We start from the raw sequence: 136,779 nt of genomic DNA, 5'->3' as shown, positions 1-136,779 counted from the left end.
AATGCATAATAATGTATAGCATGGCACTAATTATTTTATTTTCTTACTCGTTTGTGCTGGAGAGGAAACAAAATGTTCTCATAAGTTTCACCAGCAGGTATTCGTACCTGTTCCGATTTTTTCGATTATCAGCGTATGTTCCTCATACGTTTGGAGTAAGTTTGATGAAACTTGTTTGACTGTGTGGACATATCAGCAACAAAACTCACCACAACGGCGCAGCTACTACTGTGTTAGTATGGGTGTTAGCTTTGGCTCTGGCGCTTGGCTGTCTGTCGTTGTGCGCTGGTAAATATATTCATATATGTACATATATTTTATAAGTGTGTGTGTGCATTATTGTTGTTTGTTTAGTTAAGGTGGAGCTAGGCTAAATGACAAGTTGGCGCGTATATTATTGGGTGGCCAACTGTTTACATTGCAGCCAGAAAGTCTGTATAGTCTGTCTGTCCCTGAGCATATGTGCTAGTATGCGAACTGCCTGTCTGTGTATGTGAGTGAGTGTGTGTTTGTGTGTGTTTGTGTGTGTGTGTGCGTCTGTGTGTATTGTTAATTAACATGCATAGCCAGAATGGGCGAGCGCTGCGCTTGTGACAAGTTGGCGTAGGTGTTGGCGCCAGCGTTTTCATTGGCTGGCTGGATGGGTGCTTCCAGAGGCAATTAATACCTCGGCGTATACATATTCATACACATGCATGTATGTGTGTGTGTGTGTGTGTTTTTGCGCTTGCTTGTTCGTATCGTATGCAAAGCTAGCGCTTGGACGAACTGGCTGTCAACTTTGTTATGTTTTATCAAGCTCTCTATATCAATGTGTATAGCATGTTTGTATGTTTGTGTGTTTGTGTGTTTGTTTGTTTGTTTCTTTGTATGTGCATTCGCAGCGGCAGCCACGCAAACGAGCGAAAAACCAACGACAAAAAGGAATTTCGGCAACAGGCAACGACAGTAACAACAACAACAACAGCTAGCGGCAGGCAGCTGTGGGAGCTAAACCGTTACTCGTTGGCGGCACTGATCCACTTTTCCACGCGCTTTGGCAACCATTTTTGGTAACAATAAATCGTGATACATCATCAAAAGTCAATTCAAATGTGTAGACAACGTTGTTTTTGTTTTTGTTTTTGCTCATGTTGTTGTAGTTGCTGCTGTTGCTGTTGTTGTTGTTGTTGCGTCGTCGTCAGTTGACATGGCGCATTGCAAGTACAAAAAATATTTTAATTTTAATTGATTGTCGAGCGAGATTTACGTGCGCAATCGTTTTTCTCACGCTCTCACACACACTCACTATATACATATGTATGTATGTTCGTATGTATGTAGGTACATACTACTTATACAAAAAACATCTCCACAACTGTGCACACACATACACATACACACACATATGTACATATAGCACTCACGTTGATACACACTTATGTACATAGATGGCAGGATTAGGCGCCGCATGCTTGCCAACAAAATGGAAAGTTGTTTGTAAATATTTCTAGCTTGGGCTACGCAAAATACTCATACAACCTACGCGCCTTTCTTCTTCTTCCTTTTCTCCTACTCCGTTTATTCCATTGCATGCCGAATAACAAATAACTGAGAAAAAAGGCATCAAAAAATCAATATAGTACGTGACTTAAGCGTATCAAATGCTTGCCCGCTGCATTTCTTCTTTTGTTTCGTGTTTTCCAATAACAAAAACAAAAGTGCTTCAGTGCAGGCCAAGCACAAGGTTCTCCAAAAACCATTTATATTCCCTAGTTAGTCCATAACTTGTTTGAAGATCTTCGAGCTTAGCGCTCAGAGGGGGAGCAACAAACATAAATGAAGGTACATTAAAGTGTTCTTTAAAATCAAGAACAAGCAGATTGTGGATAGCTGCACCACAAATTAGAATGCATATTGACATGTGCCTTAAAAAATAATTGTACTATTGCAGAAAATGAAAGACCTGACCTTGACAACAAACTACTATGTACATATGTACATATGTAAGTACATATGTTATGCGCGCCAGGGAATTTTGAGATTTATTTCTAACGTCAGTATCAGAGTTTCCAGAAACTCACCAAATCTTGAAAACAAATGCCCTATATGTGTAGTAAAACAAATGAATTTTAACGTTTTCCTCTTTCACCCCACTACCCCGCTTTTAGTGCTTTTCCCTAACTCCCGCAAATTTTGGCTTTTTTAATAGAATTTGACAATTATTTTCGGTTAGCATTTGTGCGCCCGTTCGTAAAATTTCATCATGATGGGCCAATTTTTAAGGAAGTTATAGCCATAAGTACAATTTATGCATAATCTCTTTTTTCTGGACAGACTCTATCCGATCCTGATGAAATTTTTACTGAGGACACCACACACATGAGCAGTATTCTAGCATACTAGCAGCTTAGTGGTATAGAAGTTATTGAGTTCTTAAGCGCATCGTTTAATAATACCAAGAACACCCTTAGCTTTATTTTAGATAGTAGAAATATGAAAATTAAAATATCTTCTTTTTTTCAATATTATATATTATTATTAACCGACCTTCAAATTAAGCCATAACATTTTAACATACATAAACGAGACCAACGAGACTTCTTTGGCTCAACTCTGTACTGCACACATGCTCACACAGATATACTCCCTAAATATTCAGAAAACAAGAGAGAACACTACGGTCGAGGAAGCCCGACAGTAAAATACCCTGTACTCTCCACAAAAAGGAAAAATTAACAAAATTAAATTATTACAAAAAATGAATGAATTAATTAATTAATTAAATTAAATTAAATTAAATTAGAATACATGCTTATGTTCAGTTTTAACAGCATACATTTACATCACGTACCTATGCGTGTTTATATGCGTGTATGTATGCAGCAAAAAGTTGAACCAAAGCAGCAACAACAACAACAGCTGCGGGCAGCGCTGCCGACAGAGCTGCAGGCAGCGCATAAGCAGCGATTTTACTTATGGCTATAACTTTCTTCAGAATTTACCTATCATGATGAAATTTGGCACACGGACACATTAGTACTAACTGGATGTACCTACCAAAATTATTTCAAAATTCCGAGAATTACGGAAGTTATAAGAAACAAGATAGAACGCTACAGTCGAGCAAGCCCGACAGTAAAATAGCCAGTACTCTCCACAAAAAGGAAAAATTAACAAAATTAAATTATTAAAAAAATTAACAAAATTAAATTATTAAAAAAAATGAATGAATTAATTAATTAAAATTAATTAATTAAATTAAATTAGAATACATGCTTATGTTCAGTTTTAACAGCATACATTTACATCACGTACCTATGCGTGTTTATATGCGTGTATGTATGCAGCAAAAAGTTGAACCAAAGCAGCAACAAAAACAACAGCTGCGGGCAGCGCTGCCGACAGAGGCAGCGCATGACCAGCGATTTTACTTATGGCTATAACTTTCTTCAGAATTGACCTATCATGATGAAATTTGGCACACGGACACATTAGTACTAACTGGATGTACCTACCAAAATTATTTCAAAATTCCGAGAATTACGGAAGTTATAAGAAAAAACACGAATTGCGTGGGAGTGGGGGGGGGGGGGGGGGGGGGGGGGGGAGGGTGTATCAGAAAAAATAAACAAACTCGATCTGCCTAGGGCTTATAGGAACCTTGATACCAATTTTGCAGTTGCAGTTGCATTTTTTAAGCAAATTTTTTATCTTTATTCCAGAATTTCTTGTGTATATTCATTTATAGGAAGTGTTTCGAAGTGTGACTTATCGAGAAATGAATTGTGATTCGATTGGAATGTTCATCCTATACCCCCAAATAGGTGGGGATTTCCCCAAAGCACTGTACAGCAATCTGCGATCACTTTAAAATTTTAAAAACATCGTGAATATATTAAAAGACAAACTAACCCTTTTAAAAACGATAGCAAATTTATCTTTTTTGGGGTAAGAACAGCATGACCAACACTATGTATAAATGTTTAAATAGAATCGGCCAACCTTTGCAAGTTTTTGTTCCATTTTGAGGTCGTATTTTTGGTCTATTTACAAATATTGTAATCTAATCAAGAAGTCACTTTTTCCAAATGTGTCACTGACATCATGATTTACTCACATATCATTTAATATATGTATATGGGTGGTATGAGCGTATAACTACGCCCACCTTTTAAAAATAGTTTATTGTTTGAACCCTACAGTTTAAAATATAGACCTGGAGGACGCGTATAATTATTTTTGCCGTTTACTCCCATGCAAGTCCGACCACTGTGCGACTAAGAACTAAAAACATATGTTATTAACAAAAGTTCAAATTTTTTCTCTATACCTTATGTTTGTTCCACAATACGATTCCACAAAATGATTGTGAGGGATCAAGGGCGTACGTAGTTTTTACCAAAGGGGAGGACCAAAAAATGCAAATTTTGATTAAATAATGCACGTTGCAGTTTAATAATAATTTATGCATATGAACAATGAAAAAACTTCAACAAATCAAACTCAGTTCCATTTTAAGGCGAAATAGTGCGCCATAATAATGAACATGTGGTCGACTTTATAGGGCAAATTTTTTTGTACTTCGTACTCCCTTGTGATGGATACATATAAATGTACCGATCATTTATAAATTAAAATACGGTTCTCATGATACTTGTAGGCAATATTGTGGGATACTTTTCTGCATCATCCAAGAATTACAAATATGGCAGCACTGCGAACCAAGCAGCTCATATTTACACGGCCGCCTAAAAGTATGCAGCGCAAAATCAGCGGCAATTGTACATGTTTTTGAAAATTGTATCGCAATTCATTAAATAATTTACTATTAATTACATACATTCCCAGCATATCAAGCTCTTAAGGGAATATATTAGAGATCAACAAACAAAACATAATAAGACTTGCTTCACATCCATATCCTCTTACATACGTACTCCTTAATAAAAAGTTACAAAAATACAACGCAGCTTGTATTCTTTCTCAAAGTAAATAAATAAATAATAACACAATGTTTCCATTTGAGAAATAGTGAAGAAAAATTAAATAATAATAATTCAGCCCATGACCAATTTCAAACATGAAAGGAATGCTAAAGTCGAGCAGGCTCAACTCTTAAATACCACCCCACAAAAAAGTAATTTAATTAATTAATTAATTTAATTTAATTAATTAACTAAATTAATTAACTAAATTAATTAAATTAATTAACTAAATTAAATATAAAATGCATGCATACATACATTTACATGTACATCAGAATCGTGCCTTATGCATGTTTGTGTACTTGTACATATGTATGTATGTGTGCATTGGGCCTGGTTATATGGCTATAACTTTCTTTCCGATCATTCTATCATAATGAAACTTGGTATACTGATATATAATCACTAACCTAATGTGACTACCAAATTGTAGTTCAAAATTCCAAGAATTACGGGAGTTATAGAAAATCGTTAATAGGGTGAGAGTGGGGGGGGGGGGGGGGGGTGGAGAAAAAATGAACAAACTCGTCCTTTCTCGGGCTCAGGAGAATCTGTATACCAAGTTTGGTTATTCTAGCTCTTATACTTTCGGAGATCCTTGCGTTCATACAGACAGACAGACAGACAGACGGACATGGCTATATCGACTCGGCTTGTCATGCTGATCAAGAATATATATACTTTGTGGGGTCTACCAAGCCTCCTTCTGTCCGTAAATATGGATGAAACTTGCAATGCCACACACACAGAGTGCTTACTTGATTATAATCTTGACTCGCTTCCTATACTATTCAAATCTCACGATCAATAAAGACGCCATGCCAAATGTTAACGCAAAGAGAATACCACAAAAGCTAATTAAAGAATGTAGATCTCTTCTTAATTCTATTATAAATTCAAAAAATTATTTTTATGTAAAGGTCAAAAGTATGCCCTTAATTACATTACAAGAATTACATATTTCAATAGCAACAAAAAATAATTTTTCAAACATTAACCAAACTTGGTACGCAAATTACTTGGTTTTTGATTGGGGCGAGGCTAAGGTATTGCAGGGCTATTTAAGTTTAGCAACTATTATCAACAGCCCAGCAGCTGGTCAACTAGCTCATATACCGTGGATACCGATAATCCCATTTGATTATTTATATGGCTTTTATTTCCGGTAAAAACATCTTTCGAATTAACTAAGTATCAACAAGTCGAATTAGTAGGGATCGACCTACGATAGGTATACTTGTATTTTACTCACCAAAGAAAACAACATCAAATATCGTTTACAGAGAAGCTCCGACTCAATAAAGAATATCAAATCAAATGTAAGCAAGTGGAGAAGCTAAAGTCGAGGGAAATTCAAAAATACATATTACCCTAGGTCCGAGATACAGGTAATTATACGAACGGAAAATCGGAAAATCCCCCATATGGGGGAAGTATGGCATCATACGGACAGCCTAGATCGACTCGTCTTGTCACAGTGATCAAGAATATACTTGTATATGTATACTTTGTGGGTACGCTGTGCAAGTTTGTTTTATTCTTTTGATTTTCCCTCCCACTTCCCCTCTATGGGCAATTTCCGATTTTCCGTTCGTATAATCACCTATGTATATCTCGGAGACTATAAGACCTAGGGACGTAGGATCTAGTCCCAGATGCCTTATGTAAATACACAGACCATAACTCCCATAATTCTTGGAATTTGTCATTGAAATTCGGAAAATCTCTCCACTTAGTGAATATGAGTCCGTATTCCAAGTGTCATTATGATAGGCCGATTTAGTAGGAAGTTATAGCCATATATATCACCTTGCCCAAGCACTGCCTGCAGCTGTTGTTGTTGTTCCTGCTTTGCACAAGCACACGAGACATACACAAACACTTATTTTACTTGTTTCTTTATGTATTGTGATTTGTATTTCAATAAAATATGCTTCAACAGCAAATTCTTCGAATTACTTATTATTATAATAAATATTTTATTATTATATATACTATGAATTTTTTATGGAACATATGTATAATAAATGTACTTGTGCTATATATTAGGACAGAGATTTTTACAGGGAGCTTTATTCTTGGGTCTTTTTGTAGCTGTGCTGTAATGAAACCAGTTGAGCTTCCAAAACCGATTTACTATGGACATACGAGTAGTTTTCACCAGCCGACAGGATTATTTTATAGTTTTCCTGCAGTAGGTACTTAAAACGGCTTCGCAACAAAATTAGAAGCACCGATTAAAAAATGCAACTTCAGGTATGGGAGGAAAAGCGTTCTAGGCAAAATCCCATGCACGGTTTTTCTATCTCGTAGGTACTCTAACTCTGTCCCTTGCGTCCCTCTTCGGACTTGCGGAAGTTAGCAGCGGCCGGCATCAATCGGGTATTTTGGCAGGCAGGCACGGGGATAATTATATCCGGAAATTTGACTTTCTGCTCGTATTTTTGGTGCGCTATTCATCACACATCGTACGTATTCGTTTTATGGGTGCTCTTGCTCTTTGTGTCAAGTAGATAAATAATAATAAAACCACTTTTAGCAAATAAATTAAATCGCTATTCTACATTTTAAGTAAGCAGTACAATATTCGTAGACTAAACTATATACATAGACTTTAAGAAATCTATACGGCTCCTAACACGCTTATTACCTTAAATGGTCCTATCACATGCAGAGCATTCCGCTGTCGACCATCCTAGCTTGTTAGCAGTGTGTGTTTGCAGTGCGTATTGGTCCCTTGCTTGCAGTTGTATGCGAGTGTGTGTGGAAATTTACTAATTATGTGTAATTAAGTCCTTTTGTGGAGTTTTCTGGCTTGGATTTTGGTGTACTACTCGTACTTGTGCTTTATAATGGTTCGCCAATTATATAATAATATCACTACGATATTGTGTAAAGAAGTTTGCATTTCATTTGTTTATTAAGAAATTATCATTTTTCTCCAAAAGTTACAAAAATACGTATTTTCATTAGCTTAAAAAATAAAAGCGAATTTCTTATTTAATCTTTAACAATTTAAGCCACTAATTAGGAAACCCCAATTACAATTACGTAAGCAAAAATAACCAAAAGTCAGTCGAACGTGTTTCCTTGCTTTGTTGAGACGCTTTTCCACCATTCAGTTGACTCTGAAATCTGCCAGCTTAACGCTGGCTAAGCTCAAAGATTTAGTTGATTTAAGAAAGATTTAAAAAAGCAACACTTCACAATATATACATATATACATACACCTTACCTCGATACCACGAATTATTATTCTTATTACAGATACAAATCATTATTTTGCAGTATAATCCAAATGAATAATTTATATGTAATTGCAAATTTTCTTCATTTTTAATTGATTACTAAATACGCCTATATATTTTGGGCTTGGTCTTCAACTTGTAATGCCCAGAACGCCCCTATTATAAACAAATGGGTATGTATGTACAAGTATGTCTGTCAGCTTATATGAAAACTATTTTCTCAGCTATACACATTCTGAGGCCTGAAATAGCTCAAGGAGCTAACAGGAATCCCAAAATGTGAGTTCGTTCCTGAGTATATGACTCGGTTCGAATCACGGCGCTACATTCATCGCATAAATCATTATTTAAAAAATTTAAATATTTAAAAATGTCAAACTGTCGTGCCAAATCTGCAGGACGACTCCGCTGCATAATAATAACAATAATAAAACAAAAATATATGCATTCATATTCCACTGCATTCTTTTCCCTTTGTCAAAACCACGCGAATCGGTCAACTTTGTCAAATAGATGCCATAGGAACGGACGGACCATACGTTGAAATACGTTCCTCTTTTTAGAACTATATGTATATATCTCAACTAAATCATTTTCAATATTATGTTACAACATATAATCTAATGTTGACTATTAATGTTTCATATTATTATTTATAATAATTTACGTAAGCATATAAGGTTTGGAAAATAATAATCATTTTCCGCCATTAAAGTCAACGATATTTATGTATTTCAAAAAAGTTGCCTTTTTTTGTTAAATGAATTGGCATTTCATAAACACTAAACATAAAACAGTTTTTAGAATTTTTCAATATCTTTATATCTATATTTTATATCTATATTTTTCTTGCACTCATAAACATTTTCATACAAAAAACATAATGATTATACTTTTTTAATACTCATAAATGCGAATACTTTTTTATACCATTTCTAGCAAGTCAGCTATTATTATTATTATACAAGTATAACATTATCGAAAATATTTACAATGAAAAATGTTAAGATTATTCTTTTGTCTGAATCATTTCGGATTAATTTGATAACGAATTAAATTGAATCCACTACTGTATTTGCAAAATGCAATTTTAAAAATAAAACTTCAACAATATCGATACAGCTCACATCTCGTTGTTTCCTCATTAATATGCAAAGGAGAAGAGTTCCGTGTTTTGATATAAAATTACTTTGCAAAACTTCCACTATTTGAGAAGCAAATAAAATGAATCGACAAATGAATTCCTTAAAACTGCACTTGTTTATAGAACTGAGGAATTATTTATTTATTTCAGGCATTCCCATAAAATTATTTATTGAATTTAGGCATTCCCATAAACAATTTCCATCTGTACTATACTCTATGAGTCCATATACTTAGATGCTTTTGAGTTCATTCCATTTCTTTACTAAGCACAGCGAAATAACCCAGCTCGAAGAAATTCCAGCTCGATGTCAAGGCTGCGCCGAGCTCTGTCGGCGACAAAACCCAGAGACAAATTTGCAGCCGTTTCAGTGTCCAAGGAAAACCAAAAGCGGAATACCAAAGCGAAAAAGGCCACCCGAAAATCTACACAGCAGCCGCTGTCGCTCAGGTATGATGACGTCAAGCCGTAGCCGACGCTATAGGCTGGTACACCCCAAGCGCGAAACGCGAGCGCCAGAGCGAGATGACAATAGGGTGGCAAAGCGGCGCGCGCAGAGCAACGAGCAGCAAGCAGCGAGCGAATCGGGCACGAGCAATGCAAATTGTCGACTTGAGCAATGGCCGGCAGGATGCGTGCGTCAGTTGCGTTTCGTCATTGCGTGCGTTCAGACATCTAGCACGATTAACGCGAAGTTACGAATCGAATCTGACTGAACCAACAGTCTCTATAGATATTTAGGGGACCATCGCGCGTGTTTTGTGTACATATATATATATATATACATGTATGTGTGTGTGTGTGTATTATAATTCCTGACAACTGGATCGCATAGTTATAAAAGATATTGTGACTGTCGTGACCTTTGAGGCAACGAACGATGAGCGCGCGCTCCGTGTCGCCGAAGGTGCTGCTCGATATAAGCTACAAGCAAACGCTGCCCAGCATCATGGAGCTGCAGCACAATGTAATTAAGCTGATCCAAGAGGAGCAGCAGGCTTATATGCAGGCGGCCAGTGGACATCACTACATGCAGCAGCCTTCACCTGTGCAGCAAACACAACAACAACAGCAGCAACAACAGCAACAGCAGCAGCACTATGCAGATTATGCGGCCTATGGCATCACAGAGCTGGAGGAGACAGACTACAACATACCGAGCAGCGAGATTTTGAGCACCAGTAGCAATCACAGTGCACACAGCTCGGGCACGCCGCCCACACAGCCGCATGGGCCGCCGATGGAGCTGAACAATAACAACAGCTGCCACACTTTTGCCCACCACCAGCAACCACAGCAAGATGAACTGACCGCCTCCCACGATTACATTCTCAACGAACATGGCAAGCGAGTGAGGAGTAGTAGCGACTACGCCAATAGCCTACTCCAGCCGGAGCACAAGAAATCGCTGGTGCAGCAACAACAGCCAAACGGAAACGGATACATGGACTACTTGCCCACCACATTGGACGAGGTGGCCCAAGGGAATCAGAACAGCGCTTGCGCATCGCCCCACTTCGAATTTTCTTCCGCTGCAGAGGATGAGGAGCTGCTCGAGCACAAAACCAATGTATTCAAGTATAGCAGCTACAACGGCCACACTGCCCCTCAGCCACAACAGCATCAGGCAGTTCCGCCTCTGCTGCACTTCCACGGCAGCAATTACCGCCAGCAGCCACCTGCCACGCCCTACGACGCCTACGAGCCGGCCAACTCGCTCAACGGCAGCGCCTACTCCAATTCCGATCGCGACGATGGCTACGCGGCTATGAGCGGTTATGCCAAGGATGAGGATCTGGAGCTAGGCATAGGCCCCAACTGTCTGGCGGAAGATGGCAGCCTGCTTCATGATGAGTCGGCAGGAAACAAGGCATTCCGAAAGCCCCGGCGGCGCATCAAACGGAAGCCCAGCAAGTGCGAGGAAACGGATGAGTTCAGCAACCAGCGGGTGATGGCCAATGTGCGGGAGCGCCAGCGCACACAGAGCCTCAACGATGCATTCAAGGCCCTCCAACAGATAATACCCACACTGCCCAGCGATAAGCTGAGCAAGATACAAACGCTCAAGCTAGCCACGAGGTGAGTTTTTGGCAATTAAGCGAACGTTTCGCGTTACTGGTTTTCCAGGACACGGGGCATTTCCGGCTTGGCAAAGTCGGGCTTAACCCAGTTTTGCGGTTTAACCGCGCAGCTACCTGAGTTCGAAAGCGGCGCCTGGGATTTTACGCAATTCACTCACCACTGAATGGTTCTCTCCCTTTGCAGATACATTGATTTTCTCTGCCGCATGCTCAGCTCCAGCGACATATCCCTGCTGAAGGCGCTCGATGCGAGTAGTGGCAATGGTCAAAATGGATCCAGCTATGCCAGCACGCTTTTGAGCGCCGCCGCGAATGGCGCCGAGGCTGATCTCAAGTGTCTGCGCAAGGCGAATGGTGCGCCAATCATACCGCCGGAGAAGCTGAGCTATTTGTTCGGAGTCTGGCGGATGGAGGGCGATGCACAGCATCAGAAGGCATAGCAAAGGCCGTGCTGTCCATGATGCGGATGCAAATGCAGATACGGATACTGATGCGGATACGGATAGTGATGATGCCAATGTGGTTGTTTGGGGCTTCCATAACGACGAGAATTCCATTGTGAGGGCGGCGAGCGGCCAGCACTTTTTAGCACTTTCCATTTAGCTTACTAAGTATAATAAATACTATTTAAAATTATTTAAAGCGCCAAAATGTTAACTCCTAGCTCAGTAAGTCAATTAATTTTACTTATATATTTTATTTAGATATATAGCCAGCCATAAATTAATTGTAAGTGTTGCCTCGAACCAAACGAAATACACAATTAAATACATGCCAAAAATCATGGACGCCATTTTCTTTATTTTTTCCTTCTTCTCTCATCTGCCTTCCCCCATCCCCAATATGCCAAATGCCTCTCCCATTGTTCAAGAACTGAGTAACCATAATAATGAAAACTGCCATAGCCCCCCATATCAGAATTTTTCTCCATTAAATTAGGCGCGAAAATGTCGCTGCCGTTTGTAGGGTGAGCCGACAAGTCGGTAGCGTACTCGTACTATATACATACATACATATGTACATTTTATATGTAGTAGGTATATGTATGATATGTAGGCACTTTATATGAAGCGACGACATACTTAGAGCGTAACGTCATGCGGAGACATACAAACATCGACTTGTGTTGCAGCAGTGGCAGCCAACGACGCATCGACGAACGGTTGTGGCAGGCCTTCATGTGGATATATGTATCTTTCAGATACATACTACATATATTCAGTGCAAGGCAAGTCATGGGAAGCAGCAGAATCAGCAACAGCAACAACTACGACACATCCACATCCGGTGATTTATGTGCATTTGCTTTTTGTTTCTACTGCTACTGTTTCAGCTCCGCCTCCAGTGCCACATAAAATGTTTACAAAGTACAAAGTATTTATGTCGCCAAAATGCCTATTTAAAATTTTCATAATTAGTTCAGTCGCCACAGACAGAGCCGGCCAAGCATTCGACAGAGACACTGCCTTCAAAGACTCGCATATCGCTCAGCAAATACAGAAACACAACTACTTACGAATATCGTTTCTGCATCTTTTTAGTTTTTAACTTAATTGCTTTTTAAATGCCTGCTGGCATGGGCTCTACAGCTAATGTATCTGTACATATGTAAGTATGTATGTACATACCATGACTATATATACAAAGTAATGTTAGATTTCTTGAGCATCCTATACTCGTATGGAGACATAAATATTAGAAAATGTTGACAGGTTGTTTGGCACTTTGCATGCGCGAGTCAAACTGAATTACATATTAGCTAAGGACCTAGGAGATATTGGTTGCAGATAATTGACTTATGACGAACTTTAATCTTGGTTTAATACACGATTTTTCTGAAAATTATTCAGATGATGCGGAAGTATAAATTCTTTCCTATCCCGCTGCTTCATTCTTCTCTCTCCCTCCCTCTCTCTCTCTCTCTCTCTCTCTCTCTCTCTTTCTCCCTTATATTCACTGGAGCACCAAATAGGCTCCAAGTATATCGTTATTTTTATTAGAAACCAACTAAAAGTTTTATCGTAAATAGGTCGATATTGTTAAACCTTTTCTTTCCAGGATTACATGTATTGCTGCGACTCCACAAATTCGAGGTTAGCTGCTGTTGTATAAAGACCCCATTTGCATCATTGTGCGACTCAAACTGAATTACATATTAGCTAAGGACCTAGGAGCTATTGGTTGCAGGCGTTCTATATGTGCGATAATTGACTTATGTCGAATTTTAATTTAATTCCTGACCACATATTAGCTTGATACACGATTTTCCTGATTGTGATTTAGATGATGTGGAAATGTACAACATGGTTTTACATTACAAACATAAATTATAATTCTTTCCTATCCCGCTGCTTCATTGTATCTATTTCGCTCTCTCTCTCTCTCTCTCTCTCTGTATTTCACTCTTATATATTCACTTTATAAGTAGGAGCTAGAAACATCAAAATATGTACATAGGTACCACGTTTATCGTTATTTTTATTAGAAACCAACTAATACATATGTATTTTGTATAAATCTAATAACATCCATCCATCACTTATATAAATAGTTTGATATTGTTTTCCCTTTTGTTTTCCTGGATTACGTGAATTGATGGAGTCACGAAACTCTAGAACCCATTTTTATGATTTCAGGAAACTTGCCAAAATAGGTTTACGCGCATACTAGGCGCCCTCGTTATTCGTATAAAAACAATTGCTTGCAATACTTCGAATATTTTGAGATAAGTCTTATTATTCTAGGCATTATTCCAAACTCCAAATGTGGAAATGATTTGATTAATTGTAATATGCGTTTATTTGTCAGAGTACAAAGTACAAAGGTCTTCCATTTTCATCTAAATGCCAGTAACTTCATCAAAAGTGTATAATTCATATATCTAGTATACGTGAATAAAAATCTCGATATACGGTGTTTGTGATCGATCTTCTACGTCTCGACCGATTTTTTGGAAATTTTGTGTGTATATTTGGAAGGTATGAGAATAGGTCATAGGAATAGTATATACTTAATATAGTATATTTCATACCGCTATGGTACCCTGCGACTTTAAAATTTTTCGAAAGTGTATGTGAACCGAAAAAATGCAGACTGAAATAGAGTGTTGTTGTACGATTGTCGAAATGAGTTCGCTAAATCGAAATGCATCTAATTTAATGGACACCGAAATTAATCGTGAACTGCAGTAAAGGGGCAGCGATTCTTACTCACAATATCCCAACACTAACCCATGAACGAAAAGTGGAAAGGTGGATTTTGCGCACCAGGTGGAATTGGCAAAACATTTTTCATTTCGCTAATTCTCGGCGAAATACGATCAAATAATGGCATCGTATGGCATTTATTGGATGTTGGCAGAACAGCTCATTCAGCATATAAGCTGCCATTGAAACAAGTGCTGAAACAATGTAAAATTATCATCTGGCACACAAACATTCTCTTGAGGCGTTGAACAGAACACTCAAGGATACAAAAGCAATATATTCCTATTTTTATACCCTGTACCCAAAGGGTACAAGGGTATATTAGTTTTATGCGAGTGCACATGGAACACACAGAAGGAGGCTTGGTAGACCCCACAAAGTATATATATTCCTGATCAGCATGACAAGCCGAGTCGATATAGCCATGTCCGTCTGTCTGTCTGTCTGTCCTCCTGTCCGTCTGTCTGTCTGTCTGTCAGTCTGTCTGTATGAACGCAAGGATCTCCGAAAGTATAAGAGCTAGAATAACTAAACTTGGTATACAGATTCTTCTGAGACCGAGAAAGGACGAGTTTGTTCATTTTTTCAGATCCACCCCCCCCCCCCCCCACTCCCCTCCTATTAACGGTTTTCTATAACTCCCGTAATTTTGAATAATAATAATAATTTTGAACTAAAATTTGGTAGTCGCATTAGGTTAGTGTTTATATATCCGTATACCAAGTTTCATTATGATAGAATGATCGGAAAGAAAGTTATAGCCATATAACCAGACCCAATGCACACATACATATGTACAAGTACACAAACACGCATAAGGCACGATTCTGATGTAAATGTAAATGTATGTATGAATGCATGGAATATTTTATATTTAATTTAGTTAATTAATTAAATTAATTTAGTTAATTAATTTAATTAAATTAATTAATTAATTTAATTACTTTTTTGTGGGGTGGTACAGGGTATTTAAGAGTTGAGCCTGCTCGACTTTAGCATTCCTTTCTTGTTTACATTACATTTTTAAAACATCATTTTCTTATCTGGCTAATCAGTAGAATTATGTCTAATGGAGTCGATCATGTGTTGTCAACGAAAATACCCGATAAAGATCGTGTCTTGCACGATGGAGCATTTAATAGCAAAGCGGCCAGATATTCTCTAAGAAACACCAAAAAAGCTTAGTGCGATTAATAATTATGCGCACTGATTGATGATTTGTGCACAAGAAACAATTTTATTTTGAAATGTATTGCGTGTAGTGAACCGAAACACATGGAGCCTCTAGTACGTATATATATGTACCTTTCCTTTTTTGAATGGGTATTTTATTTAGTAATCAATGAGAAAAGTATAAAAAAAAATTACATTTGACGTTAAATACAATACATAGAGCTGTATATTTAAGAGTATTGATTTGAAAAACAATGTAATGCCCAAACTTTGATCAATTCAGAAATAGCTATCACTTTTTATTTCCGGTACCCTTTTATTTATATCCCGTTTTCTCTGCTTTTGAATGCTTCTACAGAAAATCTAATTCTTATTAAACAAGAAATGCAGTGAAGCTGCTGATGGGTCGTGTTCCTATTGCTGTTTTAAACGCCCATTGTCCGTAAAGGGCCTGCCATTGCCAATGACCCACGCCATTGCAGCAACTACGAGTATATTTGATGGCTATGGCATAGCTCCGATCCTTTCCATAGTCAGCAGTCAGAAAGCGAGACCATTACATCGAACAGTGTAAGGCGGCGCCTACTTCAAGTCAATGGCAACGACTGAGACGACTGCAGAGGGACACAAAGAAAATAATATGCATATGCAATGCTCACATCCCTGGCATTCCTTGCGATGCATGTCCTGTGCTGCAACTGCGACACCCACATGCATTGTTTTCATTTCATTTGCAGACCCGAAAAGGGACGAGCGCTGTGCGCTGTGCGCCTGCGCCTAGTTAAAAATTCCATCGTTTTCCATATGTGCGGAAAACTCCAAGCCTAGCATGAGGTCCTGACCGGCGGCCTTTGCTCGCACGGCGAATAGCACATGCCATTCATTACCATGTGCACATTTTTAAACCAACAAGGACAATAGAAAAAATGCCGATAATAGTCATGTGAAATTGGCAACCAAAAAATTTTTGCGTTCCATGTCCTTGCCACAATGTCTGCCTAAGACTACTCATGCGTGTCTGTCCCGCAGACTATTTTTATTATTTATGCGTTTGTTATTTGAGACTTCCTCGAATGTTTTTTAGGGGCCAAACACATGAGCTCCTTTAAGCGGGGGCGTTGACAGTTCGATGTTGATGAGTTGGAGTACATAGTCGGTAGAAGTGCACTCAAAGTAACTTCGAGTTGGTTGCTTCTTAAAAATGGAACCACACCGGCCTCATTACAGTCTACAAATTCGAAGAAACATAAGATGATCATTGCATAAGGCGACACTAATGTATTTTCCTGTAGTGGAAAGGGTTTGGCATCCATGGAAATTGGTGAAAAGCAACCATTCTAGTAATAGCTTCATTGTAGATACATGCATGCCTTCAAACCAAACAAAAGAAAAACTAGAATATTTTAGATCAGTTTTGTATTTGCAGAATCGTTACTGGTATGTCCAACGATATTGATACCGTTTCGTAATGCTGATATGTATATTCAGTGAAGGATAAAAGAACATTCTGCACTGTCCTTCATCGTAATGAAGCAAATTTGTTGGTTTTATATACTTGTATATACCAATACATATATGTATGTATATTCAAACACATATCTTATGATATCTATAAAAGTGCCTTAATTGATCTGAATTATTATACTTGTACTCTGTACATAAAATGTAGGAGCTAGGTACACCAAATTTTATTCCACGATACCTCATATTTGCAATTTTTGCATCATACCTCTAGCTAGTGATTATATGTCCGTATGCCAAGTTTCATTATGATAGACACAATTCCTATATAAATATACACCCTTTACGTGAGCATAATAATATCAAATGAGGTAGAATCGACCAAAACACTTTAGGTCAATTGTTAGACCTTTAATTTTTTAAATAATTTTTAAAATTGTTGGCTAGTTTATGGAAATGGGTACAGAGTTAAGCGCACTCTAGCATTCCTTTCTTGTTTCTTTTTATTTCTATTTTCTATTAGACTAAAACATTCTTTTCTTCTTGTACTCTGTACATGAAATGTACAAGAGTATATTAGGTTTGCACGAGCTGAAAAATGTAACAGGCAGAAGAAGGCGTGGCAGACCCCACAAAGTGTATATATTCTTGATCAGCATGACAAGACGGGCCGATCTATCTCTGTCTGTCCGACTGTCTGTCCGTATGAACACCTGGATCTCAGAGACTATAAGTATTTCCCGGAATTTCGAACTCAAATTTTGCAAATACTCACAGTTAGTGATTATGTGTCCATATGCCAAGTTTCACTTTGATAGACCGATTTAACAAGAAGTTATAGCCATAAATATATTTGCTGCCCAAGCGCTGCCCGCAGCTGGTGCTGACGCTGGTGCTTTGGTTGACTGCAAACATGTTTACACAGACACGAATAGACACGCATAAATGTGCACTTATACACCATTTACATACGTGAGTTCAAATATCAATATCAGGTAAAATCGTTCAAAAAATTTTATTAATCTTAATTTTTATACCCTGTACCCGTAGGGTAAACAGGGTATATTAGGTTTGTGCAAAGTATGTAACATACAGAAGGAAGCATCTCCGACCCCATAAAGTATATATATTCTTGATCAGCATGACGAGACGAGTCGATCTAGACATGTCCGTCCGTCTGTCCGTCCGTCTGGATGAACGCGAGGATCTCAGAAACTATAAAAGCTAGAATAACCAAAGTTGGCATCCAGATTCTCCTAGGTCCGAGTAAGGACGAGTTTATTTTTTTTTTTTTAATTTTCTCCCCCTTCCCCCGCTACAGAATTTCGTCAATAGCGTCCACATTTCAAATGCTACCTAAACCAAACTTTGCACACATAATTTATATACAATTGTCTACTGTTGTTCAAAATTTGATTCAATTCGGTCAATTCTAAGAAAAGTTATTAGCAAAACAAATTCTCGCCAGTACAACCCCCACAAACTGCAGCAACAAGTTCGCTCTTCTTCTTCCTCTTTTTGTTGCTGCTATGGGCGCATATAACTCAGTGACGGAAGTTTACCTGGGTACAGGGTATTACACTGTCGGGCTTGCTCGACTGTAGCGTTCTCTCTTGTTTTAATTTCTATAATTATTCTAAGCATATGTACAGAGTATTTCAAAGTCGGGACACCCGACTTTAGCTTTTTTACTTGTTTTTTCTTGAATCTCATAGATTGTAGATGTAAAAAAAATATATGTTTCGATTGAATAAATAAATACATAATACAACGGTTGCGTTGACTATCTACAGCGATGGTTCTATTTATCTATAAAATTATTCTGTTAGATATAAACAATAATAATGAGCTCCACAATTATGACTGGCCAACTCATATGTTTGTTGCCAACGATTCTGCATCACCCGCATCCCTTGTACTGTGCCTTTATTTCCTTAAACATGCCCATGTAAAAGTCAACACGGTGTGTCCAAAATATACGAGGCGTTTCAGATTTCAAAGTAACATCCAACAGCAGCAGCAACAACAAAACGAGACCCGTACATAGAGCAGTGAACGGAAGCATTGGCAGACTGACTGCATGACCCATTCCCAGACTCAGACTCATTTATGCCTTGCTGATTGATTTTTAGTGGGAAGCGTCGGAATTGCTGGCCGATGCTGCCACCAGGAGCCTGAGGAGATGAACATCTGGTTCACGCAACGTTGCCAGCGACAAAATACAAAATATGCACGATAATTAAAATCGATGCCGATATTTGCCTAAATGCCACATACTCGTACTTACTTACCTACAGACAGGCAGTGGAAAAATAGGTACATAGTATGTATGTATGTATGTACATGCATACATACACTGCCGCTTATGTGAATAGGTTCAAAGAATGCTGCTTGAGTTTCGTCCAATATTTCAGCTTGTACTGCACATACATTTTTATACTCTGTACATGAAATGTACAAGAGTATATTAGGTTTGCGGGAGCTGAAAAATGTAACAGGCAGAAGGAGGCGTGGCAGACCCCACAAAGTATATATATTCTTGATCAGCATGACGAGACGAGTCGATCTAGCCCTGTCTGTCCGTCTGTCCGTCCGTATGAACACCTGGATCTCAGAGACTATAAGAGATAGAGACACCAAATTTTGCACAAAGATGCGTTATGTGTGTATTCTATACGAGTTTGTTTTATTTTTTTGATTTTCCCCCCCACTTCCCCCCTATGGGGGTTTTCCCGATTTTCCATTCGTATAATCGCCTATATCTCGGAGACTATAAGACCTAGGAACACCAAATTTTAGTCCCAGATGCCTTATGTGAATACGCAGAAAATGTATATTTTGGAATTCCCCTCCCTCCCCCCTCTACCCCGCAAATCGTAACTCCCGTAATTCTTGGAATTTCGAACTAAAATTTTGGAAATACCCCCAGTTGGTTATTATGTGTCCGTATGCCAAATTTCATTATGATAGACCGATTTAACAAGAAGTTATAGCCATAAATATATTTGCTGATGCAGCGCTGCTCAAGCGCTGCCCGCGGCTGTTGTTGATGTTGCTGTTTGGTTGACTGCGAAAATGCTTACACAGACACGAATAGATGCGCATAGGCATACATACACTCACACAGACGCAATTGCTATGTAAATGTGCAATTATACACCCTTTACGTGAGTTCGAATACCGAGAGAGGTAAAATCGATCAAATTTTTTTTTTATTTTCTTAATTTTTTTATTTTCTATAATTATTGTAAACATATGTACAGAGTATTTCAAAGCCGGGACACCCGACTTTAGCTTTTTTACTTGTTTATACATACATATATCTCCACTTATGTATGTGTGTAAATATGTATTGCATATTTTTGTGCCAATGTATGTAACAGGCAGAAGGAGGTTGGCAGACCCCAGAAAGTATATATATTCAGTATGAACGCAAGGATCTCAGAAAGTATAAGAGCCAGAATAAACAAATTTGGTACGAGTTTGAGTTTTTTCGATGCACCCCCAATAACCCCTGCTATTTCGAATTCAATTTGGTAATTACATCCAGTTAGTAGCTATGTGTTCGTATGCCAAGTTCCATCATGATACGTCAATTCTGAAGAAAGTAATAGCCATAAATAAAATCGCTGCCCATGCTCTGCCCGCAGCTGTTGTTGTTGTCGCTGCTTTGGGTAAACTTTGTGCTGCATACATACACGCATGTAAACACGCAGAGACATGATCCTGATGTACATCTATGCTTTTGAAATTCTACATGAACGTGTCTCCACTATCGTATATACTTGTATGTATTGAATATTTTGTATTTAATTTAATTAATATATTCTTTTTAATTAATTCAAAAAAACTTTTTTTTTTATTTTTTCCCTTTTTGTGGGAGGTACAGGGTATTTAAGAGTTCAGCTCGCTCGAATTTAGCATTCATTTCTTGTTTTATTTAATTTAATTAAATATGTTTTTAATTAATTACAAAAAATTAAACAAGAAAGGAATGCTAAAGTCGAGCAGGCTCAACTCTTAAATACCCTGTACCACCCCACAAAAAAGTAATTAAATTAATTAATTAATTTAATTTAATTTAATTAAATTAAATTAAATTAAATTAATTAATTAATTTAATTTAGTTAATTAACTAAATTGTTTTAATTAATTAACTAAATTAAATATAAAATATTCCATGCATGCATAGATACATTTACATTTACATCAGAATCGTGCCTTATGCGTGTTTGTGTACTTGTACATATGTATGTATGTATGTGTGCATTGGGCCTGGTTATATGGCTATAACTTTCTTTCCGATCATTCTATCATAATGAAACTTGGTATACGGATATATAATTACTAACCTAATGTGACTACCAAATTTAAGTTCAAAATTCCAAGAATTACGGGAGTTATAGAAAATCGTTAATAGGGTGAGAGTGGGGGGGGGGGGGGGGTGGAGAAAAAATGAACAAACTCGTCCTTTCTCGGGCTCAGGAGAATCTGTATACCAAGTTTGGTTATTCTAGCTCTTATACTTTCGGAGATCCTTGCGTTCATACAGACAGACAGACAGACAGACGGACATGGCTATATCGACTCGGCTTGTCATGCTTGATCAGCATGACAAGCCGAGTCGATATAGCCATGTCCGTCTGTCCGTCTGTCCGTCTGACCGTCTGTCCGTCTGTCTGTCCGTCTGTCTGTCTGTATGAACGCAAGGATCTCCGAAAGTATAAGAGCTAGAATAACCAAACCTGGTATACAGATTCTCCTGAGACCGAGGAAGGACAAGTTTGTTCATTTTTTCTGATCCAACCCCCCACTCCCCCCCTATTACCAATTTTCTATAACTCCCATAATTCTTGGAATTTTAAACTTAAATTTGGTAGTCACATTAGGTTAGTAATTATATATCCGTATACCAAGTTTCATTATGATAGAATGATCAAAAAGAAAGTTATAGCCATATAACAAGGCCCAATGCACACATACATACATATGTACAAGTACACAAACACGCATAAGGCACGATTCTGATGTAAATGTAAATGTATGTATGCATGCATGGAATATTTTATATTTAATTAGTTAATATTTAGTTAATTAATTAAATTAATTTAGTTAATTAATTAAATTAAATTAATTAATTAATTAAATTACTTTTTTGTGGGGTGGTACAGGGTATTTAAGAGTTGAGCCTGCTCGACTTTAGCATTCCTTTCTTGTTTTTGTTGCGGGAGTGAGTACAGACTATTTCACAGTCGGGCTTGCTGGACTGTAGCGTTCTCCCTTATTTCTATTTGAAATTAGAAGTGTTCACCGTTGTTTTTTAGTGAAATGGGTCGCGAAGAAAAATGGATGTCTTTGAAAATGGTCAAATAAAAGGTTACCTCAACTCAGGCATAAATCAGCGCGAAATTGCATTGAAAATTAGAAGAAGTCGAAATGATTGGTAATTTTGTGTGCAATAAAGAATTTTACAGGAAAAATATGAAAGGAGGATCTCCGCATGCGACAACACCACCTGACAGGAAACTAATTCTTAGGACCGCCTCTAATACCAACGTTCTGCGGCCAAAGTCAGGGAATAATGCGGTGTTAGCGCAAGTTTAGCAACTGTAAATCGCGATATTCGGAGTGCCAAGCATTTAAAGAGGTTAAAAATAAAAAGAAACCACCTCTCAATGACACACGTAAGGCCTACGATGTGCCAGAAATCAGATGATCTGGAACAAACAATGGCAAAAAGTAGTTTTCCGATGAAAAAAAGTTCAACGTGGATGGACCGGATGGCTGCAACTTCTACTATCATGACCCCCGAAAAGAAGAATGTGTTTTGACTTGAAATCAAAGTTGCGTAGGCGGCTTAATGGTGTGGGGAGCGCTTTCGAACTATGGGACATGTGAGCTTCAGTTTTTGTCAATAAAAATGAATGCAAATGTACAAAACTGTGATTCAAAAGGCATTCCCACATTTTAGAAATGTTTTTTGGCAAATTCCATGGTTATATCAACAAGAAAACGCTCCCATTCATACCGCAAGAGACATTAAACCGTGGATGAAGGACCAAAATGTTGAGATGCTCAATTGGCCATTTATTTTTTTAGTTTTTAAATTACTGAACTTATTCAAATGAGCCAAAATTACTAGACATTTTATGTGTTTTTTGAAAAAATTAAAAAACAGAATTGAAAAAATTATACTTTTTAAATACTTTCTTATACAGATACATATAACTATTTTAGCTTTTGAGAATCGTTAAACCTATTCAGTTGATCGGCAGTGTATGTATACATATAAGTAGTATATATTTATGTATGTATGTATATGCAGAGGTGTGTCAGACTAAATGCACACTGATAGTTGATTTAGTAGGTTGTTGTTGCTGTTTCTGTTGCCGGTATTGTTGTTGTTTTTGCCGCATCTGCCGCCTGCATTTGCGAGTGCAATCACCGATCAATCAACGATCAAAGTTCATAAAGCAGCAGGCTGACTAATGGCGGGCACGTCAACAGCATCTCTACAACAACACGAACAGAACAGCGATCTAGTGTACAGTGTGCACATGTGTTCGTGTGTGTATCTGAGAGTGTGTAAGCATACAAATTCATAAAAAATCATGTAATTGCGCCAAGGCGCGAAAAGGGGCAGGAACAGGGACAGGGGCAGGAGCAGGCATCAGCACCAAACTGGAAGCACATACATAAATATTTTGCTTTTATATTTTTTCAGCCGAAGATGCGCACAGGCAGTTCGCATAAAAAGCCAACTACACGCAAACACATACATACAAGTATGTACATACATATGGATGTATGTGTGTATATACATTAGTAAATACATGGCTATGAATGTAGTTGTCTATAAACAAAAAACTGTCCATAAAAAAGCACAGAGCTATAACAGAAAGGCGCAAGCAGGCGGCGGCGGCGACGTCTTCTTCTGCTGTGCCTCAGCGTTGGCGGTCGCGGCAACAACAAGAACAACAACAATGGAGTCGAACCAACACGTTAATGTTTGTTTATTTATTTACACAAAACATTTTAGTGACTTGCAGCGGCCCCATAGTCAGTCAGGAAGTAACTAAAAATCGTTTCTGTCCGAAATTGCAAATGAAAAACAAAATTGGTTTAAATGTAAAAAACTCGTTAATGCATGAATGAACAAAATGGCTACCGTGGGTACAACATTTCTGGGAATAGTTGATGTAAACGCTTGACACTGCGCCTCGCCAGCCCTTCCTCGACTTTCTCGACCCCCCGTTCTCATCCCATCACTATACAGAGAAACCGCAAGCAGGCAACATCTGGCGGCTGCCGCAAAGATTAATTTCTGACAGCGCGGGAGCGTCCCCAAGATGGACTAGTATATGAATATGTACTACCAACATACATACATACATACACACATATGTGCATTTGTGTGCGGGTGCGTGTGTGTGTTTATCGACAAAAACAATTTATATGCGTCGCTGATGGATGCTGATGCCACGCTTTTCACGGTCGCATCATTCATTTGCCATTCGTAGTAATAGAAGACACGAAATTTATATTTTTTGTTCTACTCGAACTCGCTTGAGGGATATAGGATTGTGTCTAGAATTTCACTTTTCACACACAGCGCAGTCAACATCTAGGCTGTAATGCCAGGCGTCAGTGGGTCTCTAATACTAATCATGTGCCAAGCGCGGAGACAGAGACGGAGACATAAAACATCGACAGTGATCACTTGGCTGCACTTGAGATTTTCGAGATTTGCTTGGTCGCTCTTTAGTACTTCATTATAAGCGCACTAACGATGTTGTTTTGATGATCTCGGGACCGAGTTAAAGCCTGCAGTGCCGATGAGGCCACCAGCCAGCCACTTGACAAAATACAACGCTATTCAAGTGTTTCACACAAAAGAGCGTGGCAGGGGCAGGGGCAGGGAGGCAGACAGAGAAGCAGCAACTGCGTAGGAGTTCCTCTTTATAAAATACATATACATACATGTACATATATAATATCTGCATATGTACAAGTATATAAATATGGCCATGCACATGCAGTTTCTTTATATAGAAGCAGCGGTCTGCAAAATATGAGCTGACATTTATGCCTGGCAATGTGTGAAAAAAGCCATTTAATGCTGCTTCTTTTTTCCTTACTTTTTTGGGCATTTTGGCTAGGGATTGGGAATGTCATAAAAATATGGGAGAAGACCAGGGCACAAGTGCTCGTACACACGCTCCCATCGTCAAAAAAATGTCTTCCACACAAGCATTGCTGTGCCGGATTATTATTGGCGGTGATCCTGCACTTAATTTAGATTTATTCCCAAATGTATATCAAATCAACCATTTCAACAAAGGGACAAATAATATACATTTCCGAAAATTGTAATACGCTGGTTAATGGAATCTGACAAATAAACACGGTGTACCCACTTCCACTAAAAACATAATAATTATATAGGTAATAATTATATATGTATATAGTAGTTAATGTACATCTTCAATAACACTGAAAAATTATAAAACTGAGCCAAAGCAGCTCCTCAAACAACAGCTGCGGGCAAAGCGTTGGCAGAGATTACATTTATGGCAATATCTTTCCTAAAAATTTATTTGTCGAATTTGGAAATACGACAAAACCAAAATTCATAACAGTACCTTTTGTATGCCAATTGTCCGGATAAAATGTAAGGATATTTACTATTTAATTCAATTTATAATAATCACATTTCGTTCCTATATGGACATCTTTATACAAATACATAAAAAAGTTTTAACATCATAAAAAAATAAAAGATAAAATTGGAAATAACAAAATCATTTACGTCTATTTAAAAATTTTATGAATAATATGAATAATTTGTAACGTCGGTGTTTTTATTTTGTCATGGAAATGATTGGTTCATTCATCTTACAAAGACGTCATAGATCGTTTAAGTCGTGCTAGCCCGACTCTTGAATACCTGTCTCTTTCCCCATACATTTACATATTTAACTAAAATACAAATTGATTTTGATTAAATTAGAAAAAACTTATAAATTTCTTTGGCGCATATATAAGTCACGTCAGTGAAGACTAATTCACACGGCGTAACTATAAAAGGATCGCAATTTTAAATATAATTTTTAATGGGTTCAGTCCTGTTGGAATTCAAAAATTCATGTAATCAGTTCATTCATTAAATGTTTTGTTTGGAACCTGATGTCAGATCTTACCTTTTTCACATACTTTAGTTTATTACTAGTCTTAGCTTATTATTTTTTAATTCTGAATGGTTTGAAGTGCAAAGTTTTTAATAACACTTTGTCATGAATACTTTAATAATTTACTTTATGCATGTATTATTTAATTTCGATTGTCTTGACGCCCAAAATGTTTCGTAAGCCCAATTAACCCCGTTTCACAATAGTATGCTTAGACTTGCTCTAGACTCTTGTCTAAAGCCAAAGCCGAGCAGTTTAGCATACTCATGCTAAACAACGGACTGTATTTGTGGACAGCACACACACACACACTACATTAACTCACGCGAGGCACATTCAAAAAGTGTCTGGCCTCAAAATGTAACTTAAACTCCGATTGAATGTTCATTCACTTAATTTTCCGACTTCTGCGTAATATAATAATTCGAAGCACAGACCGCCAGTTTGGATTTGATCACGGATTTTTTTTTACTTATCAATTTATTAATTTTTTACTAAATTCATGCGTTTTTATTTGTATAATTTATTGTGTTTAAAGAATTGGATGTTCCTAAAATTCAAGACCGCATTACCGACTATCCAAAATAGAAATATTTCATATCAACTTCCTAAGTCTTCGTGTTAGTAGTATTGAAGTGCTGAGTTCATATAATAATAATGCTGGACTCAATTGATTGTTTTATCGAATAAAGTACGAATATTATGGCCTTTCTCACAAAGAGTTGTCTGTTAACAGTATCGTTAAGATAATAAAATTAAAAGTGAATCGTCTTGTTGACAGAGTGGTTCAGATAGCTTCGAAAATGGATCTGCTAATAAATAAACTAATTTATAAAATGAGTTTGAATTTTAAATTTAACAAAAAATAATTATTTTGTGGATAAAATTTGTAAAGTATAACTCAAATAAATAAACATTATTTTGTAATTTAAAACAAAAACTCCTTTTATGATTACACTCTCTGATAAAATTGAATCTAAAAAGAAACTTCAGGCACCCGCCCCTCACATGTTTAACTTGACATGGCTTGATTTGGAATTGCCATTGGAAGTTTTTCCAGCTGCCGAGTTCATTGGGGCAGCACGGACAACGTAACGCGTCAGTGTTCAATTCTATGCGAATGGGTGTTTGTGTGTGTGCACGCGAATGTGTGCCTTTAAACCGCAAAGAAAGATGGACTGACTCACAAGCAAAAACACGTGTTTTGAATTAATACAGCACCCCCGCGCCGTCCCTGCTCTACATGATCATTAACGCGACGCGTCGGCACATTTCTAATGTAAAGATGTAAATACTTGCTGTTGCATTTGGATGAGAAAAATTCTTCCGCTGCGCTTTCAATGGCGACATTGTCTGCGCACATTTTTAGGTGCCTGCTTATAACACTAGAATTTGAGTTTGAATGTTGAAATGTTTACAGTTGCAAATAAGTAAATAGCGGACAAAAGCAAAGTACATGAAAGAAGAAAGAAAAATTGCATGCGGCCCGTTCACGTGCTTGCAAATTAATTGCAAATAACGCACACAAAACAATTGTTATGCAGCTTTCAATCAAACGAGGCAATCAAATGTAACACATGGGCAGGTGAGTGTGTATGTGTGTCTGTGCCGACTGCGCTTCGTGAGTCTTCAACCTGTTGCCGAGCACGATGACGATGTTGACGCTGCGGCCGACACCGACACCGACGCCAACGCTGACATCAACGTCCACGTCGACGTCGTACCGGCAACACAGACTTGGCTCCAAAGCCTTTAGCTGCTCTGGCTATGGGTCTTTGGCGCAGTATTCGTCGAGCCACGCTACTGGCCTAAAGTCACGCCAAGTAGTACATTCCGAGCTCAAAAACTTTGAATGTGGAAGTGCCGTGGCGAACGTAACTGTAATTGCGAGTTGGAGTGGAAATTACGAGTAAATGGGAAAAAGTTCTAGGTGTGTGTGTGTGTGTGAGTGCGTGTGTGAGGAGGGGTGCCCTAAGAAATGGAAACTTAGCCAGCTCTCGCCTAACATGGCTTAGAGCAGCGACAAGCTACCACAATAAAATTAAAAGTGCAAAAAATTAATTAAAAATAACTCCACACATCCGTGGAAAAAACAAAAGAAGTCAGTGAAAGTGATGCCGCGGCTATACAATTATTATTATTGTTGTTGTTGTTATTGTTGCCATTGTTGATGAGCTGATGAGCTGCCTCAGTGTTTTGTTAATGATGCTGCGACCGTGTATGATGTTGGATTTTCTGCTGCAACAACAACAGCAAACACAATCCCAAAAGACAAGCGACCCAGTGTTTATGAATAAATAAAATATTTTTACAAATTTTAAAACCACAGCAAGGCCAACAAAAAAAGAAGTTTATACGATGTAGTTTTCATGTTTAAGGCCAACAGCAACTTATCGACTTACCTTCACCTGTTACTTAAATTCAGAACTAGCTTGCATTTATGTATGTATATATTCTTAACTTATGCAAAAGAACAATTCAAAAGTTATTAACTTCCAAATCGTAAAAAGCAACAAAAAACAATGTTCACGCACGATGAGCTTTGTCGTGCCATTAAAAATGTTAAATAACAACTTAGTGTATTAGCGACAAATACAAGTACTATGTATATATCTTCTTACATGCGATGTTTATGGTACAACAATTTTGTTGTAACTTACAAGTTGTAAGCTCACAAGCTTGCGAGACATAACGTATGAGTTTCAAATGCAATTTTTCATAAACTATTTAGATAATTATTTACAACACAATTCCAATTGCACTTGCAGTTTAACGAGTTAAGTTAATTTTTGTTTTATAAAGTAAATATTCATCAAGTCAATTTATAAACTATTTAGATAATTATTAACAACACAATTCCAATTGCACTTGCAGTTTAACAAGTTAAGTTGATTTTTCATATTCAAGTCAATATTCCGCACAATTTCAGTAAGGAAAATTCATATTTCCAAATACGAATTCCATTTTTTTATTTGATTTTTTCTCTTCTTGGAATTGTTACACTTGGAATCTGAGTAACACATACGAGTAAATTAGATAAATAAGCGAAAAGAAATGGAATAAGAACGAAAAACTTGCTTGCTGTTGTTGGATGATAACTCCAATTCTATATTAAATACAGAACAGGAATTTATAGATTCTAGCATATTTGTAAATATTGAATTAAATTGAGAGCCTGTCCCCAACCAAACTTACTTCTGCATGTTACATACTTTGCACAAACCTAATATACCCTTTTTCCCTACAGGTACAGGGTATACAAATTTCAAAATCAGGCAAAGTAAATGATTCAGTTAATATGTATAACATTGCTAACTCCTCGCGTACATAATGTTTCAAAACAGCGTCATCTCATACAAATACAGTAAAATAATGCAATATAGTGGAAGATTTATAAAATATTAGGAAATACCCAAGCTATACTCATAAATACGTGAACGAATTGAAGTGCATCTGTGTGCCAGTTAAACCCTTAATACCAAGTGCACATTCCCAGCTATGTTGCGTTCATAAACATAATGACAGCCACAATCCCTTTCCAACTCACCTTGAGCTCAAAGCACCAAAAACACAAAAGCCGCCACATCAGTTAAAAGTCGTCAACCACCAGGCAACAATCAACATATAGCCCAACGTCCAATAAGCAGCAGCCACAAAAGCAATTTTTCTTTTTGTCACCTTATTACAATTGCTCGCTCACGCTTAATTATCTTTAATTTCGTTTTGAAAGTAACAACAACAGCCTCCAAGTGTCTAAGTCGGCCGACGCGCACTGTTAATGTTAACATAGCAGAAGCTGTAAGCGCATTGTTCACCAATAACAGAGGAGTTTGCCACTACAAAATGAGCGGCAGCGACGCTACCCGCGGTTCTACGGCCTTGAACTCCGCACAGGTATTGTATATAATACATACGAGTATATTTAACATTTTTGTTAAGCTTGATTTAGTCGAATTTAGCGTTATATAAAAATAAAAACCAAAATCGTCGCTGCCTGTACAACCAAAACATGAAACCAGTTTGGTTTTTATGTTCGATGGCTGACTAGCTGCGGGCTTCTGTTGTGCGTAGTATTTCAGCCTTTTGTGTTTTTATCTTTTATTTATACGATTTTTTTACTTACACACTAGCCCAGTCATATCGGGCGGATATAATATGCAGCTAGTTAGCCAGTAGGTGCATTTTTTAGCATCGGATCTTTTTGTCATCGTTGCTTGATTGCGTTTTTACGACAGGCCAGTGTCAAAAGTCAAGCGCATGGCGCAGGCCAATTATTTTTGCACGTAATTTATAACGCTCGAAGGTCGTGAGCTCGTTTGTATACAAATACATATGGTGCATACATATGTATGTATTTATGTACATATATACTATATATAAAATTCGGCGAAAGCTCTACAGAATTTTTGGATGCTCGACGATACATACATACTCGACCAAACTCGAATCCCATAATTTTGTTTTGAATGTGTCATCATTTAGCTTAAAAATATTACCAACTGGTGTTGTACTGGCATTCGATAATTCTTAATTATTGACGTGATAAGAAGCGGATACTGAAGAACAAATATGATCTTGGCGATTTGCTGGTCCGATTTTAAAAAACCGTGTACTCAACTTATTAGATATAATAAATAAGACATCAATACAAAAGATAAAATACAAAAATATATACATATTTCCATCGAGTTTGTGTCTATAGCTTTGTGTACCAATACTTGAAAAAAAGCAACAGAGCCTGCACAATAACCTTGATAGACTTGACATTAGAACAAATAACCAACAAATGTCTTAGATTAACAAATTGCCATGAATTGAGAATGCAAATGCATAACTGTTATTGTGTTTGATATTCGTTGATTTTTTAAAATGTTGTTATACTCTGTACATGAAATGTACAAGAGTATATTAGGTTTGCGCCAGCTGAAAAATGTAACAGGCAGAAGGAGGCGTGGCAGACCCCACAAAGTATATATATTCTTGATCAGCATGACAAGACGAGTCGATTTAGCCCTGCCTGTCCGTCTGTCCGTCCGTCCGTCCGTATGATCACCTAGATCTCAGAGACTATAAGAGATAGAGACACCAAAGATGCCTTATGTGTGTACGCTATACGAGTTTGTTTTATTTTTTTGATTTTCCCCCCCACTTCCCCCCTATGGGGGTTTTCCCGATTTTCCATTCGTATAATCGCCTATATCTCGGAGACTATAAGACCTAGGAACACCAAATTTTAGTCCCTTTAGTGCCTTGTGTGAATACGCAGAAAATGTATATTTTGGAATTTCCCTCCCTCCCCCCTCTACCCCACAAATCGTAACTCCCGTAATTCTTGGAATTTCGAACTAAAATTTTGGAAATACACCCAGTTAGTTATTATGTGTTCGTATGCTAAGTTTCACTATGATAGACCGATTTAACAAGAAGTTATAGCCATAAATATATTTGCTGCTGCAGCGCTGCTCAAGCGCTGCCCGCGGCTGTTGTTGATGTTGCTGTTTGGTTGACTGCGAAAATGCTTGCACAGACACGAATAGATGCGCATAGGCATACATACACTCACACAGACGCAATTGCTATGTAAATGTGCAATTATAAACCCTTTACGTGAGTTCGAATACCGAGAGAGGTAAAATCGATCAAATTGTTTTTTTATTTTCTTAATTTGTTTTATTTTCTACAATTATTGTAAACATATGTACAGAGTATTTCAAAGTCGGGACACCCGACTTTAGCTTTTTTACTTGTTTTTTTCTATAATTATTATTGTAAGCATATGTACAGAGTATTTCAAAGTCGGGACACCCGACTTTAGCTTTTTTACTTGTTTTATTTTTAGTAACGTATTCACAACAAAGTATTTTATGATTGCTAACCTAAGTTATAATTACCAAGCTGATATTGTTGCCTTTATGTATGTATGTAAGTAATGTACGTAAATACGAACTATAGGTTGCCCTGTATTGTCTGTATAACCAGGTAATTGTATTTATAGGAATTTTTGCAAGTACTTACATGTGGATTTTAATTACTTGTAATTCATTATTTTAATTATTATTATTGGAAAGATTATTTGATAGTTTAAAAACAGAATTTTCTAGCATGATTCAACACAGTTGCTCCTAGGTAGCAATTTCCAGTCAAGAACGCAGTTTCACTAAATTTATAAAATTTGTGCGTAAGCTGTCCGAGCATAGGTACACTGATAAAAAACAAGATAGAACGCTACAGTTGAGCAAGCCCGACAGTGTAATACCCTGTACCCAGGTAAACTTCCGTCACTGAGTTATATGCGCCCATAGCAGCAGCAAAAAGAGGAAGAAGAAGAGCGAACTTGTTGCAGTTTGTGGGGGTTGTACTGGCGAAAATTTGTTTGCTAATAACTTTTCTTAGAATTGACCAAACTGAATAAATTTTAAACAGCAGTAGATAATTATAAATAAATTATGTGTGCAAAGTTATGTTTAGGTAGCATTTGAAATGTGGACGCTATTGACAAAATTCTGTAGCGGGGGAAGGGGGGGAAATTTCAAAAAATGAAATAAACTCGTCCTCTCTCGGAGCTAGGAAAATCTGGATGCCAACTTTGGTTATTCTAGCTTTTATAGTTTCTGAGATCCTTGCGTTCATCCAGACGGACGGACAGACGGACAGACGGACGGACGGACATGTCTAGATCGATTTCTCTCGTCATGCTGATTCAGAATATATATAGATGCTTCTTTCTGCATGTTACATACTTTGCACAAACCTAATATACCCTTTTTACCCTACGGGTACAGGGTATAATATTAAATTTAAAGTATGACTATATTAAATCACAATGTGGAGACGCCAGTGGCTTATTTTTTATAATTATAAAATATTTTTTATTTTTTTGTTACGCTACTGTTTTTTGTTTTAACTCTTTTCAATATTGACATTATCATGATGCATATTTTATTTCTATATAAATTTTGTTTTCTATAGAACCACCATTTTTAGCAGAAAGTAATTTTAAAGTTCTTTTGTTATTATGAATTAATTTTTTTTATGCCTTTTAGTACAGATATAGTTTAGATAAATATTAATATTAAAAGTGAGAAGCAGCTGATTGATTAACACTTACTTAACACATACCTAACGACCATATGACCATATCTGTATGCCAATCGGTTACACTTTTTATTTATACCACACAACCGCTGAAAACCGACTTGAGAAATTTAATATATTTCTAGTATATTTAAATCGACTACAAAAAACTTCAAATTAAAGTTCAGAAAAATAGTATAATTTACTATGGAATATAGTAAATTTAACTATTTCTTTTTGAAGCGTGTGTATATTAATATTTAATATGGTTCAACATTAAATTGAATATAACACACTTTATTTAACGAAGTTTTACACTTTGTTTTGAATTTTATTCATATAGTATTAAAATCACTAATTGAATATGTTTTTAGTAAAATTTACGATGTTTTTATTTGATTTGAATATGAAATAGATGAACATTAAACTTAATATGAAAATATTCATCCGTACTATGCAACTTTTTTATCAGTGTAGGTATATACCTAAATATTCGATCCGGTACCCTTAGATCAAGCTTTGAAAGTTCAAAAAAGATAGGAATAGTATTTATAAGTATTGTATTTCTCTAAAGTAGATGCTCAAATAGTTTGCTTACAAACCTGACGAAACTCACAAACAAGATGCAAACAAACATTATTTCATTAAATCTTAAAAGAATTCTATACTAAAATATAATTTCTTCTACATTGATATTTATTATCTGTTCGTCGAGAACATTTAGTATATCGAATTGCCATTTTTGATTCAAACTAAAGAAAATTAAAAATAAACGAAATGGATGCATTCTATGAATTAGAATTAAAGATTTAATTTAGTTCTGTCACAGACTGGCTTGCATATTGACAATTATATTATTATGTATGTTATTATATTATCCACTAACGTCTGCCTCTGCTTCGCACGGGCATTTTTACAAAAATTTTACAAATTATACCTTTTATAACACACACACACACTTAACACACACCCTTCTTTTTGCTATGAGTTACTAAGAAGGAGTGAAATTTATTTTGGATATTATTATTTTAATGATTTTTTGTTCGTTTTTAGATTTTTTTTGTTATTCTTTATTAGGTCAGAGGTTCTCTGTAAAAGATATTTGATGTTTTATTTTGTGGTAGCAAAATAAATTGATTTTCAGGAGCTATGACCCGTGATAGGTCAACATACCGTAAAACATTGCTTTGGTATGTCGATCCCTACTAATTCGAAGGCTTGGCCTTGGAACTACCGGAAATTGAAGCCATATAAATGATCAAATGGGATCATCGGTATCCTTGGTATCCTCGTTATATGAGCTAGTTGAACAGTTGCTGGGCCGTTGATAATAGTTGCTACACTTAAATTGTCCTGCAATTCCTTAATAAGCAACCTCGTCCCATTGCACATGCTTGGAAGGCTTTATTCTCAAAAGCATGATTGCAATTCCGAATTTTACCGTCAATTCATGTGGCAGCAGTCCAGAAGGGCTTAGTGAATTTAAATGTCTTCAATATTAGTCACGGTGTCGATCGATTTGTAATTTTTTATTTGGCTGGGGGCTTTTGAATAATATTGCCTTAATATTTAAAATGACAATGTTTCGAGGATGATTATGAACTAACAGCATGCTATAAGGTAATTTTTGAAGGTAATTTTTTTACGCCTTTGGTTACATTATTGGCGTTTTAGTAAGGATTCCATTCTTTTTTGTAAATATAATATAGCCCATATTCACCGTCGATAGTGTAGCTTTCCAACAGTGAAAGAATCCATTGAATCGGTCCAGTAGATTCGGAGCCTTTTCAATTCAAACAAACAAACAATCAAATCTTTCCGCTTTATAATATTAGTATAGATATACAGTATACATAGTATGAATTTGGAATCAATAGCAATAGCTACATAGAATTGTGCATGTTAAGTGCGATAATACCGAAATAATTTTCGCGGAGTTGATTTTGTTTTCCCAATTTTTATAGTAAGTATGTCATATTTTTTGCACAATTTTGTTGGTCATATTGCGGGCTGCGTACGGAAGAGGTGATCGGCAAAATAAAATCTTAAGCAGCAATGGGGAATACCCGTGTGTGTATAGAGTACTCCTATATCTTGAAGCTCTTAAAACTGCTCTTCAACCTTTGCACATTGCCGGGAACCTGTTTTGCTCAATATTTTGTAAATCAAAGCAGTAGGAGCTCTATGTTTCATTGTCAAAAGGGGGCAGAGAAATAACTCTTGGCCCAAAAAAACCATTCCACCAGCAAACATTCAACTAATCAAACTCCGTATACAAATAACCATTAAATCAAAGAGAGAAAATCTAGCAAATATTGACCTACCATGATGACAGGCACCGACAATGAGCCGCTGCTTGAAGACGGGGGCATTGCGTCTAGTCGTGAGTTTCGGCTGACAGTATGGCACAAGGTAGATGGGCCATCACACAACCTATACGACTAATAATGGTAACCAGCATTCATCTTACCGTACAGGTATTGTTCTTTATGCTCGGCCTAATCTCGGCTCTCACCATTTGCGTGCTCATACGCTTGTCCAACAAGTTGGCAGCCGATGCGGAGCACAGAGCGCTGATGCACTTCAAAGAGATTTCTGGGCACAATGGTGGCAGGTTTAGCAATTAGCAAGTGTTGCAGTTATCGGTGGCCTGCCTAGTTATATGTATGTTTTCAGATGTTATACCTTTTGCAAAATTTGCTTAAATAAAGTGTTAAGTGCTTATGCCGACAAACAATACGGAAATAGTAAGGTGCAATTAACAAGCAGATATTGACCTCAAAGCTGGCGTAGATAGCCTTATAATTTAATTACTTATATGCTTCAAAGTTAGCTTTATAATAGCTTTATTATAAGTTGGAATGAAACGCCTAGCTTCAATCCAAGTTCTGCAACACGTTATCGATTGTTGAAACAGTTGACGTACTGGAATAGAGTTACATATGTACTTGTATGTACCTCCTTGTTATAAGTATTTGTACTAAAATACCAAACATGTAGTAAACCTAAGAAAGAATGTTATATAATTGTTATACCCTGTACCCAAAGGGTACAAGGGTATATTAGTTTTGTGCGAGTGCACATGGAACACACAGAAGGAGGCTTGGTAGACCCCACAAAGTATATATATTCTTGATCAGCATGACAAGCCGAATCGATATAGCCATGTCCGTCTGTACGTCTGTCTGTCTGTCCGTCTGTCTGTCTGTCCGTCTGTCTGTCCGTCTGTCTGTCTGTATGAACGCAAGGATCTCCGAAAGTATAAGAGCTAGAAAAACCAAACTTGGTATACAGATTCTCCTGAGACCGAGAAAGGACGAGTTTGTTCATTTTTTCTGATCCACCCCCCCCCCCACTCCCCCCCTATTAACGATTTTCTATAACTCCCGTAATTCTTGGAATTTTAAACTAAAATTTGGTAGACACATCCAGTTAGTAATTATATATCCAACCTATATATATGATAGGTTGTGTACATGCATGGAATATTTTATATTTAATTTAGTTAATTAATTAAATTAATTTAGTTAATTAATTTAATTAAATTAAATTCATTAATTAATTTAAATAATATAATTTATTTTTTGTGGGGTGGTACAGGGTATTTGAGAGTTGAGCCTGCTCGACTTTAGCATTCCTTTCTTGTTTTAAGTATCTTTGTCACTGCACTGCTTGTTCAATTTCGAAGTACGGTTACAAAAGTAATGTTTTAAATCAACAAATTTATAAAATATCGAAAATAGTTGTGAATCAATATTAAATGAAAAACCCAAGTTTTTACAATATTTGGACATTCGGACCTATCAAAGCCGACTCATACCCATCTCTATTGCGACACTGCATATACCTTTCCATTGCACTGGATGGTATACAAAAATATAAGAATCAGAATCTTAAGAGGCAAAATGCAAAACAAACGTTTTAACCACCAAAACATATCCAATAATGACTCCGACTAATTGGGCATTTTTACACCCTGTACCCGAAGGTTGAAAAGGGTATATTAGGTAAGGTATGTAAGAACAAGGCATCTCCGAACCCATAAAGTATACATATACTTATATTCTTAGTCAGCATGACGAGACGAATTGAACTATGTCCGTCTGTCGGGATGAAAGCCTAGATTTCGGAGACGGTTGAGCCCGCATTTACCAAACTTGGCATGCTGACCATTCTAATATTCATGCACACATAATCAATAGACAATTATCTTCTTTTGTTTCAAATTTCATCAAAATCGATTGATTCTAAGAAAAGTTATTAGCGAAGCAATTTAACTCCAGTTCTTCTTTTTGCTCTACTATGGGTTATATATATATATATATATATATATATATATATATATATATATATATATATATATATATATATGTATGTATATATATATATATATATATATATATATATATATATATATATATATATATATATATATATATATATATATATATATATATATGTATATATTTTTTTAGCAAATTTAAATTGAGTGTTTTATTAGCTGCCACTCTCGTCTTACGAAATCAAAACACAAAACATTTTTGGCTTGTGAGACGAATGTGTCATATGCAAAATCATAATATTAATTAGGATTTGTAACTTTGTAACCCGTCCTTAATATTTTATAGCCCGATGCGAACAATGTACAGATCACCGTCGATTCCCCGCCTTCCAACAAAAAAAGTAAAAGCAACTTGCGACGATACCTTCAGTTGCTGCTCGTACCCATCCTGGGCGCGGGAACTGCTCTGCTTTGGTACTATCATGGAATCTGGTTCGGACTTGCTGCTCTCTACGTGAGTCTCAGTGCTCTGCTACTCGTTCGACCCGGCTGGCGTTGGTTCTACATAGCAGCGGTGACGTCGCGACGTGATACCACGTAAGTACCTCCAGGTCGATGCACTGCCGCGTACGTGGCTAGCGAGTCAGCTTGCTGACCAGTGCACTCAGAAAACAATATTTTGGAAATTGACAATATGTACTATAGTAAAAATCAGGTAAAGAAGCTAAAGTCGGGTGGCCCGACTTTGAAATACTCTGTACATCTCGGAGACTATAAGACCTAGGGACACCAAATTTTAGTCCAAGATGCCTTTTGTGAATACGCAGAAAATGTGTATTTTGGAACTTCCCTCCCTCCCCCTCTCCCCCGCAAATCGTAACTCTTGGAATTTCGAACTCTAATTTTGCAAATACCCCCAGTTACTTCTTATGTGTCCGTATGCCAAGTTTCACTATGATAGAAGGATTTAACACGAAGTTATAGCCATAAATAAAATTGCTGCCCAAGCTCTGCCCATGAGCTGCCCGCAGCTGTTGTTGATGCTGGTGCTTTGGTTGACTGCAACCATGTGCAAAGGGTGAAAGGCTATACTAGTTTTGTGCGCATGTATGTAACACACAGAAGGAGGCGTGGCAGACCCCACAAAGTATATATGTATATTCTTGATCAGGGTGACAAGCCGAGTCGATATAGCCATGTCCGTCTGTCTGTCTGTCCGTCTGTCTGTATGAGCGCAAGGATCTCAGTAAGTACAAGAGCTAGGATAACCAAAATTGGTATCAAGGTTCCTATAAGCCCTAGGCAGATCGAGTTTGTTTATTTTTTCTGATACACCTCCCAACTCCCCCCTATTAACGATTTTCTCTAACTTCCCGTAATTTCGAACTAAAATTCTGGAAATACCCCCAGTTGGTTATTATGTGTCCGTGTGCCAAGTTTCACTATGATAGACCGATTTAACAAGAAGTTATAGCCAAAAATGTATTTGCTGCTGCAGCGCTGCTCAAGCGCTGCCCGCGGCTGTTGATGCTGGTGCTTTGGTTGACTGCACACATGTTTACACAGACACGAATAGATGCGCATAGGCATACATACACTCACACAGACGCAATTGCTATGTAGATGTGCAATAATACACCATTTACGTGAGTTCGAATACCGAGAAAGGTAAAATCGATCAAATTTTTATACCCTGTACCCGTAGGGTAAAAAGGGTATATTAGGTTTGTGCAAAGTATGTAACATACAGAAGGAAGCATCTCCGACCCCATAAAATATATATATTCTTGATCAGCATGACGAGAGAAATCGATCTAGACATGTCCGTCCGTCTGTCCGTCTGGATTAACGCGAGGATCTCAGAAACTATAAAAGCTAGAATAACCAAAGTTGGCATCCAGATTCTCCTTGATCCGAGTAAGGACGAGTTTATTTTTTTTTTTTAATTTTCCCCCCCTTCCCCCGCTGCAGAATTTCGTCAATAGCGTCCACATTTCAAATGGTACCTAAACCAAACTTTGCACACATAATTTAAATAATTATCTACTGTTGTTCAAAATTTGATTCAATTCTGTCAATTCTAAGAAAATTTATTAGCGAAACAAATTCTCGCCAGTATAACCCCCCCAAACTGCAGCAACAAGTTCGCTCTTCTTCTTCCTCTTTTTGCTGCTGCTATGGGCGCATATAACTCAGTGACGGAAGTTTACCTGGGTACAGGGTATTACACTGTCGGGCTTGCTCGACTGTAGCGTTCTCTCTTGTTTTTATTTTAATTTTCTTAATTCTTTTATTTTCTATAATTATTGTAAACATATGTACAGAGTATTTCAAAGTCGGGACACCCGACTTTAGCTTATTCACTTGTTTTTACAAAAAACGATGTGTTTGTTGTTTCTGGGGTCAAAAAATGTCTGTAAATGAAAATTTTAAAAACAAGTAATTAATTTTATTAAAGCTTAATGCGACCCCACATTTAGTTGTACTTTATATATTTAAACAAATTTAATACAAAAATCCCCTAATTTGCTTGCATCCCACGAATCACAAAATTGGAGCCAAAAGCGATCATAATTTCAATTCACTAGTTTATTTCAGTGTAACCAAATCAAATACACTTAAAATACAATGTGTAGAACTACATCAATTATAAACTTTGCAAATTTCGCGCTTACGTTGTAAAATAATAGAGTTTAAGCGGTACGTTGCAGATATGCATCTCAGACATACGAAGGGCTAAAAACTGCATTCTTACTGTGTCATCTTTTGAATTTTTACAGTGCACTTGTTGCATACATTCGAGTGCTGAGCTTCGTGAAGAGCCAAGAGCGTAAGAATCTGAATGTGGCCGATATCTTTGAGGCGAATGTGGCCCGTCACGCGGACAAGCTGGCCATCGTGAGCGAGACTCAGCAATGGACATTTCGACAGCTGAACGAGCACGCCAATCGTGTGGCCAACGTTTTCCACAATCATGGGTACAAGAAGGGTGACGTGGTCGGGTTACTGCTAGAAAACCGTACCGAATTCGTCGCCACCTGGCTGGGTCTGGCCAAGATTGGCGTTATCACACCCCTGATCAACACCAATCTGCGCGGTGCTTCGCTGCTGCACAGCATCCAAGTGGGCGAGTGCTCCGCTCTCATCTACGGCGTGGGCTACAGAGTGGCTGTTATGGACATAGCAAAGGACTTGCCTGCGCATGTGGCGCTTTATCAGTTCAACGATGAGCCTGCGACGCCCTCTGAACCCCTGTCCCAGGGTCTAGCTCAACACTTGAATGCATTGCTCGAAGCTGCGCCGAAGGATAAGGTGGCCGCAGGTGCCAGTCGAGCCGACCATCACGACAAACTGGTCTATATCTACACGTCGGGCACTACGGGACTGCCCAAGGCGGCTGTTATCACACATTCGCGGTATGTTTGAAGACGGCGTCTACTATTTAATTTTATATATATTTGATTGAACAATCAATTTAAATCTCAACAATTATAGTAACAAATATCTTATCTACTTAGAAATTTAGATTCAAAAATAAAACAAATTTTTAATTGTTTCCCCTTTTTCAGATACTTTTTCATTGCCGCAGGCATTCATTTCGCCTTAGGCTTCCGCGACAAGGATATCTTTTATACGCCACTGCCGCTTTACCACACGGCCGGCGGCGTTATGAGCATGGGTCAGGCATTACTCTTTGGATCCACGGTAGTCATACGGAAGAAATTCAGCGCCTCCGGATACTTTGCCGACTGCGCCAAGTTCAAGGCCACGGTAAGCAACAAATCAACGATAAAGTTTAGAGATTTGGGTTTTAAGCCTTTAGTATATAAGCATTCCTGGAATACCACTAGGCCGACAAGTTTCCAAAATTGTTTTATTTTTTAAACTGTACGACTATATGAACCTGTTATATATTTTTGATTTTTATAATTTTATTTAATAAGTTTCATTAAAAGAAGAAATTCATTAAAATTTCCTGAAATACCACTAGGCCGACAGCTTTCCAAACATTTTTTTTTTTAAACTGTACGACTATATGAACCTGTTACATATTTTTGATTTGAATAATTTTATTTAATACATTCCATTGAACTCTACAGTCGAGCAAGCCCGACAGTAAAATACCCTGTACTCTCAACAAAAAAATTAATTAATTAATGAATTTAAATATAAAATATTCAACACCTGCATACGTACATAACTGTTTATGCACAATTTCAATAGCATCGAAAAAAAAACTTAAACTCGTACATTCTCGGTCTTAGGATAATCTGAATACCAAGTTTGGTAATTCTAACTCTTGTACCGTCTGAGATCCTTGCGCTCATACAGACGGACGGACATGGCTATATCGACTCGGCTTGTCACCCAGATCCAAAATATTTTGTATGGTCTGCCACACCTCCTTCTGCCTGTTACGTGCATTCGCACAAAACTAGTATACCCATTCACCATTTGGGTACAGGCATTAATAAATTTCATTAAAATTAATTTAATTAAATAGTAGTGATTACAGAGTATTTAGGAGTTGAGTCCATTAGGGTGGAAAGGACATAATTGGATGTAATTGTCAAGCTCGAGTTAAAAATTCCAATATTTACGGAAGTAATGGAATATCAGTGATGGTTCGTCAGAAAAAACAAAAAATTTGCCTTGGGCATAGGGAAACCCGTATATAATGTTTGGTTATCTTAGCTTTAATACTTCCTGAGATCCGTGTTTCGTAAAAGAATGTTTTTGTGTTCATGTATTGCTTAACCATAAGATATTTAAAGGATATATCCATAATTGCAAATATTAAGCATCTTTACTTTATGCGCTCCACTAACCCTCGCTCTTTTATTACTAGATTGGTCAATACATTGGAGAGATGGCACGATACATATTAGCCACGCCACCGGCCGCCCATGATCGCCAACACCAGGTTCGCATGGTATTTGGAAATGGTTTGCGTCCGCAGATTTGGCCACAGTTCGTAGAGCGCTTCGGTATTAAACATGTTGGAGAGTTCTATGGCGCTACGGAGGGAAACGCAAACATAATGAATAATGACAGTACTGTGGGTGCCATTGGCTTTGTATCTCGTGTTTTGCCACAGATATATCCGATCTCCATTATACGCGCCGATCCCCATACTGGAGAACCATTGCGCAATTCCAAGGGCTTGTGCGACCGGTGCGAGCCAAATGAGACAGGCGTCTTCATTGGAAAAATTGTAAAGGGCAATCCGTGTCGCGCATTCCTTGGCTACGTGGATACAAAAGCTTCTTCTAAGAAGGTTGTACATGATGTTTTTGAAAAGGGCGACATGGCTTTTCTCTCCGGTGATTTGCTTGTTTCCGATGAGCGTGGATATCTGTACTTCAGAGATCGCACTGGTGACACGTTCCGTTGGAAAGGCGAAAATGTTTCAACTAGCGAGGTGGAGGCACAATTGAGTAACTTGGCAGGTTACAAGGACACGATTGTGTATGGTGTCTGCATACCGCAGACCGAGGGTCGTGCTGGCATGGCCGCGATCTACGATCCAGTGCGTGAAGTGGATGTCCAGATACTGGCCAAGCAATTGCAGCAGACGCTGCCCAACTACGCACGTCCCCTGTTTTTACGCTTTCTTCGTAAGATCGATCTGACTGGCACCTTTAAGTTACGCAAAGTTGAGTTGCAACAGCATGGTTACGATCCGGCAACCATAGAGGATGAGCTCTACTACGCGCAGCCAGATGGCAGCTATGCACCGCTTACACAAGAGATTTACGAACGGATACAGCGCAATGAGCTGCGTTTTTGAACATTTTGGATGAGGTATCGACGGCATTTATGGCAGTGCTGAGCTTAGTATTAAAATTACTTTGGAGTCTCATTTATTGTGCTAGTACATACGTATAAAATAAAATAAACTTACAGGCGATAGACGACAGCTCTTCCCAATACCAATTAAAAATGTCTAACAGAAAATACTTTCAGCAATCTCTTGTCTCTTTGTTCTCACGCTCAATCTTTCGCCGGAACATCCTTTGCCAAGTCCGCCCGTTTTTTTTGTTCTACACGTTGCTCCACCTGGTCCAATCTCTCGCTCATAACGTCCAGGGAACTCAGCAGATCCGCCTGTATCTCGCCGTAGCGTTTCATAGCCAGTATTAGGCTTTCCTCGATCAGTTCGCTCTGCTGCGCATACTCGCCGTTGTTCTGCGTAATTTGTTTGAGCTTATCTAAGCACTCGCCAGGTATGCTGCGGAAATATTCAGCACCTAGAGCAGGTTCCAGTTTCTTGATGTGTTGTAGCTGTTCGCTTTGTGTGTGCAACTCGGGCGCAACGGCATTAAGATAGACCTCTTTAGAGCGTACCTGCTGCTGCTCCTCCAAGAAATTAGGATCCAGATATTTTTCGAGCTCTCCAGCCCTGCCCACCATTTTCTGCAGCTGTGTGCGTCCTGTCGTCGCTTCCGTGAGCAAGGCGTTAGCTGAGCAGAGAGAGTCAACAATGTTAACAGTTTTGTGGCCATCACCAGCTTCACTGCCGGGGGGATTTGTTTCCGGAACACCGCCAAGTACCCGCGTTAGCGCATCTATTCGCTTTTCGAGTATATCAAGGGCCTCCATTGAGCAGGAGAATATTTAAAATCTTTTTCACTACGGAATGATGTCAGTGCAATAAGCAGTGTAACCACATGCTGAAGTTGGAAAAATATACCATATGACCTTATAAGCAATATGAAAAATACCCTTGCCATTTCAAAAAATACCTTATAAATACCTTTGTTCCAATTTAAATGAACATATTTGTACATGTTTGGCAAACAAAAAATAACGTTTTCAATATACCATACTCTTAAATTAATAGTTTAAATTTTAAATACAGCAGACTTTTAATTTAATAAACACAACCACAATTTTTAACTAAAACTATTAAAATCGATGGGCTTACGAACTATTTTTGTTATTTAAAAATATAAAATACATACATATATGGCTTGAATTTAGCAAAAACCTCCAAATTTACTCTGTTTAATATAAAACTCCGCTTCATTTTTGGACTTACATATGTATATACATATGTACATCAACTGTATATAGATCAACTCGTGAGAAAATTGGTTCTCAAACAGTTTCGGACACATACATATGCATAATATGCATTGCATATTAAAAAATGTTTATATTGTATAAAAAATTGAACTCCTGAAGCTGATTTTGTTGTTAAAGGGTTTGTCTAACAGTTGTATACAGTTGCTCCAAACAAAATACATATGCACATATGTTTTTCGCCGAAATAAGTTCCGCAAAAAGAGGCCACGGTTCACAGTATTCTCTACTGTTTTCGGCCACCTTATAAATTTCATTTCATAAACAACCAATCTACATTCCAGTGCAATTATATTTCAAATAATTGCAGGAGACTGGAGTGCTTTAAATATACAAGAAAACATACCACAAAAATTTAATATTTTCGGTATAAGTATGTACTTTGAAATACCTATTGTTTACATTTTACAACTAAAAATAAAATGTGTAAACACTGGCAAAAAGCGCAAAAAACCGAAATTGCCAAATGCAATTCTACCGTTACAGTTTTCAGCACTAGCCGTTGGGATGCGTTGTCGACGTTCACTATAACATCCGAATTCCAAATGATAACACACTCCGGCCCCAAACATACTGAGCTGTAAAATGTTGCAATATACATACATATATGACCATTTAGTAAAACACAATTTGTATGTATCAAGGAAGTCAACAGAATGTTTTATATTCTTCCTCTATATTAAATTACAACTTAAAGTTCTCTAACGACAAACGTTCTGCATCTTTGTTTATGTTCGCTAAATTATCCTCCGAAATGATGCGCACAACATCTGTACTCACATCATCTCCCGTACTGTCGTCCAACACACAGAGCAATCCATCGTTTTCTAAATAGGGAAAGAAAAACTCGGGCTTGTCCCAACTCGACCTTTCGGCAATGCTGTAATGCGCCTCTTGAGCCATATGCTCGCTAAGCAGTTCTTCATCATCAAATTGTAGGTCACATCTTACACAACGCAGCATGCATATTTGCCGACGCACATAATTTATCACCTTGACGCGTTGATAGAAGTTTAAAGCACTGGTGGCCGCATCGAAGTCGAAGCGGTGACTCTGAACCATATGCTCCTTTAGCGTAGAGAACTGAGTTTCATCCTGAGAGCAGTACAGACATTTAAGCGTTGGGAAATCGCCATCACCCGCCCAGTCAGACCAGTCGGAATCGTGTTCACAATCTGAATCCGGCCGAGCAAAATGCTTATCAAAATCTACGCTGGCATCATCTTGTTCTGTTCCTGACGTCTGACGTTTTTGTCGCTGCTTCTGCGGCTGTTGTTTTCGATTCGTTGGTGCCGACGTTCTATTGTAGTTGATTAGGAAGTATTTATCGTATTCGCGCCGATTCGGATTGATTCGCTTGTGCCCTTTTTTGCGCATGTGCTCCTTGAGCGTGGGCCGATCTTTAAACGTCTTCTCACAGTACAGGCATATTAATTTTTCCAGATTTGTTTCCAACCGTTCGAGCAATTCATCAACATAGACCAGCTTCTCGGGCTTGCCCACAAGCAGAAAGTGTTTTTCGAACAAATGATCCAAGTATTCGGAACGCAAACCATTAATAACGGTACGGCAGAAGAGACATTCCTTACTGAAGCTCCGGTCGGTCAACTCGAACTGATGACGTTGCAGCGCCGCGCTTAAACACTGCTGCTGCAGCCGGTGACGAAGTTCATAGTCTTGAGGCAGTATATCACACAACAAGTAGTACTTTTCGTTCTTGGCGTAGGTGCCATCAGGAAGCTGATCCAAAAACAAAGTAGTGCAATACTGTTCAAACTCATGAGCTAAATTAGACGCGCGGATGTTTAAGTCATTATTTAAACCGAAGCTGTATGTATAGGTAACTTACTTTGAAACTCCTGCTCCCAGTACTGTAGATATTCTTCAAGCAATGCAACTTCATCTACATCCGCAATAACCAGCCGATGTTCAAGATACAAATGCGCTAAGCAGTCATCTTTGTCCGCAGGAAATATATACACTTTGTCGCATTTTAAACACTTTATGGCGGTATTACGTGTGGGCTTGATGACACTACTTTTCCTGGTAGCTTCATCATGGCCAGAACTGGGCTTCGCGTGCTCCATTTGTTGCTATTTACTAATTGTATATGTCTTAAGTACTGCCAATCTATGTATTTTAAAACAGCTGTATCGTATGTATGTACTCATGTACTCGTTTCTGCAAATGCCACCACTCATGTATTCGATACTTGTGGCAACACGTGTTTGTCTCGGCCATTTTATTTTACCTCACAGCGCGTGCAAACGTCTTTTCGGCTGCTGCACGTTTTGTTAAATTAAACAACCATAATGGCAGATATTGGTGAGTAACTAATACAGTAACAAATTAAAAGTGACCCATTTCACAATCTACAATGTGGATTATTCCCAGAGCTGAAGAAAGAAAAGAAAAAGAAAAAAATCAAGCAGGAGCCGGTTGATGCCGACGACATTGGCACTTTGCAGAAGCAGGGCGAATTTCAAATAAAACCCTCGTCAAAGATAGCACAGCTAGACACATCCCAGTGGCCGTTGTTATTGAAGAACTTTGATAAACTAAATATACGCTCGAATCACTACACTCCCTTGGCACATGGTTCCTCGCCACTTAATCGTGAAATCAAAGAATATATCAAATCTGGATTTATTAATCTCGACAAGCCTTCGAATCCTAGCTCGCATGAAGTTGTCGCCTGGATAAAGCGCATATTGAAAGTTGAGAAAACCGGCCATTCGGGCACATTAGATCCTAAAGTCACTGGTAAGCATGGCACTGTACACATAACCTCAAAATACTCACGCACGTGTCTCCGACAGGTTGTCTGATTGTTTGCATTGACCGTGCCACCCGCTTAGTCAAGTCACAACAAAGCGCCGGCAAAGAGTATGTAGCCATATTTAAGTTGCACGGCCCTGTTGAGTCTGTGGCCAAAGTGCGTCAGGGTTTGGAAAAACTGCGTGGTGCGCTTTTCCAACGACCACCTCTTATTTCGGCTGTGAAGCGTCAATTGCGTGTACGCACTGTCTACGACAGCAAACTACTGGACTATGATCCTGCCCGTAATATGGGTAAGCTTCGAACCTAATACTGGATGAGTGCGTCACTGCCTGGCTTATGGCAAGGGGCGTGCACTTCCCAAATGCAATTCAAAACAAAGCAAACATAAAAATTATAGTATTTGCCATTGCAAATGCACAGTTATTGGTAAAAAAAATTCTTCCTTTGTCATACTTACGCGTCCAGGTGTTTTTTGGGTTAGTTGCGAAGCCGGTTCGTACATACGTACCATGTGCGTGCACTTAGGCCTAGTACTTGGCGTTGGCGGCCAAATGTTGGAGTTAAGACGCGTACGATCGGGCATTCAGACTGAGCGCGATGAAATGGTCACAATGCACGACGTTCTCGATGCGATGTGGCTGTACGAGAACCACAAGGACGAGTCCATGCTACGGCGTGTTATAAAGCCGTTGGAGGGATTGCTGGTCAACCACAAGCGCATTATCATGAAGGACAGCTCGGTAAGTGTAGTGAAATCTTGTCTTACATGTATTATGTAACTGCTGTACGTGCTGGAGTTATATCTTAGACTTTCAAGAGTTAATAGTTTTTATGGATACTTGACCCCATGATATAAGCCGGCAGTTGCATGTATATCCCAACAGCATCTGTGACTATGATTGGGAACAGTAAAGCTACTGAACTGTGTGTGTTGGGCTTCACGAATTCAGCGTGCCTGACAAAGGAATTTATCAGACCACAATCCAATTAAATAACATAAAATTCACGATTAATAATTAAATATTTTCATTTTGAGTAATTTATTTTGTATCTGACTTATTGATCACCACATATTCTTTATTTTCCTCCATTCTTGATAAATATTTTGTACTGAAATTGGTTATTACTTTCGATCTTTCACAGGTCAATGCTGTTTGTTATGGTGCCAAAATTATGCTGCCAGGTGTGTTGCGCTACGAGGATGGAATTGAAATTGATCAGGAGATTGTCATATGCACAACAAAGGGAGAGGCCATATGTCTGGCAATAGCACTGATGACCACAGCGACCATGTCTTCCTGCGATCACGGTGTCGTAGCTAAAATCAAACGTGTAATAATGGAACGCGACACCTATCCACGGAAATGGGGTCTCGGTCCTAAGGCATCGGCGAAAAAGGCGCTCATTGCGAGTGGTAAGCTCGACAAATACGGTCGGCCCAATGAGAACACACCAAAGGAATGGTTAACGGGCTTTGTCGATTATAATGCTAAGAAACCGGCAGCAGCAGTGGCGCCACAGTCACAGCCAAGCAATGGATCAAATGAGGCTAGCAAGGTACGTAATGTTGCAGGAGCACGAGGAGTCCCAAACTAAACACAAGCTCAAAATATTTATCTACAGCGCAAGCATAGCATCTCTAGTGCCGAAGAATCTGCCACTGAGGCCGCACCATCAAAGAAAGATAAAAAAAAGAAACACAAGGGTGGTGAGGAGGGGCCAGCCGAAGAGGCAGAGGTGAAAGAAACCACTTCAGACGAGAAAAAAGATAAGAAAAAGAAGAAGAAGAAGGACAAAGATAGGGACAGAGAGGAACCTCAGGAATAATTTTACATATACCCACGGCTTTAGAAACTCTTGTTGTGAGAGTGTAGAATGAATCATTATTTGATCATCTTTTAGTTCCTAAGTTAAGAAAAGTTTCTATTGTAGAAATAACAAATTTTCTACGCATTTAAGTGACATTCGCAATGCAATAAATTGTATTTTTTATTGTACTATAATATGTATTGGGAAGAAATGCTTGTTTCAGCGTACTGATTTTATTATGATTAGGTTTAGCTAACATTAGGTCCTCTCATCAATTTACCCGGAAGGTGAGTAAAATTATTGTTTATAAAAATGATTTGAATTTGTTGCGCTGCAAAATGATGATCAATAACTTTCGCCCCTAGCAGAACCATAATTGGAAACTTCCCATGTTGAATGCCATGATTGGTCTCACTGATATTGCAGCTAACATTTCAAATGTTTTTGTTATTTAAGCAATGCGATTACTAATTGAAATCTTTATATTTTAGCTTGCCACAAAAAATACACATGCTACAAGGCACCGAAAGATGGTGAGTCAACATTGTAATTTCGACTTTTTCAAAATTTCCAATGTTTTTTGTGTGATTGGTTTTTCTCATGCTAGACCAAATATACAAGTTGACTAATATATTATGTTTTTGTTTTTTGCAGTTCCACTATAACGAAAGATGAAGGAAGACACATTATGTACCCCTTCAAGGTGTGTTATGTTTTTATACCTAAATATATATACCTTTTTTTTATATATGATGATCTCAAACTTTCGCCCCTAGCTGAAAAAATCGAAACTTCTCATGTTGATTGCGTGATTGGTCTTACTGATATTCAACTTTCTTCCTAACTAAGCTAATAAATTTGTGTGTTAGCTAATAGAAATATATATTTATTATTTTCAGTTTCGTTTATTTCCTTGATACCAAACGGCAAATAGGCAGAACCGATCAGAAAAGTTTCGTTCCGAGTTCAGGTGTGTATATCATACGTATGTATTTAAGTCACTTGCATCAAACTATATGATGAGTAAAAACTTTCGCCCCTAGCTGAAACATTGAAACTTCTCATGTTGATTGCGTGATTGGTCTTACTGATATTTGACTGTATTCTAGACTGCACCGTAGTTTTTTTATATAAAATTTTCTAAAATTATCCTCATTTTGCAGGTCAGGAGTAGCTCTGAGACTGAAGTTTTGATGTCAACACTTCATCCCATTTTAGGTGAGAACTTATAAGAAAAGTATTAATATGACTTTACAAATATTAACATGATGATCGAAAACTTTCGCCCCTAGCTGAAAGCAATTGAAACTTCTCATGTTGATTGCGTGATTGGTCTTACTGATAATACTTTAATTCTTAGGAGGATTAACCAAATAAGTAATTTTGTTATTGACCGATTTGTTATTTACCTTCTTCATTTTTCTTCAGTTTACCGACTGGGCATGGCTTATTTTATATCCATAAGTAAGTAATTCCAAAAAGGTTGTCATAAATAATTCCAAAAGAAATGCATGATGATAAAATGTAATAACTGATGTATGTGGTATGATTCACATTTACCGCAACAAATCTATCCAATAGGTCCTTCTGATTGATTCAGAGACAATACGTGTGAAACAATGCAATACGGTATTAATCAAATATATTTCTATTTTACAGGCACTTGGAAGCATTTTGAGCGGTCTTCAAAGGTAGGTGGTAGTATTTTTAAGCATTGCTTTTTTAATTGTAAAATGATGAGCATGGATAGCTGAACTATGTGGCATGATTCACATTAACCGCAATATATCAATCCAATAGGTCCTACTGACAAACAAAAATACAAAAACTTTCATTGTTTTCTGTAAACATATTTTAACATCGATTTACTTTATCTTCAATTACAGGTACAGCAAGGCGCACGGTCAATGGGTGAAATGCCGCTATTAAATATGCGCCAATTTTTGTATTATAGACATTCTATGTATATACATAAAAAGACATTAAATAAAGACAACTTTGTAAATAATTATATATCTATTTTTTGTTTAGTTTTTGTATACTGAGTAGCTCATAACCCTAAAATTAGATCACGCGGGAAGGTAGATTTGGCGCGAAAAAGTATTAGGGTTGCCAGTCAGAGTATTTTAAAGAAGGCGGTTAGAAATCTAACACTAAGCGTTAAATTCAATAAAACGCATTAAAAGTTTATGGATGGCCTTTGTAAATTTCTTGTCTTCCATGCAGAAAAAAAGAATAATGCATTAGTTTTAAAAGTTTAAGTATATCCCCTTTGGTTTGTGAATTATAATTACAATTGCGAAAATTAGACATTCCTTAAATTGCACATGCGCGTCATATTCATATGTATGACGCACATTAAAACTAAAAGAATCTGTTTTCGTTAAACATTTTTAATATTTATCTTAACTTATGAGAAGAATTTGCTAAAAATGCACGTTTTTGCTAATCCTTTTCTTGGGGACATGACATGTGGTATTATCATGACGTTTCTAGAATAAAGCAGCCCTGTGTTTCATTCCTTACCGTTTACCGTCCCGCTCAGTAGTGCGCAGTGTTATCGACTCCATATTGAAATTTATCAAAATCTATTTATGTGTATAAGTGAACTGTCAACGCTTGTGTGTATGCACTGCGCTTTTAAGACGTCGGCAGCAACTGCGTCACTTTAGCTAAGATAATTTGTAAAAGTGTTAAATTTGTTTAAGTTTGAAGCTTTATATACATAGCTGTAAAGTATTCATTCGCCAAATTGCGTGCAGGTAAGAATTCTAATGATAAATATTTAAGGGCAGGATATTTTTAGCTTCAAACTAAAAACTGTTCGTCTCTAATGGTACTTTTGTGTGAAAGGGGTTGACAGCAGAGGGTTCTTTGAGTGACGCGCGTGATCGGGCTTTCGTATGTTTCTGTATGTATCCGTTGACGCCATTTTAATTTTTGAGGTTATTGATTTATTACGAAATCCAAAAGACAAATTGCATTTAAAAACGATCTAAATATGTTAAAGTCTTCAGCGAAGCATATTAAGTATTTTGTATGTTTGTTTTCGCTTTATTAATGCATACATACATACATATATTTATAAATTTACTTAATAAACAGTTAGGTTAGTTTCGCAGATCGAAGCACGCCCATTCATGCATCAAAGATGTAAAATGAAAAAGGAAAGCTCATTTAGAAATAATCATACATATTTGCATACATACATGGATATGTGACCGTAATGTATACTAAAATGTTATCATATTGATAAACCATAGGCAATAAATAGTACCTGCTGCAGCTAGTCCATTTTCTATCTCGCTCACGGTAATGGTATGTGAAAAATGTATCGGGCACATGAACGAGCTTATACACACACGCATCGTCATCGGCACGTTTCATTTTTCATGCATTTCATAGAATGGGAATGTTGGGAATGGGAATCAATACACAAGCAAAGTGCCCATAGGTCGCAGGCAAAGCAGAGCGGTGTTTGTGATCGTAAATAAACTGCACGCGTTTTGTTTTGATCAGCTTTAAATAATTGTTTTTGTTAAAATATTTAAGGAGCACATGCGCAATTCCTATACTTATTTGTATCTATATGATATTTTTAAGTGGTGAAAACACGAAGGAAAACCTTGTGCAAAATGTTTTAATGGGTGCATGCAGGTCGTCGTTTTGACGTCGTTGTTGTTACTTTGCCGCGGCCGCCTTGTTTAGTGCCTGTGTGTGTTGTCTTTGGCTATTTGTTATTCGTGCAGAATCCAGGTAACATTTACAAAAACTGCTGAAAACTCGACAGCTACTATGTATGTAGGTCTGAAATGTTTGCCCATTTGCCGTACGTAGTTGTATAAAACTAGCGTATTGCTATCATTTAATGCATTTTTTTTTTAATTACGTGCAGATGGTTTGTGTCTATGTATGTGCATATGTATGTATTTATAAGTACTACCGTTGAATGTGGGGTTCTTGTATAGTGGTAGTCGTATGTGGACGTGTTACAAAACTTTGCCTTGCGTGAAGTTTACCCGAGAGATTTCGTAAAACGGTGATTTGTGTATGTATCTATCAATGTGCCAGTACTACCCATTTAGCGGAAATAATGGTTGCTTGGCCGCACTGCGCGTAGATCACGTGGTCTCTTTTGTAGTATAATAGGTTTATGCAAAGTGGAAAAGAGGCCCTAGAAGATGTGGTAGAACTCACAAAGTATATATGTATGTATATTCTTTATCAACATGACAAGGCGAGTCGATAAAACCCTATCTTGCTGTCCGTATAAAAACCTAGATGTCAGAGTGTTTTAGCGCTAGAGAGACCAAATTCTGTACATAGGAGCCTTATACGAGTACGCAGTATGCTTTTTTTTTTATAAAGAGTATACTAGTTTCGTGTAAATATATGTTACACATTAAAAGGAGGCGTGGTAGACCCCAGAAAGTATATTGTATATTCTTGCATGCATGCTGACACAGACACGAATAGACACGCATAGGCATGCGTACACTCACATAAACACAATTCCTATGTTAATGTCTAATTATACACCCTTTACATGAGTTCGAATACCAAGGGTGGTAAATATTTTTTTAATTTCTTAAATTTCTATAATTGTTCTACACATTTGTATGAACAGAGTATTTAAAAGTCGAGACCACCCACTTTAGCTTTTCTACTCGTTTTTTCTGATGTACGCCCCTTTCCTCCGTTATTGGTGATTTTCCATAAATTTGTTCGTATAAACACCTATGTCGATCTCAGAGACTATAAGAGCTAGAGACACCTTTTATTCCTTTGCACGCAGTACAAACGTGTCTCGAAAGTTTCCCCATTCCCCCCACTCCTTTAATTCTGAAAATTGTTTAATAAAATTACTTCTGGTTAGTGTTTATGTGCCCGTATGTCAAGTTTGATTGTGATAGGCTTACTGTAAAGAAAGTTATAGCAATAAGCCCGAAAAGTCGCAATCCCAATTTAAATGTGCAGTGAGTTCAAATCCCGAAGGAGAGAAAAAAATTTTTTTGTGTTTTTATTACAATTTTCTGCGCATAGGTACAGAGTATTTCAAAGTAGGGGCAACCGATTTTGACTTTTCCACTTGGTTTGAATAATAATAAAAAATATGAAGAGTGTACTTTATGTTGGTAAACTAAATAGCTTCAAAATAATAGAAAGATTATAATTTTTTGGAGTAACATCATCATTGTAATACCTTAAATAGAGTTGCGTGCCATAATTGCTATTTTTCCTACTTTCGATTGGTTTGGGCGGAAAAATTTTGAAAAATGAAGTGGTTTTTGCTCTTCTATAGATATGTATGGTATATATGTGTGTGTATGTATGTATGTAGTAACAACTTATAATCTTGTATTCAACTCTATTGCAGCATGTCACAGGAACTGACCATCATATTGAAGGGAAAAGATAAATGTAAATTTCGTCACATTAAGCGAACATATCCTGTCTCCAACTATTTCCTAAATCGCAATTTCTGGAATATTAAGCGATTTCTGATTTACGCTCTAAATCCGCATTGCGTAATCCGTCGTTATGCATGGCGGAAACGCAACAATCGTGTTGTGATCATACAGCGCGTCCGCCTTTTGCTTTTTGATCCGCGTTTAAAGCGCATGATTAAAAAGCGAAAACAGAACGTTAAGTGTTGGTCTCAGCGGGTTGTAAAATACTATAAAGCCATGGGGCAAATAAAAGAGTATGAAGAAACGGAGATTTATGATGTTGTACAACCAGAATATTGTCCGTTGGGCACGGGGGATCTTTCAAAGCAAATGAAAGAGCAGCTGGAGTTGCTCAAGAGCAGCAAACGTGGACTGTTGTTGATTGAAGATGCCAATAAAAATGTGCAACTTAAAGAGGATTCGGCTGAGGAGGAACCAAAAAAGGAAGAAGCTGGACCGAAGATTGTAATTCCAGAAGTGGAAGTCCAGCAGCTTGAGGATGAAGCAATTGAACCAATGGAAACCGAGTCCGAATTAGCCGTCGCCTGCACGGACGCTGCCATGGAAATTGCTAACGACTGTCCTTTTGAGCCAAGTCCAAGCAAGGACTCTAATCAAACCAATACGTCCACACCTGATAAAGGAGCCGGCGGCAGCAAGTTTCTTGACATGCTCATTAGTAAAGTGCGTGTTAAGAACTTTGCGAAAGAATCAAATTTTTTGTCCGTGCCCAACATTGAAACACCATCAGCGTTGGAATCACCTGTGCCGATTACCACCGAAGACTCTGGCGATGATTTCCTTGGCTTCGACGAAAGCAGTCATCAACCGGGAATGCTGCTGACGCCACTGGTACCACAAAACTGCAAAACCCGTGCTGGCAACGCGGCTTTCGTCAGCGACTCGCTGGAGGAATACATGCGCAAGAACAACATCAGTAAAACTCCCGCAACGCCCCTTAGGTTTAAGGCTGACAAAGACTGGCTACTGGAGCCAAAGGCGCGTGATGGCCTTGTAACACAGGGCAGCACACCACCCCACATGGATATGCCTGCGGTGCCGGAGAGCTTACAAAAATTGCGCACAGTCGCTGAGCGTCGTCAGTATTTGCAGCGCTTCTCCAAAAACCACAAGATGGCGATCATCAATAATGAAGCTAACATCTATCGCGAGCTACAGCGCAAGCAACGCAATCTGAAGGTCAAATCCGCTTCGATGCTCATGTTGCAGGGGCCTCACACACAGATGCCCTTCACAAGAGCAGGTTGGCAAGCTGCCAGTTATGTGGGCACTGAACACAATAGATATTACTATCAAGTTATTAACGTGGACGGCGAGGATATCAAGCTACCCGGTGCGCTGGGCAACAATGCCAGGCGGGAAAAACGTCCATATCGCAGCAAACTGACGAATGAGGAGGCATCTACGCTACGCTGTGGATCACTATGCTTGGATGCGGCCATATGGCGCGATCTTAAAATAATCAAAACCAAAGAGCGTAAAGCTAAACTCAATCAGTATCCATTACCGGCTATCTTCCGCCCCTGTCCGCTCTCACAGAAGCCTTTTCAAAAACCGCTAGATGACGATACGGCCGCATTACTGCTCGCCGGCGGCAGCATGGCTGTTGTTAGCATGCCCACGGTGGAGCTGGAGGTGAAGCCACAGCTGGGTCGGCAACTAGACGAGATTGCGAAACGGTATTTGCAGTACATTTTGCCACACCATGACATCACGCGTGAGTGGGCCGAGTTCAGCGTATCTACACTGCAGCAGTCCTCAACCGTGCGGGACGCAGAGGCGCACGCAGCCAAGACACCGGATGGTCGCCGCAAGAGTTTTACGTTTGTCATACCGTACCTGAACGATCGCAATCACATTCTGGTACGGCGCGTTGTCGATCGTTCCGAGCAGCTGGATGCATCCTTTACCGAGTCAGAGGAAAAATTGCTGCAGTTTGATTTTAGACGAGCAATGTCTTCAGAACCAACATCGGATGAGTTGGCCTGTGCAGAAATGATCAGCGACATGATCAACACAGTTGCCATAAGCTGTAGTGAGAATTCGTTTATCACAGAAGATCCAGACGGTCTGGACGTGCTGCCTGCCGGTATGGAAACATCTTTGAAGGATGAAGATGACGCCAAGACCTTTGCTAAGCCCAAGATGTGCAAGACGACTGGCCGTCCGCCATATAGTAAGCAACACCGTTTGCGTCTGGAGCTTAGGCGCCTTAATGCAACCATCATTGATACAGCTTCCAAATCTAACAGCAGTATGTAATACATTCTCTTACCTCTTTATGATTTTTAATTATATTTCACTTGATGAACAGCAAAAAAGCCCTGCTGCAAGGATTACTGCCAGCTCGGCTGCGTGTGCGAGAGTCTGGTTGGGGAGCTGCCATTGCGTGAGCATTGCGGGAGAGCTGACTGTGTCTTGGAGTGCAGCTGCAAAGGGGCCGAGCTGACGCGGGTCATGCGTGTGGAAACTGATGTAAGAAATACTCGAATGCTATATAAATAACAATTTATGGGCATGACTCTAAGTTTTCTTAGAAGAATTTTCTTATACCCTGTAGCCAAAGTGTAAAAGGGTATACTAGTTTTGTATGTAACACAGAAGGAGGCACGGCAGGCCCACAAAGTATATATACTTCTATTCTTGATCAGGATGACAAGATGAAGCAATATTGCCAAGTCTGCCTGTCCGTACGAAACAAACATGGCATTCTGATGCAGCCCCAGGGGAGACCTGCTATTAGTGATTTTTGAACACATAGTCACGCATAGACACACAGGCACAATATTGATGTACAGTACGAAATCGGTAGTCACAAATAAAGGAAACCTGGGTTGTTGATGGTGACTGGGAGATAAAAAGAAATTGATTCAAAAGCGAGTATTTTTATAACCTGTACAGAAAGGGTATACTAGTTTTGTACGAATGCTTATAACATACTGAAAGACTCTTGCCCGAACACACAAATGCTCGTCGACTCAAAAATTTCTTTCTTGCTTTACAATTGCATTACTTGATTTATCAGTCGTGTCTAGTTCTGTTTAACATGTCGTATTATTAATGTTTTATCATTCCTCAGGGCCGTGGCATCTCCAATGAAGACGCCTTTAATTTGCGTCGGAAAGCAACAGCGCGGCTCGCTAAAATGGAGAAGGAATTTACGTCAACTCTGGTACTGACCGAGAACGAAACGCTGCTAATAAACGAATCACAATGCGATAAAAAACGACGATGCACAAAAGCTCCCAAACGCTACGAGGACTTTGCTGAAACGGAAGATGATTCGCACGTACGTATCACACCACCGAAACGTGATAATAAGAGCGAGACCGTGAAACGTAGTGTGGTCAACATAGAGTCAACCAGCGCCTCCCAACCACATTCGCAATCTACATCGTATGCGCACGTATCCGCGTTGACTGAGCCCTGCAAGGTAAAGGATACGGACATGGAAAATATGAAGCATTGCTTTGTGTCATTGCGTCGACTTTCGGATGTCTCCAATTTAGCCACGTTCTGCATGACGCATGAGCTGTATAAATGCTTTTGTGGCGCCGAATCTGTGGAAGGCAAGCCCATGGTGATTGAAAAGGAGCCGGAAAACACAACCATTGCGCACTTTGCTCCAGAAATAGCTACGCGCGCCCATTATTCATTTGAGCGTATGGCAGAGGAGCAGCCTTCCACATCATCTAAAACAAAATCGCGCAAGGAGCACAAGGAAGGCAGACAAACTACAGCTGCACCGGCTGCCGCTCCAGCAAAGGAGGCGGCCAAGGTGCAACTCTGGCCTCAGCCCGATGTCAACAGAATGCCAACCAGACGTCAACCAGAGCTGGAAATACTCAGTAATTACTTCAAGGCGCGGCCGGATCTTTCTCGTCGCACCGTGGTGGTACCTCGCAATTGCTATATGCGCCTTAATCGCGAGGCGGCCCCAATAGTGCTTCAGCAGATTGCACGCCAGGAAAATGCCAACACGGAGCATCTGCTCAATCAGCGCGTTAATGGTGCAGTACGCTTTTACCGCGCTGAGCTGGACCAGCAGCGACGATTGGAGATGCAGTATGAGGTACACAAACAACGCGAGTTGGAGCTGCCTTCTCCTATCATTGAGGTGCGCGATGACTCCGATGACGGACGAGAACAAAAGCAACCGAACACCGCAAGCAGCAGTAGTAGTAGCAGAAAGCGCAGCTCTACCGGTAGCAGCAAGGAAAAAGTTCGACGCCGTAGTCATGAAGTTGGAAATGCCAAGCGCATTAAATTGATAAATGAGCCGTTGTCAAAGGATGATGCAGATTTTGATGCATTGCCGGAGATGTCATCACAAAATTCTGCTTCAGCCGCCTCTGAATTGGTTGACATACAGGTGCCACGCATCTCAGCCTGCTACTCACTCAACAGTGCCTCCTCCGCCGCCGCCTCAAGTAACAGCAGTAACATTGAACTGATAGGCTCGGACATGCAGTTACCGGTGGATATGGTCAGCAATGATGGCAGCGCCTCTGGCAGTTCAATTATGGGGCAGGACTCAAACTTCCGTTCTTTCTACGAGGTAGTTAAAAACATGAATGCGTTGGTCAGTAAAAAAATGCAGGACATTGATATGGCCCTGCAACGTGAGTCCAAAATTATACCGACACCCAATGAGGAGATATTATGCATTATTAAGTGGACAAATTTCCTGGCTGCCTTTGAATCTGACTTGGTATTCATTTGGGATGTGAAAATGAAGAACTATAACTTTTTGGCTGCAACCACTACCAACATGATGCCCTCGGTGTGTGGAGCACTGGGAGTGGTCAATATATTCGCGCTGGAACAGCGCCAACTGCCACTGATGGCACGCATGCTAATACAGCGCAAGCGCAATGAGAACACACGCCGTTTGGCGGTTGTGATGCAGGGTAGGCAGCAATACTGGTTGGTCAAAGGCTTCTTGCGGCACATGGCCGGAAATGCATGCACCAAACCTACACCACAAACACATCCATTGCTAACAAAAAAAATTAATGTTTTGTGCACATTGATGGTGAAACAGCGCATGCGAGAGCATCAGCGCAAGCAGCTGGCGACTAGTGGAAGCGAGAGTCATGATATGCCTTCGGAGGCTCCTACCAGTATACTCAGTCCACCACCTGCTCCTGCGACAGCAGTGCCTTCAGTTCCACTGCCATCCCAATCAGCTGCCAGTCAGCAAGTTCCACAAACAAGTCCATCACCCACAGCTCGCCCAACCGTCGTTCTGCCCAGCCAGTTGCCATCAACTTCGGCCTCATCTACTACCGCAACTCTTTCGACATCCGCCCCCACGTCCGTCTCTGGTATTTCAAAGGATAAGGATGTTGCCTCCAATATAAGGACTAACATCGAGTTTCGCAAAGTTTTGCCTGCAGATGTGGATGAATTGCAACTACCCGAATTGCTTTCTAGGGATCATCGCTGGGTAGTGCTTGATCTTTTCGATGATTTCTCGCACATTTTCGTGCCCGCCTTTAAGGACATGATATCTCTGGATCGCATACACAACGTGATACGAGTGGCAGCAGAGAAGGTCAAGGTGGTCAAGTTGCAGTTCTTCCAAAGTGCCCCATACGATGCTTTTGTGACGCCCACGTCGCAACGCAAGATCTACTTCGGACCTCTGCGGACAGACATGCCGCCACCAGTGTTGGTACTGCTCCAGAGTGTCGATGGCAAGATGATGCTAAGAGAGGTTTATCAGAGACTGCACGGCATTCCGGTACAGCCAAACCGACGGACCATGGCCTTTTGGGTTCTGTACATCAAAGGACAGGTGCACTTTGAAATTGACATGGAGAGTGCGCCACAATGGGAGTATCAGAAACAGACGCAGCCTGAAGCAGATAATTTTGCAAATAAGCAAGTTTCGCATTGTGATGACACTGAAGATGACGATGATTGTGTGATTATTGATGACGATGATGATGAGAAAGAGGAGACGAAAGAGGAGCTGACAGATAAAAATGAGGGGCATCCCAATGCTGCTGCAAAGCCAACAGAACAACTTGTCCAACAAATTGTAGACCCGACAGTCCTTAGGCCGCAACGCATCAGCTTCACTATACAAACCAATAATAGCAATGGAAACCTACAGATTACGCCCCAGGCATTAGATAGCAACGCGCAAAGCATAACAGCTGCTGGAACTATGGCGTTACAATCCAAGGATTTATCTGGCGGTTTTATGCCCTTTATTTCGTCTGTTCCTGCTAAGATAACAACAAACCCTGTGGCTCCTATCGCTCAGACGTCTGTGCCACAATTTATAACGCCGCACGTGCAACTTACACAAACGGCATCACCGCCGGCAACGACGACAATAGGAGCATTACCCTTGGGAACCGCTCAACCGCCACCACCTAAAATAAGTCGTATTTCTGTGCATACCGCACATAAAATTAATACATCGTTGCAGCAATTGCTCGGACCAAAAAACATTACACCCTCTGTAAAATTAGGTGGTGCTAATACCGGTATTACCATTACTAAGATTTCCCATCGCAATACTAACCCCAAGGAAGGATTAGCTAACTTAGCCACAGAGAGCTCTTTAAACTCAGTAGGTCAAGCTGGAGCTGTTATTGGACCCGCCGCAACTGCAACTAAGCGAACTGCTACCGGTATTCCCAAGCCTTCATCATCACCAGTCATGAATTCCAGTACTAGCGAACCACTCACAATAAAGACAATTGCCATTACCGCGGCTCCCAACCGAAGCGCCAGCGCCGTTTCAAAACTATCAAATCCTTTAACAAAAGCGACGATCTTAAGTGGACCCACAATCGCTAAGGAAGTATCAACCACTATTAACAGAAGCACTGTGGCTGCACCTAAGGTGGACCGTAAATCATTACCAGCCAATCTGCGAGCTTTAAATACCACGCCGAATGAGCAGCCGCGACGCAGTGAGCCAAAAAAGTCGCAAACTGAAAACAATTCTGCTGCCGTCAGCAGTACTGTCAGTGGAAATACCATTAAATCGTCACCAGCCCCTCGAAGATCGGCACCGGCTAGAAAAATTTTGCCAAAAATTTCTTCTAAGAGTGGAGCAAACTCCGACCAACCCTTGCCACCACGTTATACACCTGCCCTATCTAAGCCAGAAAGGCCTACCTATGGGTTTCTGGTGGCTGAGGGACTACCACGCTTTCGTGTTAAGCTGGCCGGCACGGAGCTTATGTTGAAATTGCCCAATATGGGCGTGTTAACTCTGAAAGACATCGGGGCGGCTAGTAATTTTCTCAATAGGTAAGATATCCTATTATTCCTCTCAATTGTAGTTTTTCTTATACCTTTTATAATTTTTTATTTTTCAGTCGACTAGTTAAAGAGGAAAAATACAAATCCCATTTACCCGCTAAATGGAAATTCGAATTAAGTTCAGCCACACAAAAGCCAAAACCTGCCATGCCAGGAAATAGCAGCGTCGGATCCATAAAGTTGAGCTCAGTCAGTGAGCCAAATAAATCTTGCGCTGAGACTGCCATATTAATCGAGGATTAAATTTGAACACACAACACAATCATAAGCTTTCCTTTTTATAAGACAGGTTTTTTTTTTGGTTTATTTAAAAAGTTAAGCACAAGGAAAAAATCTATGCATATTAAATATGTTAAAAATGTAAGTTCTAAGTATTCTAATAACACTCCATACAATGTTTAATAGATCTTTAACTGTAAAATATTCATTCCTTGTATAATTTAATAAATGTTTCGTGAGATACAGGGCTAAATTGTTTCTGATTGTATCAATTAAAAAAAAAAAATTTGCAAGACAAAAGACGTTTTGATGGTTTCGACCGCCAATATCAATCAATTCTTTAAGATCTGTACTCGTACATTATACAAATCAGTGGAAGAAGTGAAATTATCTCTTAAATAAAACGCCCATTTTAAAGAAGCCGGCAGCTCGTTGTTGTTGTTGCTACTTGGCTCAACACATAGACACCATGTGTAAAAGTATTCTATTGAAACTGAACGACTCCATATACTTACGTGGTTTATATTTATACCTTGTACCCAGTAAAATTATTAATTAATTAGTAAAATTATTTAAATACTAGCGTCCATGCTTCGCACGGGTATTTATTTTTATTTTAGTTCTTTTTATTATAGCCTGTACCCAAAGGGTGAAAGGCTATACTAGTTTTGTGCGCATGTATGTAACACACAGAAGGAGGCGTGGCAGACCCCACAAAGTATATATATTCTTGATCAAGATGAGAAGACGAGTCGATATAGCCATGTCCGTCCGTCCGTCTGTAGGAACGCAAGGATCTCGGAAAGTATAAGAGCTAGAATAACCAAACTTGGTATCCAGGTTCTCCTAAGTCCGAGAAAGGACGAGTTTGTGTTTTTTTTTCTGATGCACCCCTCCACTCCCCCGCAATTCGTGTTTTTTCTTATAACTTCCGTAATTCTCGGAATTTTGAAATCAATTTTGGTAGGTACATTCAGTTAGTACTAATGTGTCCGTGTGCCAAATTTCATCATGATAGGTCAATTGTGAAGAAAGTTATAGCCATAAGTAAAATCGCTGCCAATGCGCTGCCTGCAGCTCTGTCGGCAGCGCTGCCCGCAGCTGTTGTTGTTGTTGCTGCTTTGGTTCAACTTTGTGCTGCATAGGTACACGCATAGGTACGTGATGTAAATGTATGCTGTTAAAACTGAACATAAACATGTATTCTAATTTAATTAAATTAATTAATTCATTCATTTTTTTTAATAATTTATTTTTTTTTAATTATAATTAAATGGGATGACCAAATTAATCAATGATCAAATGGGCTCATCGGTATTCTCTGTGTATGAGCTAGTTAACCTAATTAACTGCAATTAAATGCAATTCCTTAATAAGCAGCATCATCGTTTATTTTGCATGCTCGGAGGGCCTAAATTTTTCAAAAGCATGATTGGAATTCCGAATTGTAGGTTCAATCCATGTGGCGACTGTCCAGAAGGTAGTGAGTTTAAAAATTATTGTGGGTAATGGACTGTGTCTTCGATATTATTCACGGTGTCGCCCGATTTGTCATTTTTTTTATTTGGCTAGGAACTTTTGAATAATATTCCGTTAATATTTAAAGTCACATAATGTTTCGAGGATGATTCTGAACTAACAGGATCCTGTTCAGGAATTAATTTATACCTTGGGCGTTTTTGTAAACATCCCTATCTTTTTATACCCTGTACCCAAAGGGTATAAGGGTATATTACTTTTGTGCGATTGTATATAGAACACACAGAAGGAGGCGTGGTAGACCCCACAAAGTATATATATTCTAGAATAACCAAACTTGGTATACAGATTCTCCTGAGCCCGAGAAAGGACGAGTTTGTTCATTTTTTCCGATGCACCGCAAATGATTTTACTTCTGATTTTTTTTTATACCCTACGGGTACAGGGTATATATGAGATTTGTGTGAAGTATGTAACATGCAGAAGGAAGCATCTCCGACCCCATAAAGTATATATATTCTGAATCAGCGTGACGAGAGAAATCGATCTTTTTTTAATTTTCCCCCCCTTCCCCCGCTACAGAATTTTGTCAATAGCGTCCACATTTCAAATGCTACCTAAACCAAACTTTGCACACATCATTTTTATATAATTATCTACTGTTGTTTATCAAAATTTTATTCAATTCTGTTAATTCTAAGAAAAGTGATTAGCGAAACAAATTCTCGCCAGTACAACCCTCCCCCAAACTGCTTCTGCTATGGGCGCATATAACTCAGCGACGGAAGTTTACCTGGGTACAGGGTATTACACTGTCGGGCTTGCTCGACTGTAGCGTTCTCTCTTGTTTTTACAAAGTTTTTGACTGGAATTATTTTGCAAACTTTCACGGCAAAGGTGCGGACAAATGGGTAAAACTCTTTATCTTACAATTAAATTTGCATTAAATAATGTTTTAAAAACAATTCTACCTAGAAATTTACCAAAGGACATTTTTGTCACGTCACGTCAGACAATAAAAAAATGATATTAATTAAATTATTTAATTAAATTAAATACAATTTATTCAATACATATATACAAAAGTGGAGACATGTTCATGTACAGTTTCAACAGCATACATTTACATCATCGTGTCTATGCGTGTTTATATGCGTGTATGTATGCACCACAAAGTTGAACCCAAGCAGCAACAACAACAACAGCTGCGGGCAGCGCTGCCGACAGAGCTGCAGGCAGCGCATGAGCAGCGATTTTACTTATGGCTATAACTTTCTTCAGAATTAACCTATCATGGAACTTGGCATACGGACACATAAGCACTAACTGGATGTAATTACCTAATACTTATTATTCTAAATTCCAAGAGTTATGGGAGTAATGGGAAAAACACGAATAGCGGGGGAGTGGGGGTGCATCGAAAAAAAAAACTCAAACTCGTACTTTCTCGCACTTAGGAGAATCTAGCTCTTATACTTTCTGAAATCCTTGCGTTCGTACAGACAGACGGGCAAGGCTGTATCTACTCGTCCTCTCATCCTTCTATGTGTTACATACATTCGCACAAAACTAGCATACTCTTTCACACTTGGGTCAGGGTAAAAAAAACAACGAGTACAGATTTTCTAATTATATAACTTGAATAATACACTTATATTTTTTTAAAGCCTACTGAACTGAAAAAAAATTCAAAAAAAAAGTCCTTTCCAATTGGCAGAGGTTTCCAATTTGTATTCCAAGTCAAAACTCACTTCCGTTTGTTGTCACGTCACGTCGTTTACTGCATATACAAGTAGTGCTATTAAAGAAGTCGCGGTTTTGGCAAATGTGGGAAAGAGTATCCACATATAGAGCCATAGAAACGTTTAACAGTAGTCTTTTTGCGCTTTTCATGCAAATCACCAAAGGCATATTCAATATTTATGTAAAGGACCTAATCGAAGCCATAAAAAGCGAGGAAGGTGTCCGAAAGCTTAAAAAGCACTACGATTCAGTGGCGCAGCAACGCAAGCCGTATACGCTAGTATTATGTATTCTTGATCAGCATGACAATACGAGTCGATATAGAAATGTTCGTATGAACGCAAGGATCGCAGAAAATATAAATACATATATAATAACCCCACTTGGTATCCAGAAGTTTATTTACGATTACTGTATTTCTATTACTTCCGCTATTTATGTTTAAAATATGTGTATGTTTAAAATTTGCTCGGGAATAATCAAATTATCTGACAGCTATGTGATACAATGAAGTGTTTCTGAAACTGTTTGCTTCCAATATAACTTGAACTCACAGCAAAACAAATTAATAATTTATATGTACATGCTTTTATACAAAGTTGTTGTAGGAGAGAGAGTATCCCAATAACAGTGCATTTGTACATTCTAGTGGTACCAGATTTAAAAACGCTATCCCAGTTTAGTTATTTAGTGTACGACAAAAGCTTGCAATAAACATTCACCATGTTTCCACCGAATTTAGCATCGTGGTTAACGTCTGATAGAATAAATGGCTAAAACTATAATATGACGGCATTGAATAAAACAGTGACGCAATGGCAGTATCGATATAAGCAACCTAGCCACAAAGCTTTCGACCTGATTCGTGACATCAGCGACAGCTTTAAAACCTTACTCATTGGCTTGCTACTACCAGCTAGTTAGAGTGTTTCAAAAAATCATTGCTATGCATACTAATACGTTTACATATCTACTTTGATGCTAGTGTGTACATACACATGTATAGTTTGTGTTTTGTATGTAGAAAATTACGCATAACTGCACTTTTTAAAATCTTCTCTATATATGTACTATATACAAGTATATAGAAGTAGAACAGTAGAAGTTAGTACACTATACTATACTAAAACCTTACTGGCTTAAATGAAAAATTGTAGCTTGATCAAAACAGCGCTACAGCACCAGATCGCGTTAACATTTCTATCGTCAGTAATTTTTTAAATCAATTGTTTGCACCCAATAAAAAAATGATGAAAATAAGTGGTTTTGAAGTTATTCAAAATTTATTTTAGTTTCTAATTAAAAGCTTATTATGGTTAGAAGTACTTATTTACAACAAAGGTGCTGCGTTATGATTTGAAACATTTGTTAAATACATTAATCAATTCCAGCTGTGCAACATAGCTAAAAATAAACAATGATTTAAAATCTGAGTCACCTATTCAAGAATATGCATGCATATATATACATACCATTTGAATAAAGCCCACTCTAGACAGAATAAAGCGATCACCCGGTGTACGGCCACAACAAGTCTTGTTTTCCAATTGCATATCAACATGAGCAACATAAGGTGGCGGTCCCGCTAATTGAAAGCACACTCGCGACTCTCAGAGCTTTTTGTCTTCTTTATGGCAGAATGGGGAGAGCGCACAAACTTCATTACACATTTTGGTTGATGGCCGCTGTTTTCGATGGCGCAGTTCTAATCCGAATCTCAGTCAGTGAACAACGATATTTTTAGATTCTCGCACGTCTCTTGTGGGAAGCAAGTAAATAAGCAACAATGACAATTGGTGAGTTTTCAACTGTGGGCATGTGTTTGTGTCTATATGTACATATGTGTGCATCTAACTAGGTTGTTAAATGGATAGTAGAATAACGATATAAAATCGACTAAAGAAGTGAACAGCGCTCCACCAAAGGCACTATTAGGCACATGGCTTGAGCAAAACTTTTGGCTGCTTGCCAAAATGGAAAACGGAGAGTAAATTGTGTCAACGTTGACATGAATTTATTTATTTATTTCGATTTCTATATTGTTGTTGCCGGGCGTGGCGCCATTGTATTCCTTTTTTCAAACATTAATTATGATGTTTTTTAGTTTTCCTTATGCTAACCAATACATGAACGTACATCTATGGCCGAAATGAATATTATTCACGTAGTTTTCATGTTCATCTGTTTTTGCCAATTCGTGGGTGTACTCATATGTATAGATATGTATATGTACATATTGATGACGATCGCTAATCATTTTTGTTGTTGTTGATTTAGTTTACTGTACAGTTACAGTTGATATCAACGTTTTTAAGAATTGACAGACAGAATAAATAATCTTATAAAACTTAATGCGCTCTTCTTTAAAATCGCGTCTAATTGCCAGACAAATAAAAGCCTGGCGATAAAGTTTATTATTATAAGTATTATTGAATATGTTTAAATGGCACTACATAGTTAAACATTCTGGTACATACATAAATGTAGTGCATTTGTATCTGCGAAATGTTTGTGTCATTTGCAATGCAGGGGCAGATGAACACTGAGTCACACAATTGAAGTAAACATCACAACCTTGAACTATGTAGCCAATCAATAAGCGATAAGGAGGTGAACTCAACTGAGGGTTGACCTCCTCCGCAGCTTAATGATGTCACTTTTGCTCAAAGTCTGCCAGTTTGTCTATGGAGGCCACTCTAACGAGTTTTCCATTGTTTCAACAAACAATTTTATTTGCGTGTTCAGACAGTTACGAGTCTGTATGTAGTATAAATATTTGTGGGATCCGTGTGATTTATGTGACGACTTCTGGATATAGGTAATTAGAGTGTTGATTCAAAAGAGGCCTGCTAAAAAGCATCTATGTACATATATGTATTCCACATCTGTGTAAGCTAAGCTCACAGTAAATGCGAACTCAGTATTTTGGTTGCTGGTGATCTCGCGTCGCGTCAGGGAGATAGGAGGGGACTAGCCGGTTGTGCCTAGAACATTTTCGAAATGAGCGGCAACCAATGATGTCATGCGAATTTAATGCGCAGCTCGGTGGCGAGCCGTTTCCCGCGGAAAGAGCGAAATAAGAATAAGCCAAACAATCTGAATACACAATAATAAAAAGTGTTTCTGCGTATCTGTTGGATACAAGTGACAGCTGTACGTGGAATGTTTGCGTACAGTCCGACAAATTCATAGAGAAATGGTCAACAAATATTGCCGACATCACATGGGGAATATAAAAAAGTACGGCTCTTATCAAACAGTTGTAATAAGATCTTCCAGACTTCTCCAGAAACTAATATTTGCATATATTTTGTGAACATAGCGGGTCTTCAACAAATTCTCACTTCAAAATAGTTAGTTTATTGTTTATATTCAAATAGTTTAGATAGATACGATTCTTATATCTATATTATGTGATACATATATATCATAATCAGCTTTTATTAAATTAAGTAACTTGTCTTAGAATGGAATAGTACGTCAACAATAAATATGTATATTTCCTAAAGCTTAACATTTTGTATTACGGGTAAGCAAACCTCTTTCTGCACAGGGAGCTGAACTTGTCCACCCTTTTTTTCGTTTCAAATATATATTAAAATTTTTAAATTATGATTTTATATTTTATATAAAGTTTGACTTGAATTATTTAAGTAGAATATAACTTTTTATAAAAATACCAATGTTGTGAGAAGTGCTGATAAATACAGTCGATTGAAGACCAGCAGGTGTTCTTTGAAGTTATGTTTAAAATACATTTTAGAAAAAAATTGTCAATTTTTAACGTGAAAATCTCCTTGTTTCTTGCAGAAATCAACACACCCGATAAATTGGAATACCAATTTTTCCCAGCGAGTGGGGGAGTATTCGTCTTCCAGGTGCGTTCGGCAAAAGATGCCCATATCGCCCTGACCACGGGCCCCCAGGAGAGTAATCCCATGTATGAGATCTTCCTTGGCGGTTGGGATAACAGCAAGTCGGTAATTCGCAAGGATCGGCAGAAGCCTGATGTTGTGGAGTTGCCAACACCTGGCATTTTGAATGCCGGTGAGTTCCGTGGTTTCTGGGTTCGTTGGTACGACAACGTCATAACCGTTGGTCGCGAGGGCGAGGCTGCTGCCTTTTTGTCCTACGACGCTGGTCAACTGTTCCCGGTTAATTTCGTGGGAATCTGCACTGGCTGGGGAGCCGCTGGCACTTGGTTGCTGGATGGTAAGTGTATCGGCCAGAGCTACTCGTAGAATGTTTTTTTAAACATCGTGCCCTTTTACAGACTCCGCACCCTCAGCGCCACCAGCCATGGGCTTTGCCCCGCCGACGTGCAGTGGTCCAGGATGCTGGGTTCCCGCGGCCAATGGAGAGGTTCCGCCCAATGCCTTGCAGGGAGGCTTCGACAGCAATGAGCAGTTGTACATTGCTCGTGCTCGCCACGAAGGTGACCTTATTCCCGGAAAACTGCATCCCACACACGGTGTCTGCTATGTAGCTTGGGGAGGTGGTGAGCACGGCCACAGCGAGTACGAGGTGCTCTGTGCCGGCGGCGGACAGTGGGTGCCCGTGGAGGCAGGCAACATTCCACCCAACGCACTGCCCGCGGGTGAGACTGCCAGTGGGGAGCCATTGTTCATTGGACGCGCAACCCACGACGGCACCATCACGGTGGGAAAGGTCCAGCCATCGCATGGTGTCTGCTACATACCGTACGGCGGTGAGGAACTATCCTACAAGGAGTTCGAGATCTACGTTTCGAACTAGGCAGAGATGAAATCACGTACCGCCCGCTTCAGTTGCGTTATCGTACACAGTGCAGCAGTTGAAGCTTTCCCCTCGAATTGTATTTAGTAGTTCGCCTGTGCAACCAATGGATCACACACTTACATATACATACATAAGACTAGTACCGTAACATGGGTGCACATCATTGATGTCTGATGGTGCACGCGCTGATAACTTAGAATTGCTATATTCGTGTGTATGTATGTAACAAGCTTTAAAATGCACCACATATTTATTGTCAATTAAATTGTTTAATAATTGTTAACGAATCTCAAATTTCAACATTTCTTTTATTCTTCGCAATCTCTTACTGTACTGTAGGCAAAAATAAAACATAAAAACACACACCAAATACTAGAGTATATATGTATATAATTTAATCCTTAATCAATGACTGTGCTGGTCTACAAGCTCTTGCAGATAGCTTACGGTTCTTCGCACGTCTACAACAAAAACCATCGACGCACTATGGTTTTTATACTCTGTACCCGAAAAGTGCAAGAGTGTATTAGGTTTGTGGTAGACCCTAGAAAGTATATATATTCCTGATCACCATGTCTCTCTATATGAACCCAAGGATCTCAGGAAGTATGGGACCTGAGCATCCAAGCTTGGTACGCACATTCTTCTATGTCCGAGAGATGACGACGGACGTTTGTGTTTTTTTATACCCTGTACCCAAAGAGTAAAAGGGTATATTAGTTATATAACACACAAAGAAGGAGGCGTGGCAGACCCTATGTAGTATATATATTCTTGATCAGTATGACAAGAAGAGTCGATTTGAAAATATCCGTCTGTCTGTCTGTATTTCTTTAATGTACACCAACTCCTCCCTATAAAGGATTTCCCGTAAGGCCGTTCGTATAATCACCTATGTATGTATAACTCTAGACCTAAAGAGCTAGAAACATAACATTTTAATTTAAGAAGCCATACACATTTCAGAATTTTCTTATTTTCCGTTATTCTTGGAATTTTTCAATCAAATTTGCCAAATATCCCCTGTTAGTGATTATGTGTCCGTATGCCGTGCCATCATGATAGGTCAATATGAAAGAAAGTTCCCCTCCTACAAAAAATGTTGCCATATACAAGTAAAGCCGACCACCGGCTCATTATTTTGACGCACTATTTCGCCTTTAAATGGATCTGAGTTGGATTTGTTGAAGTTTTTCATTGATCATATGCATAAGTTATTTTTTAAATGTATCGTGCATTATTTAATCAAAATATTAATTTTTTGGCCCCCCTTTGGTAAAAGCTGTCTACGCCCTTGGCGAAAACTATTAAAATCAGGGGCGGCCTAGCCTGACGCGCTGTGTATGTACATAGGTTACAGAGTAATTAAAACTTTTACACTTGTTTATACATACATATATTTAACAAAGGCTTTTAACTCAAGTTCTTTTCGTTGAACTATGTACATATGTATGTATGTATATACATATGTATTTATTTGCGAGTTCTAGGCCTTTGTTGCTGCTCCAAATGTCAACACGCGGAGCATGGCCAAACACGAATTTTCCTGTAATAAACTTGATTTTACATATAGTAAGGGTAAGTGTATATATAATTGTTCCCAAAACTAAATAAATTTAAATGTTTATATCACCATTTGACTTGTAATTCAAAAGGCGATTACGCTATCGATTCAAACCAATGACCAACCAATCAGCGCCTGGCAGATTCAAAAACTATCAAGTGTTTCATTTTCAGGCGTTCCATTTAGCGCGCGCCTTGCCATTCGTTTCAACAGCTGTTTGGTTGATTGGTCAAAAGGGAGGCCGAAGTAGAAGCGGTGTTTGTTGCACAGCTCAATTGTGTGGACGCTTGGAGTCGGCGATTGTGTTATCGTAATTGCTATTATTCAATATAAACAAAAAGCTGGTAGCTTAGCGCATTGACATCTACTGATAACTGATAGTTATAGACATCGTCACACAGGAATAAAAGTGAAGAATTAAGGTGGGCAGTGAAAATTGGCAAAACAAATCGTTGCCAAGGTCAGTCCGATAGCAAAATTAAATATATATGCACATACGTATGTATGTATCTTTAGTATTCACATATACATATATTTATATATGTATGTACATATATGCAGTTGATTTTGCCGTTAATATGTTTGCTCGAATAATTTGCAGATATTGCTCAAAAGCTCCCAGCAGTAAGAACTAAAATTCCACCACACTGTTGCTTGGCCACGCGCTTCGAATACATCGCCAATTGCTGCGCCGTCTGTTTTGGGAAAAATTTTGCAAGATGGGTTGCGACTCAAAGGTCGAAAGCACGGACGGCTTTGTTAACTGGCAGGATATAGTTGCACTGACGCAAAGTCATTGTAAGATGCGTGATCCGTCAAGAGTGGAGCGCATCATTAATGAATTTGTACAAGGCGGACCAGAGCGCATGCAGCTTGTTTCGGATTTTGATTACACCATAACTAAACAACGAACGGAGGACGGCGGCCCAGTGCCCTCAAGCTTTGGCATCTTCAATGCATGCAAATCCCTGCCAGTGAGCTTTAAGGAGGAATCGAACAAACTATATCACAAATATCGGCCCATCGAGATCGACCCGCATATGCCACCCGAGGAAAAGGTGCAGTACATGATTGAGTGGTGGACAAAAAGTGGCAAACTGACCAGTGGATTTCCCTTCGACCAGGCAGAGATTGATCAGATCGCTGGCAAATACAAAAATGCGCTACGTGACCGTACACACGAACTGTTCGATGATTTGAATCGATTGCAAATACCAGTGCTTGTGCTCTCGGCTGGCCTAGGCAATTCAGTGATTTCTTTACTAGGGCAAGCAAACCTCATGTACCCAAATGTAAAGGTTGTATCCAACTTTTTGCAGTACCGCGACGGCTTGCTGGATGGATTTCAGCAGCCCATGATACACACATTCAACAAGAATGAAGCTGTATTAGATGGCAGTGAATACTATGACCTTGTGCACAACCGGGATCACATAATCGTGATGGGCGACTCCATAGGTGATGCCGATATGGCTGCTGGTGTTCCGGCTTCATCGCACATTATGAAAATTGGCTTTCTATTTGATCATGTGGAGGCGAACATGGAGAAATATATGAACACATTTGACATCGTGCTGGTCGATGATCAGACTATGGATGTACCCAGGGCGCTTCTTGCACTTATCGAACGGCAGCACAAATTACGCTTGGCAGGCAATGGTGTAGCTTCAGCAACACTTCTGCATACATAAATATGTACAAACATGCATACTACGGGCTAATACTTATTAGCAGTAAAATGCTATAAAGCAGAGAAGCTACTAGTTTTATAATGACGATGGGGTACAGTTAAAGTGACTCAGTGTATAACATTATTTTAAATTACTTTTTTGTTGATAATAATAACAACATATGTATGTTTGCAAATGTATATCTTGTGTAAATATACACACATTTGATAGAATAAACTGATTAAAATAAAGAGAGTTGGTTTTAACAAAATTGTTCACTCTAGAATAGGGAAGCTATACAAGTATAAACACCTTCATGAATATCATTTGTACCCTAGGGTTTCAATTGAATTTATGACTTTTAATCAATTTAATTCTCAAAGCATTTGAGAATAAAAGCATAGTAGAATAAAAAAATATGATGTAGATATGGTATAACGTACATAGTTTTATGGGAATAGGGTGCGATCGAAAGGTAGGTTTTAAATAAACATCTTTATAAATCACTCTATACATTCATTTAATCATAAATTATAATCATTTTAGGTTTTGTTCATAATTAGTAGTTTATGGAAGAAAACAATATATATTTGATGTATTTTAATGAGCGGTCTTTGTATTTAGGTGGAGCGATTTCCCAAGACACGAAAGATTTTGTTTAAAAATCAATCAGTGTGCACTTTTGCTGGAACGTTTTCGTTAATTCATACATGACGTATGTTATATGGTTCGTGGTAGTACTTAGAGCCACATTAGTTTGCTTAAATTTATTTCCCACGAAAAAGCCGCTCCCCCCAGGAAGAATATGGAACAGTACAATGTACAATTTTTTGTATTGAATCTTACTGAAATCCATTTAAAAAAAAAAAAACAAAAATGTAACGTACAACACTGGAACAATATTAGTGTTGATAATTGTCACTGAGTATATTTTGGTTTGGTATTTTTTGTTCAGTTGATTTTGAGAAGGCACCACCCCTGGCAGTGGTTCAAGGCAGCACTTTGTCGCGAGCAGTGCTGCCATGCGCAATAAGTGCTTGTGGCTTGTCATCGTTGTTTCATTTACATTACAACAAAATTTCGTTTTTTTTTGCTTAAAAAAAAAAATAAAGTTATCTATTACAGTTCCAACAATCCAGATATATTGCGTACGCTCTGGTATTGAATGAACTCTCTTGGACAAGGAATTATGTGCTCGCCATAAAATTGCTGGTAGTAAGTAAAATCAGCTGTGCCAGCCAGTAGGAAATTGGAACTGCACAGTAAAAAGCAACACAAGTGCAACGTCATGTTTGGCTTCGATGGAGAGTATCGCCGTCGACCGGTTCAAAGTCTTGGAGGCGCCTCCCACACATGCGACCGTGACACTGTGATTCGCAAGGCGGCCCAGGAGCGTCAGAAGCGGAACGAGCTACGTCAGAAGGCCAATGGAGCTGTGGTACTGCAGTCGTACGCGCGGTCCTTCATATATCGTCAGCGTCGAAAACGTGCTGAACGTGAAGCCTTTGATGCATATTTGCATGCACATCGGGACCGAATGATTGAAGATGATAGTTTGTCGTTTCTAATGCGGCGTCTGAATTTTTTCTACAGTTGCCGTGTGGCCAAGGACAGCGAACGACTGGTAGCACATACATGCTTTTTTATATGTGTTTGCATTGTTTATAAATTCGCACTATATTTTCAGATCGATATCTGCCAACAGATTTTGCGTAGTCCTGCACGTCTTTTGCAACACGCGGCGCTGGATCCCATTTGGCTGCTGCGCGTCTGTAAGCTCCTGGATGCTTGTCTGCTACAGTTAACGCTCTCGCACAGCGCTCAGGCCATCCCTCTGCGAATGCTGGAGACTTTTACCACCGTCTCCGCTGTAGAGCGCTATGTGGAGGATGAGACAATGCTGTACAAGTATTTGGATCGTGTTTTTGGCTTTCTCATTGCACGCAATTATTTTCTGCGCCTGCGTCAGCTTCTTGACGAAAAGTGCCCACCGCTGGACGGCGAGTCCTTGCATGCACCCAGTCCTTTGGCTGAAGCACTGCTTCAGTTATTGCTGCGCCCGCTTGTTATCTCCCGACGTGGCAATGGCGATCAGTCTTCAAACTTCTGCCGAAGATTCATTGTCCATATATTGGCCTCGCAGCATACGGAGCCGGTGCGCTATTTTGTGCTACCTTGCTTGGCCGAGTGTGCCGAGTTTCCATTCGACTTGTTGATGCATGTATTGAATGGCTTACTAGAGCATTGCTCGCCGGACGCTGGCGCCTCCACTATGCCAAGTTCGGATAACAAAGCAGGCGGACGTAATAACTTGTTTTATGGCGCCGACGTGGTGGGTAGGGCAAAGCAAAAACAACAGCTCGCATTCCCAACGCGGAAGGAGGTGTTTAGCTCGTTTCTTTTGAGCTCGCTTTTGGTGCTTGATCGCAGGCAATTGGGTGAGTATTAAGAAAAGAAGCGCTGCTAAGCATATAATGACTGCTAATATTTGTTACGCATCAAAATGCAGCTACGCTTCAGCAAAGTTCCTTGCTCATCGCTTATGTGCGCATCATTGCCGAAATGATGCCCAACATTTTACAGCTGCCAAAATCCACACTCCGTTCGTACACGACCACACACAGGCAGCATGACTCAGATGACTCCGATGAGTCTGATGATGAGTTAGAGGGGCCGTCGTGTGCCCTGGACTACGATATGGAGCAGCAGTTTCGAGTGAGCGAACTGGACAGCAAGGAACGCGATTGTCTGCTGGAATCAATAGCCATACTAAACGAAACACAGCGCGTAGATTTGATTGTCCAACAGCTAGAGCCACACATAGAGCATAGTCAGCTGATCTATGCGCTCTGTGAGATTTGTCACAATCTAATGATCTACAACAAGCATGCGGTTTACGAATACAAGTAAGTAGAAGAAATATGCTTCTAATGCAAATCATCGAATGGTGAACTGTTCGTCTTTTCTGTTTCTGTTATTTGCCTGCGCAATGTTATGCCCTATGTTCGCAATTGGCCAACGTTTTTTGCTTTATGAAATATTCGGTCATTAGTTTCCAGTATGTGCATAATGTGAACAGCTGAAAACGTATATTGCTTTGTGGAGGAAGATTTAATATTATGAGGATCAACATAGAATCTATGACTATACACAATATGTCGTAAACATTGCGAAGGCGACGGACATGTCTAACACGACTCGTCTTCTTTTGCTGATCCACAAAGTGTGGGGTCTGCGACGCCCGTTTTTGCTGTTTACACAATAATTCCTTATATGCCTTTACCTTTTATGTTCAGGGTTTATAAAAAATGTAATCCGTCTGCGATATCTAAAGCTGATACATCAATTTATTAATTTTTCAATGAATATTATGTAGATTCTAATTACATTTAAACTTCTTTTGTAGACTGTTGTATACATTGGCCTTTACTCCGAAATTTATTCGCGCCGTTTGGTTCAAGTTGGCAGCCGAATCTACACAGTTGGGATTTTCAGCTCCTCTAATACTCATTTCGAAGGGTGTTGTCCGTGAGTATCAAATACGAAGTGTAAAACTTTGTTGCATCTCTTAATCCTAACTCTATGAACAGCCAAACAGCAAGGCGTCGATCGCACCATTCCGCTGCTGGCCACATTCTGCATGCTCTTTGGACGTTTGCTGCCAACACTGCACGATGTGGAGTTTGTGGAAAACAAATTGCTTGTCACACCTGCCACAATACAACATGTGCGCCTCATGCCCTTTTCCATTGCTGAAATTGTGCAAATGTCCAAAACGCTCAAGGAGATTAGCTTGGGTCTTGTAGAGCTGGCCTTTCCAGAGACGCGCACCAATCTGCAGAATTATCGCAGTGTGCTCGGCCATACAGAGGCAGATGACAAGAAGTTCCGTCACCAAAAACAAATCTGGGCCAACTTGCTCAATGTTGTTGTGTTTGTGCTTAATCAAATACATACACGCGACTTGCGCTTAGGTTTTTGTCCGGAAGGACATTGGACAGTTAGTCGTTTGGATTTGCCGCTGGACCGACCAACGGACTTGCCACTGACTCATAGTAGTCGTTTGCGGGGTATTCGGCCGTTTCAACCCATACGTGACTTCACGCGAGAAGATTTTGAGAATGGACCCCCCATGTCCACCAAACAAATTCGCTCCATTACCATATTGCGGGAGATACCATTTGTAGTGGCATTCAACAAGCGTGTTAGCATTCTTCAGGGCTTAGTGGCTGCCAACAAGATGCGCGTGCAGGGCCATTTGCAGGCATTTTTACAGGGACCCTCGATTATGATAACCGTAAGACGTTCGCATCTGTACGAGGATGCTTACGATAAGTTGCGGCCGGAAAATGGTAAGCTGGTGCAAAAGGGTGAATCGGAAAATCAAAAAAATTCCAGTATCAGAGTAATTTCAACATACATGTTCTTTATTAAGTCGCTAGTATTCAAAACATTGTGTACTTTCGTTATTGGTTTATATATATATATATAATAGAATATCCAATCTGGCGAACCATTTCTAATGAAAATAACTTTTACAGAACCGGACCTGCGCTTAAAATTTCGTATACAGTTCGTGTCTCCGTTGGGGCTGGACGAGGCAGGCATTGATGGCGGTGGCGTGTTTCGGGAGTTTCTTTCCGAGCTCATAAAAACAGCTTTTGATCCAAATCGGGGTTTCTTTATGTAAGTTATGATTATAGAGTCGTGTAATGAATTTTTTTAATATCAGCTCATATACATTATTAGGGTCACTACGGACAACAAGCTCTACCCCAACCCCAATGTTGCTGACCTATTTAGCGACTTCGAGAAACACTATTATTTCATAGGCCGAATTTTGGGCAAGGCCATTTATGAAAACTTGCTGGTTGAGTTACCCCTGGCAGAGTTTTTTCTAACTAAGCTGGCTGGCAAATACTCCGATGTGGACATGCATCAGCTAGCATCTCTAGATCCAGAGCTCTATCGAAATCTGCTCTATCTCAAGGACTACACAGGCGATGTGAGCGAATTGAATTTAGATTTCACGGTGGCTAGCAGCTCGCTAGGCCAAACCCAAATTGTAGAGTTGAAGGCACAGGGTCAGGTCACACCAGTGACTAATTCGAATCGAATTGAGTATCTCCAGCTCATTGCGGATTACAAACTGAATGTGCAAATCAGGCGACATTGCATCGCCTTTCGCAAGGGTCTGTCCAATGTACTGCCAATCGAATGGCTGTACATGTTCAGCAACAAGGAGCTACAAATACTAATATCCGGTGCAGAAATTCCCATTGATCTGGAGGATTTGAAGAAGCATTGCAAATATGGTGGCGAATACTCGCCAGAGCATCCATCAATTGTTGTATTCTGGTCGGCCTTGGAGAGTTTTGATGATCTGCAACGTCGACAGCTGTTGAAGTTTGTCACCAGCTGTTCGCGTCCGCCGCTTTTGGGATTTAAGGTAAACATATTTTTAATCAGATAGCACAACCCTTGCTTATTACATACACTCACTTTATTTTAGGATTTGGACCCGCCATTTTTCATTCAAAATGCTGGCGACATGGAGCGCTTACCAACAGCCAGTACATGCACGAATCTGTTGAAGCTTCCCCCTTTTAAGACAATTGAACAAATGCGCGAAAAGTTGCTCTATGCCATTCAGTCCGGTGTTGGCTTTGAACTGAGCTAAGCAGAGTGTATTAATACGCACTTACATAACATGAACACCGACACCCACCCTTATACCCAAGGCAAAATAGCAATTATTCCATGTAGTTTTGTATTGTATGATATAATTAACATAATTGTTTAATGTAAAAATACGAAGCTTATGAGGTCTGTTTTCCATGCTTGTGTTTACTTCTTGTTTTCTCGTATATACACAAAACGCAATATAATTTAAATGTAAAAAAAAAAAACAGACAAATCTTGTTGGTTTGTCGATTTCAAGATTCTATTTATGTAAGCAGTCAACATCTTAGTAAAATTGATTTATTGTAAAATACTTACATATCGTATACTAAATGTATTTATGGAGTTTCCATGTCTTTGTTCGTTGTTTAATTATATTTAATTATACTCTGTACCTGAAAAGTTCAGGTTCATTCGCACAATAGGAGTGAGTACAGAGTTGTGTTTAGACTGCAGCCATAAAAAAATACGAATTAGGGTGTTACCAAGGCAGTGCAACAAATATCAATTTTTGAATCTATGTACATAAGTATATATAGTAGCTACAGGTATGTCTGCCTGTATTATCGCGGGAATCACCGAAAGTATAAGGGATTTAATCAGCAAACTTAGTATTCATATTCCCCTAAGCCCGAAGTGATTTTTACATAACATTATAACTGTTTACCCAAATTTGCTTACATATGTATGTATGTGTCTTCATGACAAGTGTTATCGTGTTTTGTTGTGTTTGTGTTCTTGAAATTAACGGATACAGGCAGATAAGAGCTATCTTGATATAATTGTTGAAATTGAGTAAAAATTCCGAGAATTACGAGAGATATGGAAAATCACTAATCCCGGGGAAATGGGTGTGAAGATAAACTTTCTCGTATCTGGAAAAATCTGGATACCAAGTTTGGTTATTATATTTTTCATACTTTACGGATTCCTTGCGTTCGTATGGACGGATATATATGTATATTGCAAGCACTGCTACTGGCTGTTGGCCCCAGTGTCCAAAGCCCAAGCATTGTAGATAATGCGTTCGTAAACAAATACTGGAGCCGAACTGGCATAGATAAAGTCAATGTGATTGTAGCCGCGAACTTGATACAACGTAACACGACTATTGCTCAGCTCTCGGGTTAGTCTTGCCACATCCGGCAGACTGGCAAGTGCATCCCGGGTTCCGTAAAAGAGCAGCAGCGGTACATGTACATTTCTCAGCTGATAGACCGGTGGTGTCGTCTGCCCGTACCGCTGAATGTTCAAAATCGGTGATTCGTAATCGTACTGCTGAAAGTTTCCTGAAATGCAGTTGGTGTTGTACAGAAATGGAAAAGGACAAAGTAAAAATATTGTCCATACCAATACTCAAATATATTTCACTGAGAAGAACAAGAGCAAATTGTTGTACTCTGTACCTGAGAGGTACAAGAGTTGCTGTTGCTGCTTTGGCTCAACACTGTACTGCACACATGCTCACACACAGACACAATTCCGATGTAAATGAGTTACACCAGTTCAAATATGCATTACCCAAACTATTGTTATTAATATTTTTTGTTTCTTTAAATGTGTTTAGTCGTACACAGGTATTCAAAGCCAGGGCATCCAACTTTAGCTTTTCCACTTGAAGGGGACTATTTGTTATAGTTGGGCATATAGTATATGTATATCTACTATGGACGAGTGATCTCAACTTTTAAATACCCTGTATCAACATCAATTAAAACAATAACCGTATTTTTTTAATATACATTTTTAAACATTAAAAACAAAAGAATATTACATCAAAACAAGAGAGAACGCTACAGTCGAGCAAGCCCGACAGTGTAATACCCTGTACCCAGGTAAACTTCCGTCACTGAGTTATATGCGCCCAAAGCAGCAGCAAAAAGAGGAAGAAGAAGAGCGAACTTGTTGCTGCAGTTTGTGGGGGTTGTACTGGCGAGAATTTGTTTCGCTAATAACTTTTCTTAGAATCGACAGAATTGAATAAAATTTTAAACAACAGTAGATATTTATTTATAAATTATGTGTGCAAAGTTTGGTTTAGGTAGCATTTGAAATGTGGACGCTATGGACGAAATTCTGTAGCGAGGGAAGGGGGGGAAAATTAAAAAAAAATAAGATAAACTCGTCCTTTCTCGGACCTAGGAGAATCTGGATGCCAACTTTGGTTATTCTAGCTTTTATAGTTTCTGAGATCCTTGCGTTCATCCAGACGGACGGACATGTCTAGATCGATTTCTCTTGTCATGCTGATTCAGAATATATATACTTTATGGGGTCGGAGATGCTTCCTTCTGCATGTTACATACTTTGCACAAACCTAATATACCCTTTTTACCCTACGGGTACAGGGTATAATAAATTTAAAAATATTTGTATAACCTGGACTCAAAGAGTAAAACATATACTAGTTTAGTGCGACTGCGTAAAATAATGGCTGACAAGCACCAAATGGATGTGATAGCGAATTTAAATTAAAATTCCAGGTTTGAAGGGATTTATGGAAAATTACTCATGGCGGAGGAGTGGAGGGGAGGGAGAAAAATTGCATATCCACCATCCATCCTATGTTCGAGCGACTTTAGTAGTTTTTTAAGCTCAGTTAAAAAACTGTGATGTATCGCGAGTACAGACAAATGGAAGCTTGAAGGCTTGAAGGCAAGTTTCGAGCCATATGAACTTACCAGCATTGATCAGTTGTCCAAAATGTTTTAGCTGAAGCAGCGACAGGCCCGCGGGAGTGGTCTCCAGAACGTGTGAGAAGATATGCTGTGTGGGAATTAAAGGTTTAAATTGGTTTCGACGTTCAAATTTAAAGCGCTGCTCGACGAGCCGGAAACACGCCACTTGGTCAGATGGCAATGCTTGCTGCATGTATGTGTGCGTGTGGGTGTGTGTGTGTGCACTGCTATTTCCGTTACGACGCAACATAAAAGACGCGGAAGTGCGCACCCACACACATGCACATTCAGGCACCAACAAACGTAATCACACACACGCACACACACACACACACACACACACACACGCAAGTAGCCATTGCTTTGACTTATTTGAGTTTGTTGTTGGGTCGCAGCTGGGACGGGTAACAAAATTTTATTTGCCATTATGCTCACATAAAATTAGTCGCTTATTTGGCGATCTCAAGGACCCGCACCCGCTTACTCGTAAGCCAGGGCCCAAACCAATCGGGCTGTTAACAGGTGCCTGTGCCCCGCCCCTAAATACTTATAAGCTCATGTAAATCCCTTTCGCTTTAAATTGAAATGACAGCCATTCAAGTTAGCCTGGATGCTTGTGCTTGTGTGGTTCTGTGTGTGCTTTGTGAGCGTGTCCTGTGGCGTCTGCCGTCATGCCACTGCATGCCAAGCCAGGCCACGTCCTGTCAGCGGCGACATATTTTTGTTTTGATGTTTATTTGATTTTCCGCTTGCTGCCGCCATGGCTACAGCTGCCACTTCCCCTCCCTTCCTGTGCTGCTTACCAGTCCTGCTTTGCACATTTTTCTTTTTTTCTCCATTCGTCCTGCAACTTGTGGCAAATAGTTTTGTGTGTCGCTGCACAGCCGGCAGCTTGTTTGTATTCCAGTTCTTTTCTTCCTTTGCTGCTTCGAAGTTCACTCGGGTTGCCACTCAACGGCGACGCATTGCAGTTGCAAAGTCTGTTGAACTTTATGGCATGTGGTTGGTCGGATGGATATGGCGATGGCAGTGGGGTATAAAGAACAGCTAAGCTAAATATGCACAAATATTTATTTCTATGTGAGCATATTGTGGCATGTAATGTTGGCGGCAGTTGTCACAAGTATCGCTCCACTTGGATGTGGACACGGACATCCCCCGCCTTCGTCTTCCCATTTACAACTACTTCGGTATTTGCACAGCAATTTTGTAGCCCACGGTGTGACTGTGTGTGGGTTGGCGGGAAGGAGGAGGCATGGGAAATTCATGGGAGCTATGACGACTTTGATAGATATGGCACGCGTCTGCATTCCCATACAGTTCGGCAATCCGAAGCTAGATTGGTAAGTGGACACAAATTGGTGCTAGGTGAAGGTGAAACCCCCCACTTCCCCCCTATGGGGGTTTTCCCCGTTCTCGATTCGTATAATCGCTTAGTGTCTGAGATCACTAAAAGAGCTAGGGTCACCAAATTTTAGTCCCATATGCCTTATATGAATACGTATAAAATGTGTATTTTGGAATTTCCCTCCCTCTCCTACAACTCCCCTATTTCTTGGAATTTTTCGTTGAAATTCGAAAGATACTTCCAGTTAGTGATGATGAGTCTGTATGCTAAGTTGTTAATGCTTTGCACAGACACACGCATAATTATTCTTCACATACATATGTACAGAGTATTTCAAAATCGGGACACCCAACTTTAGCTTCTCTACTTGTTTATTTTGTAAGCTTTAATAGGTACGGATTCCTTTATTTTAACACAATTTTAAATTATTCTCTCACTAAAGATGTAAAACTCGACGAAGCTTTTAACATCGTCGATCCATCGATGTTTGTCCAAACTTTGTAAGTGTAAATGTATCGTTTAGCGGTCAAATTTCTCGGTGGGGCTTATCGGATAAGGTATGTTTGTATTCATTTTTGATGTTGTCATTAAAATGTGTATTTGTTTTATATATTTTAGATTGGTAATCATTTAATCATAATTTTGATTCGTATAAAAATCGAAGTTTAACCCTCTCTTGTTAAATGCTAAGGTCGAGCGGGCTCAAATCTTAAATACCCTGCACCACCCCACAAAAAAAATTAATTAAAATAATTTAATTCATTAAATTAAATATAAAATATTCCATTATTCCAAATTAGTTTAAAATTCCAAGAATAACGGTTATAGTTATAGAAAATCGCGAATAGCGGCGAAGTGGGGGGGGGGGGGTGCATCGGGAAATGAACAAACATGCCCTTGCATAGCTATATCGACTTGTCTTGTCATCCTGATCAATAATATATGTATATACTTTGTGGGGTCTGCCACGCCTCCTTCTGTGTGTTACATACATTCGCACAAAACTAGTATAGCCTTTCACCCTTTGGGTATAGGCTATAAAAATTTGGATCGATTTTACCTCTCTTGATATTCGAACTCACGTAAAGGGTGTATAATTGCACATATACAAAACAATTGCGTCTATGCGAGTGTATGAATGCCTATGCGCATTCGTGTCTGTGTAAACATGTTTGCAATCAACCAAAGCATCAGCATCAACAACATCAGCGGGCAGAAAATATATTTATGACTATAACTTCTTGTTAAATCGGTCTATCATAGTGAAACTTGGCATACCAACACATAATGACTAACTGGGGGTATTTCCCAAATTTTGGTAGTTACATCCAGTTAGTGCTTATGTGCCTGTGTGCCAAGTTTCATCATGATAAGTCAATTCTGAAGAAATTTAAAGCCATAAATAAAATCGCTGCTCATGCGCTGCCTGCGGCTGTTGTTGTTGTTGCTGCTTTGGTTCAACTTTGTGCTGCATATATACACGCATATAAACACGCATAGGCATAGCATACATTTATAATGCTGTTAAAACTGAACATAAACATGTCTTCTAATTTAATTTAATTAATTAATTAACTAATTCAATTTTTTAAATAATTTTTTTTTTTAATTTTTTCTTTTTTAATTTTCCTTTTTTGTGGAGAGTACAGGTTATTTTACTGTCGGGCTTGCTCGACTGTAGCGTTCTCTCTTGTTTTTAATTTTACTACTTTTTTTTATTTTCTATAATTTTTGTAAACATTTAGAGTATTTCAAAGTCGGGACACCCGACTTAGTCTTTTTTACTTGCTTATTCCAACAATATGCTTCAAAGCATTTAACGTTAGCCGAATTTTGTGTGCCAAGTTGTGTGCTTTTGTCTGTATGGAAATGTAGGATGAGGTCGACCTCATGTCTGAGGTATCCAAAGCACGTTGCGCCTTAGCTATCTATCTGTCCTACACTTTGCCTTCCCATAAAAAACTGTAAACCCGGATTCAAATGCAATACGAAATGGGCTTTGCTTAGCCATACGGTCCAAAAGCCAATTGCCAGGCCCTTTACCCTAATAACTAACAGCCACTTGGTAGAAACTCGCACTTGCTTTCCTGCCACACTCAGTGCCCACTACACTAAGCTAAGCTCTTTGGAGTACTCGCGCCCACAACGCCAGTCCCGCCTCAACATACCGCTCCATACCCCCCACACTACACAGATAAGCCATAAAGTTTTGCAAATATAAAACGGCGCGTACTTGCACACGAGCGCGATTTATTTGCCATATTTCATGGAAAAACAAAATTTAAATGTGCCGTGTGAAAACAAAAAGTGTTTAAGGCAACATGCCGTATACGTAACGTAATGTGTTGTGTAGTTAACCGAAAGTGGAGAACGGGGAGCGACAGGCAGGTAGGCAGGATGGCAGAAAGGCATGCAGGCTCGTTGGCAAAAGTTTTGCGCACCTTTTGGCGCACATTACAGAACAAATAGAACAAATGTTGGCAGGACGGTAGCGGATGGAGATGTCGGAGGCTGGACAGCTCGTTTACGCATTTAAATTCAAATAACTTTTATTGCAAAACCTAAAGCTGCTTTAACGGAAAGCCGTATGTCTGCCTCCATACAAGTGTGTGTGTGTGGGCGTGAGACTGGGCTTCTGGGGTACTCCTGAGTGCAATAAAAACTTTTGCATACAACAAAAGTTTTGGATGCTGCTTTGTTGAAATTATTGCGCATACTCACACGATCCGCCGGATAGTCACTGAAGCCCACACAGAGGGAGATGAAGAGCGTGCAGAGCGCATAGGTGGGCAGCGTGGCACTGCAGATGAACTGACCCCCCACCTGAGTTAGCGCCGAGGCGGGCAATATTTCGTGTAAGCCCAGTTGATTTAGCAGACGCTGTGGATGAAATACAAAATACTACATAATATATGTGAGTTGCATTCTATAGCGAGAGGCTGCGAATTACACTCAGAAATTGACAATTAACATCATATGCTATTCGATTTCCTGTACACGCTATTCACGCACGACATGTCCACTGGCTTTGAAATATAACTTGAAAGTCCACAGGACTTAGCCAACGCAACATTAGCAGATGACACAGCCATCCTGGCCAGGCACAGATGCTTACATGCAGCTTCGAGCGCAAAAACGTTGGACAAAACGTTGGAATATTGGCATCAAACATAGAGTCGGATTTGAATGTCGCCAAAATTGGCGATGTTATCAACGGCGAGGAGGCTGAGAAGAACGCGCCCTATTGACCTCCCCAACAGACATCTCTAGTGTCTAGCTTTTAATAACCCCATCATTTTTTAAGGTGATTGTATTTTTTTTGAATGAAAGTTTTTGTAGTAATAACAACAAAAATTAATATAGAGAACTAGCGTCCTGCCTCTGCTTCGCACGGGTATTTTTACAAAAATTTGAAAAACTATGCATTTTTTGCTATGAGTTACAAAGAAGGAGTAAAATTTATTTTGGATATTATTATTTTATTGGTTTTTTGTTCGTTTTTAGATTTTTTATTATTCTTTCTCGGTAAAATATATTTGATGTTATCTTTTGTGGTCTTCAACATTATTCACGGTGTCGATCGATTCGTAATCTTTTATTTGGCTGGGGGCTTTTGAATAATATTGCCTTAATATGTACCCAAATGGTAAAAGGCTACACTAGTTTTGTGCGAATGTATGTAACCCACAGAAGGAGGCGTGGCAGACCCCACAAAGTATAAATTCTTGATCAGGGTGACAAGCCGAGTCGATGTAGCCATGTCCGTCCGGCTGTATGATACACCCCCCACTCCCCCGCAATTCAACTAAAATTTGGTAGCTACATCCCGTTAGTGATGTGTCCGTATGCCAAGTTTCATCATGATAGGTCAACTCTGAAGAAAGTTATAGCCGTAAATAAAATCCCATGCGCTGCCCGCAGCTGTAGTTGTTGTTGCTGCTTGGGTTCAACTTTGTGCTGCATACATACTTACAGACACGATTCTGATGTAAATGTAGATGAACATGTCTTTAATTTAATTAAGTAATTTAATTAATATAACTTTTTTTTAATTATTAAAAAAAAATTTGTTTTCATTTTTTTTTTTGTTTTTGGTGGGAGGTACAGGGTATTTAAGAGTTGAGCTTGGTCGACTTTAGCAATTTTTTTAAAATTTTTTCTTTTTTTTCATTTTTTCCTTTTTGGTGGGTGGTGCAGGGTATTTAAGAGTTGACTTTAGCATTCTTTTCTTGTTTAAGGTAATTTGTTTACACCTTTGGTTACATTATTGGCGTTTTAGTAAGGATTCCATTCTGTTTTGACAATTTAATATAGCCCATGTTAACCGTCGATAGTGTAGCTTCCCAACACTGAAAGAATCCATTAAATCGGTCCAGTAGATTCGGAGCCTTTTCAATTCAAACAAACAATCAAATCTTTCCTCTTTATAATATTAGTATAGATAAAATATTTTACATAGCCCCTGAAAAATGCTACAATCTAGCATCAAAACTTGCAAGTCGTTAAATTTGATGACATCATACATATACGCTTTTAGAAACTGGTTTGAAAAAGTATTTTCAGGATTGTGTTTCTTTTTTTCGGACTCTTCGAGCCGTAAAGCTGGTGTCATTTCGTTAAATTGTTTTCCCATTTTCAAACAGAATGGATCAATGTGCTATGAATATCATGATGAAACCTGAGGATATATAAGCACTAACTGAATGTAATTGCCAAATATGACTAAAAAATTTCAAGAATTGCCGGAGCTATAAAAAAGCACTAATAAATAATGAGTTGTTTTTTTTTTATTACCAAAGTATTGCTGGCCAGCAGGTTTAAGGGCGGACTGCTTAAGTGCTTCAAGAAGGCGACGGGCGCCATTAACGACACACTAGCCAGTCGACCGTTGTAGTCTTGCCGTTGGGCGAGCAGCACCAGAAGGACGGTGGTGCCTTGAGAGTGACCCACGTAGTGCAGTTGGCGTTGGCGAGTGATAGCTAGGACATAGTCTAATACCGCGGGTAGATCAAAGATGCCAATCTCATGCCAGGTGAATGCCCAGAACGCAGGCTGATCTGCTGACAGAGTTCTATGTTTTCGTGACAAGGTCGTGCCCCGAGCATTGGGCATCCATACGTCGAAGCAGCGCAAGTGTAACCGAAAAGCGAGAGCGCGTGCGCCACCCGTCGTCACAAAGTCTCCGGCCGAACCTATAAGTCCGTGCATCAGCAGGAATGGACGCAGAACAGGACACGTGCGATTCCTCGGCGGCGGAATCCGGTGCACTGTCAATTGATAACCGTCCGCGGTCTGCACACGATGTACCTGACATTTAAGACCGTTGCGCAGGACAATGCGGCACACGGTGTCCGACTGGGAGAGAGCGAGGGGTAGACCGAGGGTCACTAGGCCGCTGACAAACACAAACACACACACTTTGGCCCTAGACATGGCGCTGCGTGACGTTGAAACGGCGACTGTGAGGCGCTACTGACGCCTAATAGGCTTTATGTGCGTATACGCAATGTCAATAAATAATAACAGCTGGTTGAGGCTTATAAAAATAACTCTGTTGAGCTTTTGAGCTTTGTTTAGGGCCGACTTATAGTCAAGATCACTATATTTTATGGGCATGTACTCGTTTAGTATGTATTGTGCTTGTTCGCTATAGAGGAGAGTTATTTCTAGAGCTTTGATCAAAGTCTGACAACTGTCTTGTGAACAATATTTTTTGCAGAAACAGTTCCCCTAAAAGCCATTAAACATTCAAGTATAATATTTTCTTGAATATAAAAAACAAGAATTTAACCATTTTCCTTCAGAAATTCATGTTCATTAAATAAAGAAAAAACATTAACATTATCTGATTTGGGGTTGGGGGAACCTGAATATCAAGTTTGGTTATTCTAGCTCTTGTACGTCTTGAGATCTTTTCATTTAGTTAAACGGGCAGACGAACATGGCTATATCAGCTCGTGTTGTTATACTGATCAAGAATATATATATACTTTGGGGGGTCTGCCATGCGCAATAATCTCAGGAAGTACAAGAGCTAGAATCACCAAACTTGGTATCGAGGTTCCCCTAAGTCCTAGGCAGGTCGAGTTTATTTTTTATAGCCTGTACCCAAAGGGTAAAAGGCTAGGCTATACTAGTTTTGTGCGAATGTATGTAACACACAGAAGGAGGCGTGGGGTCTGCCACAAAGTATATATATTCTTGATCAGGGTGACAAGCATAACTCCATAACTCATGATAGGTCAATTCTGAAGAAAGTTATACCCATAAATAAAATCGCTGCCCATGCTCTGCTTGTAGCTCTGCCCGCAGCTGTTGTTGTGTGCTGCTTTGGTTCAACTTTGTGCTGCATACATACACGCATATAAACACGCAGAGACACGATGATGTAAATGTATGCTGTTGAAACTGTACATAAACATGTCTTCTATGTATGTATTAAATAAATCTTATTTAATTTAAATTATTTATGTAATTTATTTTAATTTTGCATTTTTGCGGAGAGTACAGGATATTTTACTGTCGGGCTTGCTTGACTGTAGCGTCTATGTTCTTTACTGTACGGTGACTCTAGAACAACTCATCCATCTTTATTCTTTTTCGTTTTCCTTAAAAGTATCGATGTATTTCTTAAGCTTATCGGTTACGTTGTATTTTCGATTATCAGTTAATTTGGAATTTATTTACATTATTTAATGTATAATGTTAGTTTAATTGGTATAATTTGTTAATGTTGGGCCGTGTTACGAAAAATGTTCGTCGTGCCGGCGCGTGAGTTCCCTTAAAGTTCCAGTTCGTGGCTGCGTCGGGCTGAAAAATGTCGACTCATGCCATCTCTAATATTTATGTATGTATGAATTTCATATGCACATACATATGTATGTTGTTTATGTACATAAGTGTATGCATATATGTATGCATGTGAAATGACGCCAGTCTCCGTTTATCGGCATAGTTGATTTATAATTCGAATTGCGTTTACGTGTTGAAAATGCAATCGTGCTAATTAAAATGACCGCGATTGTGCGTGTGAAATGATTACATGTGGCATGTGTACTTGAATGCTGTTCCTCACGTGTACTTATGAGCACTAATTTAGACTGCTGGAAGAGGTGTAGGAGGTGGTTGCAACATTGGGGAACAGTGCTCCTAGTGTCTGGTCAGCTAGTGTGGTAACTACCTGTATAATGTTGCCATTGTTGTTGCCACATTATACAAGGTGCTTTCCAAAGTAAACAGGACTTTTTGAATCTACCGCCCCCTGGTGGCGCTATCTATATGTCGTGGTGTATGTGGTGCGTTAGAATCGGCTATCTTTATCGATTGTCCAGTGAGAATTTCATCGACTGGAAGTGAAGTTATTGCGTTTTAAGTGTCAGTATGTTTGTGTTATAGGTGCGAAAATGAGCTTCGAATAAAGAGCCAACATTCAATTTTATTTTAAAATTGGTAAAACTTTTACCGAAACGTTTCAATTGATGAAACAAGTTTATGGCGATGATTGCCTATCCCGTAGCAGAGTGCACGAGTGGTTTCAACGTTTTCAAAGTGGTCGTGAGGACATAAATGACGATCAACATGTGGGCCAATCAAAATTCGTGATCACCAAAAATGCCATGAAAACAGTCCGTGAATTCATCAAAAATCAGCCGAAATCATCATTGAAATTGATGGAAATGGAATTGAACATCTCCAAAACATCGATTAATCGCATTTTGACCGAACATTTGGGCTTACCAAAAATCACATTTCAACCATTAACCACTCGCCGTATTCACCTGATATGGCACCGTGTGACTTCTACCTTTTCGGAAAACTAAATAAATTTTTCAAAAAAAAAAGAATTGTTTTCGTTTTTTAATAAAAGTCCTGGAACTTTTGAATTGCACCTTGTATGAAACACGGCACTCGTGTCAATGCCGTGCAGCGATGAGCCACGATCAAAAAGCAATGGCACCGATACCATCAAAATATCGAAGTTTGAATGCAATAAGCAGAATATTTAAATAATTAAATCGAATTATTTATTGAGATCAATAAGAACAAATCATATACATACATACATACATCTGCCCGCAATGCGAAGCAGAATATGCGTGGCTCCGTTATTCGGTTTCTGCTTTACTATCGCTTACGCAGTCGTTGCCTAGCGACGGTAACTGCAACATTTTGGCGTTTTGCGTTTGCAATTAACATTAAATGTTTGCAATTAACATTAAATGTGTAGCCGTAATTCTTGGAATTTTAAACTAAAATTTGGTAGACACATCCAGTTAGTAATTATATATCCGTATACCAAGTTTGATTATAGATTATTATTGATGATTGATTTGGTTGATCAGAAAGAAATATAAAACAGTTTGTCCTGACTGACTGACTGATTGGCAATCAACGCACAGCCCAAACGGTAAGAGCTAGGAAGCTGAAATTTGGACACAAGATCCCTCTTATAGTAAAAGTGAGCACTAAGAAGGGGTTTCGGAAAATTCGAGCTCCAAAGGGGGGAAAACAAGCTCCAACGTTTGTATGAAAAATCTACAATTTTTATCCGATTAACTTCAAACTTAGTTTGTATATTCTCACAAAGAATACAAAAAAAACTGTATACTTTTCAATATTTTTCCTGCGGCCTGAAAAATAATGATTTTTCGGTGGAAAATTCGGTAAACGAAAAGCTATGTGCAATCAACGCACAGCCCAAACGGTTAGAGCTAGGAGGCTGAAAATTTGACACATGTTGTCTTCAGTGGTGTAGGTGGAAAATTCGAGCTCCAAAGGGGGGAAAAGTAGCTCCAAAGTTTGTTTGAAAATTCTGCATTTCTGAATCGATCAACTTTAAATTTGGTTTTTATAATCTATAAAAGAATACAAACAAAACTGCATACTCGGAAATTTGTGTTGGAGCTTGAATTATTGGGGTTTTAATATTTATTCATTTTTTCAAATGAAAAGTTTGTGTTATAAATTTTGTCCGATCGATTTCAAATTTGGGTAATATAATCTACGTAACTAAAATTACAACTTTGCATTTAACGATTTTTAAAATATGCATTTTACAAATGCAGGCAGAACAAACAATACAAAATATCAAACAGTTGGGGACAACTAAGTATACATACACACACACACACACATACATACATACAAGCAGCTGTTCGTGTAGTTGCGTGCAAACGGTTGAAGTAGCCAAAGCAAAATGTGAGACAGTAATGTATGAATGTTCATTTGTACACATGTATGTATGTGACAGGGCAAGAAATGTTAATTAATTAAAAATTATTAACATTATAACATAAACATTTTTATGTTATTTTTTCTTTGTTTAGTACATTTGGCATAAGGGGTTTTTAGGACAACGGACTACAAGGCGTACGCTGGTTGGGCAGGGGGGACATTGCTCCCCTTAGAAAGAATTTCGCATTATGAATTACACCAGCACCATATGTATTGCATACGTACATACATATGTACATACGTCTGTATGTATAGTATGTACATATGTACATCAATAAGTATGTATGTACGTACATACATTCTTATATACATATATAGGTTTGTATGTATGCAGTGGGCCATCGAACACTGTTGTTTAATTGTAATAAATAGTGTTCTATGTTTTCAAATCAAAATTTTTAAAACAACAACAACAACAAGTTATTGGCTCGCAAATCTTCTTTCGTTTTGATAATTTGCGGCTGTTAATTGCATACGCAAAATGCCAAAAGTTTACAGTTACCGTACACATGCAAATACATTTGTATGTATTTATGTACATATGTGTACAGTGAATAATCGAATACAGTATTATAATCAATAACTCTCAAACGTTTTTTTTCGTTGTATTTGTATTCGACATGTATTACGATATATCAACACAAGTATCGATATTTTCGATATATCGCATTTAATTTTATTGTTGGGGTTTTTATATTTATTCACTTTTTCAAATGAATAGTTTGTGTTATACATTTTGTCCGATCGATTTCAATTTTGGGTAATGTTATCAACATAACTATATCAACAAATTGGCATTCAACGATTAAAATATAGCAATATGTTTTTTACTTGCCATATGTATATCAAATATCAAATAGTTGGGGACATCACATACACATACTCACACATACATACAACAAGCAACAGTTCGTGTCTATGTGTGCCCATGCATACACATATGTACAAGCATATGTATGTATGCCTGTATATGTATGTAGCATGTACATACAAAACAACAACAACAACTTCAAGTTGTTGGCTCGCACATCTTTCGTTTTGACCATTTAATGTTAATTGCAAAGGCAAAACGCCAAAAGTTTACAGTTACCATCGCTAGGCAACGACTGCGTAAGCGATAGTAAAGCAGAAACCGAATAACGGAGCTACGTATATTCTGCTTCGTATTGCGTATTGTATGTATATGATTTGTTCTTATTGATGTCAATAAATAATTCGATTTTATTATTTAAATATTCTGCTTATTGCATTCAAACTTCGATATTTTGATGGTATCGGTGGCTTCAACTATCGAAAGTTTTCCTCTAGCAAATTGAGATGAGAATTGTCAGTGCTTTTTGATCGTGGCTCATCGCTGCACGGCATTGACACGAGTGCCGTGTTTCATATTCCGAGTTTGTGCGTGACCGTATTGACTCAAATGTGAATTTAAAATTAGGATATACCCTTATAATTATTCCCCTTTTTTGCACATAGTCTATCTTAAAACGTTGCGTTATCTCTATATATAAAACAGTTTGTCCTGACTAATTGGTGATCAACGCACAGCCCAAACGGTAAAAGATGAAATTTGGACTCAAGTATCCTTTCATAGTATCCATCATAGTGTAGGAGCACACTAAGAAAGGCTTTTGGAAAATTCCAGCTCCAAAGGGGGGAAAACGAGCTTTAAAAAATATTAGTTATAGTGGTCATGTTCGTTTAACGAAATAGTTTGGCAATAACAAACAAGATAGAACGCTACAGTCGAGCAAGCCCGACAGTAAAATAGCCTGTACTCTCCACAAAAAAGAAAAATTAAAATAAAAAAAAAATTAAAAAAAAAATTAAAAAATTAAAAAAATGAATGAATTAATTAATTAATTAAATTAAATTAGAATACATGTTTATGTTCAGTTTTAACAGCATACATTTACATCACGTACCTATGCGTGTTTATATGCGTGTATGTATGCAGCACAAAGTTGAACCAAAGCAGCAACAACAACAACAGCTACGGGCAGCGCTGCCGGCAGTGCTGCAGGCAGCGCATGAGCAGCGATTTTACTTATGGCTATAACTTTCTTCAGAGTTGACCTATCATGATGAAATTTGGCACACGGACACATTAGTACTAACTGGATGTACCTACCAAAAATTATTTTATTATATTTATATATTTAATTCCGAGAATTACGGAAGTTATAAGAAAAAACACGAATTGCGTGGGAGTGGGGGGGGTGCATCGAAAAAAAAACTCAAACTCGTACTTTCTCGGTCTTAGGAGAATATGGAAACCAAGTTTGGTTATTCTAGCTCTTATACTTTCTGAGATCCTTGCGTTCATACAGACGGATGGACAGACGGACATGGCTATATCGACTCGTCTTCTCATCCTGATCAAGAATATATATACTTTGTGGGGTCTGCCACGCCTCCTTCTGTGTGTTACATACATGCGCACAAAACTAGTATAGCCTTTCACCCTTTGGGTACAGGCTATAAAAAGTAACGGAGTACTGAACAATTTTTTGTCAAGAACAGAAAATGTTCATTTAAATACCTTAAATGCCTTCCTACTGGTAACTTATAAGGTGAAAACATATGGGTAGATTATGCACACACAAAATAAATACAATTGGAAACATTATATTGAGCCAGGCTAAGACGGGCAATACCTGCTAGTAAACTTATAATTGTAAGCACATTCTACTTAGACCAGCAATGACGGAAAAGACCTGCTAGTACAGTACTACATAAGTAGACTTATAAAGGAAGAATTTCGTCCTTAATAAACTTATATTTTCAAAAAAATGTTCTAGCCATTGTTATTTAAATGCATTTTTAGCAAGTCTTTAAATTCAACTCCAAATATTAAAAAACAAAAGTACGCTATAAACTCAACGTAGGGGCCAACCATAAAATGGTGCTGTAGTCGTCCTCATATCCCTCAAACACACACACTCTGTAACAGACACACACACACCTTCGTCATTCAATTGCTAGTCAAGTGCAACACTTGCACTCAACGTGTAAAGTTTTTATAACCTTTCAAAGAGGAACGGAACTAGAAGGAGTAGTCAGCATAGGTTTCATCTTTTATCTGACGACTGCGATGGGGAATTTGCATTTCTCCCACATTTTGCCAAGTTATAAAAATTAATTTGCGAGACAGCAAATCAAAAATGTTCGTCAATTGTGGAGGCAAACAAACAACGCAAGGCAATGGGACTCTGGGAAAGGCAAAGATGAAGGAAAAGACAAGGCAAGACTGGGACAGGGACCTAAGCTTCGGATGTCTGCCCGGCAGCCACTTGAGCCAAAGTTAAGTAAATATGACTCAAGGACACTTAGCGCGTGAATCCTTTAGCCACTTGCTTTTGTGCAGCACACGCAGCCCGAGCCAAGTACCGCCCGCTCCTTCTCGCTCCAGCGATACCCGTGGCCCAACGTTTGGCAAACGATTTTAATACTTTCTCTCGCACAAAAGCTACTTAAAGTTTTGCTTTCTGCCTTAATTCATTTTTTGTCAACAACAGCAAACGAACAGAAAACAAAAAAGTTTTTCTTTAAATTGAGTTAAGTTAATTTTTTGCCAACCGAGCGGTTTTTTTTTTTGAAGCATTACTTTGGTTTGCCTTACTGTCCTCCTTCGCTCGCCTGCTTTCTTAGCAAATGTGCGTGCGAACAAAAGGCGCTGATAAGCAGGGCGAGGGCGAGACGTGCGAGAGCACAAAGAACGGAGAACAGAACACAGACAGTTGTAGCGACAGCTACAGCTAAAGGATAAAGGATAATGACAGCCATTAGTATTAAGTGCGCGTTGGCTACTTTGGGCGCCAAAGTTTTTTTCAGAGCGCTCATTAAAGTTGTTAAGTACTTGGCATAAAAGTTGCCCTAGAGAATGGCGACTCTTGGAGTTTCCTCGGGGCGTGTGCGGCACTATTAAAGTTAATTTAAAATGCGCCCCAGCTGACTGACTTAATTTGCCAGTGTCAACGAAAATCCAAGCACATACACACAGGGGGCTTGTACTTCCCCGAATTATGCTAGAGAATAAGTCACGGAACTGAACTGGTAGCCAAAACAGATTGCCTCACAGCCGAAGTGAGTGAGCGAGCGAGCGGCTACATGAGAGAGCGCGGCATTATCACCTGATATACAAATGCAGGTGCATATACACGTACATACATATGTACATATGTATTTATATACAAGAGTGCGTGCACGTTCGCCCCTTGACTCGACGTCACAAAACAGCGTCACAACGTCTTAGTAACAGAACCAAACATTTCGGTTTCACTTACTAAGGTTTATGCTTTACATTATACATTTTTACTTGCCGCCACATTTGCGTGCAATGAGCATGAGATGATTTTGTCTTGACATTCTTTTGACGTTGGTTTTGAACGTCTCGGCTGGTTACAAAAATTGTACGCTCTGTCATTCTGCACGGCAAATGTCTTTCTCAGAAATTACGGATGCGTTTATTTCATAGGGAGCGGAGTTCTTAATTGAGCAATTTTATGTCCACCACAGATGTCTATAATTGAGCTGTTGTACTATACGGAGACTATATGGAGTATTTATGTACATACATAAGTATGTATGTATGTATAACTCGAGCTGCTTTATTTTTGAATATGAGCATTTCTCTAATGTCGTAGGCGACATTCGCACGCTTTTCAAGTGTTGAGTAAATGCGCGCCATTCAGAAGTGCAGTGCTAGAAAAATATCTATTTTTCGCTACACTTCCAAATTACAATTACTTGTATAATAAAATTAAAGCATTTTCATTTCATGCAGCCATTACTGAGCTAAATAACACATTTAACTTAATTTGCAATATTTGTTCAAGAACTGCTATTATTATATATCTTGCACAACTGAGCATAACTGTGAAATAATTAAATAATAACATAATAATATAATTTTTTAAAAATCTTGTAGATCACATAATACATATGTGATCGTAGAAAAGAATAAAAGGAATATAAAAATAAGTTAAAAAGCTAAAGTTGGGTTCCCGACTTTGAAATACTCTGTACATATGTTTAGAATAATTATAGAAATTAAAACAAGAAAAGAATGCTTAAGTCGAGCAAGCTCAACTCTTAAATACCCTGTACTTCAAGAAGTACCCTGTACCAAAAAGAAAAAATGAAAAAAAAATTTTTTATAATTAAAAAAAGTGATATTAATTAAATTAAAGACATGTTCATGTACAGTTTCAACAGCATACATTTACATCAGAATCGTGTGCAGCACAAAGTTGAACCCAAGCAGCAACAACAACAGCTGCGGGCAGCGCTGCCGACAGAGCTGCAGGCAGCGCATGAGCAGCGATTTTACTTATGGCTATAACTTTCTTCAGAATTGACCTATCATGATGAAATTTGGCACACGGACACATTAGTACTAACTGGATGTACCTATCAAAATTCCGAGTGCATCAGAAAAAAACACGAACTCGTCCTTTCTCGGACTTAGGAGAACCTGGATACCAAGTTTGGTTATTCTAGCTCTTGTACCTTCTGAGATCCTTGCGTTCATACAGACGGACAGACGGACATGGCTATATCGACTAGAATTGTCACCCTGATCAAGAATATATATACTGGGTTCTGCCACGCCTCCTTCTGTGTGTTACATACATTCGCACAAAACTAAGATAGCCTTTTACCCTTTGGGTACAGGCTATAAAAATTAAAAAAAAAAATTTTTTTTTGATCGATTTTACCTCTCTCTCCGGCCAAGAGAGGTTTTTTTTTTTCAAATTTTATTTGTTTATGCATGTTAGCGTCGGTTAAGATGAAATTTGCGTCCGGCCAAGAGAAGCTTTAGTTCGAATTTCTCTAATAGTGTATCTTCAATATGGATGAGACATTTATTAAAGATTATATCCAAAGACTTGAAGTTTCAGATATTTGACAAAACACTAACATAATTGCAAAAAGCTCTGCAACTTACGGGGGCCTTGACATCATCCTCAAGTAAGCCTAAGGCCTTGCACGCTAATAGAAAAGTTTCATAAGTAACACCATTTACCATTTTTAGGTGCAAAAATGAGGTTGGTCCCCGTGTTTCATGGAGTAGCAGTCTTAAATAATAACATTCAGTATTTTGGGGTGCACAGTGTACTACTCAAACCTTGATCTTTTTTTACTCCAGGAAAATTATCCATATGACAATCACATTTTCTTCTTTGAAATTTCTTCCTATTCCATGTATAATAAGAAGGAACTTTTACATCAATAAGGGTTTTTGACAAGTCATCAATTTTGCATAGATCAAAAGCGTTGTAAGCGTCGTTTTGGATGGGTTGATATGCTTTTGCAGCTCGATGCATATCAGGATTGTCAGGCTGAAACTTTTCAGCTGCATCTTTCACCTCTTCCCGAATTTCAAATTGATATTTTTGAAATGCAAGCTTTTGCTGCTTTTTTTTCGTGTTTTATCAGAAAATCGAGCTCGTCTTTTAATGAGATTTTTTTCTCTTTTTGTTTAAGGAGCAGAATCTGCCCAACCTTGCCCAACCTTGCAAGATGTAGAGGGCTATCTGGTTGTCTTAGCCCCACGTTGGGCGCCAAAAATTTATGTAATATACCACTATACTCTATACATGTAGGAATCGGGAAAGTTCCAGAAGAGCAAGCAACCGAACGTGCAACGCGAAGTGGCCGTCGTTACTAAACGACGAGAGCCGAGAGAGCAAAATGCTACGCACGTATCAGTGAAGCCTGATTACATACATATATAAAGTTATTCGTTAAAGTACTTATATATAATAATTACACAAACATACACACACACACAAACAAACATTGTTATTACATCTAAATAAACCTATAATATTAGAAACTGTTAAACATAATAATACTACGTCGTCTCTTGGTTGTTTTCGACACTACGGAAATATTGGAGACCACATACATGCAAGATGTAGAGGGCTATCTGGTTGTCTTAACCTCCCGTTGGGCGCCATATGTTTATGTAATAAACTACACATTGATATAAAACTTATCGGGTCGCCTTGGCTCCCCGTAGAGCGCCAACGTCATGTAAATCGAATCTACATTGAGGTATCCTGGCTAGATTTAAAAAAAACCAGATAGCGTGAGCCGACGGTGTCACAGCGGAGGTCGGGACCCTTTGATACCCTAGCTCTTTCGGGGTGGGGTGGGTTTGCTGTGTCCTGAAGACTCTACATACATAAATTATATTATTATAGAGTCCCTGCTGAAACTAAATTTTGGAAGGCCTACTTCCAACTAAGCAACTAAAACAAATCAAAGGCCAATTAAACGGGAGAGGAAAACTGACGGTACAGGCGATGGCTTCTTGCATCAGAATATTTGTCTAGCTAGTTTGCGAGATCTGGAGATGGAAATCGATGCTCGCGTTCTATACCCACCCAACCATGGACCTCCAATGCGAGTATTGTTTATGGAGTTCCCCTATAGTAAATGTTCTAGCTAGTTTACGTCACCATGTCACCAGAAAATCAAACTTTAGCAATTCATTTTAAACAAAATTTAATAATACGCATGCCTAATTATAAAGATATACATTGGCGAGAAAACAAATTATAAATCTAATAGCAGGATAAATTCATATGACAATGCAAACATAATAGGTATAATTCATTGGAGAAAACTTATTTAGTATGAGTAAAATAAAATTTAAACCAAGTAGTTATTTATACATATAATTCAAAGTAAATAGGCTTAATATTTTATTGTGTCAAAAAAAAAATTGAAAGAGAATTAATTGTTAAATCCGAAAGTGTGTGTGCATATACGCTTAATGTTATTTATTTTCAGGTTATTCATTATGCAGTATTAATTTAGTAATTGAGCTACTCGAATTTTATTTAATGGCAATTCAAGGGAAAAAAACAAAACTAAACTAAAAGCTCACATGAATGATAGTGAGGTAGGGCAGTACCGCGATCAGTGCATTCAAGGTGCATTGACCTTGGCTTGTTGAAGTTTAGTGATATTTGGCTCTCTCAAAGACATGTTAGTATAAGAGAAATTATTAGTAGTAGCCGAAATTAAACTGACACTCAAGTCGAGCCATAGCAAAAGCTCAATATATACGCTCATGTAAATATGTCAATTTAACCTTGACTGACAAACAAGATAAGAAGCGATAGCAAAACGGAATATAAACTTACATGCAAACTCCAGCGATGAAGGGCCCTCCAGCAATGGTGTTGTTGTTGTTGGGAATAAGTTCTAGATGTAGGTGCGCGATATACATATATTTATATACATATACATACAATATGGATAGTCATATATGTACATATATGCATTTCATGTAAATGCTTAGATCACTTCATTTTATTTTTATTTTATATTCAGCTTTGACTCACTTACATTACTTGAATGTATTTCTTTGGGTTTATATAGTTAATGCTGACTTTGATTCCCTTTACACATGTCTTTGGAGATTTTGGGTTTTGCCATTATATTCTGGTTTACATTTTTTTCTTTTCTTTAGGTTTAAACGCTGATCTGGGCAGGGGCCATTAAAAAAACAAAAAAAACTAATGCAGTCGCTCCATTACTCATTTTTGAAGACGACGAACAAAATATAACAAAAAAAATTTTGTACATATGTATTATATACATATGTACCGTGGGATGCACTCTTCACACACTTTCTGAACTTTTACATTTTCGGATTTTTTTTTTTGCTTGGTTTTTTTTTTCAATTTTATATGGTATTTTCCTAAATACTGGTAGCACTTGTTCTGGGTAAAAAACTTAAGCACTGTAGAAGCTCGATTCTGGCCTCTTTCGAAGGGGCACTAGCACATTCGTGGAAAGGGCGGTAGCTCAATTTTTCTCTCTTTTCACGTGCGCAATGGACGGGGCCGTGGGCGTATCGCGTGGGCGATTAGGCGAAACTGACTGGATAGCGCGGCGACCATGAGAGCAAGCTTTGAGAAATGCTATGGATTCTCGCGCTCTCTCTTCAAGCAGGGGGGCTCGGCTTGGAGACCTGCTGGATCTCTTCGAAACGGGCGGCACATCAGCAGAATATCATCATGGAAATGGCGTCTTTGGGGAGGGAAATAATAATGTCTCCGCGGCTCTACAACTTCGCTGCACTTTATGCCGAATATATAGGCCAACTGCTTCGCATCTAGCCTCGGATGCGCACTGATTATGTTCAGCGCGGAACACTCACGTTGCCATTAGACGGAACAGCCGCAGTAAAGGTTGGTTCCTTGAAAATGTGGATTTTGGCTGCGAACGTGGATACGGCGTGGCTATAGGCCAGAAGTATGTCGATCAAAAGAGGGTGTTTGAATCACGGACAGGCCTTTATAGTCTGATTCTAGTGAAATACGTAAAGTCTGGTTGCGCTTTGTATTCCAACCAAAAGCCAGACTTGTACAACCAAAAGCTTTCGGAGTACTACAGCTGACTGGGGCCTAAAGGTTTGGGACAAATATTAACTCTTTTTATCACAAGTGCCAATTTTGTAGCACCGAGCTGCGATAAAAGTAAAAAAATCAATTTGAATGTGTGGGGAAGCATCATTTCGGACTTACATAGTGCAGGTGTACTATAATTATTGCCCATAGAATGGAATGTAAAACAAGAAAGGAATGCTAAAGTCGAGCAGGCTCAACTCTTAAATACCCAGAACCACCCCACAAAAGAAAACAAAAATTATTTAAAATCTTTAATTAATGAATTAAATATATATATATATATATAAATATATATATATCTCTATATATATAAAACAGTTTGTCCTGACTGACTGATTGGCAATCAACGCACAGCCCAAACGGTAAGAGCTAGGAAGCTGAAATTTGGACACAAGATCCCTCTTATAGTGAAAGTGAGCACTAAGAAGGGGTTTCGGAAAATTCGAGCTCCAAAGGGGGGAAAACGAGCTCCAACGTTTGTATGAAAAATCTACAATTCTTATCCGATTAACTTCAAACTTAGTTTGTATATTCTCAAAAAGAATACAAAAAAAACTGTATACTTGGATTTTCAATATTTTTCCTGCGGCCTGAATAATAATGATTTTCCGGTGGAAAATTCGGTAAACGAAAAGCTATGTGCAATCAACGCACAGCCCAAACGGTAAGAGCTAAGAGGCTGAAAATTGGACACATGTTGTCTTCAGTGGCGTAGGTGAGCACTAAGAAGCGGTTTTGGAAAATTCGAACGCCAAAGGGGGCAAAACGGGCTCCAACGTTTGTATGAAAAATCTACAATTTTCATCCAATTAACTTCAAACTTAGTTTGTATACTCTCAAAAAGAATACAAGGAAAACTGTATACTTGGTTTTTCACCATTTTTCCTGGGGCATGAAAAAAGGGGGGTTTTCCGTGGAAAAATTGAAACACAATCAACACCCCACAGCCCAAACGGTAAAAGCTAGGAAACTGAAATTTGGGCTCAAGTATCCTATCATGTAGATGCGCACTAAGAAGGGATTTTGGAAAATTCGAGATCCAAAGGGGGGAAAAGTAGCTCCAAAGTTTGTTTGAAAATTCTGCATTTTTGAATCGATCAACTTTAAATTTAGGTTTTATAATCTATAAAAGAATACAAACAAAACTGCATACTAGGTTTTTCCAAATTTGTGTTGGAGCAGGAATTATTGGGGTTTTAATATTTATTCATTTTTTCAAATGAAAAGTTTGTGTTATAAATTTTGTCAGATCGATTTCAAATTTGGGTAATATAATCTACGTAACTAAAATTACAACTTTGCATTTAACGATTTTTAAAATATGCATTTTACAAATGCAGGTAGAACAAACAATACAAAATATCAAACAGTTGGGGACAACTAAGTATACATACACACACACACACATACATACATACAAGCAGCTGTTCGTGTAGTTGCGTGTAAACGGTTGAAGTAGCCAAAGCAAAATGTGAGACACTAATGTGTGAATGTTCATTTGTACACATGTATGTACATACATACATACATACTGTAGCAGGCCGTTACTCTAATCACCGTAGAAAGTAAGGATGTATACACTTTTGTACTTAGTATAATAAGCATTAGTGTACACACTGAGAGCATTCCCGCTCTCAGAGGTACACAAGACATAATTAATAAAGAGAACATCACTTTTTGATCGTTCTTTGTACAAGACAGTTGTGTGTAGTGCTTTGTGTAAATAAATACTTACAAACATATATATTATTGACCTGACTTTACTACTAAAATCTCAGAAGTGGGATAGTAACGCGCTATGAACGATACAATTGATGTAAACACATTTTCAACACAAATCTTAAAAAATTGGCTTAACGCCTTGGGTAAATCAACAATGGGCTCAAAAGCAGAGCTGGTCGCCCGACTCAACAATATTGAAAATCGTGGCGCATACCCTAAGGAGCCCCAAGCCCAAAATATGGATGAAAATTTTTCACCCAGAAATTCCGAACTTTATGAAAAACAATGTGAAAGTGCCAACGATGAATTGCGTCCCGACGCCAATAGTTCGCAACATTGTGTGCAGAGCAACAACAATTCCCACGAAAATCATAACGGGACCAACATTCCGACGCAAAGCGAACAACAGCGAGCCCTCAACAACAGCGAAGGCGCCGATCACGATGCCAGCAACAGAAGCGAATCGTCAGAAGTAATGCAAGAAGACGAAAAAAGAGAATTGTTACAGTTACGTGCCGAATTAGAAGCAACACAGGCAAAGTTTCGTTTACTTGAGTTAGAGCTGCGAGCAAAATCATTTGACGATGATGGCAATGCTGTTGCTGCCGAAAACTCTTATGCTCTCTTAAAACCAAAACAAATTGAGAGCGAAGAGAACAAATTTACTCCGTTGCACAGTTTTACGTTCGCAAAAGAGATAGTGGTGGACTTCGACGGCAAGTCATGCGTGCGTGCTTGGATCACACAAATAAAAAATATTGCACGCGCCTACAATATTAACGACAACTATTTACGCATGTTGGCCATATCTAAGTTAAAAGGCGCTGCTCAAGTCTGGCTACATGCAAGCCCGGCTCGGATGTCAGAGTCTCTCGACGATTTGTTTGCCCAATTGACTCTGGCATTCGGAGGAAAAATATCAAAGGTGGACATCAGACGAAAGTTCGAGACTCGCAAATGGAAAGCCGAAGAAAATTTTTCCTCCTATTTTGATGACAAGATGACTCTTTCACGAGAAATAAATGTTGATGATGACGAGCTGCTGGATCAGATGATCGAAGGAATTCCGCTGGAAAGCCTGCGTGTACAGGCGCGCATCCAATGCTTTTCCGACCCAACGCACATGCTACGGGCCTTTGCCAATGTGCGTCTACCAGTTCGACCAAAAATGAGTGATGGCCCAGAGAACAAGTACGAAGACAATGTTCGCTGTGCCAACTGCAACTGCAGAGGCCACTTCGCCAATGTCTGCAAGAAAGCCAAACGCGAACGAGGCTCATGCTATGCTTGTGGCAAACTTGGTCACCTTGTTGCACAGTGCCCTGAGAGGAAGAGCGTCGTCAAAAACAATTATGTAAGATATTTTAAAATTTTCTTCAATAACCCTGATAATGTTATGCCATTGATTTCAGAATGCCTAATAGACTCAGGAAGCCCTGTCTCATTAATTAAGATTTCACTTATCGACGAAAAAATTATATTGGATTCAGTTAACGATTTATATTTTGGCATGAATACAAGCCACATTAAAACATTTGGAAAAACACAATGTTATGTATTAAAAGGAACAATTAAAATTTATTTTCATTTAATTGTGGTGGCTTCTGAGTCTATGGGGTATAATGTTGTCCTTGGCAGAGACTTTTTAAGCGCATGCGATTTACGTTTAAGCCCAGATGCTTTGAATATGGTTGCTTTAAAGGAAAATTTCAATAAACCTATATTAAGACAGCAAAAATCGAAATCCAACACCTTAGAATCTAATGTTGAGGCTTCAAACAACAAAAATGTTCATAATAAGCAAGAAATTGAAAATATTTGTAAGCCCATTGATAAAATTAAAACTTTTACACAAAGTATAGAAACAAAAGATCAATTGTTAGATAAAACTGAAATTAAAAGCGATAGCCTAAACAACGAGATCGTTAGTACAATTGTTAGAAATAGATCGTTAGATAACCAATCGTCAACAGAAATTGTTAGTAAGCTTACTCCAAAAGATAAAATTGTTGCGTCAAATTTAGAGTCAGTTAAACCATTGTTAGACAATTTCGAGAGAAAAATGTTAGAAATCAACCACTTATGCAATGAAGAAGTAGAGTACAACATAGGTAAAAACATAAGCCACGCCTTTCGGCTGCAATTCGTTAAAATGTTTGAAAACGTTTATCTTAATGCGAAACGCCCGTTCGCTCCGTTAGTAAAGTGTGAATTAAAAATAAGTCTTAACAATTCGAAACCGTTTAGTTGCTCACCAAGACGCTTATCATATATGGAAAAAGATAAATTACAACAGTTACTAGATGAATACTTAGAAAAAGGATTTATTAGACTAAGTGATTCCGAATATGCTTCACCCATTGTATTAGTAAAAAAGAAAACAGGTGACTTGCGAATGTGTGTAGATTTTAGAAAACTAAACAAAATTACACTGAAAGATAATTATCCCTTACCATTGATAGATGACCTTTTAGACAAATTGGTAGATAAAACGGTGTTCACAAAACTTGACCTCAAAAATGGGTTCTTCCATGTGTTTGTCAACGAAGAAACAGTTAAATACACTTCCTTTGTCACACCATTAGGCCAGTTCGAATGGTTAAGAATGCCATTGGGCCTTAAAAATGCGCCTTCTGTATTTCAACGATTTGTTAACAAAATTTTCTCCGACATGATTAGAGAAAACAAGGTCGTCGTATACATGGACGATATTTTGATAGCAAACAAAAATATTACCGAACATTTAGATACCCTCAAAGAAGTTTTTAAACGGTTAGTTGAAAACAAACTTGAGCTTCGAATAGACAAATGCGAGTTCTTGCAACAAAGTGTCAAATACTTAGGCTTCCTAATAACAAAAGACGGAGTAAAAGCCAATGATAAAGGAGTCGAGGCCATTCAACATTTTCCAACGCCAACAAACGTGAACGCGGTACAAAGCTTTTTGGGCCTTTGTTCATATTTCAGAAGGTTTATAAAAGATTTTTCTACCGTTGCTAAGCCTTTATATGATATTCTAAAGAAAGATAGACTTTTCCGATTTGGCCTCGATGAAATCAATTGTTTTAAAATGTTGAAAGAGAAATTGACACAAGCACCAGTTCTATCAATATACAATTACAAACACGAAACAGAACTACATTGCGATGCCAGTTCTCTAGGATTTGGCGCCGTACTAATGCAAAAGAAAGAAGACAAAAAATTGCACCCAATTTTCTATTTTTCCAAAAGAACAACAGATGTCGAATCAAAATACCACAGCTTTGAGTTAGAAACGTTAGCAGTTGTTTATGCTTTACGAAGATTCCGAGTTTATCTACAGGGCAAAGATTTTAAAATCGTTACAGATTGTAATTCGTTAGCACTTACACTAAATAAGATTGAACTTAATCCTAGAATTGCCAGATGGGCCCTTGAGTTTCAAGATTATACTTATGAACTAGTCCATAGACCTGGTACACGTATGCAGCACGTTGATGCTCTAAGCAGGTGTACAAACATAATGACCGTTCAAACAAATAGCTTTGAGGACAATCTAGTTATATGTCAGGCAAAAGATAGTAAACTGAAAGAAATTAGACAATTTTTAGAGAAAACAGAACATAAATTGTATGAGATGCGCAACGGAATAATATATAAAAAGTCAAATGATAATAGATTGCTATTTTATGTTCCAAATGAAATGGAAGATCATGTTATGTTCAAGTACCATAATGAACTTGGACATGTAGGTAGAGACAAGATGATTGAAGCTATAAAGAAAAGCTATTGGCTTCCTAACCTTAAAGAAAAGTGTTCTAAACATATCGAAAACTGTTTAAAATGCGTCTCATTTTCACCAAAAACAGGAAAAACAGATGGATTTATGCACAGCATTCCTAAAGGTAGTGAACCATTTGATGTTATACATATTGACCATTACGGTCAAGTAGATGCAGGAAGAGCTAATAAATATATATTAGTAATAATAGATGCTTTCACTAAATTCGTTAGATTATATGCAACAAAGACAACCAATACACAAGAGGTAATTCGATCATTAAAAGACTATTTTAGAGCATACAGTCGTCCGAAATGCATTATTTCAGACAGAGGTTCTGCTTTTACTTCCGAGAATTTCAAAAACTTCCTTGAGGAATGCAATATCAAACACATTAAAATAGCTACAGGATCACCTCAAGCAAACGGGCAGGTAGAAAGAGTTAATAGAAGTCTGGGTCCAATGATAGCAAAGTTGATAGAACCAGAAAATGGTTTGCATTGGGATCTAGTTGTAGAAAAAGTCGAACATACATTAAATAACACACAGCATCGAAGCATAAAACAGTTACCCAGTAAAATGCTATTTGGAATAGAACAGACAGGGAAGGTCATAGACGAGCTAAGGCAGAAGCTAGAGGAATTAGATAAAACTGTTTCGGAAAGAGACTTAAAAAATATACGAGAAAATGCTGAAGAAAACCAGAAAAGGGCACAAATGTATAACAAAACATATGTAGATAGAAAAAGAAAAAAACCAACTGAATACAATGAAGGAGACTATGTAATGGTTAAAAATTTTGATTCTACCGTAGGTGTAGCAAGAAAATTAATTCCAAAACACAAAGGCCCATATGTTATTGCAAAAGTTCTAAAAAATGACAGATTTCTTCTGAAAGATGTCGAAGGATTTCAAGTCTCTCGCAATCCATATCAAGGTGTCTGGGGTATACACAATATAAAACATTGGATACAAAGAAAAACCACAAATGTACAAAAGAGAAAAAAATATACCATAAATAAGAATTGTATCTCAAAACAAAAAACATTGTTAAAAAGAAAGTACAATAGAAAAAACCACCTTTGTCAATTTAAGCAAGCCTTCAAAAGAAAATGTCGTAGTGTGAAATTATGTTTAAGTAATACAATTGTTAAGTTAAGAAAATCTCTACTTCATGTTAGACATAAAAGAAAAAATACTGTTCTCAATAATAACTGTACGATCAGGAGATCTAGACGTAAGGATGGCCGAGTTGTAGCAGGCCGTTACTCTAATCACCGTAGAAAGTAAGGATGTATACACTTTTGTACTTAGTATAATAAGCATTAGTGTACACACTGAGAGCATTCCCGCTCTCAGAGGTACACAAGACATAATTAATAAAGAGAACATCACTTTTTGATCGTTCTTTGTACAAGACAGTTGTGTGTAGTGCTTTGTGTAAATAAATACTTACAAACATATATATTATTGACCTGACTTTACTACTAAAATACATACATATGTATGTACAAAAGTACATTCGTCTTGCACTGACAGGGCAAGAAATGTTAATTAATTAAAAATTATTAACATTATAACATACACATTTTTATGCTATTTTTTCTTTGTTTAGTACATTTGGCATAAGGAGTTTTTAGGACAACGGACTACAAGGGCGTACGCTGGTTGGGCAGGGGGGACATTTCTCCCCTTAGAAAGAATTTCGCATTATGAATTACGCCAGCACCATATGTATTACATACGTACATACGTCTGTATGTATAGCATGTACATATGTATGTATGTACATCAATAAATATGTATGTACGTTCATACATTCCTATATACATATATAGGTTTGTATGTACAAGTATGCAGTGGGCTATCGAACACTGTTGTTTAATTGTAAAAAATAGTTTTCTATGGTTTCAAATCAAAATTTTTAAAACAACAACAACAACTTCAAGTTATTGGCTCGCAAATCTTCTTTCGTTTTGATCATTTACGCCTGTTCATTACATACGCAAAATGCCAAAAGTTTACAGTTACAGTACACATACAAATAAATTTGTATGTATGTATGTGTACAGTGTACAATCGAATACAGTATTATAATCAATAACTCTCAAACGATGTTTTTCGATGTATTTGTATTCGACATGTATTACGATATATCAACACAAGTATCGATATTTTCGATATATCGCATTTAATTTTATTATTGGGGTTTTAATATTTATTCACTTTTTCAAATGAATAGTTTGTGTTATAAATTTTGTCCGATCGATTTCAAATTTGGGTAATGTAATCAACATAACTATATCAACAAATTGGCATTCAACGATTAAAATATAGCAATATGTTTTTTACTTGCCATATATCAAATATCAAATAGTTGGGAACAGTTCGTGTCTATGTGTGCCCATGCATACATACATATGTGCAAGCATATGTATCTATGCCTGTATATGTATGAAGCATGTAAATACAAAACAACAACAACAACTTCAAGTTGTTGGCTCGCTCATCTTCTTTCGTTTTGACCATTTAATGTTAATTGCAAAGGCAAAACGCTAAAAGTTTACAGTTACCGTCGCTAAGCAACGACTGCGTATGCGATAGTAAAGCAGAAACCGAATAACGGAGCTACGCATATTCTGCTTCGCATTGCGGGCAGATGTATGTATGTATATGATTTGTTCTTATCGATCTCAATAAATAATTAGATTTTATTATTTAAATATTCTGCTTATTGCATTCAAACTTCGATATTTTGATGGTATCGGTGGCTTCAACTATCGAAAGTTTTACTCTAGCAAATTGAGATGAGAATTGTCAGTGCTTTTTGATCGTGGCTCATCGCTGCACGGCATTGACACGAGTGCCGTGTTTCATATTCCGAGTTTGTGCGTGACCGTATTGACTCAAATGTGAATTTAAAATTAGGATATACCCTTATAATTATTCCCCTTTTTTGCACATAGTCTATCTTAAAACGTTGCGTTATCTCTATATATAAAACAGTTTGTCCTGACTAATTGGTGATCAACGCACAGCCCAAACGGTAAAAGATGAAATTTGGACTCAAGTATCCTTTCATAGTATCCATCATAGTGTAGGAGCACACTAAGAAAGGCTTTTGGAAAATTCTAACTCCAAAGGGGGGAGGTTTAAAAAAATATTAGTTATAGTGGTCATGTTCGTTTAAAGAAATAGTTTGGCAAGAACAAAAATGTAACGGACTACTGAACAATTTTTTGTCAAGAACAGAAAATGTTCATTTAAATACCTTAAATGCCTTCCTACTGGTAACTTATAAGGTGAAAACATATGGGTAGGTTATGCACACACAAAATAAATACAATTGGAAACATTATATTGAGCCGGGTTAAGACGGGCAATACCTGCTAGTATAAATATAAAATATTCCATACATGCATGCATACATTTATATCAGAATCGTGTCTATGCGTGTTTGTGTACTTGTACATACATATGTATGTATGTGTGCATTAGGCCTGGTTATATGGCTATAACTTTCTTTATAATCAACCTATCATAATAAAACTTGAGATACGAATATACTATAATCACTAACTGGATGTGCCTGTCAAATTTTAGTTTAAAGTTCCAAGAATAACGGAAGTTATCGCGAATAGCGGGAAAGCGGGGGGATGCATCGGGATAAATTAACAAACTTGCCCTTTCTCGGTTTGGTCATTCTAGCTGTTATTATAGCCTGTACCCAAAGGGTGAAAGGCTATACTAGTTTTGTGCGCATGTATGTAACACACAGAAGGAGGCTTGGCAGACCCCACAAAGTATATATATTCTTGATCAGGATGAGAAGACGAGTCGATATAGCCATGTCCGTCTGTCTGTATGAGCGCAAGGATCTCAGTAAGTACAAGAGCTAGGATAACCAAAATTGGTATCAAGGTTCCTATAAGCCCTAGGCAGAACGAGTTTGTTTGTTTTTTCTGATACACCCCCCCACTCCCCCGCAATTCGTATTTTTTCTTATAACTTTCGGAATTTAAAATTCAATTTTGGTAGGTACATCCAGTTAGTACTAATGTGTCCGTGTGCCAAATTTCATCATGATAGGTCAATTCTGAAGAAAGTTATAGCCATAAGTAAAATTGCTGCTCATGCGCTGCCTGCAGCTCTGTCGGCAGCGCTGCCAGCAGCTGTTGTTGTTGTTGCTGCTTTGGTTCAACTTTGTGCTGCATACATACACGCATATAAACACGCATAGGTACGTGATGTAAATGTATGCTGTTTAAACTGAACATAAACATGTATTCTAATTTAATTTAATTAATTATTTTAATTAATTAATTCATTCATTTTTTTTTAATAATTTAATTTTTTTTTAATTTTTTTTTTTTTTTTAATTTTTCCTTTTGTGGAGAGTACAGGCTATTGTACTGTCGGGCTTGCTCGACTGTAGCGTTCTATCTTGTTTTTATACTCTGTACATGAAATGTACAAGAGTATATTAGGTTTGGGCGAGCTGAAAAATATAACAGGCAGCAGGAGGCGTGGCAGACCCCACAAAGTATATATATTCTTGATCAGCATGACAAGACAAGTCGATTTAGCCCTGTCTGTCCGTCCGTCCGTCCGTATGATCACCTAGATCTCAGAGACTATAAGAGCTAGAGACACACAATTTTGCACAAAGATGCCTTATGTGTGTATTCTATACGAGTTTGTTTTATTTTTTTGATTTTCTTCCCTATGGAGGTTTTCCCGATTTTCCATTCGTATAATCGCCTATATCTCGGAGACTATAAGACCTAGGAACACCAAATTTTAGTCCAAGATGCCTTGTATAAATACGCAGAAAATGTATATTTTGGAATTACCCTCCCACCCCCCTCTCCCATGTAAATTGCGATTTTCTCTAACTCCCGTAATTCTTGGAATTTCGAACTAAAATTTTGCAAATACCCCCAGTTAGTTATTATGTGTATGCCAAGTTTCACTATGATAGACCGATTTAACAAGAAGTTATAGCCATAAATATATTTCCTGCTGAAGCGCTGCTCAAGCGCTGACCGCGACTGTTCTTGATGCTGGTGCTTTGGTTAACTGCACACATGTTTACACAGATACGAATTGATGCGCATAGGCATACATATACATATGCAATTATACACCATTTACGTGAGTTCGAATACCGAGAAAGGTAAAATCGATCAAAAATTTTTTTTTTAATTTTCTTAATTTTTTTATTTTTTATAATTATTGTAAACATATGTACAGAGTATTTCAAAGTCGGGACACCCGACTTTAGCTTTTTTACTTGTTTCTGAGATCCTTGCGTTCATACAGACAGGCGGACAGACGGACATGGATATATCGGCTCGGCTTGTAATCTTGATCAAGAATATATATACTTTGTGGGGTCTGCCACGCCTCCTTCTGTGTGTTCCATTTACACTCGCACAAAACTAATATGCCCTTTTACCCTTTGGCTACACGGTATAAAAAACGAAATTATTCAGTTATTCACCACATTGGTTACTTTTTGTTGGCGTATCAAGCCGGCAAACTCCTGCGTGCCTTTTAAAACATGTGTAATTGCCCTAAACTGGTTTTTATACTCTGTACATGAAATGTACAAGAGTATATTAGGTTTGCGCGAGCTGAAAAATGTAACAGGCAGAAGGAGGCGTGGCAGACCCCACAAAGTATATATATTCTTGATCAGCATGACGAGACGAGTCGATCTAGCCCTGTCTGTCTGTCTGTCCGTCTGTCCGTCCGTCCGTCCGTATGATCACCTAGATCTCAGAGACTATAAGAGATAGAGACACCAAATTTTGCACAAAGATGCCCTATGTATGTACGCTATACGAGTTTGTTTTATTTTTTTGATTTTCCCCCCCACTTCCCCCCTATGGGGGTTTTCCCGATTTTCCATTCGTATAATCGCTTATATCTCGGAGACTATAAGACTTAGGAACACCAAATTTTAGTCCAAGATGCCTGTGTGAATACGCAGAAAATGAATATTTTGGAATTTCCCTCCCTCCCCCCTCTCCCCCGCAATTGCGATTTTCTCTAACTCCCGTAATTCTTGGAATTTCCAACTAAAATTTTGGAAATACCCCCAGTTAGTTATTATGTGTCCGTATGCCGAGTTTCACTATGATAGACCTATTTAACAAGAAGTTATATCCATAAATATATTTGCTGTTGCAGCGCTGCTCAAGCGCTGCCCAAGCGCTGCCCAAGCGCTGCCCGCGGCTGTTGTTGATGTTGCTGTTTAGTTGACTGCGAAAATGCTTACACAGACACAAATAGACGCGCATAAACATACATACACTCACACAGACGCAATTGCTATGTAAATGTGCAATTATATACCCTTTACGTGAGTTCGAATACCGAGAAAGGTAAAATCGATCAAATTTTAAAAAAAATTGTTTTTTTCTATAATTATTGTAAACATATGTACAAAGTATTTCAAAGTCGGGACACCCGACTTTAGCTTTTTTACTTGTTATATCAGCTTTTGTATCAGTATTAAAAATACTGTGTTGTACCGTAAATGTCAACTATTTTAAAAATATTTTCAAGCAAATTTTACAATATATTGTGTATTTCAAAATTTAAAAATACTGTTTTGTATTATCTCCTGAAATGTTTCAATCATGCAAACATTTTTTATTTTAGTATTAAAAATACTGTCTTATTGTTTCATCGTCTAAAATATTACAAGCATACAAATATTTAAGACAACAAATTCAATACAATATTTGGAGTCATTTATAAAAATATTTATATCGTTAAATTCTCCAAAACACACCACTATAAACATAAGAACATTGTAATAAAAGAGAACAAGTCAGTCAAATAAACTTTCTTACTGTACACATGTATGACATCTGTGCGCGTATTATTTAGAGCGGTTCCGCCTTTCAACAGGTTATGGGCCCAGACATAACTAACTGCGGTTAATAAATAATAGTAAATGAAAGTTGACTCGTTTTTTAAAATCGGAGGATCGATATTTAACATGAGTGCATTGTACCAAATAGAGAAGCTGGATGAAAAGAATTACGATTCTTGGAGCATTCAGATGCGCAGCGTTCTGGTACATTCTGGAGTATGGAATGTCGCATCAGGTGATTTAAAGGCAGAAAATGCGCCAGAGGGCGTTGATTGGCCAAGTCTGGACCAAAGGGCTTTGGCGACGCTAATTTTGTGCGTGAAGCCATCACAATTGTGCTACGTAAAACATTGTATGCACGCATTTGATGCGTGGAATAAGCTGAAAGATGTGCATCAGCCAAGTGGCCCGTTACGCAAGGTATCGCTTTACAAAAAGCAGTTGGGCTTACGCATGGCAGATGGTCAGAGCATGTCCAGCTATCTGAATAGTTTCGTCGAAATCTTAGATCAACTTGCGGCAGTTGGAATACAGCTAAATGATGAGCTACGAGTAATCATTTTGCTTTCCAGTCTACCTAAAGACCTTGAAAGTTTTGTCGTTGCCATTGAGACTCGCGAATTAAAGGAAGAAGGCGAAAGAAGAGACGAAGAAATCACAAGCGCACAAGCGTTGGTTGCTAAGACGGTACAGGCACGGCAAGGCTTTTGTAAAGAGCAAACCAAATGTGAAATGCTACAAATGTGGTGAGCTTGGGCACATAAAGAGAAACTGTCGCAGTAACGACGCGGTCAATGGAAACAAAGAAGGAGCAGGATGTTTTGCAAACGGATTTATTTGAATTAAAGTTACTCAACACATTATATGTGCCAAATATGAAAGGGAATTTTATGTCAGTGAGCCGAGCAGCTGAGAACGGCTGTGTGGTGAATTTCAACAAGAAATGTGCGACCGTTTTGCAGAATGGCGAGTGTATTTTGAATGCAAAGAAAATCGGCAACTTATATTTGTTTGGCGAACGACACAACAAATGTTTTGCAGCAGTTGAGACCGATGGTGCATTGTGCCATAAAAGATACGGCCATTTAAATTACTCAAGTTTAAATGAAATTAAGCAAAAACAACTAGTGAGTGGAATGGAAAAGGCTGATTTTAACTGTAAGGTGCCGTGCAAGACTTGTATGATGAGTAAGATACACGTGAAGCCATTTCGACATGTCACAGATAACAGAGCAACGGAGCTTCTGCAGCTGGTGCATACCGATGCGGACCATTCGGGACAGGATCGCTTGGAGGCTTAAAATACTTCCTGACGTTCATCGAGGCGAATATTTGTATATTTCCTCAAACACAAAGATGAGGTTTTTGACAAATTCGTAGAATTTAAAAAGATGGTGGAGCGACAAACGGGCAAGCAGCTGATGTGTATACGTAGCGACAACGGTCGTGAGTATGTCAACAATGCATTCGATCGATTTTTAAAAACGAATGGCATAAAGAGACAGCTGACGGTGGCGTATACTCCCCAACAAAATGGTGTTGCAGAGCGTGCCAACCGCACTTTGCTTGAGATGTCAAGATGCTTATTGCTGGACAACGCACAGCCCAAACGGTAAAAGATGAAATTTGGACTCAAGTATCCTTTCATAGTATCCATCATAGTGTAGGAGCACACTAAGAAAGGCTTTTGGAAAATTCTAACTCCAAAGGGGGGAGGTTTAAAAAAATATTAGTTATAGTGGTCATGTTCGTTTAAAGAAATAGTTTGGCAAGAACAAAAATGTAACGGACTACTGAACAATTTTTTGTCAAGAACAGAAAATGTTCATTTAAATACCTTAAATGCCTTCCTACTGGTAACTTATAAGGTGAAAACATATGGGTAGGTTATGCACACACAAAATAAATACAATTGGAAACATTATATTGAGCCGGGTTAAGACGGGCAATACCTGCTAGTATAAATATAAAATATTCCATACATGCATGCATACATTTATATCAGAATCGTGTCTATGCGTGTTTGTGTACTTGTACATACATATGTATGTATGTGTGCATTAGGCCTGGTTATATGGCTATAACTTTCTTTATAATCAACCTATCATAATAAAACTTGAGATACGAATATACTATAATCACTAACTGGATGTGCCTGTCAAATTTTAGTTTAAAGTTCCAAGAATAACGGAAGTTATCGCGAATAGCGGGAAAGCGGGGGGATGCATCGGGATAAATTAACAAACTTGCCCTTTCTCGGTTTGGTCATTCTAGCTGTTATTATAGCCTGTACCCAAAGGGTGAAAGGCTATACTAGTTTTGTGCGCATGTATGTAACACACAGAAGGAGGCTTGGCAGACCCCACAAAGTATATATATTCTTGATCAGGATGAGAAGACGAGTCGATATAGCCATGTCCGTCTGTCTGTATGAGCGCAAGGATCTCAGTAAGTACAAGAGCTAGGATAACCAAAATTGGTATCAAGGTTCCTATAAGCCCTAGGCAGAACGAGTTTGTTTGTTTTTTCTGATACACCCCCCCACTCCCCCGCAATTCGTATTTTTTCTTATAACTTTCGGAATTTAAAATTCAATTTTGGTAGGTACATCCAGTTAGTACTAATGTGTCCGTGTGCCAAATTTCATCATGATAGGTCAATTCTGAAGAAAGTTATAGCCATAAGTAAAATTGCTGCTCATGCGCTGCCTGCAGCTCTGTCGGCAGCGCTGCCAGCAGCTGTTGTTGTTGTTGCTGCTTTGGTTCAACTTTGTGCTGCATACATACACGCATATAAACACGCATAGGTCCGTGATGTAAATGTATGCTGTTTAAACTGAACATAAACATGTATTCTAATTTAATTTAATTAATTATTTTAATTAATTAATTCATTCATTTTTTTTTAATAACTTAATTTTTTTTTAATTTTTTTTTTTTTTTTTAATTTTTCCTTTTGTGGAGAGTACAGGCTATTGTACTGTCGGGCTTGCTCGACTGTAGCGTTCTATCTTGTTTTTATACTCTGTACATGAAATGTACAAGAGTATATTAGGTTTGGGCGAGCTGAAAAATATAACAGGCAGCAGGAGGCGTGGCAGACCCCACAAAGTATATATATTCTTGATCAGCATGACAAGACAAGTCGATTTAGCCCTGTCTGTCCGTCCGTCCGTCCGTATGATCACCTAGATCTCAGAGACTATAAGAGCTAGAGACACACAATTTTGCACAAAGATGCCTTATGTGTGTATTCTATACGAGTTTGTTTTATTTTTTTGATTTTCTTCCCTATGGAGGTTTTCCCGATTTTCCATTCGTATAATCGCCTATATCTCGGAGACTATAAGACCTAGGAACACCAAATTTTAGTCCAAGATGCCTTGTATAAATACGCAGAAAATGTATATTTTGGAATTACCCTCCCACCCCCCTCTCCCATGTAAATTGCGATTTTCTCTAACTCCCGTAATTCTTGGAATTTCGAACTAAAATTTTGCAAATACCCCCAGTTAGTTATTATGTGTATGCCAAGTTTCACTATGATAGACCGATTTAACAAGAAGTTATAGCCATAAATATATTTCCTGCTGAAGCGCTGCTCAAGCGCTGACCGCGACTGTTCTTGATGCTGGTGCTTTGGTTAACTGCACACATGTTTACACAGATACGAATTGATGCGCATAGGCATACATATACATATGCAATTATACACCATTTACGTGAGTTCGAATACCGAGAAAGGTAAAATCGATCAAAAATTTTTTTTTTAATTTTCTTAATTTTTTTATTTTTTATAATTATTGTAAACATATGTACAGAGTATTTCAAAGTCGGGACACCCGACTTTAGCTTTTTTACTTGTTTCTGAGATCCTTGCGTTCATACAGACAGGCGGACAGACGGACATGGATATATCGGCTCGGCTTGTAATCTTGATCAAGAATATATATACTTTGTGGGGTCTGCCACGCCTCCTTCTGTGTGTTCCATTTACACTCGCACAAAACTAATATGCCCTTTTACCCTTTGGCTACACGGTATAAAAAACGAAATTATTCAGTTATTCACCACATTGGTTACTTTTTGTTGGCGTATCAAGCCGGCAAACTCCTGCGTGCCTTTTAAAACATGTGTAATTGCCCTAAACTGGTTTTTATACTCTGTACATGAAATGTACAAGAGTATATTAGGTTTGCGCGAGCTGAAAAATGTAACAGGCAGAAGGAGGCGTGGCAGACCCCACAAAGTATATATATTCTTGATCAGCATGACGAGACGAGTCGATCTAGCCCTGTCTGTCTGTCTGTCCGTCTGTCCGTCTGTCCGTCCGTCCGTCCGTATGATCACCTAGATCTCAGAGACTATAAGAGATAGAGACACCAAATTTTGCACAAAGATGCCCTATGTATGTACGCTATACGAGTTTGTTTTATTTTTTTGATTTTCCCCCCCACTTCCCCCCTATGGGGGTTTTCCCGATTTTCCATTCGTATAATCGCTTATATCTCGGAGACTATAAGACCTAGGAACACCAAATTTTAGTCCAAGATGCCTGTGTGAATACGCAGAAAATGAATATTTTGGAATTTCCCTCCCTCCCCCCTCTCCCCCGCAATTGCGATTTTCTCTAACTCCCGTAATTCTTGGAATTTCCAACTAAAATTTTGGAAATACCCCCAGTTAGTTATTATGTGTCCGTATGCCGAGTTTCACTATGATAGACCTATTTAACAAGAAGTTATATCCATAAATATATTTGCTGTTGCAGCGCTGCTCAAGCGCTGCCCAAGCGCTGCCCAAGCGCTGCCCGCGGCTGTTGTTGATGTTGCTGTTTAGTTGACTGCGAAAATGCTTACACAGACACAAATAGACGCGCATAAACATACATACACTCACACAGACGCAATTGCTATGTAAATGTGCAATTATATACCCTTTACGTGAGTTCGAATACCGAGAAAGGTAAAATCGATCAAATTTTAAAAAAAATTGTTTTTTTCTATAATTATTGTAAACATATGTACAAAGTATTTCAAAGTCGGGACACCCGACTTTAGCTTTTTTACTTGTTATATCAGCTTTTGTATCAGTATTAAAAATACTGTGTTGTACCGTAAATGTCAACTATTTTAAAAATATTTTCAAGCAAATTTTACAATATATTGTGTATTTCAAAATTTAAAAATACTGTTTTGTATTATCTCCTGAAATGTTTCAATCATGCAAACATTTTTTATTTTAGTATTAAAAATACTGTCTTATTGTTTCATCGTCTAAAATATTACAAGCATACAAATATTTAAGACAACAAATTCAATACAATATTTGGAGTCATTTATAAAAATATTTATATCGTTAAATTCTCCAAAACACACCACTATAAACATAAGAACATTGTAATAAAAGAGAACAAGTCAGTCAAATAAACTTTCTTACTGTACACATGTATGACATCTGTGCGCGTATTATTTAGAGCGGTTCCGCCTTTCAACAGGTTATGGGCCCAGACATAACTAACTGCGGTTAATAAATAATAGTAAATGAAAGTTGACTCGTTTTTTAAAATCGGAGGATCGATATTTAACATGAGTGCATTGTACCAAATAGAGAAGCTGGATGAAAAGAATTACGATTCTTGGAGCATTCAGATGCGCAGCGTTCTGGTACATTCTGGAGTATGGAATGTCGCATCAGGTGATTTAAAGGCAGAAAATGCGCCAGAGGGCGTTGATTGGCCAAGTCTGGACCAAAGGGCTTTGGCGACGCTAATTTTGTGCGTGAAGCCATCACAATTGTGCTACGTAAAACATTGTATGCACGCATTTGATGCGTGGAATAAGCTGAAAGATGTGCATCAGCCAAGTGGCCCGTTACGCAAGGTATCGCTTTACAAAAAGCAGTTGGGCTTACGCATGGCAGATGGTCAGAGCATGTCCAGCTATCTGAATAGTTTCGTCGAAATCTTAGATCAACTTGCGGCAGTTGGAATACAGCTAAATGATGAGCTACGAGTAATCATTTTGCTTTCCAGTCTACCTAAAGACCTTGAAAGTTTTGTCGTTGCCATTGAGACTCGCGAATTAAAGGAAGAAGGCGAAAGAAGAGACGAAGAAATCACAAGCGCACAAGCGTTGGTTGCTAAGACGGTACAGGCACGGCAAGGCTTTTGTAAAGAGCAAACCAAATGTGAAATGCTACAAATGTGGTGAGCTTGGGCACATAAAGAGAAACTGTCGCAGTAACGACGCGGTCAATGGAAACAAAGAAGGAGCAGGATGTTTTGCAAACGGATTTATTTGAATTAAAGTTACTCAACACATTATATGTGCCAAATATGAAAGGGAATTTTATGTCAGTGAGCCGAGCAGCTGAGAACGGCTGTGTGGTGAATTTCAACAAGAAATGTGCGACCGTTTTGCAGAATGGCGAGTGTATTTTGAATGCAAAGAAAATCGGCAACTTATATTTGTTTGGCGAACGACACAACAAATGTTTTGCAGCAGTTGAGACCGATGGTGCATTGTGCCATAAAAGATACGGCCATTTAAATTACTCAAGTTTAAATGAAATTAAGCAAAAACAACTAGTGAGTGGAATGGAAAAGGCTGATTTTAACTGTAAGGTGCCGTGCAAGACTTGTATGATGAGTAAGATACACGTGAAGCCATTTCGACATGTCACAGATAACAGAGCAACGGAGCTTCTGCAGCTGGTGCATACCGATGCGGACCATTCGGGACAGGATCGCTTGGAGGCTTAAAATACTTCCTGACGTTCATCGAGGCGAATATTTGTATATTTCCTCAAACACAAAGATGAGGTTTTTGACAAATTCGTAGAATTTAAAAAGATGGTGGAGCGACAAACGGGCAAGCAGCTGATGTGTATACGTAGCGACAACGGTCGTGAGTATGTCAACAATGCATTCGATCGATTTTTAAAAACGAATGGCATAAAGAGACAGCTGACGGTGGCGTATACTCCCCAACAAAATGGTGTTGCAGAGCGTGCCAACCGCACTTTGCTTGAGATGTCAAGATGCTTATTGCTGCATTCGGGACTGGATGAGGCACTGTGGGCTGAAGCGATTTACACAGCTGTGTATTTGCGAAACCGATCACCCACCAGTGCGCTGGCTGATATGACACCAATGGAATGCTGGACTGGTAAGAAGCCTACAATCAGTCATCTAAGAGTTTTTGGCTCCATTGCCGTTGCGCTGGACAAGGGTCACCATAAGAGCAAATTCCAACCCAAAGGGATTGAATATCGCATGGTAGGATATTCATGTACAGCAAAAGCGTATCGGCTGTATGATCCTGAAAAGCGGCAAGTGATCGAAAAGAGAGATGTTCTCTTTGACGAGCGCGATGATGGACGGCAGAACAACGACTCAAATGTAATTTCATTCGACTGTCAGTTGGATGAGGTTCGAGAGCAGTCACCATTGAATTCCAGCCGTGGCCAAGTACAGGAGAGATCAGCTGAAGGCAATGTTACAAACGTTGTAAACGATGCGAGCACCTGCGATGACAATTTGGGCAACTCAAACAGCAATTCTGATGAATTCTTAAGCGCCGAAGAAGATGTTGGACCTGAGATGCTGCAAGTGGGACCAGGCAGGCCGAAATTACTACGCACCGGGAAACCTGGTTGCCCAAAGAAACAGTATAACATACTCAATGTGTTGGCTGCAAGAGATGTACCGATTCCAGTATCCTATGATGAGGCAGTCAACAGCGAGTACGCTACGCAGTGGCGTGAGGCTATGGAAAATGAGTATGCGGCTTTAATGACGAATATAACCTGGAATGTTACTGAATTACCCAAGGGCCAAAAAGCAATCGGCTGTAAGTGGGTCTACAGTGTGAAGCGTGGTGCTGCAGTGTGGAGCGGTATAAAGCGCGCCTGGTTGCGAAAGGATGCTCGCAACGGTATGGAGTGAACTACAACGAGACACTCGCACCTGTTTGCAGACTTGAAAGCATGCGCTTGATACTAGCCATGACTGCAGAAATGGAGCTTCATTTGCACCAGATGGATGTATGCACGGCATACCTCAACAGCGATCTGGAGGACACGGTCTACATGCAGCAACCAGCAGGGTACAAAGATGGCAGCCAACCAGAACGCGTACTATTGCTTAAAAAGGTCATTTATGGCTTAAAACAAGCAGGAAGGAAGTGGAACACTAAGCTCGATGGTGTTTTACGAAGTATTGGATTTGTTCCAATGAGATGGGGTTGTTTCTTGGTACGGAGATCAGACGTGACGGCGAACTTGGTAAAATCACTGTTGGGCAGACGCAATATATCCAAAACTTATTGGAGCGGCATGGTATACAAAATTGTCGGCCTGCAGCTACACATTTGGATGCTGGGCATCAAGTAGCACGCGAAGGACAATGCTCAAAGGTAGACGAGACGGCGTACCAATCGGTCATTGGGGAACTGATGTGGTTGGCGCTAACAATAAGACCAGATATCATACATTCTGTTGCAAAACTGGACCAACGCAACAAGGATCCACATAGCGAGCATCTAACGGGCGTAAAGCATGTCCTTAGATATCTGGCGTCTACGATGAACTACGAGCTGCTACGAGCAGTTTTTTGCACAAAGTCTATCTTAAAACATTGTGTTGAGTACATATACGTTTTTTGTTGTTGTTGAAAAAAGCAAGGGATTTGGAGCGCATATCCAAAAAATAACAATGTTAATGCTAGTCACATTTGCATAAAATAAATTAATATTTTACGAAAATGTAATATTATGTACATATATTTGTAGATTTTTCATAAAAACGTTAGAGCCTGTTTTCCCCCCTTTGGAGCTCGAATTTTCCAATCCAAAGTTCTCGCCAATCTACGCTATGAAAGGAAACTTGTGTTCAAATTTCACCTTCCTAGCATTTACCGTTTGGGCTGTGCGTTGATCACCAATCAGTCAGTCAGGACAAACTGTTTTATATACAGTCGACTCTCGTTGATTCAAACATGCGATAATTCGAAACTCTCTATAATTCAAAGTTATCACGAGCTCCCTAAAAAATCTCTTTATATTTTGAACTAAATCAATACATTTTTATGCACTTGGTAATTCGAACGAAATGATCATTGCTATATAATAAAACGACGCGTTTATTCGATCTCGTCGGCGTCCATCACTCGACAATTCCAAGTTGCATAGAGAAAGAGGCAGAAAGATTGTATGTAAGTACATTTTGCGACAAGTTCAAACTGGTGTCAACGTAAAGGTGCTAGTCCCGCCCGTCGCGCCGCACTTCATATCGCCAATCAGACCCAAAGATCGACTTCTGCGCACCTAACGGTCACCGCTCAAAATCCGTCCCGGTAACTGTTTTTTATGATTAGTTTGGCTATTTGACACAGTTCACACAAATTGGTTGTTCAGTTATCATTTAGTTACTGTTACTCTTTCGACATTGAAATAGAATAGCAGTTAATAAATAATAATTGATTAGCAATTAATAATTCGAAGTTTTATTCTCACAAATTTCGAACCATTTGATATTTCAAACTCTCGAGAAACGTAATATTTTAAGAGTCCCTTGAGTTTCGAATTAACGAGAGTCGACTGCATATAGATATGACCAAGCAGTGTACGCATATGTACAGAGTATTTAAAAGTCGGGACTCCCGACCTTAGCTTCTCTACTTGTTATTCTCTGTACATGAAATGTACAAGAGTATATTAGGTTTGCGGGAGCTGAAAAATGTAACAGGCAGAAGGAGGCGTGGCAGACCCCACAAAGTATATATATTCTTGATCAGCGTGACAAGACGAGTCAATCTAGCCCTGTCTGTCCGTCTGTCCGTCCGTATGAACACCTGGATCTCAGAGACTATAAGAGATAGAGACACCAAATTTTGCACAAAGATGCGTTATGTGTGTATTCTATACGAGTTTGTTTTATTTTTTTGATTTCCCCCCCCCACTTCCCCCCTATGGGGGTTTTCCCGATTTTCCATTCGTATAATCACCTATATCTCGGAGACCATAAGACCTAGGAACACCAAATTTTAGTCCAAGGTGCCTTGTATGAATACGCAGAAAATGTATATTTTGGAATTTCCCTCCCTCCCCCCTCTCCACCGCAAATGCGATTTTCTCTAACTCCCGTAATTGTTGGAATTTCGAACTAAAATTTTGCAAATACCCCCAGTTAGTTAATTATGTGTCCGTATGCCAAGTTTCACTATGATAGACCGATTTACCAAGAAGTTATAGCCATAAATATATTTGCTGCTGCAGCGCTGCTGCAGCGCTGCCCGCGGCTGTTGTTGATGTTGCTGTTTGGTTGACTGCGAAAATGCTTACACAGACACGAATAGATGCGCATAGGCATACATACACTCACACAGACGTAATTGCTATGTAAATGTGCAATTATACACCCTTTACGTGAGTTCGAATACCGAGAAAGGTAAAATCGATCATTGAATTTTTTTTTTATTTTCTTAATTTTTTTTATTTTCTATAATTATTGTAAACATATGTACAGAGTATTTCAAAGTCGGGACTGTTAGAACATTGTCATGCTAGGGTTAACAACTTGTATGTATAACAGCTGATTGATTTACGCATTGTAACTAGGTCTTAAGTCATGCTCACTTCACTGTATTAAAGCAACTCAAACAGACAAGACGTTTACGCTCTCTTATTGTTTCTGTCTTTGGATTTTGGGAGCCACGTGGATCTTCTACGGTTCGAAATTCGGTTATTTGTTTGGTTGGAAAATAATTTGCAAAATTCGTTGGTCGAAGGGAATTGTATGTGAATTAATACAGTCACTGGAAAAGGTTCCAAAATGTCAAACGGAATGAACATTGATAAATTAACAGAGGACAACTACGAGAGTTGGTCACTTCAAATAAAAAGCCTGTTAATTACTTCGGATTTATGGAAATATGTAGAATTGTCACCAGATACGATACCTGCAACGGATCGGTTATTATGGACAAGAAATGATCAAAAGGCATTGGCAATGATAATTATGTGCGTGAAGCCAAGTGAGTTAATACATATAAGAACATGTAACAGTGCACAGGAAGCATGGAATAAGTTACATGAGGTTTATTTTGCCAAGGGACCAGCTAGAAAGGTTAGCTTATTCAAACAATTGATAAGGTTCCAGATCAAAAGCAATGATAAGGTTTCCCCTCAAGTGAACAAATTTTGCAGCATTGCAGAAAATTTGAGTGAGATCGATGTTAAAGTTCCAGATGATTTGCTTTCAATTTTGCTGTTGTGTAGTTTGCCGGACGACATGGATAACTTTGTTGTAGCAATGGAATGCAGAGATCAGCTCCCGACTCTAAGTCAATTGAAGGTCAAAATATTGGAAGAAGAACATCGGAGAGAGGATAAAGGTCAAGAGAGTACTGGAACTGAGCAAATATTTTTGGCAAAGGGAATGAAAAAATGTAATAAGAAATCGACTCGGGTACAAACGAATAGCGAGGAAACTGATAATGAACGGAGACGCAACATAAAATGTTTTGCATGCGGTAAACGTGGTCATATCAGAGCGCAATGTAAGAGCGATAAGCGTGGGATAAACACAGCGATGAGTGCGTACAGTCGTACAACGGGTATAAGCAGCGACAAATGGATTTTGGAGTGTTTCATCTCACTTGTGTAAAGAGCGAGCGTATTTTGAAAAATTGAAAGAGAGCAACGAGAGTATAATTTTGGCATCAGGTGATAAAGTTAAAGCACACGGCGTAGGTAATGTAAAAATTAAATCACCATTCTGCAGTGACATTTTACTACGCGAAGTATTATTTGTACCATAATTAAATAACAATTTTTTATCGGTCGGTAAAATAATTAGCTATGGAAATTCAGTAAAATTTACAAATAATAAAGCAAGTGTATTTAATGTGAGCAAACAAAAACTGTTTGAGGCTGATCAAAATGCCGGTATATTTATTGCAAAACTGTCGTGCAAATATACAGAGAAATTATACGGTATGCAAGGTGCAAAAAATGTTAAATGCGAATAATGGCACGAAAGATTCGGACATTTAAATTTACGAGATTTGCGGGAACTTTCAAACAAATGTTTAGTACGAGGTATGAACATGGACAATACGAAAAACTTAGAGTGTATTGTATGTGCGACATGTAAAATTACAAGAAAGCCATTCGAAAGTTATGACGATATTTATACATCAAATAAACTTGAACTTGTACATACGGATATATGTGGTCCAATGCGTACTGCATCGGTATCGGGCGCGAGATATGTAATAAACTTTGTATACGATCATACGCGGTATATATGGACAAATTTTTTACGAAAGAAATCGGAAGCGTTAAACGCGTTTAAAGACTTTATGTTAAAAGCGGAAAATCAAACGGGGTATAAAATAAAATGTTTGCGAAGCGATAATGGCCGCGAATACATTAATGCAGATTTTAATACATTTCTTCGAAATCGCGGGATAAATCATCAAACTACCGTAAGTTATACACCTCAGCAAAATGGCATAGCTGAAAGGGCGAATCGAACATTAGTGGAGATGGCGAGATGCATGCTAAATGCGGCAAACCTACCACAATTCTTGTGGGCGGAGGCGATAAATACAGCTACTTACTTGCGGAATAGAGCAATAACAAAGAAGATAAGCGGCATGACTCCATATGAACGTTGGTTTAATCGGAAGCCGAGTGTCGGGCATTTAAAAACATTTGGTTGTGACAGCATCAGCTTAAACAAACAACCAGGTAAATCAAAATTCGCTACAAAAGGTCAAAAATTAATATTTGTAGGATACTCAGAGAAGTCTAAGGCATACAGACTATATGATGCATTCAGAAGATGTGTTATCGTATCCAGAGATGTGATTTTCTTGGAAAAATCGTTTACAATTGGTCGAGATGACGGCGAAGGAGCGGATGTCGTGGACGCAGAGCGACAATACTTTTTCGACCTGGAGGATCATCTGGCGATCACAAATGATACGGGCGGTAACAGCGTAGCCAATCAGGAAGAGGTCAATGATGTCGTTATGGATGAGAATGCTATACTAGTTGATGAAAGCGAAGAAGAAAACATTGTGGCTGGAAAGCGAAAGCGAGGTCGTCCCAAAACTCTTCGAACGGGTCAACCAGGCAGGCCAAGAAAAGTTTTCGTGGTTCCACAAACAGTTAACCAACTGCAGGTTTGCAACTCGGATCCAAATACCGTAAAGGAGGCACTGACTAGCGACAACAGCAACAATTGGCTAGAAGCGATGAATGCAGAGTATCAAACACTTATAAAAAAACATACATGGGAACTTGTTAATGATGATGAAAAATATAACGTCATAGGTAGTAAATGGGTGTTTACAACAAAGCGCGATGCAACCGGAAACATTGAGAGATACAAAGCGCGACTAGTAGCTCAGGGTTGTTCGCAAAGATATAACATCGACTACAAGGGGACGTATGCGCCAGTAGTAAGATACCAGACAATAAGGATAATATTAGGACTGGCGGCGCAATACAAATTATTTGTTAATCATATTGATATCGTGGCGGCGTATCTTAATGGAAACTTACAGGAGGATGTATATATGAGACAGCCGGAGATGTTTATTGATGAGCAGAAACCGGATTCGGTATGTAAGCTGAAAAAATCAAACTATGGCTTAAAGCAAGCAGGTCATGATTGGAACACGAAGATATCTGAAGTTCTACCTGAAATTGGGTTCAAGCAGTGCTTGACAGATAGCTGTGTATACATCGACGAAACTACAGATGGCGATTTCAATATAATTGCATTGTATGTGGATGACATGTTGGTCGCATGTTCAAATTATAATAAACTGGCGGCGATTGTAAAGGCGATGAACAAGCACGTTGAAGCAGTTGATAGAGGACCAGTAAAATACTACTTGGGACTAGAAGTCGAGCGTGATGGCATACAGGGTGATATATCAATTCATCAGCATCGGTATACGCAGAACTTGTTGACAGACTGGCATATGGAGGATTGTAAGCCATCGTTTACACCACTTGCTATGGGCACTGTGTTGCAGAAATGCACGGACAACAATTGCTGCGAAGTAGATGACATCAAAAGATACCAATCACTTATTGGAGGACTCAACTATTTGGCCATGGTTTCGAGGCCAGATATAGCGTACACTGTATCAAAGTTGTCCCAGTTCAACGATCATCCTCACAAAGAGCACTTTACGGCCGCAAAACACGTTTTGCGATATTTGAAAGGCGCACCAAAAGGTATAACTAAATTTGACAATAACTTTGAAAATTTTGCTTGTTATACAGATGCTGACTGGGGATCACAATCATTTGATCGGAAGTCTTTTAGCGGCTACATAATAATGTTCGCCGGAGCACCTGTGGCATGGGAGGCAAAGAAACAAAGTGTGGTGGCTCTAAGTTCAATGGAGGCTGAGTACATTGCCATGTGCCAAGGAGCCAAAGAGATTGCATTCCAGCGCAGTCTACTTTCCGAAATGGGTTTTTGGAAGTATGTCGAGGCAGCAACTACATTGAGATCTGACAACCAAGCGGCAATTGCGATCGTTAGAAATCCAATGGTACATAAGCGAAGCAAACATATTGACATACGGTTCCACTACATCCGAGAGAAGCATGAACAAAACGAGATCACGATCGAATATGTTCCAACGGCAGAAAACATAGCGGATGTTTTCACTAAATCCTTATCCAAGGAGAAACATAGACATTGCTGTAAATTAATGAATTTGAAATTGTAAATTGTTATTTGTACATTCAAGTTGAGCCGGAGTTTGTTAGAACATTGTCATGCTAGGGTTAACAACTTGTATGTATAACAGCTGATTGATTTACGCATTGTAACTAGGTCTTAAGTCATGCTCACTTCACTGTATTAAAGCAACTCAAACAGACAAGACGTTTACGCTCTCTTATTGTTTCTGTCTTTGGATTTTGGGAGCCACGTGGATCTTCTACGTGCATAATCTGAAACTCTCTAACAGGGACACCCGACTTTAGCTTTTTTACTTGTTTTTCAAGGAGAGACTGTGTCTTTTGGACATAAAGGAATTTTCAGGTTCTTATAAATTGCGATGGAATAAAGAAATGTTGAAGCAGTTTTTTGTTGTCTTTTAGAAATTTTTATAATATTTAGTGGATGTCTGGTGGGAGAGTAGGTAGAGTTGAGTACAGTTTTATTGATTTTGACTGATAACGGAATTCAAATGGCATGGTATTTGATTTTAATAGGAGGTTGCTGGTAGGGTAGAACGAAAGGAGCCAAGGGCCTAGAGGCTTGGGCGGAATGATGTTTTGTTTTTATTTCGTTTGTTACAGAAATGGGTGCGGAGCCGAATGGTTAAAAGCTATGGCTTCCGTCATTTATATGAGTTAAGCTTGATGGCGTTTATATCTGGATAAGCATTTTATAATGTTGCGTCTATTATAAAGGGAGGCGGGTTAGCTGTGTATGCCATACAACAAGTCATAGCGGTTGTAAAATGTAATGTCGAGAATAAGTAAATTACTGACATTTACAATACCAGAGAGAGCGGTAGATCAACTTCATTAAATATTTTGTACGCCAAAACATATTTCAATAAAGTTAAAGTCAAATAATTAATTACAATAATTTTCTAATAAACGGGCAAATTTTTTTGTGAGCGGTTCATGTATCATTGCCAAATCTACATATACTTATAACATACATAACATAACATACTGTTGCTATTTGTATGTACTAAATATTTGTAAAAATGTATTAAATAAATTCTTGCACTTTGAAAAATAATCTATAATTTTTTCGTGCAGTTGTTATGGAGATAAAAACAAATTGAAGAATAATAAATAATAATTGATAAACGACAATTTTTGTTAAGAATAATGATATCTCGTTTCCACGCACCATTAAGTTTCAATGTAATAACCTAGGAAAATATTTGTTACTTATTGCGATTCATAAAGACAGACAACTTATTGAGCAATTTGTCGTGTTCAAATCAAAGCTACGATCTAGCAACCTTTTGGCCATTAACCTTAATCAAGGCACACAAGACAGCTGGGTCTGGCCTCGTTTGCTTAGTCAAGATACACACACACACCTAGTCGACTGTCAGCGCTAAGGACCCGCTCAATGCGTCCCAGCAAAAAGAGCACAGGTGGAGTCCTCAGAAACACCCACACCGTTGGCATAAATCGCGCCATGAGTTTCAACTTTCAACAAAGATGTAAGCCAAGTTAATTGCTTTTTGTTGCTTTGCTACCTTTTTGCGCAGCATGCGAAGCGAGGGGCGCGGGCTGAGGATGGGGCCGCCAGTTGCTGCAATGTCAACAATGAAACTAAACTGTTGTTGCTGTTGTTCAAGACGACTGCTCGACTGCTGCTGTTTGAGCAGCTCTTCAAAACAGAAGCAACAGCAACAATAATAACAAGAAAGTGCCGGCTTTTACCTTTCGCGTAGCCATTTTTTTGCTATCCTTAAAGTGGCGCGCAAATAGTGTAGCTTGAAAAGCTTTAGAAGAGAAAGATTGCCTAAGCTAAGGCGAATGGAAGCATGTGATCCTTGACTGTTTCAGCCCACGTTATTAATGAATAGAAATCGACAACGGGCAACGTCAATCATCAATTTACAATTCGTTGGTCCTTGCTCAAAATAAGTAAAAAGTCAATAGAAGAAATCAGCCAACTGTGAATATTGCGGCCATGCAAATGAGTTTCCGTCAGCGCGTACACTTCCGGCAACAATTTCCACTTGCTCATTACTTTGTCAAGCGTTTTTTACTTTATTTATTTGTTCTCGTTACTTGGCCCCATATGGGGCGCCGGCATAGAACAATTTATTATGCCGTCGCCGGCATCCGATTTAAATTGCTTGACAATTATTACACAATGGTGGCGGGCAGGAGGGCAGGACCAAAGAAGGAGCCCAAAATGGAAGTAAAATGAAAAATGCGCACTCCATTTGGCCGCCGACATCGACAATTTATATTTAGTGCCATGCAGGAGGCAACATAAAATTAATGAGGCCAAAATTTGCAAGTTCACAAATTTCTTATTAGTAGGCAGTGCTTTCCAACAGTTTCCCGGGCCTGCTGTTAGGCAAACTGACTGCCGACTGGCTTACATATGGCGCCCATTTTCTATACTCCCTCCTAAATTTCCCTTAAGGTTATTTAGCTTGGCCCTTTAGCTCCTGGCAGGGGAGCCTCCAGCTATCAGCATCCAGGACATTTGTGTTTGCGAAATTACCGAAGCGCTTCAATTTACATTTTTAATTGAGATCTATTTGTGAAGCTTTTTGTTGTTGCCTTTTGTTTTGTCGGTTTCCTTTGCTTTGATAATTAACAATAATTAAAAATAATTATGATGCGGAACGAGACGACGACGTGACTTTTATTTAATGAGATTAGTCATCATTTTAAAAACAGCATTCAACACAAATTATTCTATTCTAATGATGTTAAAAGGAACAAAAAAATAGGACTGCGGTATACTTGTATAAGTGAAAGCGATTTTTATATTATGTGATGGATTTAAATTAATAAAAACAAGTAAAAAAGTTAAAGTCGGGTGTCCCGACTTTGAAATACTCTGTACATATGTGTAGAATAATTATAGAAATTAAACAATTAAACAAACAAACTCTTAAATACCCTTTACCACCTTACAAAAAAGTAATTAAATTAATTAATTAATCAGAAAAAATGAACAAACTCGTCCTTTCTCGGGCTCAGAAGAATCTGTATACCAAGTTTGGTTATTCTAGTTCTTATACTTTCGGAGATCCTTGCGTTCATACAGACAGACAGACGGACAGACGGACATGGCTATATCGACTCGGCTTGTCATGCTGATCAAGAATATATATACTTTGTGGGGTCTACCAAGCCTCCTTCTGTGTGTTCCATGTGCACTCGCACAAAACTAATATACCCTTGTACCCTTTGGGTACAAGGTATAAAAAGTTAGAAAATTAAAAAAAAAAAATTTAATCGATTTTTTCATTTTCAGCTCCCGCAAATCTAATATACTCTTGTACATTTTATGTACAGAGTATAATGATTGTTTTTCATTTTAAATGCCAACTTCGATTTCATTCATGGTATACTATTAACAAAGATATGTTAAATTTAAAAAAAAATTTTTTTTAAGTCGACGATGAAATTTTTATACTCTGTACATGAAATGTATATTAGGTTTGCGGTTTGTTGAAAAATGTAACAGGCAGAAGGAGGCGTGGCAGACCCCACAAGCGTGACAAGGCGAGTCGATCTGGCCCTGTATGTCTGTCTGTCCGTCCGTATGAACACCTGGATCTCAGAGACTATAGAAGATAGAGACACCAAATTTTGCACAAAGATGCCTTATGTGTGTACGCTGTGCAAGTTTGTTTTATTTTTTTGATTTTCCCCCCCACTTCCCCCCTATCGGGGTTTTCCCGATTTTCCATTCGTATAATCGCCTATATCTCGGAGACTATAAGACCTAGGAACACCAAATTTTAGTCCAAGATGCCTTGTGTAAATACGCAGAAAGTGTGTATTTTGGAATTTCCCTCCCTCCCCCTCTCCCCCGTAAATGCGATTTTCTCTAACTCTCGTAATTCTTGGAATTTCGAACTAAAATTTTGGAAATATCCCCAGTTAGTAATTATGTGTCCGTATGCCAAGTTTCACTATGATAGACCGATTTACCAAGAAGTTATAGCCATAAATATATTTGCTGCTGCAGCGCTGCTCAAGCGCTGCCCGCGGCTCTTGTTGATGTTGCTGTTTGGTTGACTGCGAAAATGCTTACACAGACACGAATAGATGCGCATAGGCATACATACACTCACACAGACGCAATTGCTTTGTATATGTGCAATTATACACCCTTTACGTGAGTTCGAATACCGAAAGAGGTAAAATCGATCCAAACTTTTTTTATACCCTGTACCCGTAGGGTAAAAAGGGTATATTAGGTTTGTGCAAAGTATGTAACATATAGAAGGAAGCATCTCCGACCCCATAAAGTATATATATTCTTGATCAGCATGACGAGAGAAATCGATCTAGACATGTCCGTCCGTCTGTCCGTTTGGATGAACGCGAGGATCTCAGAAACTATAAAAGCTAGAATAACCAAAGTTGGCATCCAGATTCTCCTAGGTCCGAGTAAGGACGAGTTTATTTTATTTTTTGGAATTTTCCTCCCCTTCCCCCGCTACAGAATTTCGTCAATAGCGTCCACATTTCAAATGCTACGTAAACCAAACTTTGCACACATAATTTCTATATAATTATCTACTGTTGTTGTTTAAAATTTTATTAAATTCGGTCAATTCTAAGAAAAGTTATTAGCGAAACAAATTCTCGCCAGTACAACCCATCAAACTGCAGCAACAAGTTCGCTCTTCTATTACACTTCTATTACACTGTCGGGCTTGCTCGACTGTAGCGTTCTCTCTTTTTTAATTTTCTTAATTTATTTAAATTCTATAATTATTCTAAACATATGTACAGAGTATTTCAAAGTCGGGACATCCGAATGTAGCTTTTGTAATTGTTTTATTTTTATTTTTGTCGACAGGCAATGCGTTTAAAAAACAAAAATCCTATGACTCCAGGATATTTAACTTGTTTCATTTTTAAAAAGCCACTGATATCGACTTAGCTAATTGTTTGTTGAATAACTATAATATCGATATGGCGGAAACACAAAAGATGGCTTCTCCAATGTAATGGCGCGGCTAGCATTATTTCGTAGTGCCAACATATGTGCCCCTGACACGAGAAAAGCCACGACTTAGTGCGACTGTTGCATACACACCATTTGATCCTTTCACAGGATAAAAAAAACGAGTGCCTATGGAATTGTTTAATAACATCGCTGTTGCATTTATTGTCAATTGTAATGAAAAATCCCGGGACCAAACGGAAACACTTTTTATGTACATATGTATGCAAATGTGTTCGTACTAAATGTAACAAATATATTATTTATTGATGTAAAGCTTGTGCTTTTATTAATTTAATTTATCATGTTTTCCGAACTCCAGTTTTTAATTATTTGTGTGTTCAGCTTAATTTCCTTTGCATAGTTATGTTTTTTGTAAGCTATACATGCCAACTATGATACAAAATCAAATCGAATCTCAAATCTTTTTTGAATTTAACAAGCTTTATTGAAAAAATGTGCACTCGCAACGTATGCATCGCAGCTCGGGCAACTAAAATAAATATAGGATGAAATATAAATAGATGAATGCAATTGAAAATGCGTTGACTGTGACGCGGACTACCAGTCGCTTTAATTTACTGGCCGGAAAAAAATGGTAGCTCACAAAAAGGCGCAATGCCGTATATCTATTTTGACACATCGTACACGTATGTATGGATGAAATATTGCTGGTAAATATAAATTTAATTGCACAAAAAGATAAACAAGTTGGCATACAGCAATGTTAAAACAACAGAGACTGTTCCAGTCGGCAAAGCCCGACCGTTAAATACTCGGTAGCCATAAAGATTCCCCCGCTGTAGAAAAAATAACGATATTGTTACTGCAGGGTTCTAACGGTAGAACGGGGGGTGGGAGTAATGCTGTATAACTATTATTTCGCAAATAACTTTTCAAGAATATAAATACATTATAAACTAAAAACTAAAAGAAATAAATGCAATTGTATGGAAGGATTGCAGCGTAGGGTTACGGATGCCGATACAATTATATTGTAAGCACGATGTTGAACGGCTGGTTATAAATTGAATTTGTACTCGCTTTGAGCACCCTAAACCAATCCTGAAGAAGCAAGAGAAGTCGTTCACCAGTCTGTATGACAAATTACACATTTTAAATTTATATACTAAAAGTATACCTACTTATGTGACAATAAATATGTATATATATAATATTTACCTAAAATTTGATATATACATAAACCGCAGTACAGTTGTAAGATTTTTATAGCTGAAATTTGTTTCCTGGAATTTATATTCATACATACATTCATACATGGCAGAGGAAAACTACGACCTCTGCCACTAAAAATTAAAATCGCATTTGAATTTAATTAAGTTTTGCATTAATTTTGATTTTGGCCACGGGCTTTATTAATACTCTTTCATCTCATGCAGGGCACACATTCGTTCTTTTATAGTATAAACTATTTATTTGTTGTTGATATTTTTAAATACAAGCTTAACTTTATGATTAAATATTAAGCCCAACTCGCGCGCTATTTTGATGGGATTTAGTTATTCAATCGCTTCGTTTTCATTCATTTATGCTTCTGCTTATAAATTTAATTAGTACTCGTATATTATTTTAATTAGTTGGTTGTTTTATTTTGTTTCCGTTACTAAAAAAAGCTCATTGCGTGTTTTGTGGCTGGTATTTGTTGTTGCTGTTGCTGTTTATGTTGTTGCATGCAACTGAAAGTTGCTCGTATGCTAACAGAAATCCAAGCTAAGCGCAGCAAATTCATACAAATCTCGAATACAAAAGATGGAAATATGGCTATACATATAGAAGACCCGTTCACTTACACATACAGTTTTACAGAACAACATCAATATACTTGTATATGTAATGTGTAAATGTACTGTGTGTGTGTTTGTATTGGTTTTGTTGTCTATGTAGTATGTGTGTCATCGTGTTTATTTTTATTTAAAAAAATAATTAATTTTCGTTTCGACTGAAATAATGCCCCTGGAGCTGTTGCTGTTGTTTGATTTCTGCTGATTTCTGCTGGCTAGCTCAAATTTGTATACAGACATAAGCATATAGTATGCACTACATACATATGTATGTATGTTTAATGCTTGTGTATTATATTGCAGGTACCTGACACTGAAATATCAATTTAGGTTCTTTGATTGAGTTTTTCATTGTGTACTGGGAAGTTGAGCGAGCAAATAAACTTCAAAGCGAGAGGGAGAAAGATCAACTCGTTTGTTAGTGTTTTTTTATGACTTCGTCACTTGCGTGTAAATGCGCCTAAAAGCGAGCAATAATCTGCAAAAATAACTTGTGGTATAAATACATTGATAGACACATACTTTTCTACATACGCATAAGTATGCTATAAATGTATACGTATATGAAAAAACTTTGAGTTCACTTGAAGATTACGCGTAGCTAAAATACACATACATATACTATATATGCATCTATATGTTAGTTATACATTATACAGTTCTAAGCTTGTAAATATTTATTTTTGCTAATTTTAGTTTGTTTGATTTGGTTTTCACAATACCATTTAGCACTTAACTTAGTTTTTGTTGTTTCTTTGTTTTTGGTTGTTGCTTTTGTATTAATTCGACTTAGCTTTGGTTTAATTTTAACACTTAGGGTTGTGGCA

At 38.5% G+C, this 136,779-nt stretch overlaps 11 protein-coding genes, 1 long non-coding RNA gene and 5 other non-coding genes across 23 annotated transcripts; 14 read left to right on the top strand and 3 right to left on the bottom strand.

Annotated features, from left to right (window-relative positions):
* Positions 1 to 10,239: 10,239 nt before the first annotated feature.
* On the top strand, positions 10,240 to 12,100 carry LOC115624861 (protein twist). The gene is made up of 2 exons (XM_030519707.1): positions 10,240 to 11,438; positions 11,625 to 12,100. Exons 1-2 carry the CDS (start codon positions 10,240 to 10,242, stop codon positions 11,878 to 11,880), a joined length of 1,455 nt encoding a protein of 484 aa, XP_030375567.1. The 3' UTR covers positions 11,881 to 12,100.
* Positions 12,101 to 28,266: 16,166 nt separating this feature from the next.
* Positions 28,267 to 43,696, top strand: LOC115624580 (long-chain fatty acid transport protein 4). 3 transcript variants are annotated; one of them, XM_030519316.1, is made up of 6 exons: positions 28,267 to 28,398; positions 30,199 to 30,362; positions 38,171 to 38,421; positions 40,605 to 41,240; positions 41,394 to 41,595; positions 42,674 to 43,696. In XM_030519316.1, exons 2-6 carry the CDS (start codon positions 30,312 to 30,314, stop codon positions 43,613 to 43,615), a joined length of 2,082 nt encoding a protein of 693 aa, XP_030375176.1. In that variant the 5' UTR covers positions 28,267 to 28,398; positions 30,199 to 30,311; the 3' UTR covers positions 43,616 to 43,696. The 3 variants fall into 3 exon arrangements, with proteins under 3 accessions (XP_030375176.1, XP_030375178.1, XP_030375177.1); XM_030519318.1 differs by lacking the exons at positions 28,267 to 28,398; positions 30,199 to 30,362 and adding an exon at positions 35,683 to 35,954 and having other exon boundaries at positions 38,192 to 38,421; XM_030519317.1 differs by lacking the exons at positions 28,267 to 28,398; positions 30,199 to 30,362; positions 38,171 to 38,421; ... (1 more) ...; positions 41,394 to 41,595; positions 42,674 to 43,696 and adding exons at positions 35,694 to 35,954; positions 36,020 to 36,287.
* On the bottom strand, positions 43,672 to 44,471 carry LOC115624582. Its single transcript, XM_030519319.1, has one exon. It carries the CDS (start codon positions 44,425 to 44,427, stop codon positions 43,819 to 43,821), a length of 609 nt encoding a protein of 202 aa, XP_030375179.1. The 5' UTR covers positions 44,428 to 44,471; the 3' UTR covers positions 43,672 to 43,818.
* A 1,072-nt stretch (positions 44,472 to 45,543) lies between these two features.
* Positions 45,544 to 47,018, bottom strand: LOC115624780 (zinc finger protein 277). Its single transcript, XM_030519612.1, has 2 exons — positions 46,760 to 47,018; positions 45,544 to 46,694 (listed from the first exon to the last, which is right to left on the bottom strand). Exons 1-2 carry the CDS (start codon positions 46,995 to 46,997, stop codon positions 45,595 to 45,597), a joined length of 1,338 nt encoding a protein of 445 aa, XP_030375472.1. The 5' UTR covers positions 46,998 to 47,018; the 3' UTR covers positions 45,544 to 45,594.
* A 108-nt stretch (positions 47,019 to 47,126) lies between these two features.
* LOC115624549 (H/ACA ribonucleoprotein complex subunit 4) lies at positions 47,127 to 49,700 on the top strand. 2 transcript variants are annotated; one of them, XM_030519273.1, is made up of 6 exons: positions 47,127 to 47,235; positions 47,305 to 47,673; positions 47,730 to 47,981; positions 48,157 to 48,431; positions 48,835 to 49,248; positions 49,315 to 49,700. In XM_030519273.1, exons 1-6 carry the CDS (start codon positions 47,223 to 47,225, stop codon positions 49,516 to 49,518), a joined length of 1,527 nt encoding a protein of 508 aa, XP_030375133.1. In that variant the 5' UTR covers positions 47,127 to 47,222; the 3' UTR covers positions 49,519 to 49,700. The 2 variants fall into 2 exon arrangements, with proteins under 2 accessions (XP_030375133.1, XP_030375134.1); XM_030519274.1 differs by lacking the exons at positions 47,127 to 47,235; positions 47,305 to 47,673 and having other exon boundaries at positions 47,842 to 47,981; positions 48,173 to 48,431.
* LOC115625003 lies at positions 48,534 to 48,672 on the top strand. The gene has a single exon (XR_003995509.1). It is a non-coding gene; the product is annotated as a small nucleolar RNA snoR639/H1 (small nucleolar RNA).
* Positions 49,701 to 49,832: 132 nt separating the features above from the next.
* On the top strand, positions 49,833 to 49,929 carry LOC115625001. Its single transcript, XR_003995507.1, has one exon. It is a non-coding gene; the product is annotated as a small nucleolar RNA Me28S-Gm1083 (small nucleolar RNA).
* LOC115624550 lies at positions 49,854 to 51,513 on the top strand. The gene is made up of 7 exons (XR_003995476.1): positions 49,854 to 50,033; positions 50,155 to 50,203; positions 50,400 to 50,470; positions 50,664 to 50,718; positions 50,929 to 50,964; positions 51,160 to 51,191; positions 51,387 to 51,513. It is a non-coding gene; the product is annotated as an uncharacterized LOC115624550 (long non-coding RNA).
* LOC115625005 lies at positions 50,244 to 50,334 on the top strand. Its single transcript, XR_003995511.1, has one exon. It is a non-coding gene; the product is annotated as a small nucleolar RNA Me28S-Gm1083 (small nucleolar RNA).
* On the top strand, positions 50,511 to 50,599 carry LOC115625004. Its single transcript, XR_003995510.1, has one exon. It is a non-coding gene; the product is annotated as a small nucleolar RNA Me28S-Gm1083 (small nucleolar RNA).
* LOC115625006 lies at positions 50,759 to 50,850 on the top strand. The gene has a single exon (XR_003995512.1). It is a non-coding gene; the product is annotated as a small nucleolar RNA Me28S-Gm1083 (small nucleolar RNA).
* A 677-nt stretch (positions 51,514 to 52,190) lies between the features above and the next one.
* LOC115624540 lies at positions 52,191 to 62,652 on the top strand. Of its 3 annotated transcripts, none has more exons than XM_030519263.1 (5): positions 52,191 to 52,262; positions 54,878 to 57,225; positions 57,286 to 57,446; positions 58,051 to 62,246; positions 62,315 to 62,652. In XM_030519263.1, the coding sequence occupies exons 2-5, from the start codon at positions 54,879 to 54,881 to the stop codon at positions 62,499 to 62,501; spliced, it is 6,891 nt and encodes a 2,296-aa protein (XP_030375123.1). In that variant the 5' UTR covers positions 52,191 to 52,262; position 54,878; the 3' UTR covers positions 62,502 to 62,652. The 3 variants fall into 3 exon arrangements, with proteins under 3 accessions (XP_030375123.1, XP_030375124.1, XP_030375122.1); XM_030519264.1 differs by lacking the exon at positions 52,191 to 52,262 and adding an exon at positions 52,970 to 52,986; XM_030519262.1 differs by lacking the exon at positions 52,191 to 52,262 and adding an exon at positions 53,001 to 53,256.
* Positions 62,653 to 67,337: 4,685 nt separating this feature from the next.
* LOC115624613 lies at positions 67,338 to 70,751 on the top strand. The gene is made up of 3 exons (XM_030519365.1): positions 67,338 to 67,495; positions 69,510 to 69,911; positions 69,973 to 70,751. The coding sequence occupies exons 1-3, from the start codon at positions 67,486 to 67,488 to the stop codon at positions 70,452 to 70,454; spliced, it is 894 nt and encodes a 297-aa protein (XP_030375225.1). The 5' UTR covers positions 67,338 to 67,485; the 3' UTR covers positions 70,455 to 70,751.
* Positions 70,752 to 72,269: 1,518 nt separating this feature from the next.
* LOC115624699 (7-methylguanosine phosphate-specific 5'-nucleotidase) lies at positions 72,270 to 73,942 on the top strand. Of its 2 annotated transcripts, none has more exons than XM_030519515.1 (2): positions 72,270 to 72,443; positions 72,623 to 73,942. In XM_030519515.1, the coding sequence occupies exon 2, from the start codon at positions 72,741 to 72,743 to the stop codon at positions 73,710 to 73,712; it is 972 nt and encodes a 323-aa protein (XP_030375375.1). In that variant the 5' UTR covers positions 72,270 to 72,443; positions 72,623 to 72,740; the 3' UTR covers positions 73,713 to 73,942. The 2 variants fall into 2 exon arrangements, with proteins under 2 accessions (XP_030375375.1, XP_030375374.1); XM_030519514.1 differs by having other exon boundaries at positions 72,270 to 72,481.
* A 787-nt stretch (positions 73,943 to 74,729) lies between these two features.
* Positions 74,730 to 79,524, top strand: LOC115624751 (ubiquitin-protein ligase E3C). Its single transcript, XM_030519581.1, has 8 exons — positions 74,730 to 75,315; positions 75,379 to 76,129; positions 76,201 to 76,597; positions 77,098 to 77,219; positions 77,282 to 78,043; positions 78,233 to 78,377; positions 78,441 to 79,140; positions 79,204 to 79,524. Exons 1-8 carry the CDS (start codon positions 74,980 to 74,982, stop codon positions 79,369 to 79,371), a joined length of 3,381 nt encoding a protein of 1,126 aa, XP_030375441.1. The 5' UTR covers positions 74,730 to 74,979; the 3' UTR covers positions 79,372 to 79,524.
* Positions 79,525 to 80,348: 824 nt separating this feature from the next.
* On the bottom strand, positions 80,349 to 88,622 carry LOC115624860 (lipase 3). The gene is made up of 4 exons (XM_030519706.1): positions 88,194 to 88,622; positions 86,121 to 86,279; positions 82,055 to 82,139; positions 80,349 to 80,662 (listed from the first exon to the last, which is right to left on the bottom strand). The coding sequence occupies exons 1-4, from the start codon at positions 88,605 to 88,607 to the stop codon at positions 80,349 to 80,351; spliced, it is 972 nt and encodes a 323-aa protein (XP_030375566.1). The 5' UTR covers positions 88,608 to 88,622.
* Positions 88,623 to 104,775: 16,153 nt separating this feature from the next.
* On the top strand, positions 104,776 to 105,282 carry LOC115624963 (zinc finger CCHC domain-containing protein 7-like). The gene is made up of 2 exons (XM_030519818.1): positions 104,776 to 105,140; positions 105,199 to 105,282. The coding sequence occupies exons 1-2, from the start codon at positions 104,787 to 104,789 to the stop codon at positions 105,205 to 105,207; spliced, it is 363 nt and encodes a 120-aa protein (XP_030375678.1). The 5' UTR covers positions 104,776 to 104,786; the 3' UTR covers positions 105,208 to 105,282.
* The last annotated feature ends 31,497 nt before the right edge of the window (positions 105,283 to 136,779 follow it).

Source organism: Scaptodrosophila lebanonensis, unplaced genomic scaffold (assembly GCF_003285725.1).
Source record: "Scaptodrosophila lebanonensis strain 11010-0011.00,11010-0021.00 unplaced genomic scaffold, SlebRS2 tig00000061-arrow-pilon, whole genome shotgun sequence".
NCBI lineage: Eukaryota > Metazoa > Arthropoda > Insecta > Diptera > Drosophilidae > Scaptodrosophila > Scaptodrosophila lebanonensis.
The sequence above is the reverse complement of the archived record's forward strand: the minus strand, read 5'-3'. Positions and strand labels throughout refer to the sequence as shown.

Bases quoted from the DNA above. Each gene is read 5' to 3' on its own strand.
- LOC115624861 (XM_030519707.1), top strand. From the start codon at position 10,240: ATGAGCGCGCGCTCCGTGTCGCCGAAGGTGCTGCTCGATATAAGCTAC. The intron at 11,439-11,624 runs GTGAGTTTTTGG...CTCCCTTTGCAG, and splicing joins ACGCTCAAGCTAGCCACGAG to ATACATTGATTTTCTCTGCC.
- LOC115624580 (XM_030519318.1), top strand. From the start codon at position 35,868: ATGATGACAGGCACCGACAATGAGCCGCTGCTTGAAGACGGGGGCATT. The intron at 35,955-38,191 runs GTAGATGGGCCA...AACAATGTACAG, and splicing joins GGCTGACAGTATGGCACAAG to ATCACCGTCGATTCCCCGCC. The intron at 38,422-40,604 runs GTAAGTACCTCC...GAATTTTTACAG, and splicing joins ACGTCGCGACGTGATACCAC to TGCACTTGTTGCATACATTC.
- LOC115624582 (XM_030519319.1), bottom strand. From the start codon at position 44,427: ATGGAGGCCCTTGATATACTCGAAAAGCGAATAGATGCGCTAACGCGG.
- LOC115624780 (XM_030519612.1), bottom strand. From the start codon at position 46,997: ATGGAGCACGCGAAGCCCAGTTCTGGCCATGATGAAGCTACCAGGAAA. The intron at 46,695-46,759 runs GTAAGTTACCTA...CGTCTAATTTAG, and splicing joins CTGGGAGCAGGAGTTTCAAA to CTCATGAGTTTGAACAGTAT.
- LOC115624549 (XM_030519273.1), top strand. The intron at 47,982-48,156 runs GTAAGCTTCGAA...TTACGCGTCCAG, and splicing joins TGATCCTGCCCGTAATATGG to GTGTTTTTTGGGTTAGTTGC. The intron at 49,249-49,314 runs GTACGTAATGTT...ATTTATCTACAG, and splicing joins GATCAAATGAGGCTAGCAAG to CGCAAGCATAGCATCTCTAG.
- LOC115624540 (XM_030519263.1), top strand. From the start codon at position 54,879: ATGTCACAGGAACTGACCATCATATTGAAGGGAAAAGATAAATGTAAA. The intron at 57,447-58,050 runs GTAAGAAATACT...ATCATTCCTCAG, and splicing joins TCATGCGTGTGGAAACTGAT to GGCCGTGGCATCTCCAATGA. The intron at 62,247-62,314 runs GTAAGATATCCT...TTTATTTTTCAG, and splicing joins GCTAGTAATTTTCTCAATAG to TCGACTAGTTAAAGAGGAAA.
- LOC115624613 (XM_030519365.1), top strand. The intron at 69,912-69,972 runs GTAAGTGTATCG...GCCCTTTTACAG, and splicing joins TGGCACTTGGTTGCTGGATG to ACTCCGCACCCTCAGCGCCA.
- LOC115624699 (XM_030519515.1), top strand. From the start codon at position 72,741: ATGGGTTGCGACTCAAAGGTCGAAAGCACGGACGGCTTTGTTAACTGG.
- LOC115624751 (XM_030519581.1), top strand. From the start codon at position 74,980: ATGTTTGGCTTCGATGGAGAGTATCGCCGTCGACCGGTTCAAAGTCTT. The intron at 76,130-76,200 runs GTGAGTATTAAG...ATCAAAATGCAG, and splicing joins GCTTGATCGCAGGCAATTGG to CTACGCTTCAGCAAAGTTCC. The intron at 78,378-78,440 runs GTAAGTTATGAT...ATACATTATTAG, and splicing joins CCAAATCGGGGTTTCTTTAT to GGTCACTACGGACAACAAGC.
- LOC115624860 (XM_030519706.1), bottom strand. From the start codon at position 88,607: ATGCACGGACTTATAGGTTCGGCCGGAGACTTTGTGACGACGGGTGGC. The intron at 86,280-88,193 runs GTAATAAAAAAA...TTTCATCCACAG, and splicing joins TGCTGGCCAGCAATACTTTG to CGTCTGCTAAATCAACTGGG. The intron at 82,140-86,120 runs GTGAGTATGCGC...ATTCCCACACAG, and splicing joins GTGACTATCCGGCGGATCGT to CATATCTTCTCACACGTTCT.
- LOC115624963 (XM_030519818.1), top strand. From the start codon at position 104,787: ATGACTCTTTCACGAGAAATAAATGTTGATGATGACGAGCTGCTGGAT.